The 144179-nt window shown below is 41.5% G+C and overlaps 4 protein-coding genes across 22 annotated transcripts in view; 2 read left to right on the plus strand and 2 right to left on the minus strand.

Annotated features, from left to right (window-relative positions):
- The window catches only part of ZBTB2 (zinc finger and BTB domain containing 2), a 7374-nt gene extending 2001 nt beyond the window's left edge, over window positions 1–5373 (minus strand). The window contains exons 1-3 of one of the 2 annotated variants that reach the window (XM_033143995.1): window positions 5131–5373; window positions 1470–1652; window positions 1–1010 (exon numbers count right to left, since the gene is read on the minus strand). The exon at window positions 1–1010 is cut by the window's left edge and continues 2001 nt beyond it. In XM_033143995.1, coding sequence (XP_032999886.1) covers window positions 1–1010; window positions 1470–1642 — 1183 coding nt within the window. In that variant the 5' untranslated portion in view covers window positions 1643–1652; window positions 5131–5373. Of the gene's footprint in view, window positions 1011–1469; window positions 1653–5093 lie in introns of both variants that reach the window. The other variant, XM_033143996.1, reaches the window with a different exon arrangement.
- An 8593-nt stretch (window positions 5374–13966) lies between these two features.
- Window positions 13967–33236, minus strand: RMND1 (required for meiotic nuclear division 1 homolog). Of its 2 annotated transcripts, XM_033144011.1 has the most exons (13): window positions 33088–33208; window positions 32523–32612; window positions 31069–31577; window positions 27361–27469; window positions 26199–26274; window positions 24649–24688; window positions 23640–23740; window positions 22700–22806; window positions 21427–21491; window positions 21254–21330; window positions 19317–19437; window positions 17030–17146; window positions 13967–15539 (listed from the first exon to the last, which is right to left on the minus strand). In XM_033144011.1, exons 3-13 carry the CDS (start codon window positions 31561–31563, stop codon window positions 15507–15509), a joined length of 1341 nt encoding a protein of 446 aa, XP_032999902.1. In that variant the 5' UTR covers window positions 31564–31577; window positions 32523–32612; window positions 33088–33208; the 3' UTR covers window positions 13967–15506. The 2 variants fall into 2 exon arrangements, with proteins under 2 accessions (XP_032999902.1, XP_032999901.1); XM_033144010.1 differs by lacking the exon at window positions 32523–32612 and having other exon boundaries at window positions 33088–33236.
- Window positions 33187–98088, plus strand: LOC117043861 (damage-control phosphatase ARMT1-like). Of its 12 annotated transcripts, none has more exons than XM_033144005.1 (14): window positions 33187–33445; window positions 45447–45552; window positions 46742–46977; window positions 48329–48494; window positions 67052–67183; window positions 69576–69832; window positions 72821–72965; window positions 75057–75242; window positions 81867–82184; window positions 87197–87397; window positions 90966–91139; window positions 91918–92160; window positions 93374–93610; window positions 97703–98088. In XM_033144005.1, exons 3-14 carry the CDS (start codon window positions 46943–46945, stop codon window positions 97889–97891), a joined length of 2283 nt encoding a protein of 760 aa, XP_032999896.1. In that variant the 5' UTR covers window positions 33187–33445; window positions 45447–45552; window positions 46742–46942; the 3' UTR covers window positions 97892–98088. The 12 variants fall into 12 exon arrangements, with proteins under 12 accessions (XP_032999896.1, XP_032999890.1, XP_032999891.1 ...); XM_033143999.1 differs by having other exon boundaries at window positions 33315–33458; window positions 97703–98087; XM_033144000.1 differs by having other exon boundaries at window positions 33315–33458; window positions 48413–48494; window positions 97703–98087.
- A 25386-nt stretch (window positions 98089–123474) lies between these two features.
- ESR1 (estrogen receptor 1) overlaps window positions 123475–144179 on the plus strand; it is a 199501-nt gene continuing 178796 nt past the window's right edge. For 3 of the 6 annotated variants that reach the window (XM_033144017.1, XM_033144018.1, XM_033144019.1), the window contains exon 1: window positions 124316–124952. The gene's annotated coding sequence lies outside the window, so the exon portion shown is untranslated. The other 3 variants (XM_033144012.1, XM_033144014.1, XM_033144015.1) reach the window with 3 other exon arrangements.

The following is a 144179-nucleotide window of genomic DNA, read 5'->3' on the forward strand; positions in this document are numbered from 1 at the left end:
CACAGGTGCTGCACTTGAAAGGCTTGCCAGTATGAATGTACATGTGCTCTCTCCAGTGGCTTTTCTGAATAAATTTGCGCCCACAAATGGAACACTCATACTTCCGCCTTTTAACTTCCCTTTCTTGATCTGCTTGCTCCAAGTTGTCTATGTCAGCAATGTCAGAGGGCGGTGGTGTTTCAGCCTGCGGTTGTCCATCGATGATGGGTGAATCCGAGATCTGCTGCAGCTCACTATCGCTAATCATTCCAGCTTCAGCAGCTTCCATAGCATCTTTTTCAGGAGCGTTATTACAAAGAGATAAAGGAACGCTACTTTCCCCGTGCTGGCTTGATGAGAAAGGCACCCCCGTGTGAATCTGGAGGTGCTCACGCAAACTACTTCGCAAATTGAATCGCCGACCGCAGAGGTGACAAGCGTAGTATTTGGGGAAGCTTCCGTTCTTTTTCATAATGCTTGGCTTGACGTGCGCAATTGTGAGAGAAGCAGGCTGATCATCTGAGGAGGAGGCTTCCATGTTGTTTTCATCACCTGGAGGAGAAGGATGAGGAGCAGTAGAAACCAGTTCAGGAGACAACGGAGGCTGTAATGGGTCTGAAGTGGACATATTTGTTGGGGGCACTTGAGGCAGTGGTGGTGGTGGTATCTGTGACAGTTGGGTGGCTTCATGCATCTGTTCTTGATTTGCTCTTGATGACTGTGGCCTTGGTCCTCGAACAGGTTTGTCAGTTGTGGCGGCTACTTTTGTGGAATTTCTTGCCTGGTGATCCGCAATCTGAATACCATATAATGAAGATGCCAATGGAAAAATCTGCTCCGGGTGTGTAAAGTTTCCTTGACTGGCAAGACTAGCCTCTTGAATAAGCGGGAACGCATGCAGAAACTTTATTCCTTGTTCCAATCGAACAGGATCTATGAGCTGAGGTGCCATTTTTCCAGTGTACATCAAATGTAAGAGATAGCTGAAAATATCTGGCTGTATGTCAGTTGCCTTCAAACGGACACATTCACTGAAAGAAATTTCAAAACAGCATTATAGAGGAAGATAAAATGCTTCTGAAGGATTACAATAATCTAAGTATACTAAGTGCACAATTTTAAGTATACAAGGATGCAATCCTAGACATGTTCATATAAATAAAATAAATCTCTGTTATCAAAGGCATTGCTTCTACTGCTGCAACATACATATAAATTTAGCTGCAAAATGTGATCTGACTAATTTATTCCAGAATACATACTTTCAGGGCAGCAGTTCATGAACTTGATCCACAAACTAGTTAGCAATGAAATACACAGGATTAACACTGTAATCGGGTTAAGTGATTTGTGGATGAAGCTGGATGTTTAGTTATTGTGATTTATAAAGCAACTCACATTAGGCTGCCTTAACACCTTCTAATTCCTTCAGACTATTTTACTTTAACTAAATACTATTTTTAAAGTGTATTATTTTATAACTACTGTACCTGCTTTGATGAACAAACAACATCTTGAAATAGTTGGAAAAAGAGGCAAGGACAGATTTGTGTGCCTTGAAGTAAACATCACCAATAGCAACTGTACAGTCACACAGGAAACCAAACTCCCGTTGAGCATTCAGCTGCTGCAGAAGAATCAGTCCATGGTTGGCTAAATCCATCTTTTAAATTCTGTAAAGCAAATATACTTGTTTAAAACCATTTCTTCAAACATACTGTTACAGATCTGGGGTAAAAAGAATTTGGGGGTAAAAGGGCACCCATAACTGCTAGGGCTAGTGAATGTTGGAAATTAATAAATGTTAAAATTTAGATAATATTTGAAGTATTGAAGGGAAGATGCCCAACATTAGGAAATTGCCCTGGGGAAAAGTGTAATCAAGGTGCAATTACCAGACAATGGCCAGTGATTGACGCTGTTCCTGAGCTCAGGGAATATAGCAGAGTTGGGAGGGGGAGGTTACAGGTGGTGTGATGTCACTAGGGCTGGGCAATATATTGTCCAAAACCAGTTTGAAGTCCATATCATGATACTGGTTTCATAATTTTTGACCTATGATGTGTGTGTGCGCGTGCGCAAAAAACACAATGCGGGGAAGACTGTGAACCCAGCCAGTGCCTCTACATAGCTCCATCTTTCTTTCATGTTAAGCGGGTTTATTTGCACATATATACAACCTGGAGCCTACAATGGAGGAAGTTCGCAGCAGCAGCAACCCAAAACATGTCAGCTTATTCCATAGCAGCAGCAACAATAAGCTCAGCACTATCCTTTCTCTTCAGCCTATTTTTCACTGCAGTTCCTTTCTGCTTCCTGGTTACATCAGTTCAGCCCTAACCTCATAGCTTCTCTCCTAGCCTCAGTTCTGGTCCCTCCTTGGCTATGCTAAAACTAATTACCTCAAAGGGACGCAGATGGCGCTGTGGTCTAAACCACTGAGCCTCTTGGGCCTGCTGATCAGAAGGTTGGCAGTTTGAATCCCTACGAGAGGGTGAGCTCCCGTTGCTCTGTCCCAGCTCCTACCAACCAAGCAGTTTGAAAGCACACCAGTGCACGAGATAAATAGATACCGCTGTGGCAGGAAGGTAAACGGTGTTTCCGTGTGCTCTGGTTTCTGCCAGTGTTCCATTGCGCCAGAAGCAGTTTAGTCCTGCTGGCCGCATGACCCGGAAAGCTGTCTGTGGACAAACGGCAGCTCCCTCACCCTGAAAGCGAGATGAGCGCCGCAACCCCATAGTCGCCTTTGACTGGAGTTAACTGCCCAGGGGTCCTTTACCTTTAACCTACATCAAAGGGGATTAACTTTTCACACATATTCACACATCTCTTTTGAGGTTTTGAACTTCAAATGGTCTATGCCCCTCCCCCTCCTTCATCTAAACAAGGAAATTAAGTCTTTTCAATAAACACTTGTTGATTGGCTAGCATTACTGACCTGATACACAAGTTCAGAAAACTGCCTAATTTAATTAGTGGCTTATTACCCACAATAATTACTGATGCTTAGAATACATCATTTCCCACGGCACATAATTTGTAACGCAAGCCTAATTAAACACCTCAAGCCTTAATTAAATTCTGGCAATAGCTTGATCTGGATTTTTAGGCTGTCTTGCACTCCAAATTATTAACAATATTCCATGGCCAAGTTGCTCACCGGAGCAATGATTGTAGCTTATTACACCACTCCTTGCCTGACTGTACTGGCTGCCATTTAGTTTCCAGGTCCAAATCAAAGTACTGATTTTGACCTATAAAGCGTTAAATGGCTCAAGAGCACGATACCTCAAGGACTGCCTCTTTCCATATGAACCTACCCAGACCCTTAGATTATCTTCTGAGGATCTTCTTCATGCGCCTCCTCAAGATGTCTGGAGTGCAGCAACACAAAAACAGGTCTTTTCTCGCCAGGCAACAACATCCCTCTGGGTATTTAACGTCCTATACTGTACTCTTAAATGTGTTTGTGGAAGGGAAGGGTTTTACTGTTTTATGTATGCTTTTTAAAAATTATATTGTATTTTTATGGTGTGAATCTAAGATCAATGGATTAAGTGTTATACACAAATGTAAATAAATGTGCTTGCTTCCAAGTTACACACCAGTACTATTCCAATGTACAGATCTGAAACACTTGGATTTAAAACAAAGGAGTCCCAGGGAATCTGGTGATAACTTAAAAGTTAAATATCCCCCTTTAACGGATTAGTTTTTCAGTCAAGATGACCAGAACGTTTCCCAATGCAAAAAAAAAAAAGACATTGGCTTTGGGGCACTAAATAAAGTTGAGGCCCTCGTGGTTGTGCTCCTGGTTCGTCTGCTGTGTGCAAACAGAAATTATCGAAATAAAATACTTAAGAGCTTTAAGGCGCCGAATAAAAGTGGCAAATCCCGTCTGCATCCCGGCCAGGAAGGAAGCGGGGGAAAGGAGCATTTTGCAAACTAAGCGGCTGCTCGCTGGGCAACGAAGCAGACCATCCGGCTCCTTCTCTAAACAATCCACAAGAGCCAGCGAGACTCCGAGGCGGCGCTTATAGGCGACAGCCAGACGGAAAGTAATCAACAGCAACCAATAGCGGAGGAGCACTATAACCTTCCTTTTAGCTCCTCACCCTGCGTTTCCCGCGGTGAATCACGGGGTGCCTGCGCTGACGGCGTTTCCTATTGGCTGCCCGTCGGTGGGCGGGCGGGCGGGGGAAAGAGGACAGGCAAAGCCAAGCCGCCGCCGCAGCCATCGCGCGCCCCCCCGGGCTTTCGCAGCCTCAGCTCCGCCTACGCCACGCCCCCTGCCCTCCCTCCCCCTCCCCCTCCCCCTCGGCGACGCGAGGTCTCCACGTGCGCGCACACGCAGCTCCCGGAGGGGGGCGGGGCGTACGCGAGGACGGACGGCGGAGCGAGGCGACGTAAGCAGCGCGAGCGAGCGAGCTGCGGCGCCTAAGGCGCGCGAGAGACGGGATCCGCCGCTGTCGCCAGGGCCGCCTAGGCTGCTGAAGAGACGCAGACGGAGCCGCCCACCACCAACCCCCCCGCCCTCCCTCCTTCCTTCTCTCTCTCCCTCCCTCCCTCCCCCTCCCTTTCCCGCTTCGCGCGGCTGCCTCAGCGCCCGCCCCTCCCCCCTCTCTAGGCCGGGCTGCTGCTGCTGCTGCTGCCGCTGGTGAGAGAAAAAGCGGGGAAGGCCGCTGCGTAGCTCGGCGGCTCCGAGGGAGGGAGGGAGACCGGAGGGAGGGGGGAAAGCAGGCGCCGAGGGCCCCGAACCAAGCTCAGCTCACGCTGACCCCGTGGACCAAGGCTGGTGGGAGCAGAAATCCTCCCCCTCGAGTCCTGACCGGGCGACCTTTCCACCCACCGATCCCGGGGGGGGGGCAGCACCGCCCTCCCTCCACTGCCCTCCCGGCCACCGTCTCGAGGCCGCCGCCGGTTAGTCGCGAAAGCCCCCTCAGGTGCTCGGGCCGCCCTTTTCCTCCCTTCGGGTCCCGACCTGGCCTAGACCAACCGCCAGCACAATGGTGGGTATGGAGCGGGGTGGGGGAGCAGCCGGGCGCTGTGGCCTCCCCCGCCGCCGCCGCCGCTCACGCCTCCCCCTCCCTCCTCCCCCCGCCGCCCCGATTCACCTTGTGTATGTAGGGGGGGGGGGTAGACGGAGCTCACCTGGCTCGCGCTTTCCGGGAGCCCCCGCCGCCGCCTCGGCGCGCGCCCAGCAGCAGCAGCAACAACGGAGTCGGAGACGGCGGCGGCGGCGGCTTTTCCTGTCCGGTTACGTTAGGGTCACATGACCGAGAGCGGAGCAGAGAGGCTGTGGCGAGGAGCCCCCGCCGGGGAGAGAGGCAGAGAGGAGGGGGAGGGGAGGCGGCGACGAGCGCTGTGGCGGCAACAGCAGCAGGAGCCACCCCACCCCCCATGCCTCCTTCCCCGCCCGCCTCGCCTCGCCTTTTCGCGCGCCGCTTCCAGCGAGCACCAAGCGCAGGCCGCACCGGGCTCGGGGCGGGCGGGCGCCCATTTGGAACGGCGGGGAAGCCGGGCCTGTCGGCTGTGGTAGCTTTTGGGTGTAATGCACGGACATAGGCGGCGTACTGGAGCGAGAACTGCATCTTCAAACATTCGCTCCATGCGATGTTCTCTCCCCCTCTCCCCGAACAGTTATAGGAGGGAGGGAATTGCCACGAGGTGGCCAAAACAAAAATAAGATACGCTTATTTGAGGGTAAGAAAGTAAAGATGAGGTGGGGGGGGGAGCCACAGCAGCTAGGGTTAATGACCAATACTATTTTTAACGTGACGTTTATTTTCAAAGGAATGAATTGGCACTACAATATTTATAATACGCAATTTTAAGTAGCTACTTAAGCCTTGCTTAGAATATCAAACATGCTTACTCTTCAGTGCATTTTTTGTAGGTGTTTGGAGGGCCAGATAATATGTAATTTTTTGAATGTATCTGCAATCAGCAGTTGTACTGAGAAAAAGGCTTGAAGATGAAAGTTAACTCTTTAAAAAATGATCCAGTGGCGTTCTGAGTAACTGAAAAAGTACTATGCCATAGTTGGCAGTATAGATATATAGATGCATTTGGCACCTGTTGAAATTATTTGATTACATGTGCCTAATGCTTTGATGCATTGTGGCAATAGACTCCCCTTTCAAATATCAGTTCACGATTGGAGTGTTGAGATTCTAGAACTGCAGTTAAAAGCCCCATTAAATATTTTATTTGCTGAGTGGCCTTTTGTGTTTTAAAAAAGGAGAGAAATCAGAATAACAATAGTGCATATGAGAATTAACCTCATCTATAATGCTTTGAATATTAGGTGTCTGAAAATAGAAAGAAATATAGTTGCAGTAGTGAGTTCTCAATATATAGGATTGCAGCTATAATACATACTTAGGATACTTTCCCCCAGTCATGTTGGGGCATGGGTCTGGAATACTTAAAAATTGCTAAATTTGCTTTTGTTCTCTGAATTGCTTCCTGTAATGACTTACACAGGCTATTTGTGTTCTTCTGTATGATCTGTAGCTGTACATTGCCTTCCTGTTAAGCTTCAAACATCTGCAATGCTAGGTGTTAAAATATTTACTTTTTATGTTGTAATGATATTAAGAGAAAAGGTTGCATAATGTTTTACTTACTAAATTTCAATCAAACCAGGATCTAATAAATGTTCTATCTGCATTTATGTATTTACAGTGGACGCTCGGGTTGCGAACATGATCCGTGTGGGAGGCGCGTTTGCAACCCGCAGCGCTGCATCTGTGCACGTGCGGGTTGCGATTCAGCACTTCTGCGCATGCACGGGTTGCGATTTAGTGTTTCTCTGCAAGCGCCGAAACCCAGGAGTAACCCGTTCCGGTACTTCTGGGTTTGGCGCGGAGTGCAACCTGAAAACGCGTAACCCGCAGTGTTTGCAACATGAGGTATGACTGTACTGGCAGCTTGCAGTTAGAAAAAAAAAAGTTTTTTGTTATAAAATGTAAGGAGCCCATAGGATTTAAAATTGAAGATTCTGTTTTGTGTAGTTCTGTTGTGTGTAGCTATTTTTTGTTGGTTCCGGAAAGTTGATATGGATTTTAAAAACTGTCATAGGCAAAGGAGTTCTAATAATGTTTTGTTATGGAGCATCAGGCTCCAATGTGCATACATGTTTAATACAAAATATTTACATTTCTTTGATACCACTAATTTTATTATATAAGTTCAATGGATCTGAAAAGGCTTGAAATTAAGTATTTCATTCAGACTGACATGTGCATTGGGCTTCAATCTCTTTTGGTATAGTGCAAGACATTCTAATGGTCTTCAAATATGTCTACAGCTTCACTTTGGCTCCCTTTACTACCTTTTTCTCTTTGCCATTTTCAGTATCCTGTATGGCCTTGATCTTACCTCACTGCAGTCCTATGCATGTTTTCTTTGGAAGTCCCACAGAATTCAGTCGGACTTAAGTGTGCCTAAGGTAGTAGCCTCTGGTCTCATCCTTGTGCCTATACCAGGGCAGTCAAACTTGACCAAATGGGCCATAAGACTACTTTGACATTGAAATCTTGGGCCGCACACCCCCTTCCCATAGATGTCTAAGCAAGGAGCCAGACTTTGGGAAGGAGGTGCAAGGCTCTGGCAGGGTCCTAGAGTCCTCACACCTCCTTCCCAAAGCCTAGTTAGCACTTCCCAGCTGTGGGAAGGAGGTGTGAGGACTCTAGAACCCTGTCAGAGCACTCATGGCTTCCTCCCAAACCCCAGCACTTCACTTAACTGGCTTGGGGAAGGCAGTGTGAGGGCTGCGGGGTCTGTGTGTCAAATGTTGCTCAGGGTCACCCAGAAATGCCTCAAGGGCCACGTGCAGCCCTCAAGATAAGCATTGAATATATTTGTACATCACCTCACCCAACTGGTTCCCAGAGCAATTCAAAACAATTAAACAGTGCAAACCCAGAATAAAATAGTAAAAAGTAAGATTGAGTAGAATAAGTAGATAAAAACAAATGTAGTCCAGAGCTTAAAAGGCCTGTGGTAACAAAAAATGTCTTTGCCTGATGCTGAAAAGATAAAACAGGCAGGGCAGGTATTCCTGGAAAGGGAATTCCGTAAATGTGGCATACTCTCTGAAAAGGCTTTCCCTATGGTTGCCATCTACCTCTCATGAAAAGGGGAGGTTGCTTGCTGACTTAAATCGTTGGGCTCATGGATGTCCTTTAGGAACCCAGTACAGTGGTACCTCAGGTTACATATGGTTCAGGTTACATATGCTTCAAGTTACATACTCCGCTAACCCAGAAATAACGCTTCAGGATAAGAACAGAAATTGTGCTCTGGCGGCGCAGCAGGAGGTCCCATTAGCTAAAGTTTATGGTTTTGGAAGTTTGCATCAATACCTTGAATTCTGCTTGGAAACAAACCAGCCAGTGAAGTTTTTAACCCTAATATTGTAATGCCCGTAGTTTGGTAGTTGTATTCTGTACCATCAGTAGCTATCATGCAAGTCTTTGGGTGCAGTCCACATATAATTCGTTATAGTAAACAATACTGGGTGGTTTATCAGAGTATGGAGAATAGCCAGGCTCTCTGTCCAAGCCAGACTGTGGCTGGCACAGCACTCTCAGCTAATGAAAGGTACTATGTACCACAGGACACAAGATCCATAAACACACCTAGACTGAATCTTATCCTATAGGGTAGAGTGCAAACCCATCTAGAACAGGCTGAACACCCATCTCCCTGAGCAAATAAACTACCTTTGCCCAGAACCTCTGTTTTGTTAAAATTATTTGGTTCTCACCTAGCCTATCACAGCATTTCAGTGATAGATATCCAAATCGCAATTCTGTTAAACCGCACAGTAACAAGTAACCGCATGTCTTAAAAACAGCTTTTGAATATCAAGTAGGTATACAATTCTAACCCCATCCCCAATGTATGAAGGCTGAGCACTGTAGTTGACTCTGCTGGCATTGAGTCACATGGCTAGTTGTGAGGGGTGCTACACAGGTTGGCAGAAGCTATCTCCAGTGGTAAGCCCTGAAGTGGTAAGCATCACAGGGGTGGGGTACTGGCAGTTTTAGAGCCAAAACCTTGTGTATCCTTGGACCCCACAGTTGTGCCAGCCTGGAGATGGCATGAAGAATTTCAAGAAACAACCATTCCCTCCACTTTCCAGCCTGGCTGGCATGAGCCAACAGTGTTTGGGATGTTGTTGTGGATCTACCATGTTTTTCTTTCTCCAATCCCATTTAAGATCGCTCTGCTAGTGACTTCTTTGCACCTGTCAAATCTTGAGGTATGCTTGCAGTCAGGGGTCCCAACTTGAATAAAATAGGGGGGGCAGGTAAGCCCAAACCCACATAATCACATTACATGGCACACGCACACAATTTGAATGGCAATGCCCATCAACTTTGCAGGGGTGTGACCCCCTCAAATACTTTATTTGGGGAGGCAAATGGGCCCTCGGCCCCTGGAAGTGGCTCCTATGCTTCCAGTACTTAAGTGTTCATATGTAGTAAATATCCAGATGTTTGAAACAAAACATGAAAAGTTTACCTTCATGCACTGTAGACTTTTTTTTTAAAAAAAAGCAGTTTCAAAAGGTCAATAAACTTGTGCAATTTCCACATTAATGTGAAATAAATTAGCGGGACTTTAGTGTATGAGTTCTGATTTTAACAATTGGTTAATGAGTTTTGAAATGTGAGACTTCGTATGTGTAAGAGCTGCTTTACATCTAATGTATGGAAATGATAAATATGCTGTGGCGTGTGATTGGTTGCTGGGTAAAAGCAGTCATAAGACCAAAACATGCCTCACTACTTAAATGGTATAAAACAATAAAGCTACACATGTAAATTAAGAACAAGACAGAATCTCAGTATTGGTTGTGTGATTAATCTGTATGTTTTGTTTGCTTTTTTGTGGAAAATTGTGCTTCACACTTCTGAAGAAAGGAATCTATATAGCAGTGATGGCGAACCTTTTAGAGACCGAGTGCCCAAACTGCAACCCAAAACCCACTTATTTATCACAAAGGGCCAACACGGCAATTTAACCTGTATATCTCTTTTTCTGTGTATTTCACGTTTCTTCTTTATGACTGTTTTAATAAATAATGCATCATAGAAGTTATTAAATTGCATTCTTCATTAAATTATCTTTCCATTTATATATAATTTTAACTCAGTGCTTTTTTCCAAAAAAAAAAAAAATGTTTAGGGGTACTGTCATTTTAACTCAAGAAAATCACCACCAGTGGAAAAATAAATACAGTTCAAACCGGGGAAAATAAATACAGTGGTACCTCAGTTTTCAAACAGTTTAATTCTCGAACTACTTGGAACCTGAACACTTCAAACCCGGAAATGAGTGTTCTGGTTTTGGAACTTTTTTTGGAAGCTGAGGAGCGCCTGGCTGCCTTCAGGTGGTGCAGGGCCTCTCAGATGCAGCTTCCGGGCTGCCTCCAGCTTCCCCAACCCCAGCAACTATTCAGCCTTGCTGCCTTCACGGGGTTGCAGGGGATCTGATGCAGAGGTGGGGGCTCCTTTAAACTTCTCCCTTGAGGGGAGTGCAGCCACGAACCCCTCAACAGAAAGTGTGAGCAGCCCTGATCTAGCTCCTGTTCCCATGCAATCACACTCCTACTTGCCTGCAAGCAGGAGTGGAGGCAGGGATCTCTCAGAAGTGGAGCAGGCGGGGGGGTGGGGTGGAGTGGCAACATCACTTGCCGCCCTGGCCCAGCCTTCCCTTACTTAGTGCTGGGGGCCGCAGGGCTGCATTCAAAATAAAACTTTCCAGAAAACCACAAAGCCAACAAACTTGCAACTCGTGAAAAAGCAGCAACACAACAAATTGAAAAAAGCAAACCAACCGCAAATGAATCAAAATCACAAAGGGGGGGGGGAAACACTGACCCTAATTCTAATTCTAATCCTTACCCTAACCCAGTTGTCCTCCCCTACCCCTGGCACGGATGCTACAGCACCAGGGCTGCAGGCTTTGGATTTGCGTGTGAGCCCTCTTCCCCCACTCAGCACGGAAGCTATGGCCCTGCTGGGTTGACTGCGTGCGTGCCCACAGGGCTCCGAGTGCCCTCTGGCACATGTGCCATAGGTTCGCCACCACTGATATATAGTCTAGCTGATCACTGCCTGTGAGGTTTACTGGAAGCACAGTAGTGAGTGTCAGGTGCCTAATAGGACTTAAGTTTGTAGCAGCTACCCATGGAATGACAAAATGCTGTTTTTCAAATACCCCAATTGGACACAGTCCTTACATGCACTGCAGGTTTGTATAACTTCTAATAATCTTGCAAATTTTGGATTTATTTTTAAAAACACTTTAATTTGTTTGTGGATGTTAAATATTAGTGATTTTTTTCTGAGTGCCGAGAACAAATTTGGACTTGTGAGAAACCTTTCTGAAGTATAAAGCAGGAAGGGGCCTCAGGTATGTAAGAGACCCATACCCACTCAGATATGTACACCTTGGGCTCAGTTTACACATTGAGGTGTGAGCTTGCTGGTTGCTTACAAGCTATTGGGGACAAGCTCCCTTCTGTCAATTTGCAAGGCCTGAATAGAAGCCCTTTTGGGAACACTGGATTTTCCACAACTGAAGCAATAGCCTCCACACTTGGCTAGGGCAAACAGCTGCTTTAGATCTATACAACTAGTGCTAGGATGATGTGTTAGTGAGACATTGGCAGCACCTCTTCCCAACTGTCTCCTGCCCCTTCAGGTAGTGATGAGTTGTGAATGCTGGTTTTAAACAGGGTAAAGGCATCCTTTCGCATGGTTGGTTGCTATGTGAACCAGTTTCTAGAGGGATAACCATATTCTGCAGCAAAAACTCTTTACTTCCTAGCACCTTTTAAGCCTTAAATTTACTAGGGACAAGCTATACCACTGGTTCATGCAGCCTAGTAGTGTATTCTGCCTAGCAGCTCTGATCAAAAGATAGGCGTTTCCCTGGCCTGCTAGCTGTGATCCTTTAAATGGGATTAAACCTTCCACTCTGTTTTGGATGGCAAAAAAATTATTTTCTTTACATACTCAACGTTTTCTCAAGTTATTAAAACCTCTAGGTGCTGTAGACACAGTTCTCAAATCCTCATCTATTTAAATTCCTCTTGTCTTGCAGTATAGGAAATGAATTTGCTTGTTCTTCAGTACATTGAAATAAAATAAGCAGACTCACAAATGGATGCTTTTCCAGAGAGATGCTAGAAAAGAGGAATTGTATATGCACCACCCCTGCCACAGTTACCTCACAGGTTTTCATATTTTGTGTGTGGTTAGGGGTCTACAGTTCATATATTCACCATTAAGTAGAATAATTTTCTCTTCCTGTTACTGGTGAATCCATTACCCCAGTTGCCAAACTAAAATACGTTTAGAAACCTGGGCAAAAATTTCCTCCCTTCACACTTGCTGGAATTAAGGAATTCTTGGTTGTTATATGAACACAAACAATACAGTTGTGGACAAAGTTAGTAAAAACAAATTTATTATAGAAGTCTGGCTTATGGACTTCATTTACCTCACTACGGAATAAAAGATGAGCCTGGATCAGGCCAATGGCCCATCTAGTCCAGCATCTCCACAGTGGCAAACCAGATACCTGCGGAAGCCCATCAAGGGGGCCTGATCACAAGTAACCCATGTACAGTACTGTAATCAATCTGAAACCAGAATTTCTTGTTACTTCAATATGTGAAATAACTATGCTTAATAGTTGCTTAAAAATAGCATTTGATACATAATTCAGAAAGTAGATTCTGACCATAAAGCACTGTTGACAAGGACACACGTTCTGGCACTTGTAAAATACACATGTTGTGTAATGAAAACCCTGTTATTCCAATTCAAAACATAAATGAAAGAACTGAACCTTTTGATAAATTGTACTTCAGTGGAGTCTGATCTCTTTGAAGTCTCTCCCTCCCCCTTTTTAAGAACAGTCAAGTGTCCTATCATTAAGCAAGAAAATGGATTAGATTCAGGATAATTTGAAGGATATCAAAGCTGCTACCCAGGATATTAAACCCAAATATCATCATTCAACTATGCTTATTTCCAGTTCATGTTGCCTTTCAGAAGTGATTCAGTAACTTGTTCAACCCACTATGAAGCAGGTCAGATACATTTCATACAGGCAATCAATTTCTTTTGAGTGCTACATGAAGTGTAAAATGAGAATATTAGAATGTTTAAAACATGTCATTTCCTTGTAACACACCCTACAGAAGTTTGTCATTTCACTTGACCAGAAGCAAAACAAGCACACGCTAAGCCTTGGTGGTATGGTGCCCTTGTTCTCTCCCTCTCATGTAGCATTTTAGGTACTCTGCATGCAATGAAGCATTATGATGAGTGTTTCCCAGCTCCCTCTTCAAATGTCTGGCTGCCAGTGGTGGTGGGACAAACTCGTAATAACCTATCAAATTGCAAGTGTACTTAGAACACTACAGCAGGGAGATTTTGCCACACATTTGCGGGGCAGGGATTGCCCACTCCTGGCATAGTGGATTGAGCCAAACATCCTTTCACTGCCAGGACTGATTCAGCAGACGCAATCTTTGCTTCCTGCTGTAGGCAGAAGAGACCATATTCACTGCTTCCCTGCAGCCACCTATGCCATCTGTTTCAGAGAGCTGGTGTCCGCACTCCTCCCTTCCCCCAGAGCATAGTGTTCACTTGTTTAAAACAATGACTTCTGTTCAGCTCAACTTAAAAGTGATATAGAGCTGAAGAACGGATTAGCATGTGAAATGATCAATGACACCTTTCTATAATAAAAATTCAAGTTTGGGTTTTTTCCCATTTAGGAAAAAACAATGAAGCACAAAAATTTTTTTTAAAGAAAATTATGAACAGCTGGATTGATAAAGCAATTTCCCCCTACATTTTTAATAGAAAAAAATTGGAAACACCCAGTGAAGTTGATTAGCAATAACAGAAGTACTTCAAAATGCATAAAACCACAAAGTTTGAGAACTACTGACTTAGGGAAAAAAAGATGATGAAATATTTTATTACTATTAGCTATAATTTGACCACACACTTCCTTTAGGATCCCAGGGCAACAAATATGCAGTTAAAATCTTGAAGGGATACAAAATAGTATCAGCAAAACAATTTAAAATACATAATTCACAGCACAGACAAGGAATAAATTGTCATCAGCCATTTTCACTCTTCCCCAAAGTTCCAGATAAACAAGTAGGCCTTTAGCTGTCAGTGGAATGGTATTTGTGCAGGGAAACAAACTTAGGTGAAGGTCCATAGGGTGCCACAGTGGAGAAAACCCTATTCCCATGTTTTCACTTTTACAAAATCTGTTGGTTGGAGATTTCAAGTAGGACTAAGACATCTGTAAATATTTTGATGAAATTTATGCCTACACATTTATTAGTCCCACTTGAAATCTCCCACAAGCTAACTTGATAAGTGTCTGTTGCTCCTTGGAGAAGTACATTAAAGTCAATCTGAACTAGCTAGGTGCTTCTGATTGAAGAGTCAGTCATATTTAGTGCATCATCTGGATAGAAATTTTGGGGTAAATCCAAATTTGAATATGGTTTATTTAGATCAGGGCAGCAAAATAACTAATCAGAAAGAAACAGTTTGTGCTTGGTGTGGGAAGTTGAGATAAATGCAGGGTAACTCACTTTCTGAGTCCTTTTTCAAATTTCCTACAAAATATATTCTCTTTTGTCCATGTCTCTAGAGTTAGAAGAGACAAATACTCTCTCATCCTCAAAAGAACCTCCTAACTTCCTGGGACAGATACTGGTTTTTCTGTTTATGGATTCAGTTTCAAGTCTGAACCAGTTCATTGGTTTGGGCTCCTACTTTTGGCCCAGGCCAAGAGCCAGTTTATACTTAGCAGCGTAACATGGACATGTTTTTCCTGAGCTGTTTCTACGTAAGCTGCAGACAGGGGATAACATGTTTAAATCCTTCCCTGTTTAAAAAAATGCACAAAACAAATTAGCACGTTTGGGAGAAGAGTTCAGCCTATTTTTCTCCCAGCACACTTATTTTTCTATGGATAACTCATTCCCCACATACACAGTAGTACAATACTGGAAATGCTTCCCTCAGGTCTGGGAAATGTGTCACAGTTGTGGCAAAATACGCACCACACAGTGAGACATAACCCATATAAAAGCCTTATTTTACATAGCACAGACTACTGCATCATTACATAATTTCCTGCTATACAGCAGATAAAAAAAAAATTGCAAGTGTGGATGCAGCTTTAGTAAGCCAGTCTTTGGTTGTCTGCTTTCTAAAAAAAGGTATCTTAAAGAAGGATCAATATACTCTGAACCATGATTTCTTGGAAACAACCCCCAATTCAAGCTTTGGTCTAACCTCAGTGAATTCAATTGTTTCATTAGCAGCAAGTGTCCATACATTTATTATGACACTTGCTGAACTTTTCAGAAGTGTGAAGAATAAAGCTGAAGTCCAGCAAACACAAGGCTGTTGGGATGATCTTCACAAACTTCTCAAACTTCTCTTACCATTCACAAGTTATCAGAAAAGAACTCTGCCAAGTTCAAACATTACCTGCAAAAGAAATATAATTTTATTATATTTTTCCCCAAGTGTTTTCATTGGTAATGAAAGTCAACAGCTCCAAACTGTTCCTTACAGTGGTATTTAAAACCACCCTTTAAAAAACAACACCCTAATGCTAACTAATACAAATAGGGCCCCTTACTCCAGCATAAGCAATCTGTTCAGCAGCTAAAGGTGATATCAAGGCAAAGGGATGGTTAACATTTTCATAAGAGTGACGGAAGATTCTAATGTTGATCACTCACCCGTATAAGCTTGGTGGCCAGAAAAATAAAGAATCAGCACTATTCATGCAAGCAAAGGCCTCTGAAAGTCAGAGGTAGGCAGGTGGGGAAGGGAGAGGATGACAGGATAACAGCCCTCTTTCAGACACTGACTTAAAAAGGTAGTCACTGAACAGTTCCTTTCATCAGCAGGTACTGCTTGAGTTGCTATTCCAAGTCTTTTGCTTTGCTCTCGCACTTGCACCTCAGTGTGTAGAGACTGACTGGGGCTCTGATTTTGCACATAGCAGTTCCTTAACTGGAGGGAACAGTTCCCAGCCATTGCTTAACAGGTGTAACTGCTGTTGATTGCCCCCAGAAACCAAATACATTTGTAGTTTGCAAAAAAGAAAGTACACAAATTCCAGTAACACAGGAAGTAATTACAGATCGATATGCATTCTCAGCTTAGGAATGCTTCATGTCACATAGAAAACAGTGTAGACAATGTAATGTGTGGCTTCCAGGGCATGTAAACTCAGAAAGCCATGAATACACTTGGCACTTGAACCACATGAAGGTTACATACCACCCCATAGGTAAAAATTATGCTGGTGCAGTGTGGTGGCCAAGTTGCTTGTTCAAATCTCATTTAATCAAAGTCCCTATTCTCTCAGTTTCAGTTCGGCATTTATAATTTAGGGATAATACTGGCCTACTTTATAGTTCTGTTGCCAGAATCATTGAAATAATGTATTTGAAGCATTTTGAACACTAGAGAGTGCTATATCTACGTATATTCCTAGAGCATATTTACAAACTTCTCCCCAACTTTCCTGCATCATGTGTAATTAAATTGAAATTGTATTGAGACATGATTCAGTGAACTTGCTAACATTTTAGGATGTGATATACTGATTGTCTCCTGCCCACCTAGCAGTTCGAAAGCATGTCAAAGTGCAAGTAGATAAATAGGGACCACTCCAGCGGGAAGGTAAACGGCGTTTCCGTGCACTGCTCTGGTTTGCCAGAAGCAGCTTTGTCATGCTGGCCACATGACCTGGAAGCTGTCTGCGGACAAACGGCGGCTTCCTCGGCCTATAGAGCGAGATGAGCGCTGCAACCCCAGAGTCGGACACGACTGGACCTGATGGTCAGGGGTCCCTTTACCTATACTGATTGTACTCACAAGGAAAGAGCTCAAGACATGTTTGTTTCAGCAAAGCTGTTAAGTTCATACTAACACTGCACAGCAGCGCATTGTTGCAGACTTACCTCTATGGTGATGAGTATCACTATCATCCACTCCAAACGCAAAGCATGCTTTTCACTCAAATGATTTCTCATCAAATCTGTCAGCTCTGTGCAGTGCTGGAGCTTTTCATTCACCACCTGCAATAGAGGAAATGATTCTTCAGAAATCCTTGGGTAAACAACTTGTTCAAGGTATTATCACCTAAACAGCTTATCCACTAAAAGGCTTAATGAACATACTGAAGTTTGATGAACTATATCAGAGCTGATGTTTCTATCAATGAATGCAGCAGAGCACCCAACACCATAAAGTTAGTATTAGGAATTTTGACATCTCATTGTTAGCAGATTTACTGAACAGTGGTTTACAAATATAGACCACAATGACTACATCAGCCGGAACTTTGTTCATTAATAGTTCCTAAAATTGAACAGTTTCTAAAGTTTTGGGTTTAAGTAATGGAAGATTAAGAGGGACGCGGGTGGCGCTGTGGGTAAACCACAAAGCCTAGGGCATGCCGATCAGAAGGTCAGCAGTTCGTTTCCCTGCGATGGGGTGAGCTCCTGTTGCTCGGTCCCAGCTCCTGCCAACCTAGCAGTTCGAAAGCATGTCAAGTGCAAGTAGATAAATAGGTACCGCTCCGGCGGGAAGGCAAACGGCGTTTCTGTGCGCTGCTCTGGTTCGCCAGAAGCAGATAGTCATGCTGGCCACATGACCCAGGAGCCAGCTCCCTCAGCCAATAAAGCGAGATGAGTGCTGCAACCCCAGAGTCGTCCGCGACTGGACCTAATGGTCAGGGGTCCCTTTACCTTTACCTTTAATGGAAGATGAAGGCAAAATCCAACTCAATCCAGTGCAAAGCACCAATCTGTAAAGGATTCCCATAGACTTAACAACTATAATTTCTCCCCTACATGCATGTGTGCATAAGAATGGCATAACTGCAAACCATGAAGAATGAATTGGAAATGACTGGATTCCTCTCATATCTCCATCAAACCCTCCTGTCTGTTCAATCAAGTGACAATCAAGCTCGACTGCCCTAACTGTGCAACATATTTTCAAAATAATGCCCCTTTCAAGTGCATTTTAGCAAAAAGTGCAATTTTGGACTCTTATCACCTGGAGGGCAAAAATCAGCACTTCCTCAAAACCTTGTTTACATAATACAGAGTGAAACTCTCATTAGGCTCCTAGTTCTTACCAATGGAGACCTCTTTTCAAACCAAGTACCAGCCACTTAGGAATCAGAGAAACTCACTAACGCAAGACTTGTACAGGCCTGCCAGACTTTTCACAGGCAGCTATGAAGCCACACCTATCAGCAGGGACAGCAGTTAATAGATTGTCAAAAGATTAATTGTGATAAGCAGATTAATGTCCTTTAGGAGAGAAAACCTGGCTTCATGGGAAGAACTGATCATGCTGAGGAAGACATAATAAAAATGGATGATGAGCTTGCTATATGAGAAAACTATACTGCAATTAACAAAATTAAATACAATACCAGCAAGCCAGCTCTGAGTAGGAATGGAACAAACAGGACATATTAGAAGAAGAGTTTGGATTTGATATCCCACTTTATCACTACCCGAAGGAGTCTCAAAGCAGCTAACATTCTCCTTAACCCTTCCTCCCCCACAACAAACACTCTGTGATGTGAGTGAGGCTGAGAGACTTCAGAGAAGTCCGAATAGCCCAAGGTCACCCAGCACCTGGATGTGGAGGAGCGGGGACGCGAACGCAGTTCACCAGATTACAAGTCCACCGCTCTTAACCACTACACCACACTGGAGAAAGAGAGAGAATAAGAGAATAGGATTGATTTTTGTTGTTGTTGTTTAAAATTAATGGCATGAAGCCCCCAAACCATGTAACGTTCTGCATGTACACTGCTCCATGGAAACCCTTTGCTCCCTGAAAAGCTGCTCCCAAAATTTGGTGGGCCCTCTGGAATGGCCTGTATAGAGGGTAGTATACACCCTGTGAATTGGGAAGAATCAACAACCCCCCAGCCAAAACTAGGCAGAAGTATCTTCTAACTACACTTGGGTGACTTTGAGTCAATGCCCGTATTCTTGCTCATCAACACTGAAATACTTGTACACATCAAGTGCCTTTATTTATGCCCTGCCTTTCCTCCAAGAAGCCCAAGGTGGCATACACGACAAAGATGACCAAGAAAACAGAAGAAGAAAATGGAGAAGCATGAAAAGTTTAATACTTCTTTGATGAGAACCAATCTATGAACAATTGACAAAAACTGAAGTTTTCGCTGAGGCAGGAAAGCTGGAATTGTGTGCCTACCTTAACTCTGCGATTAATGCTGAGAAACTGGCAAGTTTTATCATATAACTGTTCAAGATGCTCTCTATCCCAATAGAAATCTGGTGTCATCAGCAGGTCCGAACTCAGATTTATGCGGTGCCTGAGGAAAGGTAGGTAAATACATATATTCAGAGCAATTATGGGTGGTTGTTCCCTCCTAAATTGAGTTAATAATTCTACCTAGGTGGTTCAGATGTAATGCCAAACCATGGTTTGACACAAAATGAATAAGCACTGGAAAACTCTCAGGCCTGCACAATTCATTTTTCTATCACATGCTACAGCTGCTTCCCTGGCTTGAAGAAAAATAAAAATTTTACAGTACCAACAAAATGGCAACCTATGGTGTGGCTCACACCAGGAAAATAAGATTTTATCACAGTGAAAAGGGTATTTCAGGCTCATTTTTGTGCCAAACCATGAAGGCTATATTGGTCACTCAAAACAAAGTGATGATTTCCATATTCCTTCATGGGCTTCTTTGAGAGGAAGGGTGGACTATAAATTTAAAAAGTAAATATTAATTACTTTAAGAAGGTACAAATTTAATTAAGAAATTCACCTTATGAATCCTGTCAGTGGAAGTCCTGCAGAAGGGGTTCTGCAACAGGGCTCCCCCCATGTGCCCCCATTGGCACAGGAGAAGCCATTATTATTTTTTGAATGAACGAGTATGTTTGTTACTGAACTGCTTTTTTTCCTTGACTACACTATCCTACCTTGGGACGTGGGTGGTGCTGTGGGTTAAACCACAGAGCCTAGGGCTTGTTGATCAGAAGGTTGGTGGTTCGAATCCCCGCAATGGGGTGAGCTCCTGTTGCTCGGTCCCTGCTCCTGCCAACTTAGCAGTTTGAAAGCACGTCAAAGTGCAAGTAGATAAATAGGTACCGCTCCGGCGGGAAGGTAAACGGGGTTTCTGTGCGCTGCTCTGGTTCGCCAGAAGCGGCTTAGTCATGCTGGCCACATAACCCGGAAGCTGTACGCCGGCTCCCTCGGCCAATAAAGCGAGATGAGCGCCGCAACCCCAGAGTCGTCCGCGACTGGACCTAATGGTCGGGTCCCTTTACCCTTTTTACACTATTTTACCAATAAGATCTGGAAACAATCCTGCTCTCTGGTTAAGACCTGTTCCTGCAGCAGGACTTCTCATGATTAGTACTTCCCAGTGGTACTTCTAAATCCTTATGATTAAAGGATTTAGGACTTATCTCCCATCTCTAAACAAAAAGAGATTCCCTGCTCTCAGCAAGCTGATCTAAGCTTTATTTACAGTTACCCGTCACAAATCATATAGGTCTGTAACAGACATTCCTAGAAACAGGATTTGGGGAAAATACAGAACTTGTCAAGGTTATAAAAGATATACTTGCTTATGCTCTTATCACATAAATGCAGCTGCAGCGTACACTGTAGCTCTTAAAAACTTTTATAATAAATCCATGTTATTCAATAGGATTTCCATTCAGCTGAAGATTCTAAGTTTCATGTTTAATAAACACCAATTAACAGGGTACGTATTTCCAAGTGTTCAGACAATATGGTGCTAATTGGGGAGTGTAGAAAGAGACATAACTGCATTGTGCTCTTCCACTGTATTTAGCATTTTTGTTTCTAATCCTTGGTGTCCTAAATTGATCCACCCCTTGCAATTGGTAGGCTTGACCTTGGGTGTGAGCTTAGGGTATCTTTAAAAAAATGATGCTAGATTTCAATAGGCAATTTCGCTTCTCAAAAGGGAACCAATAACTGTGTTGGTAGCAAAGGCAGGGTGTAGAAAATGAAGGTGGCTGGAAGTGAAGGATCAAAATATATTGTAAACTGCTTCAGGATGCATTATGGAAAGCAATTTATAAATGAAATAAATAACAATGAAGTGTCCTGGGAATTGTTAAGTTTCCTTGTTTTAATGAAGATACCTCAACGCAAATAATTCCCCAATTTTCTGCATCACATCAGCATGAGAGAGCTTCACCTTCCTTCTTGACTTTAGTATCTGTTAAAAAGATAGTAGTGAGACATTAAGAACAAATATATGTTGCAAATAGCTCAATTTAATAATAGTACGTAAGACCAATGAAGTAGTGAATACCTCAGGTATTGACTGGATAGATTCTACAAAATTATCCAATGATGCTTCCCAAATTGCCAGTTTCACTACATTAGGGAAAAGTACAAGAGATTTATTATTCATGTTCACTACCCTTTAATGTTTTCACAAAACCAAATCCCTACTTTCAATTACTTTTTTTCCGTCTATAGGACACCCCCAAGTATAATGACCCCCCCCCATTTTTGGGGACTCAATTTTAGGAAAATGAGGGGAGATGGCCCAAAGTTGTTGGCCCCCTCCCCCCATGCAGCTGCGGGCAGAAAACACTGCCCTAGATCATTTCCTGTGTGTGCAGTGGCATCGGCGGAAGTTGCGCTCCTGCCAGCCATCCGGTTGGCGGGAGTGCAACCTCCCCTGATGCTACCGCATGTGGAAAACGACCCAGGTAGCGCCCGCTGCATGCAGCAGCATTGGGGGAAGTTGCACTCCCGCCAACGAGCTGGCTGGCAACGCACAGCTTCTCTCCCCCCACCCCCACGCAGCTGCGGGCAGGAAACACCCCCCAGATCACTCACTACAGCATCGGTGGAAGCCGCGCTCCCGCCAACCGGCTGGTGGCACACCGCTCCCCCCCGCCCGCCACTATCTTTGTACTGGACAACCCCAATTTTTGGACATGATTTTTGAGTCAAAAAACCTCGTCCAATACATGGAAAAATATGGCATATGATGTATTCACAAGGAAGCTAAAAAATGCATGCTTGAGGGCCAAAACAGATGTCAGGTGGGAGACTTGCAATCAGACTTCCCAGTTGTTGGGAGTTAAAAACAAAATTTAAAACAGTAATGGAGTAGGGGTGTCCAGGTTTGGTTCTAGAAGTGACAGCAGGTAACAGGTGCTAAACTCCCAGTTTAAATCCTCCCCACCACAAATTATTAGCCTTCGGCTACTTCCTGCAAAGCTGAATTGCTTTTTGTGGCACTGAACTCCAGAAGTAACTCAAGAAATTGCTTATCATTTGAATCTGATATCAAGAAGGAATTGTCCAAAATAGACAAAGCAACACACATTTTAAGGATACTATCAGTGTACCTCTGCAATGATCTCTGAAGTTCACTTCTCAAGTTCTTTGCATCATGCTGAAGTAATACTACTTTACATAACTTATCTCTAGTGCACGTTCCCAAGCTTCCCTCACAAAAACATTTTAAGTAACACTTTGGGGGGGGGGGATTTTCGCAGCACATGCTACACATCCCAAATTCTGATGCAAAATGCTGCTTAGAAAGCCTGATGCAATATATCACTTACCAGAAAGGCAAAGAGCATTTGAAAAAGCAAACTTCTCTAGAGTAACTTCATCAGGATCTAGTTCTGAATTTATCAGGATTTCTCCTCTATGAAGCTTTGACTGCGCTCTGTAAAGAGCAAGATGAATACTTTAATTGACCACAAGCACCAAAACAGAATAAGCCTAGTAGAAATCCATGACACACAGGAACTAGCTATACTATAAGTTAAAAATAATAATAAATCAGAGCACCTAAAAACATGCTTAGTTCCCGTCACAGATAATTGAAGAAAACTTCAGACTTGTTGAGCTTCTTTTTCAAACAAGAAAAACAATTCACCTGAACAGAAAGTTTCAAAAGCTGCTTAGCAAGTTACCGGTATTTGGGGAATTTTTTTTTAAGGGCCGAGTATACAGGTATATGCTGGCCTGACTGAGGTGATAGAACTCTCAGTGGCCCATTGCAATTCCTTTCTGAGGATAAGGTCAGTTGCATCCTTCATTACTTTCTCTTAACAGTTAGTGCAGGTGATTCTTAAGGTTCATTTATCTTGGAATGAGTGTCAGTTGGTGCAGATTGAAGATACTGGTTTGATGTGTGGAATCGCTTGCTGATCCATGCCCCTTGTGGCTTATGAAGTCTAGCAGAGAGGGGACAGCTAGTAGGGCCAATGAAGTTGTTAATACCTCATTACGAGAGGCAGTGGTCCCCAGTTCCCTAAAGGTTTTTATTATTATTTAAGTAATAATATTATTTGTGCTCCCTGTCTCAAAGATGGCAATGGCAATACTTTCTTACTTTGCAAAGGAATTGCAAATGCAGCTTTCTTACAAAGATTATGGGAGGTCTAAACAAGCTGGCAGAGCAGTGTAAATATTTAGCAATGATTTCAGGAAACAAATATATGCAAGAAGCTAAATTGCACAGAAACTAGCACTTGATGACATACAAACACTTACTCTCCTAATCTGTAGTTCATCTCTTCATTTTCCCAGTGAACAAGTGCAACTTCGTATGGCTGAATTTCATGCCTTTCCAGCATTTGCATGATGCTCTTCATCTAGAAAAGACCCTGCATATTGAAATTGCTGACAAATGCTAGGAAGTCATCATATAAACCTGCAGGCTAATAGTCATGGTGCCTTCAGCCAGTATTGAAATACCATGGAGAGGGAGGGTGGAACTGCACATCACAAGGAAAGCAACTCCAGCTTTTCCTCACAATGCAAATACAGGGGCAGAGAGAAGAGTAGAAGAGTACTTACAAGGGAGAATTGACCTAGGAGAGGAGATGCTTCACACTTCCCATCTCTCAATCCCTTCCCATCTCTCAGTCCCTCCCCCAGAAATTGTCTCAGACAGTTTTTGTTTTTTCTTAATCTGGGCTCTGAAACTGGAAGCAAGCCCATTAGAAGAATAAACGTTAAAAAGAGGAGGGTGTGCGAAGGAAGGCTAAAATGGTAGGTGTGAGAGAGGTTAAGCATCCCTGCCTCCTACTTTCCCCCTACAAGCAACCTCTGACACCACACTTCTGTTACTTTGCTAGGCGCAGATGTGGGAATCTGTGTGCGCAAAGGCAAAATGTAACTCCTCTCAGTCTGGCTCTACTTTGCACATGGCCACGACCCATAGTATCTTCTGTCACATCTCATTGATTTCCTACAATTTTCTACACTGACAACATTGTCTTTATTCTCAAATAACAACTTGCAGAAATACATCATTGTGAATAACTTACCGGTAGTTTAAAAATAATAATAAAAGCATCAAAAGACATGGGACAAAAACTCCCACTGCCCTTCATATACATTTTTAAAAAAAACAAACTGAAAAATTAGACTGTAAAATGTAAAAAGATACATTAGTAGCATTTGCTAAATCTACACTTAAAATCCAGCCAAACCATTTTATTTTGTGGAACTGCAAAGACCAATGGAGTTTACCTCATAAAATATGGCTTCCACTTACTGTTTTTTCTTCAACATTCCAGAACACAACAGATCCTTCCCTGTATGAACAGAATTCCAATGTGGTGTTAGCAGCACAGATTATGTTTCATGCTTACATGTGTATTTCTTGGCAAGAAGAAATACTCTATTCTAGATAAGGATGGAGAAGAATTTAGTTTGGTCCACTTTAAGTGAACTGACATAATTCACACCCAATCAAAACAAAATTCTACTTTAAGAGTTTATACTTCTCCAAATTTAGTGGCAATACTTGGCTCAGAAACATACAGATGCATACACTGAGGGGAAAATACATATTTAAATAATATTTTGTGATTAAAAATTAAGTACATACCATATTTTTCGCTCCATAAGATGCACTTTTTCCCTCCTAAAAAGGGGAAATGTTGGTGCGCCTTATGGAGCGAAGGCTCCCCGTCAAGCAAGCAGGGGGCAGCAGTGGAGATGTTGCTGGATCCTCCCTGCACCTCCGTTCGCAGAAACATGCTTGTTTTTGCGAATGGAGGCTGCGGGGAGGATCCAGCAGCATCTACTCCGCTCCCCGCTGTCTCCCCCGCCCCTGCCAACACCGGTGAAAGGGGGGGGAGAAAGGGGAAGGCCGATAGCGATGCTGTTGGGCTTCCACTTTCTCTGCCGCCGCTGCTGCCTCCTCTGCTTCCCCTCCAGCGCCCACCTCCCAGCCTTTTAGAGGAGGGAAACCAGAAAAATATTTTTTTCTGGTTTTCTGCCTCTAAAAACTAAGTGCGTCTTGCAGTCTGGTGCGTGTTATGGACCGAAAAATATGGTAAATACAATTTTTACTGGACTTTTAAAAAACCCAGAAACAGGATGGAATCAATTTATGACTGTACGGATGTGAAACTGACGCTGACTGAAAATAGAAGAAGTGTGCATGCACACGAAAGCTCATACCAAGAACAAACTTAGTTGGTCTCTAAGGTGCTACTGGAAGGAATTTTTTATTTTATTTTGTTTTGACTATGGCAGACCAACACGGCTACCTACCTGTAACTGAAAATAGACTGTTAATCCTACAGTCCTCAACTCATCCAAAATTTTAAATCTTAGTTATCTGGCTTCAAGTGATCAATTAACCAATTACTATGGTGATAGTGTGTTTATGAGGTTTCGGAAAATATTTAATAGCTTTAAAAAAACTTTTAAATGGTCACAATTATTTATTCTCAAAAAAATAAATAAATACAAAGATCACAGAGGCTAGCCATCATATAGTACAATTCTATAAACATCTGAAAAGGCATGAAATTACATTTGTCAGTCCCTGCCCCTGTACTCATTGAGAATTACTCTGTGGAGTTTGTGTATAGCTGACAGCCTTAGGGAAGATTGCAGCCTTTAAGTGCCGCCACCCCAGCCCCCTTCATTACAGCAAAGAGGGAGGGGGAAAGATCTGCAGTTGCTTGGGGGTTAAGGCCTTTTGAAGCCCAAGTCCCAGAGTTGCTATCAAGCTAAGCAATAAAACCTATCATTTTAATTTGTGTTACAATAAATTAGTTCACATGCACTTTATTGTTGGGCATTACCTACCTGAAGAAAAAAACTATTCCAGGATCATATTCTTTCGCTGAGTTTTCTGTACCAATCACCAAAACGTTTGCTGCATCTTGTTTACAAGAAAGCAGATTTGGAATCATATTCTGAGACACAAAAACAGCTTTTAAAACCCTGTAAAACATTTACCCTACAACCCCACTGAGAACTGTGGTGATTACATCTAAGTAAAACTACAGGGTTGCATTGCATGTGCCCATTTAATATAGTCCTATTTCAGAAGCTTTGAAATGTTAAAGGTCCCACTTGCTGATGTGGGGAGAGAGAGAGATTTGGCCTGCTTGAGTCCATAACAGTTCCTAGTATACTGAAAACAGAATTAGGGGTTTGAAGTACTCATACAGCTCCACACCTAAGCCTCAAGCCCTTTAGCACTATATAACACATCAGAGGAAGTTTGCAGTACAGCGCTTCCAAAAGCATTACAGAATTCATGCTCTAGGCTGGCTGGAGGTGTGACTAGGAGTACTTCTATTGCATGCAGAATACACATGGCAATTTTTCCTTTTCACTTACACATGTGTACAAGTGCTATTTTCAGATTAAAGATCTACAGGCATTGATGAAAAGAAATGCTGTCAATATCTGCAAATAAAAGTATGTTCAACAGTGGTATTGTTTTGCCCTCTGATCTAGAGTGACAATTTATGGTCAATTTAAGAACCAATAAGCCGTTATACAAGGCCCTTCCTCTGTTTACTCATGTAATAAATACATGGCATATCACCGTATTACTTTATAATGCTTGTCTACCAAATTGCTCTTATGAATTTAAACAGCTCAGTAAAAATATCAGAAAATATACAAGAAAGTGGAGGGGATTACCACACAAAAAACAGGTCATGGGAAAATATTATGCCAATGTGCTTCTAAGTATTTAAAGTGTTTATTTCATTTCATAGCTTTATAAAGATTAAACAGGTACGTTTTTTGGTGCAGTAGCAGCTAAGCCACATTACAGCATGCAATGGAGCATGTTTCAAGATGCATTTCTGTTCAGAAAGTTTTGAAAGAGAATTTTACAAGGTGCTAATCATCATTCCACAGATAAGTTGATATAAACACTGCAGTTTTATTACTAAGAGGAACTATGTTCCATGCATTCAACAGAAGAGGGGCAAACTGTTCAGAGGTCTACCTCTAGGTAATGTTGTTATTTCAACATAGCCATATGACGTCAGATCATGGCATAGGGTACCAAGATTATATTCTTCTGCTGTTGCAAAGGCTGTGCACTGCATCAGATCCTGTGCCAAAGGAACAAAGTTTAGTTTAAGAAAACAATCAAGTGATATATTTAGAGGACATTTATTTGGCTTATTCACCAGCACCGTGATGAGTACACTCGACTGTTCTATGACCCCTGGTATCAAAATGCATATGTCACACAAATACTAGGAGAGCTATTCTAGCATTTTGCTAATAGGTAAAATCACTGTGCTTCACAAATCCTAGAATTAAGATTCAAACTACAAGCCTTTAATGAATACCATGGTATAAGATTCCATGTGTAAGATATTGCAATAGGCTTATTCATTCATTTTGCCTGTTTAACAAGACCCAGAGCAGGCCCTCTGGAAGCATCCTGGAGTTTGCAGGGGTGTAGAGATGCAAAAGACTCAAATGCAATATGGCTATGATCCTATACAAACTTAGTTGGGTGCAAGCCCAACAGATTTTGTAGGATTCAATTCCAAATAAATAAAACCAGGCTGCAAGTGAAGTACTTGAGTAAATTACTGCCCAAACGTTTTATCCCCTTCCTTCTCTCCCCTTAAAAAGGCATTATAAAGATTACTCTCATTTTCTGTAACTGGAATAAAGTATTTTTTAAATTAACTTCAACACTTCATAAAATCTAAAAAATGTGTGACTGACAAGTATTTTGTTATCTGGTGTGTGACAAGATTAACACTTGCCCTTGCAAAAAATTCCAACATTAACATCCAGCAGGTGGTGCTCTGCATCAAAGAAAGACAATTTTGTAACTCCAAATGTTTTTATGTATTATAGTCTGAGTCAGTGCAATCTCTGGCACAAGATTTTACCATGTGGCAGATTTCACTGAAGTAACCTACCCTTTCACCATGTCTGACACTTTGCCCTGTATTTTTGAGATGGAAAGAAACCACAGCAACAGAAAAAGGTGTCTGCAAAACATTTATTTGTGTGTAATTACAACCCCCCAAATGTTTTGGATGTTTAAAACATCAGTGTTTTCAGAAACCAACCTGCATTTCAATGACATGGAAACTTAAGAGCATCTTCCACACAGCATAACATCTGAAGAAGTGTGCATGCACACGAAAGCTCATACCAGGAACAAACTCAGTTGGTCTCTAAGGTGCTACTAGAAAGAATTTTCGATTTTGTTTTGACTATGGCAGACCAACACGGCTACCCACCTGTAACAGCATAACATGTACACACACACCTCCCAACGGTTGTCGCAATGTAACTTGACTAGGAGCATCACGAGTTACACAGAAATTTCACCCTATATAACAATTATGAAAACAAAATGATGCTCTTTGGGCGAGGGAGCAAAAAAAGAACCTACCTAAGGCCAGTGCTTTCCCCCCGGGGGTACACAAGGGTACGCATACCCCTAAACATTTTGTAAATCTTTGTACTTTTGTCCATTTACTGTATTTCCCCTGATTTGAACTATAAAATGGTGATTTTCTTGAGTCAAAATGAGAGTACCCCTAAACATTTTTTAAAGAAAAAAAGTACTTCCTAAGGGCAAAAAAAAAAAAGATGGCAAGCTCTGGGTGAAACATTTTTATAAAAAGGTGCTTGATTTGGAAAGAATGGTGGTTTTCTTTTATTTCTGGATGGGGTGCCTGTATTCTTCAGTTTCTGTATTGAGGATACTTGCAAGGGAGGTGGGGTAGGCAGTGTAGCTTCTAAATAGGAAAGTACAGGGACTCCAGCCTGGGAAGAAGCCTTCTGCCTGATGAAAGCCCTTCTCTTTATTTGAGGCAGGAGAGGTTTGGTGGAAAGATAAAAGGATTCTTGCCTGTGCTCAGAGTCACTTTTTGCACATTTCAGTTGACTTGTAAAAAATATTGTCAGGTATCAATTCCAGCTACAATTCTCATACCTATTTCACAATGTGGCTCACTGCAGATGTTTAAAAAAGGAATGGTTTAGACCAGGGGTCAGCAAAGTTTATCTTGCCTGGGCAGGATCGGTCCTGCGGAGATCCCTCCGTGGGTCAAATCGCGTGTGTGCGATTTTCGGACTCTGCGTCTGCGCAGATACTATTTTCAGTATCGCGGAAGCAAGTCCCCACGCCATGCTGTGCCGGTTTAGCGCAGGGCGCGAGCGGGCAACTCAGTTTGGGGGCGGCTTGTGGGCCGGTCAAATGACCTCCATGGGCCGCTTCCGACCCATGGGCCTTAGGTTGCTGACCCCTGGTTTAGACTGAGACTAGAAAAGTAACCATAGCTTATTGTTAGTCTATATTGATACCATCTGCAAGCCAGCTAGGGTTTTCAGACCTGTGCTCTACAGTGCAGCAGTGGCTAAACTGCTTTGGCCCAAGGGCTGCATTGATGGTCAACCATCCCTCTAAGGGTATACGCCAGTGGCGTGCATAGCTGATATATTCACATTTGTATACGCACACTCTAAACATACCCCTCACCCCACACACACACACACATTCACAACGCACATACATACTCTCACTAGACATGATGGTCTCTTGTCTCTCTCTGGCATATATGCATTCAAACACTCTCACATACAAACACATGCACACACAGGTGCAGTCACATAACCAACATTTCCATGTCTGTCCACTCCAGGTGGCTGAAAACACTGCCTTTTACTTTGCAAAGTAAGCAGCTGTATTTCTCCATCCCACTTCAGCGCTGGAATGAAGGTAGGTAGAAATGCTGCCTTTTACTCTTAAACAGCAGGCAGGGGGGTATCTCTGATGTTAGAAGAGCTTTCTGCCTGCTCTTTATAGATAATTTCTAGAGAGCAGCCAGCCCACTTTACCCATAGATTTCAGAGGGGCTCTCTATAACTGCCAGTCAGCCAATCAGTATTTATAGCAAGCCTCTTTGGAGACATGCTCCAAGGAGCAATCAGCTGCTTGGTGCTTTAAGTACATCTTCAAAGGAGGTTGCCAAATCCACCAATCAGTTGATTGGCAGATACAGCAACCTCCTTTCAGATTTAATAGGTACCAATCACCTGATGTCATTATGAAACCAGGTGACTGACAGGTGGGTGCTCCTGCCCACCTGTCCAAGTTGGCCTGCAGGGACTGGGGGAATTAGGAATCCAGATCACCATCCAGATTCAGTTCCCTATCCCTGAAGCACTTGCTTGCTGAGTATATTTAAATGCCACATCTATTCAAATACTGGTTTTCTTTTCACAATTTAAGCAGGTTCATGTTTGTTCAATCTAGGGTTTTTATCATGCATTTTAAGTGAATATTATTTTCAATTCACAGAGGTTCTTAAACTATGCCTAACAAGCCCCCTCACACCCAAACTGATGCAACATATCTTCAACAGCACTCAACCACTAAGGCAGCAATGAAAATAGAAGTAACATGACAAGAGCCATAGGGACTTCAGTAAAAAGAAAACAAAACCTCATCTTTGTGCATGAATGCTCTTCCTTAGACTGCAGTCATCAACATAGCTGAAGTTGGGGAACTGGGTCAAGAAAGAGTTCATGCTTTCATGGGCTGGCCCACCCTGTACTGTTAGAAAGACAGGAGTTTTCTCATTCCTGCATAATACTTGTTATGAAACATTATTCTGGTCTTCATAACCCTTCAGTGTTATAAGTACTACACTTCAAAGTTTTAATACTTTACCTCAGTTTCAGACAGTAGTGGCAGATTAGATCTAGATGGCTGCTTGGTCCTCGATGCTTTTGGTAGCCTTTTAGCTGGCAAAATATGTTGATTTGGCATAATTTTACTAGTTGATAAAACTGAATAATGTCTGTTTGGTATATCTGTAAATTTTCTCATACACTTTGCATTGTGCTTGAAACTTGTGTTAAGAGCACAAAATTGTTCCCTGTGTGGAGGACAAACATGCATACTCAAATAATTCACAGTCTTTGCTGCAGTAGGAACATTAGCTTGTGGTCTCTGCCATTCCTTGGCTTGCACACAAAGCCTGCTTAAGCAAGAAGTTGTTGCCTCTGGAATGCACATACTGATGGATCTACACGCTAATAAAGAATTGCTTGACACCCCTTGAAGATGGTTGCTTGGTGCTGAAAGCCCATATTTATGCAAGTGTTGGCAGTGGCTTGTTTTGTGTGAAGATCTAGCCAGGAATCTCAGTAGTCTAGTTGCCATCTTTTCACTATGTCCTGAATGAGAGAGTTATAGTGCGTCAACTTTCTGAAAAGGAGCAATATTTATCATTTTATAAAAACAGTTCTGCACTACAGCAAGTCAATCACATCAATAATAGGGCTCGTTCTGCATTCATAGGCTCAGCTTCAAATGAAGCAAGCAAGGAAGACTGCAGCAATACATTTACTTTACCCACTACAGCAACATAATAGCCAAACACGGGGTCAGATCAGAATATTCTCATCAAAACATGTTTTCAAACATATTAAAGTTTGGTTAACAGCAAACAGGGAGATGCATCTTTCTCCCTTGTAGCATAACTTTAACCAGCCAAAGGCAAATAGTGCAGTCTATACTCAACAGAATCTATGAGTCAGCCAATGACTAAAACAGTGATAGTTCAGTTTCACCAACTATGGAGTAGGATAGCCTAATAAATTAGACACATCATACACTGAAACACATTGAATAGCATGGTACTCGACTGAGTAAGGTCAAAATGTATTTCTTAGACCCTAGGTTCTTAGATTGTGATGTGGCATAGGGCACCTGAAGGAAAAATATTTGGGGATGGCCCTACAGTAGCTGGGGTCCACCAGTGAAGGTTTGGCATTTCAGTCACCTCTGCCTTCAAGCAGATGGCACAACTTTGCTGTGGGGTGTGAGGAGGAGATGAAATTATAGGGACACTATATATGACACTTTCCACTTCTTCTCATCCCTGCAGGTGAGAATTGGCACTACAGCTGTGCTCAATGTACAGATGGAGGAGCTACTGCCATATTATCTAGCTTCAGGCCACATAAACACAGCTGCGTGAAAGAACTAGGCACTCCCCTGCGAAAAGATTGTCAGCGCTGAGCTGGGTGGAATGGAATTAATTGAGAAGCAGAACCCCAGTTCCAAGAGCTTGAGAAGTGCTGCCTTAATGGTCTATCTTGCATCTGACTGTGACTCACATGATCGTTCCCCCTACAAGTGCCGGATATCTCAACACGGGTCCAATCTTTCATTCACTGCAGAATTTTCTCCCTCAGGCCAGGCCATTCCTGCACCAATCATATTAGTATTATTTGGATCAGAAAAAGATGGACTCCGGCCCCCCCAGGAACTACAGGAAACATGACAAATGACCAGGAATCATGAGAGCTGTAGGGCCTCAGTATCTTCCCAGGCTCCAGCCTTGCCCTGAAACCCTCCCTTACAGCGACAGCGCCCCGATGACAGGTGACATTAAGGGTGAAACCCACACCGCTTCCCGCATTCATGCTAGACGTACGCTAAGGGGCCCCCAGACCGCCTCCATTCATCCCACTAAAAAGAACGGGAGGCTGCGGGGAACCATATTTAGAGCGCAAGAGGCGACCCGCCGCAGGTGAACCTCACAGTATCCAATTAGGACGTTTTAAGCGGGTGCAGGAGGAATGACCCCCCCCTCCCCTCGCACTCTGCCCCATGCGCGCGCCCCAAACACCATCCAATCAGAGGGAGACCCAGTTCCACGCGCAGGAGCCTTTTACCAACCTGGCGCCGAAGCACGAGGTGGGAGGAGGACCCGCTCTCTCCACGGAGGGCCGGCGGAGCCACAGGATCAGCCCCGCCCCCTCCGTCTGTGCGGTTGACGCGCGACGTCATATTCGCCGCCCAAGAGCGCCGATGAAGGTCGCCAACGCCTCCTACTGAGGAGGCGATTAGCCCAAGGCCTTACGTTTCGTTTTACTGTTTATGCCTCCGCCCGCCCTCCTTTACCGAAGGAGCCCCTCCTCCCAGCCGCCGACCAATGGGAACAGGCGTTGCTTGGGAAAGCGCGCAGCTGCGCCGGGTGGCGCCACAATGAGCAAAATGGCGGCGCCGACGGCAACGTTGCCGCCTCAGCTCGCGGGCAAGTTCAAGGGGTGCGTCCCGTCTCCGCCGCTTTATCGGGGGCTCTGAGAATGGGTGGGCCAGGGGTGAACCGTTGGCCACTCGCGGGGAGGCTGTAGCTGTAGAGTACCAGGGGACAAGGGTAGGGATCTGTGTCCGGGTCTCTTCCCCTCCCCGCTCGGAGAGCCGGGGCGGCTGAAAACGCGGCAGTCTAGTGAGCCTCTGTTTTCCCATTTCTGCTCTTCTTCCTCCGAGCTCCACTTCGCTTTGCACGGAAAGCCGGCTTCCAGATTCGGAGCTGCCCCCGCGAATTATTTGCGAGTGTGGCACTTGCGGTCTCAGAGGGGTGCCTGTTCCCCGCACTTTGAACCACTTCTGGTTGGGAAAGGGAGGTTTCGCAACAGAAGCCAGGAACACAGTGGCCTTTTTCGGCTATCAGTGGGTGGTTGGGTTCCGCTCCAACCCTCGTGCTTCGAGTATTCACGTCTTCCCTGCTCCTGCAAATCACTCGGTGGTTTGCTAAACCAAGTTATCCATTACGTCGCAACAAAGCATAAGCCATACGTGTCTCTGAGCCAGAATTAGAAGTGAGTTTCCAGTTCAGGCTTGAGGCAAAACCAGGAAGTTAAGTAAGAGGAACAGAGGGTATGTGAAGCTAAGCTTGAGATGTCCAAATCATGATTTGAGCAGTGTCTTTGACACAGGGCTATTTAATCAATGTTTGTATTCTCGCGTATTTACATTTACATAATTTTAACGATGCAGTTTTATTTGACACAGAACCTGTGGGCTGCATGCTGCTTGCCATTGGGGGGCGCGCTGGGTGGGGGCGGGTAGTGAGGCCAAAATTTGACACACAACACAACCCTCTGGCAGGGGCCTAGAGCCCTGTCATCTCCTTCCCAAAGCTGGGAAGTGCTAACTAGGCTTTGGGAATGAGGCATGAGAGCTCTAGGACTCTGTCAGAGCCCTCATGCCTCCTTCCCAAAGCCAAGCGCCTCCTTACCTGGCTTTGGGAAGGCAGTGCAAGGGCTTGGGGGGGGGGTGTCAAGACGATACTTGTGGTCCCTTCCAACTGTACAATTCTATGAAAACCAGTTTTAAAAATATGTTTTATCTACTGTGAAACCTAGCAATAGGACTTAAATTGCCATTGATTAACAAATCATACATTTTCTTACTATTCTAGACAATAATTCAGATGTACTGACATCAGAAACAAGGCATTGTCTTTCCCTCCCTCTCCTCGTTTTTTTTGAAGAGAACTAAGTTGTTTATTTAATAGTAAAGAAATAATAATAATAACAATAATAACAATAATAAATAATAATAATAAATAATAATAATAATAAATAATTAATAATAATATGGTGCCCATCAGACTGGGTAACTACTCTAGGCAGCTTCCAACAAATTAAATGAATGTTTGAAGACTGACATTTTGGTTTTAAGATAAAGATTATTAAAAGTGTTAGCCAGAATCTTAAATATCCTTTAGATATGAATTTGAATATTTAGCTTATTTTACTAAGTTCTTACTGGTCTGGGACATGGTTTAAGGAAGTTGCTGTGTACATATGAAGATGAAGTGTAACTGTAATAATCCATCCTTTATTTTCCATGGTAAACTGTGAGATTAAGACCACAAAATTTTTTTCCTGCAAGTCTGGACACTTGGAAGTAATATTTCTGCTTAATTTTCATATTTGGAATCAGTGTATTGCTTAGGACTGCATATCAGTTGGGCAAAATCTTAATGGCTTCAATGATAATGTTTCAGTGTGAAAAATACTGTGTTTGCATTGAGATGTGGTGTGTAGGGGTATGAGAGGTTTAGAAAAAGGCTGTGTTTAGACATGATAAACCATAGTTCATTGTGTATAAGTATAATAGGCCTGGGCTCCTTCCCTCTGCTCTATCTCCTCCAGAGCCACAAGGTGATGGGAAGCTTTCACTTCCAATTTCAATTTTTTACAGTTTAGGTATTACATTTGAACCATAAATTGTGGTTAATCTTAAATATGGCATGTTTCAAACAAAGTTTAACCAGTTACAAGTAGGTAGCCATGTTGGTCTGCCATAGTCAAAACAAAACAAACAAACAAAAAATTCCTTCCAGTAGCACCTTAGAGACCAACTAAGTTTGTTCTTGGTATGAGCTTTTGTGTGCATGCACACTTCTTCAGATGTCAAGTTCAAGCAAGAAGATGAGCAGTAGTTAATTGAAAATGGAAGTAAAATTTTCCAAGCTTGTCTTCTTATCTACAACAGGGAGGGAAGGAGTATGCAAGCCTGGGAGGAGGTGAGGCTCACTTTGTGAGCCAATATAATTATGGGTTATCATGATATCTGAACACAGCAGTCTTCTCCTTCTGTGTAGAAATTAACTTTAATAAAGTTGTCTGGTGGTGATTCTGATGGTGATGGAAGTAGCTATTTACAAGCCTAAAACAATATTGTTTTGTTCTTTATAGATCCTTTGCATATAATACAATTAAAGATAGGCTGCCTCTAATCCTGACTAAAGTTGTTGATACTCTGCATCGACACAGAAATGAATTCTTTGAAGAACATGGAGAAGTAAGAAATTGCTGCATTTTATTCTTTCTCTTTCAATGCTGTTCTCTTAAAAACCTTAAGCAAATCTAACTTTGTGTAATTATTTCTACATGCTTAAGGAAATATTTTTCTGCTTCCATAAGAACATACAAAGAGCCTTGCTAGCTCAAACTAAAGAGCCAGTATCCTCAGTGGCCCATGCATTTGTCTCAGTTCTCCATTCAAGCCTTTTCAGCTAGTGGCCATCATCACATCTTTTGGCAGTGAATTACATAAATTATTCCTTGTGTGACCAAGTACTTTTCTGTCCTGAATCTGCTGCCATCTGTTTAACTGGATGACCCCAATTTCTAGAATTCTCTGTCCACTTTTCCCATGCCATGCATAATTTTATAAACCTGTAACGTCTCAGTCACCCTAGGCCCTGAGGCCACAAGTTGCTTACCTATGGACTAAAGCATTTGGTTGTCATGTTTGACACTTGAGTTCTGGAGTTGCACTTTCGATTGGAATTTTATTCCAGATCCACAGTTTATTGAAAAACGTAACTTTATGAACAAAACACATTCAGATTGAAAACATTTGTTTATCACTTCATTTTCTCTTAATTTTAGAAAGGTATTGAATCAGAGAAGAAAGCTATAGCCTATCTCTCCAGGTTACGGAATGAGCTGCAGACAGACAAACCGCTGATTGCCTTGAATGATAACCTTCCTGACACCACTCTCTGGAACCAATGCTTAGAATATCATCAAAGTTTATCAGATGAACCACCAAGCTGGTTTCAGTCTCCTTGGCTATATACAGAGTGTTATATGTATCGTAGAATCCATGAGGCACTCACTCAGAAGTAAGCGTGTGTGATGTTTACTGTTGTATGGTTTCCGTCTGTGGGATGGGGAATTGGGGAATAAAGTTCAAGCTTAAGGTAAAACAGAAAAGAACTCAATCTTAAGTGCCAGCTGTTTTCCTTTTTTTATTACTTCTCCTGACTACTAGTCAGCAACAGAGTAATAGTTGCCTCTTGCATCTGGCACAAAGAGCCAGAGCAACATAGCAGCAGCTTGGGTAAATAAACACCACCCTATGAGGGACTCCAACAGCCATTTCTGGGCTTCGTTTATTTCCTCTGAAACCTGCTATGTGGTGCACAGATCAACAGCAGAGTGCCAGTCTGAAGACTGGGGAAGGTGAAGTGCACACGAAAGCTCATACCAAGAACAAACTTAGTTGGTCTCTAAGGTGCTACTGGAAGGAATTTTTATTTTTTATTTTTTATATTGTTCCTTCCTAGTGACTCTTGTCTGTTTCATGCATTTTAAATATTTTCTAATCCACCTCAAAACCTAATTTAGTAGGTATAGTATAACTACAAGTTGGAATTTTAGTTTCACTTCTTGCTACAAATTTTGAAGTCCTTGTAATTCTCTTCTTCCTTTGCTTTCTGATTAATGATAGACCTGTAAAGTGATTTGTTCACTTTAGCCAACAGTTTAATTGAATGAAATGAAAACTGTTGACTACTGTACTTGCTTTTTTGAACCCCACCCATAGAAAAACAGCAATCAAATGGGGAAAAAATCAATTGAAAAATACTGTAAAGTTAATAAGATGTGTTAAGAATAATTATATTAATTTACGTAACTTATAACCCACTTTCACAGCTTATACAGTGCCTCAGGATATAGTAGTTACCAAAATCTGGAGTACAGATTGCATGTGGAGTCCTATCAGATGACATTGAAATGATGAGGAAAAAATTGTTAACATTATTTTCTCCTGTTCCTGGAAGGATGAAGGAATACCTTGTTTCTTGGGAAGAAAAAAATGTAAAGTTTGTTTCAATTTTGAAACCATTCTGTGTTTCATAATTACAATGATTATTTGTTATATATTGTTGCTTAGAATTGTTTCTCTATGAAAGGTCATATAAGCTCATTAAAATGTTAAGAAATGTGTGCTTTGCTTATGAATTAATTATTTTAAATAACAAATAACATTTTATATTGAACAACTTCAGATATTTGATTTCTGTATTTCTGTCATTTTTATTAGAAAGGGGCCATGTGTGTTAATAAGGGAGGGAAGAAATATGAAATATTCCTGGTATATTTATAACTCAAGCTATTGTTTCCTTCTCATGTATTCGTGTACTACAACCAAACCACTGGTCAGAGTTGGGTGATAGGGAACAACTGCAGCTCAGTAATAGAGCATCTGCTTATCATGCAGAAGCTCCCAGTTTCAATCCCTGGCATTTCCATGTAGGGATGGGAATTTTCTGTATGAAAACCCTGAAGAGCTGCTGCCAGTCAGTGTAGACAGTAGTGAACTACATTGGACCAATACAAAAGGCAGCTTCTGATTTTATTTATTTGTTGCATGTATCTTATTTGATAAATATGAACTCCAGATTAAACATTCCTGCTTTCTGCTCTTAGCCAAGGAAAAAGAGCAGTGGTGGGAGGGATTGGTGTATTTATGATGAATGCTACAAGTATGATGAGTGGGAGCAGGGAGAACTGAGAACTTTTGTATTTGTTCCCAATCACCTTTCTAACATTTACATAGTAAAATTAAACCTGTTTGACTAAGGATGGAACTTTGTGTTGTTCTTTGTAGCTACACTATGGGAGCTAAGCCATGGGTTGGCTGAGTGTTACATGTTACATTGTGTGTCCTGATTCAGACATAACCCTAAGCCAAGTATGGCTTAACATAAATAAGCAAATGTGCTGGTGCAGTTAGGAAATCACAGGTAGTTCACTCCTCCCACTGCTGCTACACTACCAAGAGCTAGCACATGGTTTGACTTAGGGTTATGTGTGAATGTGCTCCTAGCTTGATTTTCTCTAGACAAACAATGAGCTGTATAACTAAGGTTTGGAGTGAGACAAACCACAAGCTGAGATTCACATGTAACACTAAGCCAAACCATGGCTTAGCTCCCAGTAGCATAGCAACAGCAGGACCCAAGAAGGAGTGAAGTGCCCTAACTGTGCACAAGTACACTTGTTCATGTATATTTAGCAATGGTTTGGCTTAGCATTTTGTGAATGAGGCCAATGACTTTGAGCTGGGGTGTGGAAGTATACAACATAGCACCATGTCACAGGGTAAGCAATTGGCTGGGTGGGGAGCTCAACATGTGGATGTGGTCTTCAGTATTTATTAAGGTCAAAAACTAATGTTTTCCCTCTTTTCTGTTTAGTCCACTCATCAGTGACTTTGATGTGTTTAAAGAAGAAAAGATACACAATTTCTTTGAATCTCAACAAGCTATAATTCTAATAAGTACTTATCTGCAAGATATATTGAAAAACGTGGAGAAGCTAGATGAAAATTTATTGAAAAAGGAATTTTTAAAATTGCTTCAGGTAAAATTAGTAATACTGTTTATTTAATGTTGCACATATTCTCTAATTTTTAAGTTTCTTGTTTCAAAGATGGCCTAATGTAAAACATCAGACGTATCACATTTCTGATAAGAAATGTTGAAAAACTATTCCATGCCAGCAGAATAATTTTAAGAAAGTTAAGATCCTTCAACAACTCATATACTGTTCTCTGCAATATTGTTTTAAACGGTGAGTAAAATTCTCATATCATTAGCTGCACTTCTAATACTGGGGCACAGAAACGAGCACATAATTCTTTTTCATGCACGTAATCTATTTCACAGCTCTGAAATGGATGTTTTTGAGATGTTAATTTCTCTGAAATTTATTTTATGCTATACCCATGGCTTCCCCTGATTATCTTTCACAAAATAGCATTTACATTCCTTCTGTTTTTCTTCTCACATTTATATTCTGTTGTCACTTATTCCTCATTGGAACCTGATTTTCGTGTCCTGACAAAGTTATTGATGTGATGCTCCATTTGTTGAAAACTAATAAACATTACTTAAACGTGAGACTAAAGTATCATTGATGTAGTTTCTGCTTTTGAATTTGGAAACTTGGGAGTTAGCTGTGCTCCACAATTCACAAGATGATTTGCTGCCCTGGGGAAGGGCAGAATATAAATTGAATAAATAATAAAATATTTTTTCACATAAATCAGCATTCTGCTCAAAATAAGGGATATATGTACTTGGAAGGAGGCTTCAGTGTCCATATCCCTATCCTTAACCCTATCATGATAGGGAATAGCTTATGTAAATGGGTGCTGTGTGCATGGTTCCCCAGCTTAATCCAACAAAGGTAGCTATATTTTAAAAATAAGATTGTTTCAGTCCCTCTTCTCTGCTAAACAGCTGACTACTGGGAATCCAGCTTTTTCAAGTATGCCGTTAAATCCGAATCTAAATATATGTGATAGATAGTGCAACAAGGCATTACTCGGCTCACAGGGATTGTGTACTTTTTCTTCTTCTTTTAGGTTTCACTGTGGGGCAATAGGTGTGACCTTTCACTGTCAGCCGGTGCAGATAGTTCTCAGAAGTCTGACCCATTACAGTCTGTGGAAGAGTTAAAACCTTTTATCTTGGTGGATCACATGGAAAAGCTTTGGTCACTGCTTATAAACAAAAAGAACATGAATATGCAGACTACTAGACTTGATATAGTCCTGGATAATGCTGGTTTTGAACTTACTGCTGACCTTATACTGGCTGACTTCTTATTATCCTCCAAATTAGCTACTGAAATTCATTTCCATGGGAAAAGCATCCCATGGTATGTGTCAGATACTACAAAGCGTGACCTGAATTGGACAATTAAGCAAATGCAGTCAGCTAATCACAAAGGGATGTCCAGGTGTGGTGTCTGCTGGGAGGGCTATTTGAAAAGTGGTGTTTGGATTTATCATGATCACTTGTTCTGGACATCACCACATGAATATTGTAGGATGGCTCACGTGGCTCCTGATTTGTACAGTGAATTGCAGAAGTCAAATTTAATTATTTTTAAAGGTGATTTGAACTACAGAAAGTTGATAGCTGATCGGAAGTGGGAATTCACAGTGCCATTCCATCAAGCCTTGAACAATTTTCACCCTGCCCCCCTGTGTAGCTTAAGAACGCTAAAATGTGATATCCAGGTTGGGCTGAAACCTGGGCAAGGTGAACAGCTTACTAAAACTGAACCAGAATGGATGATCATTGGGAAATATGGAATAGTTCAGTTTGATGCTGCTTCATGATTGATGTGCAAAGCTTAAAGGACAGTGCTGTGCTAAATGCTTTTGTTGGTCAAGGTTGAAAGACCGCTGGCTTTCAATATGCATGTTCTCTTCTACGGGTCTTACTGCTATTTTTAAGGTGGTGTGCAATTGTGACATTTTAAAAACCCTTTCCTGGTATTCATGGTCTTAAAAATTGAAAACTTCATTATTCTTAGATATTTGTAAGTAAAGAATGCTTGACAGGAAACACTGAGTGAGAGCAGCTTTAGTACCTGCAGTGTGTCTGACCTCTGTTCTAACATTAACGACAAAATATTGCACTTTGATTTGCTAATAGTTTTTGCTTTTCTGTAGCTCTAGTCTTACTTTAAAGCTGCCTGAACTTCTCTGGTCAAGATTAGCTTAAATAAATAAATGGATTCAAATGGATTCAATGGATAGACTTGAATTCTTTCTCCATAGTTGGTGGTAGTTTAAATAAGTAGCCTGGCATATAAGGAACACCTTTTTCACTTGCTAGCTCCGCTAGGCTTTATGTAGCACTGTGGGTTAACTACAACTAGAGATGGAAGGCTTTGCCCTGACATGATAATTGGCAATTGAGTGAGACCACATTCCCATTTTTTCCTCCCTGCTTACGCTCAGGGGCCTTGAGGTAGGGGAGGTAGTAATTTCATTAATTGAGGAGGAGGAGATCTAACAATGGATGAGTGTTGCAGCAGATAGGAGAGGACAATGTGATGAGGAAAGGGCCTTCCCTACCCTGCTTAAGCATTTGGGAGGCAGTTAAATTATTTAGTTGGAGAACAAATGTCACTGGGTTGGATGGCACCTTGTACGCTCTATTTTCCTTTGGACCGCATCAGCGAGGCCAACAATGGGGGGGGGGCACACACCTTCGTACACACTGTTCAGGTCTGTGCTCTGATGAGGTCACTTCGGTGCTGCTAAGAATAAGTGTGGTTTTTGTCTATTTGGTTAGGCAGTCCCATGAAATCACAACAGTGAATTCCCAAGAGAAGTACACACACTATTCTGCATTTTAAAGAAAGAGACTTGTGAAACATAGTTTATAGTATAATATGCTTTGTTGTTGTTCAGTCGTTCAGTCGTGTCCGACTCTTCGTGACCCCATGGACCAGAGCACGCCAGGCACCCCTATCCCCCACTGCCTCCCGCAGTTTGGCCAAACTCATGCCAGTCGCTTCAAGAACACTGTGCAACCATCTCATCCTCTGTCGTCCCCTTCTCCTTGTGCCCTCCATCTTCTCCTTGTGCCCTCCATCTTTCCCAACATCAGGGTCTTTTCCAGGGAGTCTTCTCTTCTCATGAGGTGGCCAAAGTATTGGAGTATTGGAGCCTCAACTTCAGGATCTGCCCTTCCAGTGGGCACTCGGGGCTGATTTCTTTAAGGATGGATATGTTTGATCTTTTTGCAGTCCATGGGACTCTCAAGAGTCTCCTCCAGCACCATAATTCAAAATGCTTAATTATTATAAATAAAGCTAGTACTATTGGGTAGATGGGTTTATGATGCAACAAGGTAGTCAGGTGCAGTCATCTTACACAATTCTAAATATATTCTGGCTTTTCAATTGTACTTTCAGTTGTTGAAACAGTTTCACAATCCCAATAAGCTCTTGTTTTTCCAACACCAGCATCTATCAACAGACCTCAAAGTCATGGTGCAAGGATAGTCAAGCAGCTTTATCTTTTAAGTGTAGAATCAAAATGGATTTTCAAATTCCCTGTAGTACACCCACATTGATGCTAAAATTGTTGTGCTGGCAGTACTTTCTTTAGTTGGAGTCCATTAGGATGCATACAATACAAAATTACACGAGCACCTAAGTTGGGCTGTCACCTCTGTGGCAAGATCTATTTTCTATTCCTGTAATTATTAAGAATCAGCTAATATTGCCACCTGGTTCTCCAATAACAATCCCAGGTCCAAGGGTCTTCCTTCGCCCTTAAAGAGTATGCACCCAAGACCAGTATTTCCTCATTTGTACAGTCTGTCCCTCTTCCTCCACATTTGTCTTGCCTAGATTTATCTTACGCTTTAAGTCTACTGCAGAGCCCAGACTCTTGCTCAGGAATACTGACTACATGTGATAATCTCAACTGAGACATTAATGATAAGCAACTCCCCGTCCGTGGTTGTGCTTAAGCCCGTTTTGCCCCCTTCCAGCACCGAAAACAACATGTGCGTTGGGGGTCATGCATCAATTGGAGGTGTGCAAAATGGTAGCTGCCTGTATAATGTAATTTAGAAGTGTCTCACTCCATTGGCTCTGCTGTGACCAGCTCCAGCTCCATCCTCTCCCTCAACTGTCCCCTTAGTGTAGCCATTCCACCAAACTGTCTCAGTGGGTGAGCTGGGAGGCAGAAGGCTCCTTCCATCATCAGCTTTGCTGAAAGCCCAGCTCTATAAGGCACCTCCTACCCATCAACTGTGCCAGCTGGTCATTATAAGAACTGTTCTAAGAATTGGTGCCTGAGTTTAATTTTTTCCTCCTCCCTCCCTGTCCCTTCTCCCTTGCGTGTCCCGTTTTGTAAGTCTGTGGATATAGAATATACACAAGAATCCTAACTACCTTCTGCAGCTTACTTTTTAGGAATAGCTCTAACCTACAGTCGCAACTCCTCCTCCCCGCCCACTTTTCGTCTCTTCCCTCCGCAGCCGCAAGTTCGGCTACTCAGCGCCAACGATCCGAGGCGGAAGCCAGCTGCGCCCGGTCCTACTGAGGGCGGAAGAGGACAAAAGAAGGTCTCGCAGGAGAACCGCCGCACTCCTGGGACAGGCGCTTTAATCGGAGCCGTCTCCATGCGCGCGCATCTCGAATAGCCACTCAGAACGAGACCGTGGGTCTTTTTTTCTTTTTCCCGAGGGCGGAGGGAGGAGGAGGATCCTCCGCTTCTCTGTATCAACCCCGCCCGCCCCTCATCTTCTCTGCTGCTTCGCTGTGCTCCCTCCTTCCTAAGGCTGCTGCGCGAGGGAACGCAGCCGCCGACCAATGAGAACAGGCGTTGCTTGGAAAAGCGCGTAGCTGCGCCGGGTGGCGTGCTGGGAAGCAAAATGGCGGCGCCAGCGGAAACTTTGCCGCCTCAGCTCGCGGGCAAGTTGAAGGGGTGCGTCCCGCCGCCGCCGCTTCGTCGGGGCTCTGCGAAATGGAGCTGGGTGGCTAGGAAAGGGAGCTTGTGCCCAGGGTCTGTCTTCCGCTCTTACCAAGACCCTGAGCTCCTTTGCCACTTTTGCTTTGGGCACAAGGCTGGTGTCCAAAGTCTCCTTTTTCGCGCAAGACTTTATTAAGATTTTATCTTAAATCAATTTTCCATGCTCATTGACTAGCAAGAGCATCGTAAGCATTTTCTCTCATGGCGTAAATCCCATTGTGTTCAACAGGACTTTTATTATTATATTCCCCCCACCCCCGACCACGATTGAAAGCGGCTTGCACAAATTACAAGGCGGATGAAATATGAAAAGCTAAAAACTTGAAAAAATGATCTTTAAAAACATAAAGTGTAAGGGAATTAAAACAATAGAAAAACGAATCGTATTAGAATACAGATAATAAAAACAACTTCGAATATAAGAGTTGGAAGGAGCATGGAGTGACAGTTGGGAAATGACAGTTGGACGAAGGGAATGAACGGCTCTTCCATACAGCAGTGTGCTGTGGTCTCTGTGCTCCTTACCTGAATCCTCACAGCTACATCAAAATGTACCATGGTATTTCCCTATTTAACGTGAATTTATGGTTTTTGTGGAAAATCCATTAGTTTTTATCATTCTCCAGAAACTGCTATGGGGAAGTGTCCAATAACAGTTTAGGACACTAATAGTTCTAATCCTAACCTGATGACTGGTAGGGTAGCCAAGAGTAGGTAAAGCTAATGACAGGGGGGACCAACTAATCCTATTTTTGTACCCAATCTCCTCACTTCCAAACTCCACAAAGGAAGCACTGAGGCTAAGGAAGAGGAAACAACCAGGTCCGCCCCCTAGGCTGGTTATGTTAGAAGGCAGAAGCCAAGACAAGTTGATAGGACAGTGCTCTATTTTCCATAACAGGCCAACCAACCCTACTGTGATGTGTGTTTAGGACTGTAGCCTGGGGATACAGTGTTCTGAAGCATACTATCTATGCAGTTAATGTTTCTTTATAACAATTTTTTGTTGTACGTTTTAATTTACGCTGTGAGCCACTTTGGGTCCTACATAGGGAGAAAGTTGTGATATTAAAAAATATTTAAATCCTAAGAAAAGGATACATTGCAATATAAACACATTTAGATATTATATAGAAACAATATTTTGTTCTTCATAGATCCTTTGCATACAATACAATTAAAGACAAGCTGCCAGTAATCCTGAATAGAGTTATCAATAATCTGGAGCAACATAAAAATGAATTCTTTGAAGAACATGGTGAAGTAAGAAATCGGTATATTTGACCTTTTCTCTCTTGATATTTTATTGGAAATCTTAGGTCTACCCGTACCTTTTGGGAATTGTTTCAAATGCCTAGAGAACATCAGCTTTCATGTGAACATGTGCAGAGCCATGCTAGATCAGACCAGAGATCTGTCTTATCCACATTATGCTCCTCCAGTGGCAAACTAGATACAATGAAGGGAATAGACATCTTCCACTGTCTTTCACTATCAACTGGCTTGCAGTAGCATAGCTGCTTCTGAACATGGAGGTTCTCTGTAGCCATTGTTACTATTGGATAGTGATAAGACTTTTCCTCCCCATGAATTTGCCATTCCCATTCAAGCCATTTAACTTGTGGCAGTCATATATTGTGCACAGTGATATCAATAAAATATGCTTTGTGTGAACAAGCATTTTCTTTTGTCCTGAATCTGCTGCCAGTTATTTTCATTGGCTTTAAGTTTTTAACTTTGAGACCATGCTGGGGGTTCCAGTCACAAAATGGCTACCATGGGAGGTGTAATATAGCAACATGACTGCTATGGGAGTGGCCATGGCATAACACAAAATTAAGGATACAATCAGTGAAAATTTTCCCAGGACTGCATGCCTAATCTGTTGGGGGGGGGGGGGGAAGTAGGAAAAGGAAAAGGACATTTAAGGGGAGGTAGAAACAGTGTCACAGCTCTGACTTGACTTCATGCATCAGCTAAAAACACCTGACAGGCAGAAGCAGCCAGATTTCCTCATTTCACAGAAATTGCTTAGAAGCGTATCTATACATTTTCCTTTATAACTTACCATGTCTAGGGGCACCAGTTAAAGTCTTTCAGGCACCACCATGCCCCGTGGGCACAGGGTTGGCAACCCCGGTCTTAGAAATTTGTTTCTAACGCTAAACCACATTTACTTGATTAACATCCAGTATCACAGACAGGTTAGTAATGCCAATGTTCATTCAGCTTAATTCAAATACTATGTCGTTTGTCATGTTCCCTGCTCTGAGAGCTATACCCTCTGGATTTGCACTTTTGATAGGAACACCTGAGAAAATGGCTTTTTATAGCTGTTCTGGTGCTTAAAGCACTTTGTGTATCAAATAAGATTTGTTTTTTTGTGGGGGGAAAGTAAGTTTTATCAACACACACATTTGATTGAAAATTTTTATTTCCTATTTTATTTTAGAAAGGTATTGAAGCACAGAGGAAAGTTATAGTCCTTCTGACCAAGTTACGAGATGAGCTGCAGGCAGACAAGCCACTGACTGCCTTGAATGATAGCCTCCCTGACACCACTCTGTGGAACCAGTGCTTAGAATATCATCAAAAATTATCAGATGGACCACCAAGCTGGTTTCAGTCTCCTTGGCTATATACAGAGTGTTATATGTATCGTAGAATTCATGAGGCACTTGCTCAGAAGTAAGTACATAGGCTTATATATCGGATAGTAAACAGTGGCGAGCATAACACATCCATAAAACAACATAAAAATAGTTTGCCAGCAGCTGGACAGTGATATGCAAGAACATACAGTTGAGCTACTGTATAGCAGAAAGGTCCTGTGTCATCAAGAGTCTAACATAGGCAGCTGAAACAAAGTACCAATGGTGCTTGCTTAATAGTGATAGGCAAGGAGTTCCACAACCTAGGTGCAATCATGTTTAAATGCCTTCTCTCTTGTAGAAGCAACACAAACATGGAACCCTTAACTGCATCTCCAACTTAAAATATTAGGTATATGGGGAAAGGTGGTCCCTCAAGTCAGCTGATTCTAAGCTCTTTAGGTCTGTTTAGGTAAAACTGAATTTGGCCTGGTAGGCTATAGTCAGCCAAGAAAGGTTTTTAAATGGGCTTTCCATCAGCAGCACACAACTCTTATCAAGTGGAGAGTGACACATTCACCCCAGTGTGGTTCCCCTTCATCACATAGCACAACAAGACAACGACATATCTTATCCACAAGCAGCATACGAAATATTTTGACTAACCTGACCCAACAACCCTCCTCACACTCACAAACAACCAAACGCAACCAACTAGGCTCTGAAACCTCTCTCGCAATGCCAATAAAAATTAAATTACAAATAAAAGCCCTACCCATATGATGCTGATATGATACCATACACAAACACTGCAATAGAACAAAATAACGTTATCGTTCCACCTCTCCCCTCTCTTTCTCCCCAACCGCATTTCTAGAATGACAGTGTCTCATAGACAATGTAAATGAACTGTGAAAAAGGCTCTATAAATCAGAAATGGAGATGTTATATGTACTTTCCTCCATTTATTTGTTTGTTTTGTAACACAAGAAAATCTCCAATAAAAACTAATTTTTTAAAAAAAGAGGAAGTGACCACACTACTCCCTTTTTGAGGACACCGGGGACCCTTTACAGAGAACTGTGAGCTACATTCTGAACCCATCCAGTCATAAGAGAGCTTGGGCACACTGCTGCAAGTGTTGTGTCTGTGAGTGTAGCGGGGGGGGGGGCAGCTCTCCACCCCCCCAGCAAGTAAATCAATAAAAAATTCTTAACTGAGGTTCTGTCCTCCCTAACATGAAGCCTGCCCCCCTCCCTATAAATTCTGGCTACACCCATGACTGTGTCCACATCTTCAGGCCCCATCAGCTGACACTGATTCCACAGCACCATACTAGACATGACATACAGTCTCAGCAGAGACTGCAACAGCTATGGAAGACAGTTTTTGGCACTCAGTGATGTCAAAAACTAATGTATTATTATGTTTCTATCCCTTCTGTTTAGTCCACTCATCAGTGACTATGATGTATTTAAAAAAGAAAAGGATCGTGGTTTCTTTGAATCTCAGGAAGCTATTATTGTTTTAAGCACCTACCTACAAGAGCTGTTGAAAAACATAAAGGGCCTAGATGAAAAATCCCTGAAGGAGGAATTTTTGAAGCTGCTACAGGTAAAATTGGTAGTACTTTTTGTTTAAATAATTTATCTGCTGCACGTATTCTGTAATGTTAAAATCCAGTTTAAATTTTTAGTTTCCAATATGACCTAATGGAAACCATTAGTGATAATATGTTCAGAAACTATTCAGGCCATCAGAATCATTTTAAGTGAGTTCATATCTTATAAACCTCCAACTCATCATACACTGTTCTCTGCAGTATTATTGAAAATAGTGACTACTAAGGCCTAGAAACAAGCATGCCAAATGACCTGGAATAATACATGGCGCCCCAAATCTGTTCCATGCCCATAGTGAATTTAACAACTAAGGCAGAAATATTTTTATGGAGTGTTTCGGGCATTTATTCTCAGTCATACACATACCTTCCCATGATGATTCTTCAGAAAACAGTATATCAGTTATTATCGTTGGCATACTTTTTGTTTTTGTAGTTTGCCAAACTATTAATTCACAGGTATTGATCTCTCCATTGCCAAAACCTGATTATGGCATGCTGCCAAAAATTTTGCTACAGCTTTTACCATGAGAAAGAAGGTTCAGAAAGTTTCTACAAATTTAAGGGCCTCTCCAAAATTATATAGGGCTATAGGAGGGCAATATATTGGCCATGTTTGATGGGGATAATGGAAGTTAGAAGTCCAATATTGGGAGGGCCACAGGTTCCCCGTCCCTTCTTAGCTAAATCAGGAGTCTGCTTTATACTGAGAGATTAATCATATAACCCAACTGCAGAAAACTGCTAACCCCTGGCTTCTAAATGCATAAGCAGAAACTATTAATTATACTTTGGTCTCAACTTTTCTGTAACATCACTTGTTAGGATTCAATAAAAACTTTGGTTTTTATTGGTTTAGTTATGTTCTTTCAGTAACAGGTGTTTCATGCATAACACATTAGAAGGAGGGAGGGAGGGAGGGAGGGAAGGAGAACTGAAGGGTTACATTGGCCCCCTGAGCCTGAGGTTCCCTGGCTTAGTGGATTGGAACTTGACAGAACAGTCTTATGGAAGTAAGTGTCTCTTGGCAGAGAAACGGCTACTTCCTAAGCCTGTTCAAGGTCAAAAGAAGTGGATTAATTCTCATTTTTCGTACATTTCTTAATAATTTTATTATATTATATTGCCTTTTGGGAATTAACGCACTGCCTTTTCACATTTCTAACCCAATTGGTTTCAATGGGAGTAAAAAGAAATACTCCAACTCTGACCTACTTTCTCTTGTTACAACAAGCAGACCTCTTAGTAGCCCCTCAGCTGTAGTCCTCAAAGTTGCACTTGGTGTATAGTAGAGCAAGGATCACTTGGCATACAGATTAAGGTGTACTTTTTCCTTCTTTAGGTTTCTCTGTGGGGTAATAAGTGTGACCTGTCAATGTCAGCTGGGGCAGACAATTCTCAGAAGTCTGACCCATTACTGTCTGTGGAAGAGTTAAAACCTTTTATCTTGGTGGATCACATGGAAAAGCTTTGGTCACTGCTTATAAACAAAAAGAACATGAATAAGCAGACTACTAGACTTGACATAGTTCTGGATAATGCTGGTTTTGAACTTACTGCTGACCTTATACTGGCTGACTTCTTGTTATCCTCCAAATTAGCTACTGAAATTCATTTCCATGGGAAAAGCATTCCATGGTATGTGTCAGATACTACAAAGCGTGACCTGAATTGGACAATTAAGCAAATGCAGTCAGCTAATCACAAGGGGATGTCCAGGTGTGGTGTCTGCTGGGAGGGCTATTTGAAAAGTGGTGTTTGGATTTATCATGATCACTTGTTCTGGACATCACCACATGAATATTGTAGGATGGCTCACGTGGCTCCTGATTTGTACAGTGAATTGCAGAAGTCAAATTAATTGTTTTTAAAGGTGATTTGAACTACAGAAAGTTGATAGCTGATCGGAAGTGGGAATTCACAGTGCCATTCCATCAAGCCTTGAACAATTTTCACCCTGCCCCCCTCTGTAGCTTAAGAACGCTAAAATGTGATATCCAGGTTGGGCTGAAACCTGGGCAAGGTGAACAGCTTACTAAAACTGAACCAGAATGGATGATCATTGGGAAATATGGAATAGTTCAATTTGATGCTGCTTCATGATTGGCTTGTATAAGCATAGCACTGTTCATGAATACTGTTTATGATGTTTAAGATTGGAAGGTTACTGGTGTTCAATATTCATGTTCTTTATTTTCTTCTACAGATCTTAGATTTTTAAAGTTGTGTGCAGTTGTGAAAGTTTACAAACCTTTTCTGTTATTCTCAAAGTATCAGAACCATCTTAAAGGCTATCTTTCTCTATTCTTAAAATATTTCTGGATAGAGTCAAGAAGTGAGTGTTTTAATGGTTTGCCTGCATCTGCCTCTTAGACTGTTTAGCTATTACAGTGCAGCACTTTCCTTTTGTTGTCTGTTACATTTACAATTCTTCAGCAGACATTTTTATAGCTTCTTTGGACAAAATTTAATAAAATAACACATGTAAATAAGCATCTCAATAATTTATTCAGTATAACAGCTATATGCATTGGTCAACAGTAGCTTAAAGCAGGAATGAGGAATCTGTGGCCCTTCCTGTTGTTCTTGAGACTCCAACTCTTACCAACCCCAGCGAGTTTGGGCAATGTTAAGGATTGATTGAAGTTAGACAACCACAGCTTCCCCATCCGTGGATTAAAGAAACAGGAGAGGGAGTGTTCTGGATGATAATTAGGATGCATTCAAATCCAATTTCAGGCCCATGTTTGGGATGGAAACAATGTCTATTTAAGGCAACTCTCAAAATCACAATAGCTATTTCCCAACAGATATATATACCTGAGTCTTTACCTTAAACTAGAAGATGTTCGTGAAACAAAGTTCAGTTTCTAATAACCTTTATAGGAAGCTACATTACACTGAGTCAGACCATTGGTCCATCTAACTCAATACTGCCTACAGTGACTGGCAGCTGCTGTTCAGATAGGGGCTGTCTCCCAGCCCTACCAAAGTTGCCAGAGATTGAACCTGGGACCTTCTGCCATGCAAAACAGATACTTTACCACTGAGCTACAGCTGTGTCTCGATTTCTCTGATACAATGTTACCAATATGCCTCTTTTTGTAGCCAACACAGTGTTCCACAGATGATTTGGACTACAGCTCCCATCAGCCCCAGTCATCATTGCTAATGGTCAAGGATAACCCATGTTTTCTATGTGTAGAAACCCTTATCCCCACTTTTCAACATGATGGAATGATAAATCATTAACTCACATGCACAGTCCAAAATGGTACTGTCCAGGCATAGGTTCACCAGCTCTTGTATGGCTTGTGAGAACTAGGTCTATTGTACTGTGGCAAATAATGATCTTTTGAGACAATCTACAAACCCTCTTCTCCATATAGCATCATCAATTTGCATAGTACGTAATATCACCTCTAATCACATTTTGCATAATATTTAAGCCTCCAGGGACTCTGTGTGCCTCTCCACATCTGTTATTGATTGAGGGTATTTATATTCAACGTTAGTATCCACCCAAAGTGTTCCACAGATGATTTGGTCATATCTTCCCCTTCCTAATTCTCTGGTAGGCCGATTCAAAAATGTTTACATCTATTTCTTTCTGGTTGTTCCTCAAGCTATAGGGCAAGAATCTGTGGCCATATGCAGTTATTGTATTTCAGATTGATTAGTGGTGGCAAAAATCACTGCTTCATTTGCAGTTTGAGAGATATCTTTTATTTGATTAGAAAGGTTTTCAAATTTCTTGCAAGTGGTGCCAACGGAGTGGTCCAGTCACATATTAGGGCTTGGCAAATTCTGTCAGTATAGGAATCCAAGTCTCTATTGACCTCCATAACTGCTGCCATTTTCCTACCTTTCTGTGGGCAAGTGTTGCCTTTAGACTTATCAGTATCTGAGGCCTTGTCTGAGCACTCAGATATTGAGCCTTCAATTTGCTTTTATTTATTTTTAGATCTAAACATGTGTAGATCCTCAAAATCCTTGAATCATTACCATTCCTGGTGTGTAAAAAATTTTCTATTCCAAAGCCTATGGTTGCCTTTCAATTAGATTTTTGTCCCATCATATTCAAAGACATAAAATTATGCCACCATTTAGCGTTGGAGCTAGCCACACACCCATTGTATTTGTTGTTCTCACTGTGGCAATAAATTTATGCATTATCCATCAAATTCCATCACTACTTTATAGGGACAACACACGATCAAACTAGATGAGATACAAAATGCTAATTAGAAACCACACTAGCAGCAAGAGAACATGATTGTCATCAAGATCACAACATGCAGAGGGGAGGTTTAACTTTAACCAATTTTTTCTTAACCACAAGCCTTATGAAAACTAAACTTATTAGCTGAGCTTTTCTCCTAAGTCTAATAGCTCTGTCTGTATCTGTTTTTCATTAGGATTGTGTTGGAATATGAAAATATGGAATCTCTCCTTCCTGCATATTGTGGCCCTGATTAAAATTGTGTATGTGTGTTTGCTATATATTTGTATTTAAAATTGATATTGTTTGCAAGAACATAAACATACGTGAGACCACTTTTTCTTCAGCCCACAGCAGACATCACAGTTTGGGGTACTGAGCATCTGTTGGAGAGCCATATATTCCCTGTACCTGGCAGTTTTTGTACCAGTGTCCCATACACCAGCATCACTAGACTACAGTTAAATCATACCATGATAACAAGAACTTTCAGGTGTTGGTACAGTTTCTTATTATGCCACCAATGTACATGATACTTTACGGAGTATTGTAGACTGAACAAAAGGTCTCTGTTTGCCAAATAATGTGAATTTTGGCATCAAAAGCCATTTTTATTTGTAGACTTGCTGCTCCTCACTATGCATACAAAATACACATAAAGTATATGGTTTCAGTGTATTACATGCATTCATCTGTGCATGAGGTCTCATAGTAGTTTACAGGTTTAAAAATTACTGATGCAGCATGGGATAAATGCATGCAGAAGTGATAACAACACAAAGAATATATACATATTCAGACATGTCAGAAGCCAAGTCACAATTTCTCTGTGTTACTGTAGGTTTTCAAAGATTTAGTCTGAAAATGCAGTGCTTTTCTTAGCTCAAAAGCTTGATTTTCCTGATGATAACATCTCTATTCATGCAGTGTAGTGGTAGTAAAAACATACTAATTACCGGTATATGCTCCCCTCCCTCTTTCTGAAGATCTTCTATAAACAAAATTCTACATATGTTGTGGGTAGAATGCCAGTTTGTAATAAATCTTGGGTACATGGATATTTAGTAGCAAAAAAATAAATAAAAATCTAATCTGTATAACATCCTGTCCAAAGTTCTGGCAATTATCATAGACAAGGCAAAGTGGTCCACAAGAGGAACAAAGGCTTTGTTCCCTCCTTCTCTCTTTTTATTAATAGGAGAGAGAGTTCTCCTTTAGAAAGGAAATTGGCACAGTTTAAAAAGCTGGTTGAAATATATCTAAAGCGGATCATGAAAATCCCACACTCCCACTACTGATAAATAATAAAAAAAGAGTAGTGGACTCTAGTGGAAGCTTGCCCAAGCAGAAAACTTAAATTGCTTTCTAAGTTTCCACAAAAGGATTAAAGGCTTATCTAAGATTTTTACTAAGTGTTCTGGATTTTACAAACCTTTACCAGTAGACTTTTATGGGCTGAAATATGATTTCTGAGGAAGATGACCTAGAAGTCTAATGAAATTTCATAAGCTGGTCTCAGTTCTAATTTGTTAATTGTAACTGGGAATAGAAGCTGAATTCTTTAGCAGTCTGCACTTTAAGATCCCAGTTTTTTGGCGTATTAAGTTAAAGACATGATTTAGGAGGACAAGGTAGGATATCAATCATTAAAATGGTTATTATTTGAAACACTATTTTATGCCATCAGTTCTCCCCTTACCTACTTAGCAAGGTAAAATCATATGGGTGTGTTCCAGCTTAATTTTCAGTTGGATTCAGCAGTTTGTAAAACAGAAGGCAATTCAATTCATCCATCCGAGTCCAGTTCATTTTCTCTTCCTACTCTCTCCAGACCCCACTTCACTAGCAGGAATTCAAACAATGGGTATACCTTCATACCCCCTTTATAAAAGTAGATGAAATGTGAAGGCATGGTAGCCCCTCCAGAATGGATAAAGCCTGCCAATAAATCCAGAAGTTCCATTGCTGATTAAATACCTTAAAGGATCACTCCTAAATAATATAAAGAAAGAACTGTATGAAATTTACAGGAAACAGCATCCCTTCTGGGGACATCATTCCTTCAAATTTCATAAGAATAGCTGCAGTGGCTTTCCTGAAAGGGCAGGGTTTACATTGCGGGGCAGGGCAATCTGAAAATTCCAGGCATAAGGAAAGGTAGAAATGTGCCAGATTTCAGGCAAAGAAATCCAGGATCATTTGTGCTAGGTACTTACAAGCAGGGGTGGGGAATTTTTTTGAGCCCAAGGGCCACGTTCCATTTTGGGCAACCTTCTGGGGGCCACCTGGTAGAGATGGAGGCAAAAGTGGAGCAATTGATGTGATGTGCCATTATAGCAGTCTTCAGATACATGAAGACTTGTTCTCTACTGCTCCAGAAGGCAGAACAAGAACCAATGGTGGAAACTGCAGAAAAGCAGATTTCAGATAAACGTTAGGACAGGGGTAGTTAACCTGTGCCCTCCAGATTGTGTAGGATTCCAATTTCCATCAGATCCAGCCAGCATTTCCAATAGTTGGGAATTGCACTCCAACAACACCTGAAAAGGCCAGCCATCCCTGCAGTAGGATAACTTTCCAAAGGTAGTTACTTATAGGTAGCCGTGTTGGTCTGCCATAGGGGAAAAAAAAATCCTTCCAGTGTGCATGCATACCAAAGCTCATACCAAGAACAAACTTAGCTGGTCTCTAAGGTGCTACTGGAAGGATTCCCCCCCCCCCAAAGGTAGAAATTGTTCAACAATGGAACTTAGTACCTAGGGAGAAGGGCTCTCCTTTGCTGGAGGTATTTAAGCAGAGGCTGGACAGCCTTCTGTCAGCAATATCCGTCGGCTATACTGTGGTTGCATCACTGCAGATTCTGCATTTAGCAGAGAATTTGGTGTACATACGCCTAAAGCACTTAAAGTGTGCACGAAAACGCAGAGAATTTGCTAAGAATACAAGATTTAAAGCGCAACAATACAATGTGTGGAAAAGACGTTTCAAACTCTCCGCACCCAACTGAATTCTCAGGAAATTGCAAATTAACTTGCGTTGTTTAACTCAACCTGTGAGCTGTCATAAAGTCATAAAGCTTCGCCAACTTTTCTAGAGCCACCACCAGCCTAACCTGAAAAGGAGGGCAATTTCCAAACGTTTGGAGGGGAAGAAAAACAAACACGTTCTTCCGTTGGATAAAATCCAACTTCAAGACCTCTCGCGAGAAGAACTAATCCGCCGTCTCTTCCAATCGACAAGCTCTGAGGTGTGACCTGTTTCTATAGATACCGGCGTCGCTTAGCAAGATTTGTGCTGAGGACGCGCTCGGTCGATTTCCCGGGTAAAGTTCTGATCGAACGTTTGGAAGCCGAGCAGCTGAGGGCTGGCGCGTGGCGGCCCCGGGGGAGCATGAGAAGCAGCAGCAGCAGCTTCCGCGGGGGCTCTGCCTCTGCCAGGCTCATCGACGTGACCAGTAACGCGCCATTGCTGCTGCAGCTGCCTCGGCGGCAACCTCGCTAGAAATGGAGGTATGGGACCCCCAGCTCCAGTCCTGAGCTACTGGTGCGCGGCTCAGTGCTTTGGGCAGGCCCCGTTCTCTCAAATATAATAGAGGCAAGGTTTCCATCTTGGTATCGAAAGAGAAATCCTATTAATACATTCCCTTGGTACATGTTGACTAGTTACACGAGTTTACAACGCCAGCAGTGATGTGCAACTGTGTGGTTGCCAGCACCCGCCCTTTTCCTAAATTCAGCAGGTGAAACTTTCCTCATCGCTCCGTGGTAGGAAAAGTGGCACCTTCTGAATTTTACTCGCACACAGCTGTTATAGGCATAGCAACATCACCAAGAAAGAAGAAAGAAGAAAAGGGTTTCAACTCCTATCTCGTTACAGTACAAGTTGGAATGTGTTGTAGTTCCCTCTGTGTCACTACAGTAGTTGAAATGTGCCCCCTAGTTTGCGCTTCGTTTCCCAGTTCCTTTTTTAGACCCTTTATTGATGTCATGGTTGAAGTCCTGCTTTAACTCTGGCCCAGGCTTCAGTGCTGCAAGCCTCTGCTTACGCTGTTTGTCATGTGCCTTGACTGTAACTACACAGGTGACAGTATTCAAACAGTGATAAAAAGTGGTCCGCCAGTTAGACACAAGCTCCCATCAGGTACAACTAGTGTGGCCAGTGGTCGGTGATGGTAGGAGTTGTAGTGTAGCAACATCTTGAAGGCCACAGGTTCCTGATCCCTTATTTGGACCAACCTTGAAGGTCCTGCTTCTGCTGCTCCTGTCTGAACAGACAGCAACTGGAGCAGGGCCTTTGCCGTATCAGAGAACATGGCATCCCCCCACCCCATGAATTTTGCTTGGTGTCTACACTGTCATTTAGATAGTAGAAAGCCATTTTAAGTTCCTGGGACAAATGCTGTTTGGGTTTTTTTGCCTGCTGTTTTTAAAGTCTGTTGTTAATTGTCAACTAGTTTCTTTATATGATCTTTCTAAAAAGATGATGAGGCTACCTTAAAGCATTATCACGAGGAATGTGGTATAAATAAAACATTTAAAGCATTGTTAATGCCACAAAAAGCGCATTGGAGTCGCAGTTGTTCAACATTCAGAACCTGCTGCTGAGTTTTTACAAGTTAGAGACCCGAGCCAGATTGGGTTACTCAGATGAAGTGGTATATAAATATAATAAATAAAAGAGAAATAAAAACTGCTCACGAATAATAGGAACAGACTACAATTTTACGCTGTATGTTGTAATGTTTGTTGGTAAATTACTATATAGGAGAATTCTATTTCTTTTTATTTATCATCAGTATCAAATTGCAAGCATCCTTAAAAAAAAAAAGTGGTTGCCCTAGATTCTGGGCAAAGGTCTTCCGAACTTGCCGCTTGAGACCTGTGACCAAAGATGCAGATGTCTTTCATTTTTTTGAGAGCAAACATTGTTTCTACAGAAAGTTCAGAGAGTAGGCTAAGTACACCCATACAAATAAGCATCTCCCAGAATCCTGAGTACTGTTGTTTGTTAAGGGTCCTACGGATTGTAGATCTATGAGGGTAAACTACAGCTCCCAGGCTTTAAATATAACATGTTATATATTGGACTCAATAATGTGAGCAATGTAACATGGTTTTGTTTGTAAACTATGAATATAGCTGCTGTAAAGATTTCTTACCACTCCACCCCATCATATAAAGCACTGTTACCACTTTTAACAGTCATGGCTTCCTCCAAAGAATGCTGGGAATTGCAGTATGTTAAAGATGTCGATGGCTGTTAGGAAACCTCTAGTCCCCCTATTCCCAAAGTGGTTTAACAGTCAGTCTCCATACTATGGAACTCTGGGAATTTGTAGCTCCATGAAGGGGTTACTCTGTGTGTATGGTCTCTGTTTTACTAGCTTACATATTATGTCACTGGTGTGAATGGATGACTGAATGTTTTCTCAGTTCATGTTCCTCTCTTGTTGGAAGAAACCCACACATCATCAACTTGTCTGACCACTCAGTACCTGTTCAGTATAACTTGCTTCATTTGTATTTTTCTTGGACAAGAAAGCTAACTACTAGTAAAAGTTTTGGAAGCAGCAAAAGGGGAGGCCCTCCCTAAAGAGAATTGTTCTGTGTCACTTCTCAAGGTCTGGTAGCAGATCAATCCATTTCATTTGCTGTTTCATTTCATAGAGCACAGCTGCAGTGTGCCTTGTATGGTATAAAGCACTGAAGATTATTGTTTCAATTATACTTAGGTACAGCTTGGTTATTAAAGCTTATCTTTCCTAATTCAAGGACTAAACTGTTTCTTGTAAAATGCTGCAAGAGGGAGTATTTATCCAAGGTTTTCCTCTTTTCAGTTCTTTATCTTTCATCCAACTCATGGCTTTGATCTAAAGTTCAGAGAAAACCCAAGAAGATTGTTGCTCAAGTTTCTCATAGGACCTTTCCAGATGATGGGGCAAAAGACTAAGATTTCATGTGTAGCATTTTATTTGCACTACACTTATACTGCATATACCGGTAGTTACAACACCTGTAATGTAATACCCAGTCTCCACATAACATATGGAGACAAATCACTTTGTGGTGGGAGAGGATACCCTTCTTGTCAAAACAGCTATGCTGCCATTCTGGTTTTTGTATGTTCACTTTAACTTATGCTAACCTTTTTCTCTAGAGTCCATAATAAGTGTATACTGCAAACTCATTGATATTTATAATTAAAATTAGAACTGCAGTTGCATCCTCTAAAAAGAAATACCCCACATCATCCACCTCTCTCCTGAAGATGTCCCATAAAGCATTGGGTACTTTTGTAATAGCATAGTCTCAGGTGCAAATGTAATGCAAGCCCAGGAACAAAGTGGAAGCATAATCTTGGAATATGGAAGTAGGAGAGTGAAATACCGGTAATTAAAATGGATGACAGTCGTGGAAGTGGATTGTTCTGTTTGTTTGTTTGTCTGTCTGTCTGTCTGTCTGTCCACCCACCACCACCCACACCCACCCAAAGGATTTATAGCTCTCTCTTCATTGATACTAAAACCATGATGGGATACAACATAAATGTGAGTTTGTGTGAATGTAACCACATCAGATTTCCCATGGGGAAATTCCTTGTTTGAAAGCACCCTTCATATCAGAAGCTCCCTCCATGTCAAGATTCCGGATTGACATTCGGTGTTTTTCTCTATATCCAGATAATTACCAGCAGTCCTTCTGGATTCATAAACATGCAGTGATTACAAAATTGAGCATATTGATTTATTGGATCTCGTTCAGTTACAGCAAAAACAAACAGTAGCAGCCAAAAAAACAACAACCAATCCACTTTTTTTTTTTTTGCCAGTGAGCAACTACTTATCTCTGTTCTTCTTTTTTTAGGCTCTCTTCCTCTACAAAGGCAAGGCCTTTTATAGGATTTGTTATTATTTTATAGTAGATAAATTAAACTCCTCATCTCCACCTTCTAGTAGCAAGTGGCGCTTTCCTATTAAGCCTCCCCACTGTCAAATTTTAAATTGTTAGTTCTTCAGGACAGGGACCTGTTTTCTTGTACACTGTTGGCACAACATTCCTTATTTATCACATTTTTAACCTACTTTTCTTCTAAGGAGCTCAAGGTGACATATATGAGAGCCAGTGTGGTGTAGTGGTTAAGAGCGGTAGACTCGTAATCTGGTGAACCGGGTTCGTGTCTCCGCTCCTCCACATGCAGCTGCTGGGTGACCTTGGGCTAGTCACACTTCTTTGAAGTCTCTCAGCCCCACTCACCTCACAGAGTGTTTGTTGTGGGGGAGGAAGGGAAAGGAGAATGTTAGCCGCTTTGAGACTCCTTCGGGTAGTGATAAAGCAGGATATCAAATCCAAACTCCTCCACTTCTACTTCTACTTTTTTTTCTTCCACCTTCTTATTTAATCTCAACAATAACCCTATGAAGTAGGTTAGGCTGAGAAACAGTGGCTGGCCCAAGCTCATCCAATGAGCTACATGGCTGAGTGGGAATTTGAATCCTGGCCTCCCAGTCCCCGGTCCAGCACTCTAACCACTACCCCACATTGATTCAATACTGATTATATTCTAAAATCACTGATTATATTCTAAATGTTTGTGTGGTTGGCTCCTAGGCTGATGTGATTTTGTAAAGTGTACAAGCAATCAACATAAAATAACTATGTGAGCACCTTGTTTTTAGGCATATATGTTTGCTGCATGGAAAGCCCTTGTGTTTAGAAGGTGACATGTAACTTGCATGCAGATCACATATGTTTCTTTTGTTGCAGTCAATTGTAGCTACTTAACTTAAAATATATGGCATGAAATGTGTGTATGTGTGAATGTCATACATTTTTATTTATTTATTTAACAGAATGTATCAGTTAATCGTCAAAAACTTAAATGTTTACATATGAGGGTATCTACATGCAGAGCATGCTACTTCCTCTCTTAATGGACATTATTTTTCTGTAGGAAATGACAAGTGTAACCATCTGCTCACCATTTGGTGCAGTTTTACTTGCATTTATTGCCTATCCGTTTCATAAAACTGATCTCTTCTGTGGGTTGCTTTTGGGATATGGAAGTATAAAACTGGTCAGCCTGAAGGTTACTGGTCATCATTAAGGTAATACTTCCTTTGATGACCCAATCGATCTGTTAGGTTCTGAAACTCTCCATAAAAAACCACTGAACTTTTGCTGCCAAAAAACCAATTTGCAAACTCTGTGGAAGATGAAAGCAATTTTGCCTATGGCCATAAATCTGTGCTTTGTAACTTGGAGTTTCAAAGGCACTCAGGGCATCCAAGCAATATCTTCTTTTGTTTGCATTTCAGCTGCTCATCGTCCAGATTTCGGTAAAAAATAAATCACAGAAATGTTTTCTTTTAAAAACTTTTTTATTCTGTATTTCTTTCTGTGTCCCTGATTGAACTTTAATTTCCCCATCCCTTTTTTCTCTCTTTTTAAAAAATACTTGTTATTTGATGGACACAGAGAAATCATGTGATTAAATGTTTTTGGTGTGGAGTAATGTGTCTATGAATAACACATAGGCAAAGCTGTATGCTTTATTTTAAACAGATTGCCAGTAAAGCGTAATCCCAAGAAGATGGAGACACTATTAGAGTCCAAAATAAATGAATATATCTGATTTATAGATCCAACCCAGCAGAACATGTCAAGGTCTGTTTTTCCTTGCACATAGACTAAAGGGAAACAGAAATATCCAAAACTCACATATCACATTTGAAATGATTATACAAGGTTGACGCAATGGTTGTTGCAAGATGGGGAAAGCTGGTGGGAATCTTCTCGGTCACATGTTGCAGGGATGCTACCTAGATCTTTCGAGGATAGTCAGTATAATAGATTGGTAGGCATGTTCTGCTTTCGCCTTTGCAACTTTTAAACCACCCATATATGGTAGGCTCCATAAATATCCTGGATTTGCTGCCTGACTGGAAATGCAGACACAGAAGATGGTTGAGCACCTGGCATGGTGGATGGGATGCGTTAGACTCTATAGTTCCGAAGCTATTCTGACACACAGTCTAGGCACATGGATCAGTTTGGAGTGGTTGTTCTCTTCTCTCAGCCGCTTTTCCTACACTATTTCATATGGAAGTAGAGCAGAGGAAACTACTACCTCATTACTTTACCTGGTTTTTTATGCTCAGTCATCCAGCAGTTTAGAACAGAAATGAGCAAAGGGTATTTGCGTTGTGCACTTTTTCCAGCTTTATTTTATGCAGCCTGTTCCTTGGCTCTCAGTGGATTTATGATTGCTAAAATATTCTCTTATTACAGTACTGTAACCTTTTAATTGTATATACTTTAGTAACCATCTGTGCAGAAATTCAACAGAAAGGCCAACACTGCACTTTTGGGAAAAACTCATTTGTTGGTGAAATAATAAAACCTACAAATAACAACTAAAACAGCAGGAGCTGTTTTAAACAAACAAACAAACAAACAAAAATGGTAATTTATAAAAATTTGCCAAGCACCAGAAACAATCTAGGTGCTGTACAGTTTATTAATATACAGCTTTTAAAGGCCTAGGAGCTTGCTAAAAATAATCTACCGGTAATAGCCATTACCCCCCCCCCCCATCCCATCCAGTACAGTTTGTTGTGTTTTACAAATGCAACAACATACGACTCACATGCCAGGTGTACCTAGTAGGTAATAAGGACAGGACCTTTTCAGTGATGGGCCTTAATCCCTGGAACTCAGTCACATCAGTTCTGGCCTTCAGAAAGGCTTTGAATGTTTCAACTGAGATGATTTTCTTAAGTTTACTGCTGGCTTTTATTCTATGTTATTTAACCTTGTGCTAGTTGGAGAGTATACAGTAATGGAGGAAAGCAGTGATTATGGCATAAAAAACCCTCAGATGAGGTGCTTAAAGGAACAATCAACAATATTTAAGTCATAACAATATGAAACACGAACCCCTTCCTGGGTCTGTGAGCATCATACCATTTGAGTATAGAACATCCTTGTAAATAAGCCCACAAAAGTTACTAGCCTGCACCTTATTTTGCCAACCTAAGAGACATAATGCTGTAAAGAAAAATATTGCATAGGAACCTGGAATGTAAGAACCATGAACTGGATGTGGTCAAAAATGAGATGGCAAGAATAAACATTGACATCCTGGGCATCAGTGAACTAAAATGGATGGGAATGGGCGAATTCAGTTCGGATGACTATCATATCTACTACTGTGGGCAAGAATCCTGTAAAAGAAATGGAGTGGCCCTCATAGTCAACAAAAGAGTGGCGAAAGCTGTACTGGGATGCAATCTAAAATATGATAGAATGATCTCGATACGAATCCAAGGCAGACCTTTTAACATCACAGTAATCCAAGTTTATGCACCAACTACCGGTGCTGAAGAAACTGAAATTGACCAATTCAATGAAGACTTACAACACCTTATAGAAATGACACCAAAGAAGGATGTTCTCATTATAGGGGATTGGAATGCTAAAGTAGGGAGTCAAGAGATAAAAGGAACAACTGGCAAGTTTGGCCTTGGAGTTCAAAATGAAGCAGGGCAAAGGCTAATAGAGTTCTGTTAAGAGAACAAGCTGGTCATCACAAACACTCTTTTCCAACAACACAAGAGACGACTCTACACATGGACATCACCAGATGGGCAGCATCAAAATCAGATTGATTATATTCTCTGCAGCCAAAGATGGAGAAGCTCTATACAGTCAGCAAAAACAAGACCTGGAGCTGACTGTGGCTCAGACCATCAGCTTCTTATAGCAAAATTCCAGCTTAAACTGAAGAAAGTAGGAAAAACCACTGGGCCAGTAAGATACAATCTAAATCAAATCCCTTACAAATACACAGTGGAAGTGAGGAACAGGTTTAAGGATTTAGATTTGGTGGATAGAGTGCCTGAAGAACTATGGGTGGAGGCTCGTAACATTATACAGGAGGCAGCAACGAAAACCATCCCAATGAAAAGGAAATGCAAGAAAGCAAAGTGGCTGTCCAATGAGGCCTTACAAATAGCGGTGGAGAGAAGGCAAGCAAAATGCGAGGGAGATAGTGAAAGATACAGGAAACTGAATGCAGATTTCCAAAAAAATAGCAAGGAGAGACAAGAGGGCCTTCTTAAACGAGCAATGCAAAGTAATAGAGGAAAACAACAGAATGGGAAAAACCAGAGATCTGTTCAAGAAAATTGGAGATATGAAAGGAACATTTCGTACAAAGATTACCATAATAAAGGACAAAAGTGGGAAGGACCTAACAGAAGCAGAAGACATCAAGAAGAGGTGGCAAGAATACACAGGAATTATACCAGAAAGATATGGAGGTCTCGTACACCCTAGGTAGTGTGGTTGCTGACCTTGAGCCAGACATCCTGGAGAGTGAAGTCAAATGGGCCTTAGAAAGCACTGCTAATAACAAGGCCAGTGGAAGTGATGATATTCCAGCTGAATTATTTAAAATTTTAAATAAGCAAGTTTGGAAAACTCAGCAGTGGCCAGAGGACTGGAGAAGATCAGTCTACATCCCAATCCCAAAGAAGGGCAGTGCCAAAGAATGCTCCAACTACCGCACAATTACACTCATTTCACACGCTAGCAAGGTTATGCTTAAAATTCTACAAAGCAGGCTTAAGCAGTATGTGGACCAAGAACTCCCAGAAGTACAAGCTGGATTTCAAAGGGGCAGAGGAACCAGAGACCAAATTGCGAACATGCGCTGGATTATGGAGAAAGCTAGAGAGTTCCAGAAAAACATCTACTTCTGCTTCATTGACTACGCAAAAGCATTTGACTGTGTCGACCACATCAAACTATGGCAAGTTCTTAAAGAAATGGGAGTGCCGGATCACCTCATTTGTCTCCTGAGAAATCTCTATGTGGGACAAGAAGCTACAGTTAGAACTGGATATGGAACAACTGATTGGTTCAAAATTGGGAAAGGAGTACGACAAGGTTGTATATTGTCTCCCTGCTTATTTAACTTATATACAGAATTCATCATGCAAAAGGCTGGACTGGATGAATCCCAAACCGGAATTAAGATTGCCGGAAAAAATATCAACAACCTCAGATATGCAGATGACACAACCTTGATGGCAGAAAATGAGGAGGAATTAAAGAACGTTTTAATGAGGGTGAAAGAGGAGAGCGCAAAATATGGTCTGAAGCTCAACATCAAAAAAACTAAGATCATGGCCACCGGTCCCATCACCTCCTGGCAAATAGAAGGGGGGGGGGAAATGGAGGCAGTGAGAGATTTTACTTTCTTGGGCTCCATGATCACTGCAGATGGTGACAGCAGTCCCGGAATTAAAAGACACCTGCTTCTTGGGAGGAAAGCAATGACAAACCTAGACAGCATCTTAAAAAGCAGAGACATCACCTTGCCGACAAAGGTCCGTATAGTTAAAGTTATGCTTTTCCCAGTAGTAATGTATGGAAGTGAGAGCTGGACCATAAAGAAGACTGATCGCTGAAGAATTTATGCTTTTGAATTATGGTGCTGGAGGAGACTCTTGAGAGTCCCATGGACTGCAAAAAGATCAAACTTATCCATCCTTAAAGAAATCAGCCCTGAGTGCTCACTGGAAGGGCAGATCCTGAAGTTGAGGCTCCAGTACTTTGACCACCTCATGAGAAGAGAAGACTCCCTAGAAAAGACCCTGATGTTGGGAAAGATGGAGGGCACAAGGAGAAGGGGACGACAGAGGATGAGATGGTTGGACAGTGTTCTCGAAGCGACTAGCATGAGTTTGGCCAAACTGCGGGAGGCAGTGGACGATAGGGGTGCCTGGCGTGCTCTGGTCCATGGGGTCATGAAGAGTCGGACACGACTGAACGACTGAACAACAACAACAACAACAACAACAACAACAACAACAATAACAACAACAAAGAGACATAATTTCCATGTTGTCTGGAGAAGACTGAAAGCCTTCTCTTCTGGACTGGAACCAGAATGGAAATGAGGCTTGTTTCTTCCATGGAAGCTAGCAGCAGAGAAAGGGGGTTCCCTTTGTCTGTGGTCATCACAGAAACCAAAATGTTGCAATGAGAGGTGGAAAGAAGGGAAGAAGAACAGAACAATCTGTCCCTCTTCTGCCATCCCACTCACTTTCCAGCACAGAATTCCTTGTTGCCTAGGTTCCTTGTTTAGGTTTTTATTTTTCATTCAGTCCAGAGTGTAGACAAATTGAAGCCAAGACACAAGATGTGTTCAGGCAAACACTGTACCTGTGGGTATTTCGGGAGGTGGGGGCAGAGGCAGGCATGCATGCTCCAACCCCAAGCATATCGCCAAGTTACTGGTAGCTTAGTTCCCAGCCTTCACCGTATTGAGCAGGGAATGTTTACATGGGGCTTCTACTCACATTCTCTTGAATGCAAGAGCCTTCTGAATGGTTAGCTGAATTTTGTTTAGATGTCTTTGTCTGATTATTTATACACATAAAGATTAACCCCAGCCTCCTTAATCCTCAAATCATAGTTGTATCATTTATCTTTTCTTCATAGCGTTAAATACAATTCTGTTCCAAAAACACATTAGGTTTAATTTTATTCAAATAAACAATGCAACAGTTACCCAGATGTCATGTTACAAGCATATTTGGAAGGCACATATTTGATTGTTCTCACTTTCACAAATCCTTGCTTCTATTTGAGATAATTGGGCTTTGGGGGATAACTGTTGCCAGCTGTTCTCAGACCATAGAAACAACATTCAGGATTCTGACACAGCAAAGTACAGCAAGAGAAATGTACAAAACTACAAAATACCACCAACATCCTGAGTACTGTGTCAGCCATAAAAATAAAAATCCAAACATGTATTCATTTAAAAACTATATTTTACCTTTCCACTTTAATAGAATCTCTACTTTGACGCATGAGGCCGTTTTGACTTAGCCACATACACTGCACACCTGATGTCATATATGGCATCACCCATTAGGGCTGGACCCAGTTGTGGCTGGACCAGAGGGGGTTGCAGGCACTTCTCATCAATTTGCAAGCTGAGTATCCCAATGGCCAGAAACCACCATAGCCATCATAATACTTCAGATGCAAATTCCACTCTGGCAAGGCAATGCCATAGCTGATGGCATCGAAAGTCCCCGAGAGGCCCAAGAAAATTAACATGGCAGCACTCCTGCCGGTTCATTTTCTTGCCCAGGTCATGCACCAGATTGGAATGGATCCAATAATCAGTGTTACCTCAAACTGTCTTTAAAATTGGTCCTTTGCAATCCTAAGTGAAGCAATAACAGAAAAAAAGAAAACAGAAGGAGTTCTTATTCTTTGCCTTTGACACTGACTATACCATTTTCACTAGGGAGCTCATAATTATTTTCTGTCGGATGTTCCTGTTACTCGAGAGCAGCTGTGTCACTATCGGAATGCAGCAGAAACAGCTCGTAGTGAGCTAGCAGCACTCCTGGTGAAGTATGAATGTTCCCAGGCAGAGGTAAGTTTGGAACTGACATGAAAATGTTTCTTAACCTTTTTGTATCACAAATGTTTATTGACCCACAGAAAACATCCAGTGAGCTACACTTACCAGATGGTGCATGCTGATAAATGCCTCATTTTACAGGTATCGTGCTCATGGTTAGTGTATTTGGCTTGTGCCCAGAGGTTTGTCTCCTCTGAAGTCTCCAAACTTTTAGGCCTTAGACTACAATCCTGTGCATATCTACTCAGAAGTTTCACTGAGTTCAGCAAGAATAACTGATATTGGACTATAGCCTTAGTCTTGTTTCCCCTTGGCTTAGCCTTCCACATTCCATAGCCCACAGACAGCTTAAATCTTACTGAAGTGAATGGAATGTGAGCAAGATGGCAGAGGAACAGCTGAAGGTGCTTTATACTGTGTCAAAGCATTGGTCCAACTAGCTCAGTATTGTCTACCCCAGGCTTCCTCAACCTCGGCCCTCCAGATGTTTTGAGACTAACATTCCCATCATCCCTGACCACTGGTCCTGCTAGCTGGGGATCATGGGAGTTGTAGACCAAAAACATCTGGAGGGCTGAGGTTGAGGAAGCCTGGTCTACCCTGACTGGCAGCTGCTCTCTGAGCTTTCAGACAAAGGATATTTTACTTGATCTGCAGGTCAGTGTGATGCATTTGTCCATCAAATTGTAGATGTAGGTCACACATGACAAAATAAGAAAAGAATCTGCAGACTTTTTTGCTTTTTCCACATTTTCTGTTTTTAATTAATGGACAGTCCATTAATTACATGTAAGAGAATGTGCTTTAATGCATAAACTTTTATGTTGTAGCAAAATTCAGCACATTCAATATTTGATTCCTTTGTCTTGTTCTTTTATTGACTGTGTAGGTTTTTGCTTTAAGAGGTATAGTTTACTAGTCTTTTGAGTTTGTTTGTTTATTTGTTTGTTTATGAAAAACAAAATAAATTACATGGTTGCAAAAAGTGAATACATTTGTTGTTGCCAGATCCATTTAATTAACTTTTGAGTGAAAAGTGATTTTCTTTCCTTACTGCATCTTGTTAGCATGTTACCAGTATAGTTCCCACGATTTTGAAGTGCAAATGTAACACTTTAGCATATGGTGAACCTGAAGCTTTTCAAGCACCTGTTTCCATAAATTCTGTTCATTCTGTAAACAGCAGTTCTATTTTACTTATTGTGCAGATTAAAATGTAACTCTGTAAATGCTGCAGTGGTTCTGTTTATTCCTGTTTAATAACCTGGTTTAAAACCCTCATCCTGAACATGTCTCAACAGATATTTGCAAACTAAAGCAGCATTGACTTTATATTCAGTCAAGCACTTTGGTTCAACTAGTATAGGGTGAGAGCCACTTTGAGAAGGTCCTGTGGCTGTGAGTGGAAGGCAAACTCCCCGCAAAACCTTCCCCAAGTGGCTGATTTCATTTCTGCAACTCACACTTTGACTCCCTCTTCCCCTATGAGTTTTTAACTGGGAAATTGAGAATTGTTCTTTAAGGACTCAGATTGCTATTCTATAACCATATTTGAGCTTGAATAACTCATTTTTATGTGGTTTTTAAAAAAATTAAAAATCATTGTTTAGATAATACAGAAAAAGTAATAAGTTGATGAGGCAGGATGGCTTCCATTTATGAGTTCCATGTGATATAAGAGTAATAATCTTTGCTAAAAATCAGCTTCTTTTGTCAGAAGTTTGGAAAGTGGCTAGTATCATAGTAATTTTTAGGAAAGATTTAAATACTGAAAGAAGGACCCCCTCAAAAAAGTGTGAGAGGAGCCTCACATTGATGCCCAGAAATAGAAGGTTTATTATGCTGTGTTGCTTGCCCAGAATTGTTTTTAGGGGCAAGAAGGTACTATAACAGTAATCTGTAGTAGCAGTTCATTTGGGGCATGTTTTGCAGAGAAAATGTTTTTGAAGAAACTTAGTCTGCTTAACATGCCCTGATTGATTTAGTGGTTGGGGGGTTACTTCTTTCATATGGTACTTACAAACCAATGCTATGCACATTTACTAGGAAGTGAAAGGTGCAGATTTCAGTAGACCTTGCTTTCAAATTCATGTGCATAGGGTTGTATCAGGCTTGCTCTTTTCACACACAGTCCACCCTGGGGTAGTTAACAACATATCCCCTGCTGGTAGAATTTAATTTAATATACTGATGCAAGAAATTAAAACAAATTTAAGTGAATAGGCAAATTTAAAAGTGTCCTGGGAAGGAAGAAATTCAGTAATTAAGATAACTTAATAACTTAATAAAAAGTAATTAACTTATGCCCCCGTCTCCTGATCCTTGAAAATGGTTAAAATATGCACTGGATCATACTGAGATTTCCTTTGCACGCCTGCATTTCACGATCCATTTCTGTTTATAGCTTCAAGATCTTAAATCCAAAATAGCCTCTAAAGAAGTATCTGTTCAGGAACTGAAGGCTGATGTTGAAAGCTATAAGGAGAATGATGCCAGGCAATCTTCTCTACTCCTCTCCATGCAAAGCAGACTCCAGGAGATTGAGAAGGAATCTGGAACAATTGCCTTTTCTAAAAAACAAACAGACCTGAAAGCACAGGCCATTCTCCAGGAGAATTTGGAACTGAAAGAGAAAACCAATGAACTGGAAAGTCAAGTCAGGTAAGGACATCAAACAAACTGACATCTTAACCTAAAATAATTGCCCTAGAGCAGCCTTTCCCAACCTGCTACTCTCCAGATGTTTTGGACCACACTTTGCTGGCTGGAGCCTGATGTAAGTTATATTGGAAAACATCTGGAGGGCACAAAGTTGGGGAAGCACATGTATTTTCCACTGACTTTTTTAGTTTCTGTGGTCAGATGGAAGATGAGAGCTTGTATGTAAGAGCTAATAAGGTTAATAACACCAGATTTTTGGGTAATTGTTTTAGGAGAGCATCATGGGGACTTTGTAAAAAACCTTACTGAAATCAAGATATGCTACATCCACAGCATTCCCCTGATATATGAAGCTTGTAACTAGATCTTAGTAGCTTGTTGGTTTTATCCTGTTTCTCTGGTGATAGTGCCTGGAGATAGGGAGGTATGATATAAAAACATTTGTAAATGCACTATGGAGTTTGACCTATACTCCAGTTGAATATAGTTTGTGACCTGATTTCTGATGGAGGGCAGATGTTTTAGATTTGATTTGGTTTAGTTTAATTACATTTGTATCCCACCTTTCCTGCAAGTTGTTCAGGGTGACATCCATCGTGTCCCACATTTAAGCATCTCAGCAGTCTTGTGAGGCATGTTAGGCTGAGTGTGTGTGACTAACCCAAGCTCACTCTGTGAGTTCCTTGGCTGATATTTGTGGTGATTTGAACCTGGGTCTCCTCAATGCTAGGAGGGCACTCTGACCACTACATTGCTCCCCTGCTGTGCAATTTACATGGGGAAGTGCATATTTCATAGTGAATGGTAATTTCTGTGTGGGGAAAAATGGTAATGACTTAATATGGGAAGATCATATGTTGAATATCAGATCAGGAAGAATATAAAGTTTTGTATATATTAGAAACAGAAACATTGGCTATATGAGATACATAAAATAAATAATCCTGAATACTGATATTTTCAGTGCTAGTTTAGGGATAGTAACTGAGGTGTCAAATTATAATAGGGCTGTCATATTTCAAAAAGTAAAAACCAAGACACACTGAAAGTTATTGAGCTTTCTTTAGGAAGACCCCAAAATTGTTGAGTATCTTTTTAGGAAACCACATAAATTGTTGAGCTTTTAAAGTGAGTTTTGGAGCTCTTCTAGGCATTTTCAGCACAATTTAACACCTGTTGCTGGTTTTCTGGGACATTTGCCTGGTTTCTGAAAAATAATCCAGGACGCCATTTCCAGAGGCAAATTTCAGGACAAAATGTCCTGGAAAATCAGGACGTATAGCAGCCCTAAATTAGAAACTAATAGTATTTTAATACAAATTTAATACATGTGAAAACACAAAATACATACCATATTGAAATACTTACTATTATGAAGACTTTTTAAAAGGCAAACATCAGGAAATCTATCCCCTCTAATTCACCTAATAGGTTTAACTTTATTAACAGCAGACTGACTATTCTGCTGTTGCTACTGATGAACTTAAATGTGTCCAATTGCTGAAGAATAACAAAAAAGTTATCAGGGCAAGCACTATTATCATTAGTATTTATTAAATGTCTAAACTGCCTGTCTTCCAAGGATCATAGGGGGTTTACAGTATAAAAATACATAATGAGCGTTCCCCACATCAAAACGGGGTGCGCATGTTGCGGGGTTACGAGGGGTCCCTTTGAATCACGGAGGCAGCTCCTGGCAGTTGGATTGGCTTCACCTTCCCAGGTTGGGATACCTGTGGACTCCACCTATGCTAGCAGCCGCCGAATCCCGGCTGGGAGGTGTTGCCAAAGGGGGATTGGCCAGGTAGAGGGAGGGATTATGCACTACACACAATAGATTTTGAGTCATACCTGGGAAGCAGCCGTTGGAATCAGAGCTTCCCCACCCCCCACTCCCTCAACTGATGCTTACTTTGCAGGTTAACCACCTTTTTCCACAGCCACACAGGCACGCAGGCGCTGCTATGACAAGGTCGCTGTTGAAGGGCCGGAAAGGAATTTTCCTGCATTGGCAGGTTTCGCCTTTCCCGTAGCAATTCGTCACAACTTTGGCGGTTGCAGGCCTTGGGCGGAATCCTTTAGTCATTTACAGGATTGGGGGGGGGCGTGGGGCGGTGACCCCAGCCCCCATTGTGGCGGCGATAACAGGGTTCCCGTTAAAGGGGTCTCAGGGGGAGGCATTGACCAAACGCCCAGGGTCGTCAATGCCCTCCCCTTCCAGCGGCAGCGAACATAGGGGGGTGGGCTATCTGCTTGAACATATGTTCTCCAGACTAGCCCACTTCCCAATCATGCTGGATAACCCTGAAGGTACCCAGAACCCCGGCTGGGGGGCTGGGAAGGATAAACGCCCAATGCCTGAGCCAAGGTCTTCCTACATCTGAAATATTAATAAAGTTGTGGCCAATTTAATCCCATAGAACGTTGTCATGAGTCTTTATTTCCCTCAGGGGCTGCCCCGGGGTGCGGGGGGACTTCGCCTGACCGCGCAATAACAAACAAAACATTACACTCTCCCCTCAGTTTAAAAGGCCATAGATTGTTTAATTAGCCAGAGGCCTGGGAGAAGGGGAATGTTTTTGCAAGCACCTAAATATATATCATGAAGGTGGCAGGCAAGCCTCCCTGAAGAGAGCATTCCACAAGCAGGGAGCCACTACAGAAAAGGCCGTTCTCATGTTGCCACCCTCCAGGCCTCTTATGGAGTGGGCACATAAAGAAGGGCCTTAGATGATTAACACAGAGTCCAGGTTAGTTCCTTTGGAGAGAGGCGGTCCTTGAGGTCCTGAGCTGTTTAAGGCTTTATTGGTCAAAGCCAGAAACTAACAAGCAGCCAGTGCAGTTGGGCCAGGATCATTGCAGTATGCTCAAACTGTCTTGTCCCAGCTTCTGCACCAGCTGAAGTTTCCACTGTGTTGATGTAAAAATGTTCTTTGGTTTGTGTCCACCATATAAGCTGTTTGTTTTTTTCATTTTATATCTTTTTAGAACCTATTTGAATGAGTCCAACGAGAGCAAGACCCAAGCCTCTAAGGCCAGCAGGGTGCATAATGAATTCATTGCACACCTTTGTCATTTCTTTGACATGAGCATAGTAGAGAAAGAAGAGCCCCGGGAAATGCTGCTCTCAAAGGTTTATGTTTTATATAATAATTTGAGACATAGCCACTATTGTATGTCTATCAAACAAAACCCAGAGTTCCCATTTTTTACCATGTCATATACAGATTATTGAAGAGTCTAATTAGAAAGTGTGACATACATAGCGTCGTAGGGCTTTTGAAGAGGAGAAAGTCTGAAACCACAAATATTCAACAATGGATGTGCCAGAGCAGGAAAGCATAATTTGCAAGAAAGGACATGGTTCGGGGGGGGGGGATGCAGGCCTGGATCCAGATTCATATTGGAGGGTCAAACTCATTTCCTTATCACAGGCCCAGTTCAGAAAATCCCTTAGAGAAACCCAGTACTGTCTCAAAGAGCCTAGCATTAGGTACAGGCATTTAAAATGGGCAGAATGCTAAAAGGGATATCTGGGAAGGGAGATGGAATCCTTAATGACAATAGCGACCCCTCCTTCCTGCCCACGTTGAGGTTGAGGTTACATCTGGAAAACTAGTGGACACTTCAAGAAGAGCTTCTCATTTGTTCCTCTCCATCTACCCACGTTTCTGTTTTACATGCCAGGTTGGCATGTTCTTCTCATATTAAATCACAAATAGCTACTGTTTTACCCTTTAACTGATCTGACATTTAAAAGCAGCATCTCTGTGATTTGTGGGACCACAGAGTATTAATGAAACTGAATGATAGACCAGAAGAACCAGCTGCGTCTTCCCCTTAACCTGGTGTGTCCACCTTCTGCCACCATTCTACTAAGGTAAAGGTAAAGGGACCCCTGACCATTAGGTCCAGTCGCGGACGACTCTGGGGTTACGGCGCTCATCTCGCTTTATTGGCCGAGGGAGCCGGCATACAGCTTCTGGGTCATGTGGCCAGCATGACTAAGCTGCTTCTGGCAAGCTAGAGCAGCGCACGGAAACGCCGTTTACCTTCCTGCCAGAGCGGTACCTATTTATCTACTTGCACTTTGACGTGCTTTCAAACAGCTAGGTTGGCAGGAGCAGGGACCGAGCAACGGGAGCTCACCCCGTTGCGGGGATTCGAACCGCTGATCTTCTGATTGACAAGCCCTAGGTTCTGTGGTTTAACCCACAGCACCATCTGTGTCCCATTCTACTACATACCCCTTATTACCCTAACGATAGCTCTTCCTTTTCCTAGGCATTCACAAAGAGCCCACTATAGCCCGCTAAGCACATTTCCAAGGTAATATAATTCTGATAGCCAAACGGACCCCAAACAATCCTGTCCCCCTGAAACAAGCCAGTGGTAAAGGTTTTTCAGTGGATAATATGTATGGTAATACAGTGGTACCTCTGGTTGCGAACAAGATCCATTCCAGAGCCCCGTTCGCAACCTGAAGTGCCGTGTCTGCGCATGTGCGTGATGTGATTTGGTGCTTCTGCGCATGCGCATGACAGCATTTTGTACGTCTGTGCATGCGTGAATTGCCAAACCCGGAAGTAACCTCTTCCGGTACTTTTGGGTTCGGCGTGTTCATATCCTGTGACAAACGCAACCTGAAGCAATCGTAACCAAAGGTACGACTGTAATGAAAACAGCAAAAGACCTAAGGCTGGAGCAATGTCGTGGAGCACAAGCTAGCATTTTATAGGTGGTTGGCCCTAAGCAAGCTCCTTGCAACGTTTCTTGACATAAGACAGGTTCTTCTATATTCACCACCACCACACATTTAGCCTTGCTTTACAGCTTGAGGCCCGAGAGGTAGAGAAACTCAACCTTGAAAAGGGATGTAATTATGGTAGTAAACCCAGCGTGTGGATATAGCATACCTGATCAAAGCAATGCTTCATACTTATCCAGAAATGGTTATTCTTTAGGATGTATGAGATGTGACCCAGTAATGCGTAAATAACTATGTTGTGAGACCCACGGAATAGCAATAGCGCAGAGCTGTAAGGTTGTTTAGGTTATGGCAGAAAGCATTTGTATTACTTGAAAGAGTTTAACTGTGATTGGATCATAGCTTTATTTTAAAAGATAATAATTATAATTTGATAAACAAGAGTATTTAAATGGGCATAAACCGGGGAGGGAAGAGTATTAAATAACCACTTTTAACTAGCTTCCATGCTTCCAGATCAGTGACATGCATGAAGAAAATAAAGTACTAAAAAGACAGATTGCCACACTCCAAGAGACCACGAATGTTCATGACATGGAGTCAAAAGCAAATAGAGAAACCATCATGAGGCTCGTCTCAGAACTGAGCAAAGAGCAGAGGCAGGCAGCATCCTGCTGTCAAGACATGGAAAAGTTAAGTAATGTAAGTGTTTTTCATTTTTCTGTCATGGGGCACCGAGTCTTCATGCAAAGGCTTACTTTGAAGAGAGCTAGGTGGTCACTTGTCACAAGTGTGTTTGGGGATGGAGTGAGAAGTAAATGTGACAAAATGTTTTCTTAGAATCAAACTAGACAAGTGCAAGCTTTTTAATAGACAAATTGCCATATGGGGCTTTAACTTTTTGCACGTCACAATGGTCCCTTTCTGTACTTGGAGCCCCATGCTGATTTCCATGTGGGGAGAGGAAAGTCTCATTGATGTGAATGGGAGTTTTTTTCCTTAGGAAAGTTGGAATCCTAGAGGGGCTTTACCTCTTTGCCCTCCCCTTGTTCTTGATCCAAATTCGGATCAGGAACATAGCAGGAGAAAATGAGCTGAAGCTCCCCTACTCTCCATACTTGGATTCCAATTCAGATCAGACCCCCCTCACACTGACCATTTGTTTTTATAAACTTTGTACTTAAGGCACAGACATTTCTTTGTTTTAGCATATACCAACTGCAGGGATCCTGATTCTTTGCAGCTTCCGTCTTACAGTGAAGGAGCTGCCAATTTTCAGATGACATTTTAAACTGATAAGTTTCTAAATTCTCCTGCTAAACAAGCAACTGTAATCAGGGGCAGCTGCTACACTGAAGTAAGCACACACACACACACAAACAAACATATGCACAGGTTCCAGATGGGAATAATTTTCCTGCCTCTGGTCTCCATCTCTGTGTGGGTCATTGAGAATTGGGGTACCTCGCTTTGATTTTTTTGATTCAGATACAAAAACCCCAAACTGGTTGACTGCAGCTACAAAGGACAGCTGTAGCAACTGGGTTTTAATTCAGAAGCCATTCAAGCAACTTGCCATGTAATGGTAATAAGGTAATCAAATGTGGTTGTCTGCACAAAGTTGTAGTGGTTCTCAGTGCAGGAAGAGTTCAAGAGTTACTGAAACAGATGTTCAGGCAAGCATTAGATATGAGAAGGTGAGCAAAGAGAAAAGATCATGAGTCACTCAGCTGATCTGGCTTAAATTAAAGGCTGATTTATCTAATAGATCTTAAATGGGTAAATGCTTTAAATGCATCATTAAATGAGTTAATGCTTTTTTTAAAGGAACAATAAAACATGTCACATGGCTCTTGTTGAACCACTTCAGGGGTACATCAAAATATAAAGTTAACGTATGTTTTGTCTTAAAACTTTAATGGTAAACAATGGAACTCAGTCACGTTTATATTGCATAACAGGACCTTTGTGGGATATTGGCTTTCCAGAAAACATAGATTCTGTCAAAAGACACAGCATGCATCAGATCACATCTCAGCTGAACTCAACACAGTCCCGAAACTTCTATACTGTTGGTGATAGTACTTAGAGGAACAAATATGTTCTTTATTAAGGGATATGGTCAGTCATATGACTTATGAAATCATGGAACACATTTGATAAATGATTTGGATTGGATTGAAGAAGGAACACTGCTTTCGGAGTTAGTGATCAAGGAACTGCCCAGATCTCTTGTACAGTTGTGTCACTCAATTCAAGCCCTGTAAAAATGTTCAGCATAGATGTCACACATGTTTACAGGAACTGTGGTGCACTTAGGAATTGTTGTAAAGGAAGGAATGTGGCCCTTTGGACAGTCTGTTTTGTAAGCATAGACTGCCTGCCAAAACCACAATGGAGAATACGGCAGTGACTTATCTGTCAAATGCTAACATTTTGTTTTATTTCATGAGATATTTGAAACATGATCAGATCTTAATATATCAGTTGTTTTGAACACTTGCATTCAAGCCACTCACCTATAAGATCCCACCCTTCATCATACATGATTTCGGGACAGGTAAGAACAATTTTTAAAACTATAAAAAATAAGAAAACCTGTTTCCAATTAAAACAGTCAAAACAGCAGCAAGACCAGTCCTGCCCCATTCTCTGTGTTTTTAAAAACTTTATATCATTTTTATTATACATAAATATAAATACAGGCTAAACAAACATGGAAGTGTAATAACATTCCTGGGAAGGCAATATTAAATCTCTTGTTGCATATTCCATATAAGAAGTGATATATGTGAGATGGAAGAAATGAAGCAGATATATCTGTAAAAGCAAAGTGACGTTTGACGTTACAAAATGGCATTGTTAATATAATTTATGAAATTCCACTAAGTCACATAAAAAGCCTGCAGTTGCTCTTTGCCATACCTTGTATCTCTTAAATTACGTGCTCCCCCCCCCCCAGAAATGGCCATTTCCCATACATTCTTGTACCACAATGAAAGGCCCAAATTTTCAATTTTTGAGCGATTGAAAGCTGCACAGCCATTAGCAAAAGACCAGAAATTCTTTAGGTTTGATGTCCACAATTACACCTTCAAATGAAGATAATAATGATAAGTGTGGTATAATACAATGGTTCTTTTACACTGTCCATAATTTCTGTATACACTTTGTCACAAGAATCATTAACCAATTGCTACTCCCACCTAAAGTGGTAGTAATGTACCCTTGCTATTGTAACCTTGCCAGCCCATGGGAGTGAAGTTGGATGAGATTTGTGAGATCTGAGCAGGGGTCCTTTTCCACCTATGATGTGGCATGCTTCCAAATATAAGCCAATCTAGACTTCTTAGGTCTAGTGCTCCATATATTCTTCCATTGTATATTATCTATAATTCTATTTATAATGTCAACATTTCCTTACATAATTCAGGAACAATGCCCTTGCCACTGTATCCTAATTATAGAATATTAGTTTCCATTTGGAAAGCCTTCTGGTAGCATGAATTTTGACACCCATCATCCCCCCCAAAAGTGGGTTGATTGATGTAGATGGAGCCAACCTATTCTCAAGTGACATAGTAATGGGGTTAAGGGAGAGCAAACAGTAGACCTTTGGATCTCCCATTTCTTCCAAATTTTAAATAAATTAATTACTTTTTAAGGAATTGAAACTGGGTGAAACTTGATAATGGAACTTGATTCAACATATCTTCTTCCATCTTCAACATATATTTTCCTGGCTTCATAATGATAAAGGCTAATTGGTGTGTGTGAAACACCTTGCAGTATAGATTTAAATAAAGGAGCCCCCACCCCCCCTTATCTGGTTTTGTATAATATATTGTCATTGCAATTTTTGATCTCTTTTTAAAAATACAAAATCATTGTAACAGCTTTGACCAGGTGAAGTGTCATGGGAAGAACCTGAAACAAGAATAATAATTTAGGAACAATTTTCATTTGAACAGAGGGTAGATAGCTGCCATTTAGACCATTTGTCAATGTCACTTTTTCTTCGTTTAAATAAGGGACAAAAATTCAAGTTATTAAAAAATATAATTCTGTTTCCTTGGGATTTTTTACCTCAAAGTATCTGAAAACTTTGTCAAAAAGGAACTTGAAGTAATTTATACATCTTCAGTTGCTCCTTGGGACATATATTTAAAAAACAATCTTTTTTATACAAAGACCTGTTTCAGCCTCAAAGGCGGTACCATCACTCCCCCCTTCCCTTTTACATTGCATTGAATTAATATCTAGTTCCTCTAAAAGCGTTTCCAAGGGTCAGTTCACATAACTCTATGGAATCTTCAATAGAAGAGTGTTACAGAAATTTTTATAATAAATAAATACTGCTTGCAAATGTGTTTGTACAAACACTAATTTGCCATTTTACTTCTGGTTTAATAGCAAGCTATAGTTTGGCATTCTATCCAAGCCAAGCAATCGATGCTTCATGTGAATCACAGTTCACCCACAAAGTAGGATTGTAAATCATAGTATGAACTGAGTTTTCATTCCTGATATTTGGCAAACTATAGGTTTATAGTATTCAGATGGGCCCTTGCACGAACAAAAAGAGACATGGTTTGCAGTAACAATAGTTTTCTAGTTTGGAAGTAAAGTCAAGAAGGACCAGAGTGTTTCTGCCCTTTCAGGTTCACTGTTAAGCTACTGGATCCTGTGAGCTGTGTACTGTGTGTTTACTGTGCTAGATGCACTTAACTGTGGATAGTTAATTCAGGTCACAAGCGGAAAAGCTGTGCCACAAACAAATGAACATATTGCTTGTCAGGCAAAGGCTGCTGTCTTGAGTTATAATTAATAACGGGTGCTACAAAAATAGTTAACTGAAGTTTGAAATTAGTAAAAGAAAACTTACTCCTTAGCACTGTATAGGCTAGGGTTAGAAGGCTGTTCTGAAGTAGGAGAACACTTTATAACTTGAAAGTGTGGGTCCCTTTTTGAGAATTGGTGAATTTTGCTGTAAGGTGCTTTCCTGTAAAGTAGCATGTATACTTTCTTGTCAGCATGTATATCACTTCATGCAGTAAACATGGATGCTAGGATATCTCTGCTTTCCTTGCCTTTTTGAGCATTATGGATATTAGCTCAGAAAACCGTAAGGTAGTATCCAGCAGAAAACTTCAAGTGATAGAAGGAATTCATCAGCAGAACTGGGGCAGGAGGCATTTTTTGGGGGGCAAATTGTTGTTTCCTCTGAAGCCCCCTGTGCCTCCTCTACATCTGCTAGGGACACAGGGGTCTGCAGAGAGGAGGGACTAACTTAAAAATTCCCCTTTGCCTGATTGCACTGACACATTCAGCAGTGGATGGAAGCCATTGGACACTACCCACAAAATGCAGAAGGGACTCTGGGTTCCCCATTTTGATTCTTTCTCCTGCAATGGATGTCTGCCCCTCTAGCCTCCCTGAAAACCAGAAAATGCCACAGCTTTCTGTTAACTTTCTTCTATAGTTCAGAAATGTTTCCTAATTGTTTGATCTAAATCAGTTTTCCTGTCATCGCTTTTGCTTGTCGTCCCCTCTTAAACCTCCCCACCTCCATGGTTCTGAGAAACAGTTTTTTGTTGCTTCCTTTCTTGCATATTTTACAAAATGCTTGAAAATCTTGCTTTTCTCTAGGGTAGACACACCAAGCTCCTTCAGTCCTTTCTCATACGATGTTTCTTTCAGGCTTCTTATCAGCTGTTCTTCTCTTTGAATTCTTTCCTCTCTGGTATACTCCTTCAATTACAGTGCCAAGAACTGTCTGCAGTTCTTCATCAAAGAATGAAACAAGTGTAATCTGGAATGTTGGTTTTTCTCTCATTAAATGCAGGATGGCCACTTGTAATCATCCTGTTTTTCTTTAAAGATTTCAAATTAAGCTGTATGCTAACCAATATCATTGTAATTTTCCCTTAATTTTGTCCTTCATTGCCCCAATATGAAAGAGTGCATCACAGATTATAACTTCCTTTTCTGTATGAGCTTTACATATAGGAAAAAGTCTCTGTGCCCCACATGCGCCAACATGTGTGAGGGACGTGACTGCTTTCTGGGCCTTTCATATGAAGCAACATACATTTTCTGTTACTCACAGGAGTGGTTGGAAGAATCTGTTCATTTGTTTCTGTTTGTTTCTAAACGATGTTGTGCTGCACCTGCGATGAGGAAAGAGTGCATTTGTTGAAATAATATTGCAATCTGAAATTGTTTCCTCAATTTTCTGTAATATCGGTAATTTAATTCTTGGCACTAGAATAGATTCCTCCCCACCAAGATCTTTTAAGAAAAGTAGCAGGAAAATTAAATTAAATGGAAGGATGCCAAAATATACAAAGACAGATTTTGTTGAATGTGATGTCTCCAATTAGAGTAGGTTTGAGTGGCGACAAGTATGCACTTAACACTTCTCATTCTTCTTAAAAAGAATCTATTCTTAGAGTTGGAATAATTAGGGAAATAAACTTGACCCTTCAAATCTAGCATTCCACTTCCCATTTGGCATCCAGAACCAGATAAGTCATAAAAAAAAGAACACGCTTTCCACATGCACTCAGCTGGTTGTCTAATTCTTGCACTTTGCATAGAATAAAAGTATTTCCTATTCCCAGTTGTTAATCAGAAGGTGCATTAAACTTGTAGGATTAATAGCCATTGCTGTTTTTATAGATTGCTACTAATTTAAACAGTTTGTTTCTGTGTCCACAAGCATCTAATGTTTTTATTGCCAAACTCCCGCAGCGTTTCATTAAATACCCACCAAAATTTTGCTTTGCCAGTATTTTTTCTCTGAGGCGGTAAGTTTTGGAAGCACATTGTTGAATGAGAACCAAGCACACTGTGTGTGTGTGTGTGTGTGTGTGTGTGTGTGTGTGTACGCACGTGTGGGCACTTAAATTTTAGACTCTCTACTGCAACAGTGCCTCTCCAAAGCATCATATGTCCACAGAAGGCAATTCTGAGCTGATATGGAGAGTTTGTGATGGGGCAGAGAATCCTCATAAGTATGCAGGAATCTTAAAGGTATTAAAAGCAGGTGTCACTTAGTGATTTATAGGTGGGCCTACATCATTTTATGAAATATATTAATATAATATTTTCTCTTTATGATGGTGATGATGATGATGTAATCTAGACTTCTATGAATGGCATAGAGTAGGACAAGCAAGCCCAGGTCTGCATCCCAAAATATTCTCCTCCTAGCTTGTGCTGTGCTTTATTGTCCTATCATGGTTGTTCAAAGAGGAAAGTTTGTGCATTAATATAGAAAAGGAAAATTGGGGCTACAATATGATTGTTACGGTTTTTATTTAGGATCTGAGCAGCACTACGGCAGCTAAGCAGAGCCTTGAGAGGGAGATCAGAACCCTCCAAGAGAGACTGGCTGCAAGTCAAAGGGCTTGGGAAGTCTCACAGGAGGAAATGAGCCACCTAAAGAAATGTTGCCATGAGAAAGAAGAGAACCTGAAAACAAGCGTGGAAGAGGTCAGGGCTGAAAAGAGTCTGCATGATGCATTTAAAGAGCAAATCATCACCCTGCTTGGAAGCAGCTGTTTTATAGCCAGTCGATCTGAGGAGGACATTGTAGAAAAAATTCGAGAAATGATCCGCATGGAGGAGAGCAAAAAAACAGTATGTGGATGTCTATTGTGATTGCTTGAGATCCTTGATTTTCTGTAGCTTATTTCCTGTGTGAATTGAAACCTTGCATGTGTTGGCTGCCTTGTTCTGCATAGACCCTTTGCAAAACAACAAGAAACAAACAAATCTAAGCCTTTCAGGAGTTTAAGCATCACAGCATCTGCCTCATCACCCCAGAAAGTAAGCACGGGTACTTTGCAGACAATCCCAGAGCCCCATAACAGAAGCAGGTCCAATTAAATTAAAGCTGATCCAATCCTTTCCCTGACCACAGGTCCACAGAGAATGCATTTTCTGGCAGTAGTGCTGCTGCCTAAACATTTCAGTTTGGCCAGCCTGAGCATATTTGGCCAGCCCTGGGTGTATAGCACAGATCATACTTTCCCTGACAATAGGGAGCCCTCCCTCTTTTCCATTGCAGGGGAGATGATCTAAGTAAGAACAATCTAACTAGGGAGAGGCAGAGCTGCAAACAGGCACTCATAGTAGTGGCATGGATGGAGGCTGCCTTCAAAAATAGTAGTAGTAGTAGTAGTAGTAGTAGTAGTAGTAGTAGTAGTAGAATGAAGAAAACTCCTCTGGTGGAAAACAATCTATGCACATAAAATTTATGCCCTGTGGCCTTTCTGTTGCATGAAAATTTTGATATGTAAACTCATGATGAAAGTATGTGCATGCATGAATTACAGCATTAGATGTTCAGAGCTTTGCCAGATCACAAGGCTTTTGCAGAATATATGAACCCTGTCAGATTTCAAGTTGCAACAGCATATCCCACCACAATACTGAATCATTTTCTTCTTTCATCATTATCTTATTTTATTGTTTCGTCTCTTAAATTCCCGTTCATTACTGATGAGAATTGGTTCCATAATTGTTGACAAAACTTTCCGAGTCCAGTCTTCCCTGTCTTTGAAGGCTTCATGTGCGGCAAATTAAATGAAACAGGCAAATTATGAATAAAATTTTAAGTCGTGTCAGGTGAGTTTTTAGGAATAAAAATGACCAGTTTCACTTTTTGGAGGCCTGTCCATCTGTATATTGTGCAAGGCTGCTTTTCATTTTTTTAATTTCGCTAAACTAGAACTCAGTGACTGAGCAGAACTGTGTATATTGATGGTATAATTTCCTTTCATTTCAATTTATTGCCAGGGGAGATCTCAGAAAGAGATCACAAATCAAGTAATAACAGCAATGCTGAATTTTATCAACAACTTTTGCTCCTCCTGTGACTTATTTTTTAATTTATTCTGGGTCTCCATATTAATTAATCTTTATAGCTGTCACAGCAGAACCCTACTCAGAAGTAAATCCCATTGACTTCAGCCTTGCACTGCAATGTATACCCACTTACTTGAGAGAAAGAGTCACTGAAATTAATGAAACTTACACCTGAGTAGTATATCATGTGTTGCAGCACCCAAAGTGAATATTTTCTTATTGTAAGACTTTCAGAGTGGTTTCCAGTTGAAAACGCTTTGAGTTAAAATAACAGTATTAGCACCGGTTGTGACTGGTGTTTTATTCAGCCAAACCAGGAAACAACTTAGCTTCCATGTTTTTGGACTAAGGGTGGAGAAGGTTTTCGACTACTCAGGGTGCTGTGTATTGGGATATCTGTTGGACACTGCATGTCCACAGTGGGCCAGGAGTCAAAAATTGGTGTCGTCCACATCTACCGCACCCCTAATACATGCACACACACACCAGTCAATTTTCTCTCTCTGGCTTGAAAACAACTTCCATTGACACTGCAGAGGGAGGTGCAAGCTGTACGGGGAGGCCCTGCAGGCCACACCCCTGCTTTATACTAACTTCTGAGTAGCCTTATACATTGTGTTAGACTTAGGTGGAGGTTACCAGTGCATAGCTAACTATGGGCAAGAAAAGCGCCAGTGGCAAGTTTATTGTGAAAAGCACCAGTGGGGAGTTCACTAAGGAATCTGGCAAATTAGCTGAAGTACCCAGGTGTCTTGAAGGTTGGCTGGCTTGAATAGGCTGCTCCACCGCACCCCTCTACCTCCACCTGCAATCATTTTGTGACTGGTGGGCCTTAGTACTTTCAACTGTCTCAAGTGGGTCCCGGGGCTAGAAAGTTTGAGAACCCCTTGTATTTTAAATTGGAAAATGAGCAGGTGAATGAACTCCTGGAGGCAGGAGCGATGATGGTTGGAGTAGAGCATGTTACTCTTGCAATGGCAGTGCTATTCCTACTCTATGTCTTGGAGGCTGCTGGTGAGGTGGGGATAACTCTCCATGTAGTAATAGCTTATAAATGTTACCCTTGAGTGGAAAGATCTTTTAGAATTCCAGTGATATCCTCATGGCAACAATAGCTTTGATGAAAGAGATAAAACTTTGGGACTTGTTGTAGCAGGTGACTGGGAAGTTAGAGCACCCTTTTTTTGGAATGGAGATGGGATAGTTGGGTTTGGTTTTCCAGAAAGATGCTGAGCCATGGCTCATGAAATGCTGTGCAAGTGGGCTTGGCAGAAACAGTTGGGGCCACCACAGAAATTAGGGTGCATACTTGTCCATATAGAAATGGCCACTCTCAGTGAAAGCAAAGATGGAAAAGTACTGAGTGGATTTGCTGAAGAAAAGTTAGCCTTAGACAAGCACATAGTACAGATTTGTCCTGCTTACACGGCCCCAGAATGATGTCTGTCAATAAGGAAGAGTGCACTTCAGCCTCTGGAGAGTTCCTATTTGAAGGTCAGGAACTGAGATAACAGTGTCAGAAAAGACTTGAGCATACTCCAAACTTGTTTTTCCCAGGGAAGTGCTATCAGGTTTTTTGGCTGGAGGGCAGATACACTTATACTTGATCGATCATCTTCTGGCCTCTTCCAAAAAGAAAAAAGAAAAAGAGAGAGTATAGAATCAAATCTAGCATGTAGTGTTTAGGTGCAAGGCTCAAACTATACTGTATATATATTTTTAAACCCACAGAAATTCTAGGGTTTGCTGTTAAATATGTTATCTAATATTTTTACCTGTATTCCAACAACTCATTGAGACAGGTGAGGTGGTAGAAGTGGAACTTTGAGGCCCACATTTTAAAATATCTAGTGTAGGATGGTGGTAAAGTCATCTAGCGTGTGGAAGCTTTGGAAACTATGTGATTCTATCTTTTTGAGAAGGTTAAAATGATATAATAATCTTCTTGTGGTATCTCATAATGCCTGCACCCTGGGCAGGTTGTATTATTGTGCTGGAAGTGGAGAACAAATAACACCCCAGTGCTGCTATCACTTTGTTCACATGAGCCTCAAAGCTTCAATTCTCTCATCATTCCCCACCAAAAAAAATTCATTAACCAAATCCATTTTGCAACATTAGGCTACAGTCAGAGAGCCAATGGGAAGCTGCAAGGATGTTACCCTGCCTAATCTCTGGCCTTCACTAAGTCTCACAGGAAGCTGGCATATGACTTCCCCCCCCTACTGTCCTGTTGACCAAAACTAAAAAGTTACAGCATTAATTTTTAATTGCTTTAACTAAATTTGCTACAAGACTTTTGTCATTTACTTTGTGCCCTTGTTTAGGCTGTTATTTGAGGCAGATTCCTCCATTGCCCTATCTCTTTATATAATGGCCTTAAAGGAGGGGGGGGGACCCACATTCCCTGGTTGGGTGGTAGATTGCCAGGTTTTTCCATCTTTCTATTAGGAACAGCTGGCTTGGTTTGTGCCTTATTATTGCTTGGCTTGATGTTTTCAACTGTGTGGCTCACTTGTTTGCATCTCTTTGTTGCTGTTTGCATTTCATAGCATTTATATACAACCTTTACCCTGTGTGCCTCAGTCTCGGGTAACACAACTCGTTTGTATTTGAAATGTTGCAATCTTTAAGTGCTGAAGCGGGCAGTGGAAAAGTTGTGCGCATAAATGCTTGCAAAATCAGACCAGCTTGCAAACACGAGGATTACATCTGCTAATCAGGAATGCAATTTAACAATATTTTGAGAATGGAGCTAAAACTGTACAAATAAATACCTAAACCACTACAGAGAAGTACAATTAAATTTAAAACATCTTATCAATGTGGTGAGTGGAATCTAATACTCTTAATTAGAAGAGTCTAATGGGAGATTTGTAAAGTTAACAGTTAAAACACATTTTAATCATTTATATGGGCTTACATAATAGGGTTTAGTGTTTTTTTGGCTTTGGCTACCCTTGTTTTAGGTTTTTTTTTGTTTTAAGTTGGCGTAAAGCATCCCTGTCAAATATGTTTTTAAAATATATTAAGTAGTTTGTTCCAAAAGTCAATCTATTGTTTGCCTCATGCCTCAGCTGCTTTCAAGTTCTACTATTTAATAGACCACACCCTTGTTCCTGGGTATTTTGCCAGAGCATGGTCTTACTGGCTTCTCACACCATAGCCTGTCATATTTTATTGGTATGTGGTCTACTGGCCTAGGTCTGTCTGCCAATGATGGAATGGGATTTTATTGCCTTTGTTTATTTTCTCTGGGTATCTGTCCAATTTAAAACCTAGTTCATTGTCCAGCTTGCCTGCCACAAACTGTGGTCTAAAGCCTGTTACGGTAGTCTTCTATCTGTCTCTCATCCCCCACCCCACCCAGCCTTTTGTTTCTGAGAAGGACTTTTGATTTGGAGAAGTCCATGTAGATCGCCATTAGTTAAGTTTTGTAAGTGCCTGGCACACTGAATCAGCCTGGCATAATCTATAAGCCTCACATGGACTGAAAATTCCAGTGATGGTTCATTGGTGGTTGATTGGCAATATAAGATGTCATCTATCTGTATTACAATCAAGTAATCAAATACATAATTGAGAGCTTGTTGGGAAACAATATCAGGCTTGAAATTTCTATTTGTTATTTATTCAAATACAGTGTTAAAATGCAAGTTGTCATTTGCTTATTTGTTGTGTAATCCATTTCTGAAAGTTTGGCAATGTCTTTCTTGCACCACAGTTAAGTTTCAAGCTCAGCCTCTGACTTTAGTTTGCTTTCTCCTCCCACCCCCCCTTAGATGGTATCCCAGCTTGAAAACCAAATAGCTAAACTGACTGAGGCACTGGAGACTCAGGCTGTATCACACCAGGAAGTTTTGCAGAGGACCAAAAAAGCAGAAAACAAATCTGAGACACTTCACAATCAATTGATGTGTCTGGAAGCGGAGCTGGTATCTGGGGACGTGATACGAGATGCTTTGAAGCTCGAGAAACAAAAAGTAATGGCTTCTATTCATAGTATGTGCACAAGGGTAGCTAGAGAGAGAGAGCCCCAAATGCAACAGAATTCATGTTCCAATATGCTGGTTCGATCATATTATTATAAACATCTTCAGATGCATGAGTAAGTCTTTCAGTAAGCCTGACCATTTCCAGTCATCAGAATAGCTCATGTAACTGACCACTGCTGCTCAAGGTTCTTTGACTGTATTATACTGTACTTGCAGAGTACTGCCAGGAACCCCAAAGGATAACTTTTACATTTGCCCAGAGAAAAAGGAGTCAGTTTTGAGTTTCAAAGCTAGCTGAGAAAAGTGGCTGAAGTTTAACGGGGTGGTTGGGAGTTGAGATTAGCACTGCTTGCTACATGACTGCTTCTATACCTACAACCTGCATTATCCTAGTACAGTGTTTTTCAACCACTGTTCCGCGGCACACTAGTGTGCCGCGAGATGTTGCCTGGTGTGCCGCGGCAAAAATTGAAAAATTACTTTATATATCAGTGGTGGCGAACCTATGGCACGCGTGCCAGATTTGGCACGCAGAGCCCTCACTGCTAGCACGCGCACCATCGGCCCATCTGTGCTGCTGTTGTTGTTTTTTCCCCAGGCTTGCGTCCACTGTTGCCTGCTTGCACTCGCTGGGGCTGCTGGCCACGCAGAGCCGCCTCTCCCGGCGGAGCTGCGCCCAGGGTGCGAAGGCAGCGGCGGCTTGCCTCGCTGCCGGCGCGCCTGGCAAGGCGAGCAGTGCTAAATCCACCCTCTCGAGCAAGAAGGCAGCCCGGGCCCCGGATCAAGCAGGCGCCAAGGCCGGCGGGAGGCAGCCCGGTGGCGAGCCAAGCAAAGGCAGGAAGGGCAAGCGATGCGCCTCCTTGGCCCCGCCGGGTTCCCTGGCCCCGCCGGGTTCCCTGGCACCGGCCGCTGGGCTGGGCAGCGGATCCGGCGCCAGGATCAGCCACATGGACAGCAGCTCCGACCTGTCCGACTGCCCGTCCGAGCCGCTCTCCGACGAGCAGAGGCTGGCTCAGGCCGCCAGCAGCGATGCGGAATCCAGCACCGGCTCCAGCGATCGGGAACGCGAGCAGCCGCAGCTAGCGCCCGCTCTGCCCCCGGGGCCAGGCGTCGCCCCTCAGCCTGCCTCGCCTTCTTCGAGCGCCACCAGCAAAGGGCCGGCAGCGTACCGCCCCCCATAGCGACGCCCCTGCGGGTGGGCTCCCGCCTGCGGGGACTGCGGCTTGCTGGAGAGGCTGGGGAATTTGGGGTGCACCGGCGGGGGCTTGGCAGAAGCTGCCCGGGCGTGGAGGTCTTTGAGGAAAGGTTTGGCTGGGGAAGGAGCTCGGTGGAGCCCCTTCTTCTCGGCGAAGGAGTGGTGCAGGCTCTGCGGCGACTTCAGAGGCTCGCCGAGGCTGGTGCCATTCAAAGTCTCCATAGTCCCGGCTGCCTAAGAAGACGCCAGGGAGGGGCGGACACTTGAGGCTCCTCGAGCCCTTCCCGAGCGCAGGAGTGTGAGTGGCGAAGGCAACGGTCCTCCCGGCAGAGCCCCGCAGCAACAGCGCCTTCCTCTAGTTTTCGCCTTTGCTCTCTCATCACTCCTGCTTCCTCCTTGCCCGCCACAAAGCTCACACTTTTTCCTCGGTCTGATTCAGCAAGACGGGCTCTCCTCCACCCCTCGGTCAGAAAACACAAACACACACAAAGCACAATCGGTGGCAATCTTCTCCCCCCCCCCCCCCAGATCTTTCCAATCCGCTCGATGCAGCTCACGGTAACGTTGCACCCTGCAACATCGACTCCCTTCCCCCCCAAAAGCCCAGCAGCTTTGGGGCGCCCCCCCAAAAGCAAAGCAACTTTTGTGCACCCCCCCAAAACTCCAAAACTTTGGTCGGCAGCTCCCCCCAAAAAAGCTCAACAAGTTTGAGCACTTTGTGATAAATAAGTGGTTTTTGGTTTACAGTTTGGGCACTCGGTCTCTAAAAGGTTCGCCACCACTGTTTTTAACATTTCTAATGGTGGTGTGCCTCGTGATTTTTTTCATGAAACAAGTGTGCCTTTGCCCAAAAAAGGTTGAAAAACACTGTCCTAGTAATGTCAAAGTTGTACACATTACTAAACCAATAATCTTAAGAGTTGGACCTCTAAATTAGGGATGGGGAACCTGTGGCCCTCCAACTTTCACCATCCCTCACCTCTGGTGATGCTGGCTGTGGAGCATCTGCAGAACCACAGGTTCCCCATCCCTACTCTGAAGGAAACTATGTAAAGCTCTCCAGGAACTGCCCAGAAGTTGGGAAATGGGAAAATGAAACAATATACAGTATTTAATATGAGACTGAATAGTTACTGACAAACTACCTAAGCTAATTTTAGGAGCAAAGCTTGAAAAGAAATCCAGTGCATTTCTTAGGATCTACAAGGTGATGCAGTTTCCCAGCTTGGTTAATTTGGATCCAGAGATGTAGTCATAGTAGTCTGTTACAGCAAATACACAAAAGAGCTTTGTAGTACCGTAAAATACTAACATTTATTTGGAGGGGGGTTGCTTTTGGTGCAGACCAATGATCTGCATTATTCTGAACAGCCCTTGTTGTTTGCTTTCTGATTTGCACACATTAAAAATTTGCTATATACATGGTTAATGTGATAGCATAAATGGGAGCAACTGGAAAATAAATTCAACTTCTGCATTTAATAATTCTGATAGCTTAATCCATGGAAGCCTTTCTTTCTTTCTTTCTTTCTTTCTTTCTTTCTTTCTTTCTTTCTTTCTTTCATTCTTTCTTTCTTTTTGCAGAACTGATCTTTCCTGCACATATTGCCTCTTAGCTAATTTGCTTTATAGGTCATGTTATGCAGGCTCCTTCCAGCTAACCTTGGCCCCAGTTTCAAAACCACCTACTGTGAGACACACATATTTAGGACATGTTGCTTTTTAAATGACTTCCCTGATGTTGAGAGAGAACTGTCTGCAGGAGGTCATTTTCTCATATGAATCAGGGGAGTGACTGCTTGGTCAAAATCCAACATTTCTTCCACCTGCCACATGATTCAGTGACTGTGGCTCTGGGAGGGAATGGGTCATTCAGCTGGATGTTTGCTGAAGTAATATGACCCTGGTGGCTGAGTGTTTGGGGGGAAGGCATGCTGATAAAAATCAATATGGAATTCAGGGGAAGTTGCTGCTAGATCATCCGGTACACTTATTGAAGAAAAGTGGCTATGTTTATGTGACTGCTAACTAGCTTAAAATGCTAATTATGGCAAGTCCAATGAAACATAAGAAACATTATTGAACCTACCCTGTGGTGTGAAGATGGTGTGAAGATACCACCATTGCATGTCCACGGTGTCACCCAGCATAGCTTTTCTGAATAGTTCAGGGCCTTTTCCTGTCTGGCCCAGTGGGAAGATATGGAAGAACTGTAGCTCAGTGGTACAGCATCTGCTTTACATGCAGAAGGTCCCTGGTTCAATGCTCAACATCTCCAAATAGGTCTCCTTTTTGAATGTACTGAATGACCTTTTGTTGCCTCTTTTCATTTATTTCTGCATTTCTTCCCACTCTCTGAAGTATTTTAAATTCCTGGATCAACTTTCTGAAAAGATGAATCTTGACAGAATGGCTGCAGACATTGGATTTGATATGAGGTTGGATGCAGTATTGGCTCGAGTAGACCAATTGATCAAACTGGAAGGAGACACATTAACTGAGAATAAGATCATGGCTCGCAATCTACAAAGAAAGGTAGGGAAAGTGGAGCAAGATTTGAGAATACCACCTTACAAGACATAATAAAGTGCAGCGCCTGATTATTTAGACCAGCATGGGGTAGTCACTCTAGCAGTTAGTGTCAGATCAGTATCAGGGTGATTTGCTGTGAGTATAAAAATGGGGGAGAGTGACAACCATGTATGCTGCCTTGAGCTTTTTGGCAAAATCTTCCCCATCACTTTTGACAGAGCTTTGAGCAGAAGCAAAAGAGAGAAATTTGGGAGAGGAGGCTACAGTTCTTAGAGATTCAGGGGTAGTGGGAACATCATTACTAAGACCACATATGAGGGAAAACAATGGTTTCCTCTATGAGTAGTCTATGGGGTCAGTCATCTCTTTTGTAGTGTCCAGGTAAGAATTCTTCATCACTACACAGTGTCAATCCCAAGGGCTTTAGTGGCCCCATTTCTCAACCACACAGCAGCTTAGTTTTAAAAGCAATCTCCGCCCCCCGAGAAGAAAAGAAAGATGCAAACCCTCAGACAACATCCTAAAACCGTAGCACATTCTACTCAGTCACCCAAATCTCCACTGCCCCCAAATCAATGTCTACCTCCTGCTGATCTTTGGTTGCATTCCCTGTCTGCCCTTCAAAGATCCCACTGACATCTGGAAAAAATGTTAACATTCATATGTTTTCTGCAGGTGGCAAATAAATAAATACTGTATTCACCATTACATTTAACCAAGGTGAAGTGTGATTTTGTGGTGTGTGTATGTGTGCCCACTGCTTTTTAACTTTTCAATGTAGTTGAGAACTCAAAAAGAGCAGCTTGACAGCAAAGAGCTACACATGAAACTTTTGCGTCAGAAGATAGCACAGCTAGAAGAAGAGAAGCAAGTGCGCACAGCGCTGGCTGTGGAAAGAGATGATGCCAACCTGATGGTTAGAAAGCTACAAAAAAAGGTGGACAGATTACAGAATGAACTTGTCTTAGCAAGAGAAACAAACACAGACCTGAAAGCTAAACTGGCTGACACCAATGAACTGAAGGTGGGGAATACGATATATATCTCTTTTAAGCCATGCTCAAAAGGTGTACAAATGCCAGTGGATAGTTTAAATTTTACATATGTATATCCAAAACTGTCCAGCTCATGCTGAGTACTTGGCAAAATGGAACAATTTAGAAATGCTGAGAAATTTGTGTTCTTCAGAATCTTGGACTTCTGCTTAATGTCTTAGTAGCTAATAACACAAGCCTATGCAACACGGGTGGCACTGTGGTTAAACCACAGAGCCTAGGGCTTGCTGATCAGAAGGTCGGCGGTTCAAATCCCCGTGGCGGGATGAGCTCCCGTTGCTCGGTCCCTGCTCCTGCCTACCTAGCAGTTCGAAAGCACGTCAAAGTGCAAGTAGATAAATAGGTACCGCTCCAGTGGGAAGGTAAATGGCGTTTCTGTGCACTGCTCTGGTTCGCCAGAAGCGGCTTAGTCATGCTGGCCACATGACCCGGAAGCTGTACGCCGGCTCCCCCGGCCAGTAAAGTGAGATGAGCGCCGCAACCCCAGAGTTGGACACGACTGGACCTAATGGTCATGGGTCCCTTTACCTTTTTATGCAAGTCTACTCAGCACCACTTGTTTCTGGGTAAATGTAGGCAAGGGCCTTTGCAGTAGAGTACACACCCTGTGTAAAAGTTCCCTGGATTAATTGCTGGCTTCTCCCCCTCTCCCCCTCTTGGCATCTGATTAGTAATAAATAAATATTTTAGTTACTTTTTATCATATTAAAATATTCTCCCTGTGCTGCTCTTCCAGCTGCTACCAATCTGATGACAGAAAGATTAGTCCTCCCCCCTTTTTTTTACAACTCAAAAGCATGCATTTTCAGCCCCACATTAAGGGGAGTGGAGTTTATCTTTCCCTTTACACCATTTTCTAATCTAACCACCCCAACCCAGCCAAAGCTGCAATTTATTTGAGGGGGGGTGGAGATATACAATGCCTTATTCAGCAAGGCAAATAGCTATTTGGGGTAGCAGGATATAGATCAATAAAACAGCATGAGGGCATGCAGAAGGTTAACCACACCATCCTCTGCACCCCAGCAATCAAAACTGGCTGCTTTTACATAAAAATGTAAACCTCAAGAGATCTCAGCAGGGATCTCACATCTTATGTACGTAGTTTAACCTTATACCCCCTTGCACTAGATAGCCTACTGTTTACACCCCTCCTGAGGCAACTCTGGAATTTTTTCACAGATCAGGACACTGGAGCAGGACAGAACCATAGAAGATCTAAGCAAGTCCCAAGAGAAACTGGAAAGGATGAAGGCAAAGGCTGAGAAGCAGCTGACCTCTGTCAAATCAGAGTTGCATGATGTAGAGCGTGAAGCAAAGGACGATAAAGAGAAGGCCAGAAGCAGACTGGAATCTGTTACCAGTGAACTGGGAACACTTAAATCTACTCTACAGGCAGTGATGAAAAGAGAGAAACAGGTATGTAACAATATGACTGACAAGCAGCTCTTGGCATTTAGCAACTTGGTATCTGAAGCAATTTCGGGGGGGGGGTGCTTAGAATGTCATATTCCTTTTTATTGGTGTGAGTTTAAAAATACTCTTTAGTTTGCAAAAAGTTAAACTCCATAAGTAAAAGAAGACTTCTTTTTTTCTAGTGTATAATTTATGCCATTTCAAGGTAAAGGTAAAGGACCCCTGACAGTTAAGTCCAGTCGCGAACGACTCTGGGGTTGCGGCACTCATCTTGCTTTACTGGCCGAGGGAGCCGATGTTTGTCTGCAGACAGTTTTTCCTGGTCATGTGGCCAGCATGATTAAGCCGCTTCTGGCGAAACCAGAGCAGCACACGGAAACACCGTTTACCTTCCTGCTGGAGTGGTACCTATTTATCTACTTCAACCTTGACATGCTTCTGAACTGCTAGGTTGGCAGGAGCAGGGACCGAGCAACGGGAGCTCACCCCATTGCGGGGATTCAAACCGCCGACCTTCCGATCGGCAAGCCCTAGGTTCAGTGGTTTAGACTACAGCGGCACTTGCGTCTCACCCATTTCAATGTAGCCAGTGCCAATAAGAATTTGCCATCCCATCTTTGTTTATTAACTCTTTTTGCCCTATCTCTCACACTCAAAAGCATCCTGAGCTGTGTAAATCACAAATTTGTTGGGTGGATGCTGTATAATATGTCTTAAGGCTTCTGTATATAAAATACATAATTACCATCCTACTTCCAAACTTCATCGAGTCAGTATATTGGCATTATACTGATGGCACTGGCTACAAATATAAAAGCACTGACTACTCCTTAGGGGTTTATGTGTAAGTAGGATTTTTCAGTAGACCTTTCAGGGGACTAGTTGGCAATCAGGCATCATAGTGATCAGTGTATTGGCTGTGTTGGTTCCATGTGAAACAAATAAGCATTCACTTCTTCCTGTTCTTCAGCCAGAGCTGTTTATTTCCCCAGCTAATGTTGCTCTCCACAATTTAGGTCTAGAATAGATTCTTTCATTCCACATCAAATTGTCACAGAGTAGGTGTAAGCACCTCACCTTTCTTCCCTCCAAGCCCACCAGAGCTTGTTGGACTACAGCTCCCTTCAGTCCTTACCAGTGACTATGCTTTGTGGGGCTGATGGGAGTTGGATTCCAATGACAATTGAAGCCGTTATAGGGTAGCCTCTTCTGCTTTGAAGAAGCCTCTTCCCAGGGCCCACAAAACATTGAACGGACCTTCCTTACCAGTGGCGTAGCTAGCCTCAGTGCTGCTGGGGGCGGCGGCAGCGCAGAGGCACCCCCCTGGGGGAGGGGCATGACGCGTGGGTCGCGACGTCATCATGACGTCACGATGCACGTGTATGCAGAAAGGGGGAATTTCCCCCTTTCCAAGGCTTTTTTTCGGCGGGGGGTGCTGGCCAGCTAGGAGGGGGTGGCAAGCGTGACACCCCCTCTTCGCTGGTTGGCCCCCCCGCCGAAAAAAAGCGGAGGAAAGGGCAAAAAGAAGCAGAGCAAGCGCTTCAATGCGCCTGTTCTGCTTCCTTTCCCCGCCCCCCAGCGGTTTTTTCGGCGGGGGGTGGTGGCCAGCGAGGAAGGGGTGACAGGTTCGACACACCCCTTCACTGGTCGGCCCCCCCCCCGCCCAAAAAAGGCGGAGGAAAGGGCAAAAAGAAGCAGAGCAAGCGCTTCAATGCGCCTGTTCTGCTTCCTTTCGGCGGGGCGGGGTGAGAGGGGCCGGCCAAAGTGTCACCCCACCTCCCCTTGACCTAGGGGCGGACCGCCCCCCCGCCCCCACCCTGCGACGCCCCTGTTCCTTACACCTTCATAGCCAGAGTGGCTTCTGCATTTTATACAAAAGCTTTGAGATTAAACTGCCCACACAGTATAGCACAGCACTCAAGTGGTTGCCCTTTTCCATGAATAAAAGTAGTTGATTTATAGAAAGCATTGCATTTGATAATAGCACTTCTCTTGGGCAGATTTCTGACAGCTTGTCGTTATTCTCAAAACAAGGATAATGCAATCTGTTGCATCAAATGCCACCTATTCTAATAACACCAGATTAAAGAGCACAAACAATTGTAAGCATTTGGAAAAAGACCTTTTTGGACACAATGAATCACAAAGAATATATTTTGACATTGATTCAAGTCATGCAATGAAGTGTGTAATATTTAATGTGTGGTTGCAGCATAAAATAAACAGAACTTTGGATTCTTCCTCAACCGTTTTGACTAAAAGTTATTGAACTTTCAAGTTTGGATATTTTGCAGAATACAATTGCTTCTTGCTTTTTTTCTGAAATTGAGCAGGAAAGGAAACCTAAGCTGAATATTTATCCATCCATCCATCTTTTTCTTTTTTCATTGGCTCTGGCTCTACCCACTTCTGGCTTTGATCTCACTCACCATCCGCATGAAGCATCTTCCAATAAATACTCCCACCCAAGGGAGTACAACCATCAACAGAGAAAAGATTCCCCATCCTTGCAAAGAGTCCCTGCCAAATTTTAACACCCCAGTTTGGTGTTTTTTTAAAGGACACGTAAAGCTTTTTAGTGACATTGGGTTCGTTTCTTGGTATGATTTTATACTAGAAAGGCAATAATTTTGTTTCATAGTTTGCATTCTGTGTATTTTATAAATTATTGTAAGCTCTCTTTTTATGATGAGAATCATTGTTTTCATTAAAATTTCTATGGCTACTCATCTATAAAATTCTCTGCAAAAGTGAGCATTATACAACATTAGAAATGCAAAATATAATAACTAAAACAACCCCCCCCCCAACAAAAATAGCAATATAAAACCTTTCTCCTAGCACAGACAGAACAAAACAATTTGGAGCTCAGCATAAAGCCACAGGAAGAGAACAACTTTACAGTAGCACTCTTGTTGCAGAGATATTGCATGTTCCCAGCATAGAATCATAGAATTATGCAGCTGATTATTCCTGCCTAAGTGCAGAAGCTTATATTTGTCCCTGTTAAAATTGGTTTTGATAATTTTGGCCCAGTTCTCCAATCTGTTAAGGTCATCTTGAATCCCAGTTCTGTCTTCTGCAACTTTAGTTACCTTTCCAGCTTGGTGTCATGTGTAAATTTGATGAACCTCTGCTCAATTCCTTCATCCAAGCCATTTATAAAGACGTTGAGCAACTGTGGGCCCAGGATAGAACTCTGCGGCACTTTCTAGGATATACTGTGATGACAAGTGCTGGAGATGTAATAGTCAGTGTACAAATTGTACACACACACACACACACACACACACACACATGAGCTGTGCAGTAATTCACACATGTTGGTTTACCATTCAAAATTACTATTTTAGAAAAGACTGGATATTTTTTTATTAAATTACTCAAAAATATTGTTACTGAATTATCTACAAGGTACGGTCCCAGAGTTATACCTGGAAATAGGTTTAAATCTTTTAAAAAATGACCAAAGACAAAGTGTGGAAAGCATCATTTTTAGCTTGGCTTGAGAGGATTTGGACCATAATAATAGTAATCAATTTTACATGTTATATAAGAGAAAAAAGACAACAAACAACTAAATTTATAGAACTTTGTCCAGCACTTACGTATTATATTTTGCAATGATGAGGCTGAGGACAATATATATCCATAGAATTTATTTACATTCTTATAATTTTGTAATATGCTCTTGGTTATATTTACATTTTCGTTATGCAATGTGTTCTTTTTTTTGTTAGGATTAATATTGAAAACAAAAGACTTTTCAGACTGACAAAGCAATAGCAATAAACATTCAAACTTAAACAGCAGCATAAACATTCAAACTTAAATTGGTATAAAACTCCAAGCATCTTAAAAGGGCAGCAAACAAGCACCAAAATAACAACAGACACCCCAGGAACACTCCCTGGATTCCTTGGCAGGGTGTCCTCACCCCAAAGGCTCTCTGCCAGCCCACCACCCACCTTAACATAGATGGCATGAGAATTGAAGAGCTTCAGATACTTAGGGCATGGACAAATTGGTATGGGAGGAGGAGACATGATATATAATTTAATGTCTCTCTCTCTCCCTCCCCTTTTGTTTTTACAGCTGGCGGACTTCAGAGAAGTCGTCTCCCGAATGCTGGGTCTCAATATTGCCACCATTGCTCTTCCCGACTATGAAATAATTACTCGTCTAGAGGGGCTGATCCATTCCCATCCGCATCACTTTGTTCCCTGTGTCTGCTTCAAAGATATGTCGGTGAGGAAAGATGGGTCATTGCAGCTTCTCCACTGAACACGTTCCCTTTGCAACAGTAACGAGGACTGAGTAGAATTCCTGCCCTGGTGGTCCTTTTCTCTTTGCTAGTATAAATGTTCCAGGATTTGACACAGAATGTTGGTGATAAAATTATAGAGGGCCTACAGTGAGAGTGCTTTAAAAAAAAAATGTAAATGTCTGTAATAGGTTTCAGAAGATCAATACCCATGATGTTCAATACCCATGAAGCATCTTAATAAACAGCATTCTGTTACAGCTGAACATCTTATGCTATGCACTGGATATCAAAAATGGAAAGAACATTATTACTGTTGTCATCCATTAGTGGGATCTTGCTCATGGACGCTGCCTGAGACCAATTTTGATCAGATCATCTGCCCCAGCACACCCCACCACAGAGGGTCCCCTTATTTTAGGAGCCATAGAAGTTCCCTTCCACCAACCGTGTTCCATGAATCCTCCTTGGGATCCTAGTTTATGTGTCAATGCACTTGTTTTGCAAAATGAAAGAAAAGAGTATTCCACAAATCATTAATGTTCCTTTGGCTGGACACAATAATCAGTTCAGCACTTTCACACCAAAGCATCCCAGTTTGCATTCTTTCCAGTCTTTTTTTTATAGCTGTTCTCCACTACAGTACTTTTGGTTTTTTTTCTACTCAAGCTGGCACATTACAACTGTCTTTAGTTAACAGATGAACAACATCCTAAAAACTGTGCCAAAGATTTTTTTTAAAAAAGAGAGAGCTCTTCAACAGGATTTTTGATTCCCCTCTTACATATCAATCATTTATATTTCTTACGACAGGTTACCAGTTTTTAAAATTGAGAGCAAATGAGAATAACATGACAGATTAGTTGCAGCTGTAGAATTCCTTGGACAAAAAATAGAACAAAAAAAGATGAATCCAAGAGCTCCACCTCATTCAACTATTGATGCTTACAAGAAAAGCTGCAAAAGAACATTCTGTTGCACTGTTCACAGATGGACACAGATGTGCAAGTTACAATCCCAGCCCCACTTTATGCAACCCCTGCTGCTTTCTGAAGCTGCCCAATTCTGCCATCCCATTAGAATTTCTTTCTTCCCATTTCTGCTTTCCCCTTTCTTACCCCTCCAGTTTGTGTGCATACAGCACAGTAAAGTCAGAAAGGAGTTACTTTCACTTGCTTTCCAGAACAGCAGCTGTATTGGTCTGCAGTACTGAAAATGAATAAATCTGTATTTGATAATAACCCCATCATATCCAGTGGGACTTATGTCTGAGTAGACATGCATAAAATTTAGGAGTTAAAAATCTGAGGTAGTCATGGTGAAAATTGAAACGGGGCATTACCTGTATTTGTTCTGGGTTAATGAATCTGGAACCATATCTGGGCGCTCTTGAAGGAAACTAATTTTCTAGATTGATTTCAGTCTGGGTTTCGGGCCAGTTTTGGCACAAAAACAACTGTGGTCACTCTGTATGATAATAATTTTGTGATTCCTCTCATCTTTGATGCAGCTCCTCATGTCCCCTCTGAATCTACCCCAGAGGGTTGGGCAGATTTGGGGGAAGTGGGTACTGTAGGGAGAGGGATTGTCAGAAATTGCCTTTTCTGTTCTGCTGTCTGTGAGTAGATCGGATACCAGCTGCTAAGTATATATTTAATAGCTTTTCAAAACTTTCATAACTCAAGCTCCCAGTTCTTTCTTTCTTTTTCATAAAAACACACAGAGACACCTGGCTGTAATTTAATCAATGGAAACTGAAAGTGCTCTGTGAGTTGCATTGGAGAACATTTGTAGAAAGGTGATCTATAAACCTTTTAAATAAATATCCTTTCAGCTGTGTAGCACACACTCTTGACTATACTCAGAAGTAAATCTGTTGATTTCATTGAACCTGCTGCCTAGCTAATGTGCCTTTTGTTTCAATCCTATGCAGTACACAATTACCTGGGAGTAAGTCCACTGAGATACCTGCTTCTTCCAATTAAATGTTCGTAGGATTGCACATGCTTGAAATACAAACCTGCAGAGGGCAGAAGAGAAGCAGGGGGTGGGAGATCAACCCTAATTATTTGGTAATGATAAAAAGAACAAATCTGTTTGTATGGATCCATAAATAGGTGCAGTTGGGAAAGATTTTGTATTCATGCATTGTAACTCAAATACGTAATAATCTGTGGCTACAACTCTCATAGGAATAAAGAAGTTTTAATATTGACAATATTTGCTTTGCTTATGGAAAAAGTATGCTCTTCTGTGCTCGTTTAGTCAAAGCAAATAAAAATAAGTCCAACGTGAGCAAAGTTCAGAGGGGTTATTGAACTATGCAATTACTGTAGTGTCTGCTGAAAGCAAAACTTAATATTTTTTAACGAGGAAATTTTACAGGGCAAATTTATATTATTTAAATCTAAAATGTTGTTTTTGATAATATCACACATAGCTGTCTTATTTTAGGTATACTAAGAGCTTCTGCAAAAATAGAAACTATATTTAGAAAGTAAAGCACCATAAAAGTAAATCTTATACAATAATTTGTGGGTTTGGAAGAGAGAATACAGAATGAATCAACTGGTCTTTGTCAGAATTGAGACCTAAAAAATTCATGCTACAGCTATGACATATATAGTTTATCATCATAAATGTATAGCAATTAGTTTCCAGCTACTGAGGATGCTTCTAGGTGGTGGGTTAATATGACATATGGATTGTTGAAGTATCACAAATGGCATGGTGATGTAGAAAAATTCAGGTTTCCTGGGCAGAGATTTTCAGGATTGTATATCACCCAACAAAGGAGAGTGACCCCCACCCCATGACCTTACTGTCAACTTGTTGAGTGAGAGGCTAAGGATTTGTGTCATAAAAATCTTACCGTGTACTTGTTGACAGCAGCCCATATGACAGCTTCTAGGAACTGGAAGAATAGATTGAAGAATAGTTCAACGGAATATGGCAAATTGTCCTAACAGAAAAGCTGAAAGCAGAAATGACAGTTCAGAGAATACAAAAATCAAGGGACACATTTCACAAGGCTTCATTTCGCATGTGCAAATAGGCGAGGACCTGGAATAACTCCGCCAGACAGTGCAGAGAGCATTTATAGGTTAAAGTACATGGTGATTCTTTGCAAACTATTCCTATAAATACTTGCTTCATGCTCTTGGGGGAGGAGGGGGGAAAGGGGCTTGTTGTATTTGCTTAGGTTGTTTCAGAAAATATATATGAAACATCATAACAACAGGTGGTTGTTGTTTTTTTAACTTAACTGGATATTCCCTTAAATTGAGATTAAAAGACAAAAGAAAAAGATTGCCATTTGATGACATAATGTGACTGCTGCAAGAAAACTTCCATGAATAAGGAAATTGATCACCACAATAAGTACCCTCTGCAAGCACCCGGAATCTATTTTAATTTGGTTAAGCTTTGGACTGTAGTGTCTAGTAATCACTATTTGAATTGACAGAAATGCCATTGCTATAGATTTACAGTAGAAACTTTCTGTTTTACTGTTTGCTTTTAAACAACTGTTCTGATCAGTGTGTTAAAATAAATCTTTGGAGGTTTACTGCTGCCTCTGCTTGTCTTTTATTTAACCTCATTTCAATTGGCTGGCATTACAATATGCAACAAATATTCAGCTAGTAAAAATTATAGTAGCCATGTATACAGTTTGTGTGCATATAAAATAGATCTGTTTTGAGTCTACTTTGTGCTGAGAAACATTTGTCAAATTTATGCTTGTAGAAATATGTTGTTGTTGTTCAGTCGTTCAGTCGTGTCCGACTCTTCGTGACCCCATGGACCAGAGCACGCCAGGCACGCCTATCCTTCACTGCCTCCCGCAGTTTGGCCAAACTCATGTTAGTAGCTTCAAGAACACTGTCCAACCATCTCATCCTCTGTCGTCCCCTTCTCCTTGTGCCCTCCATCTTTCCCAACATCAGGGTCTTTTCCAGGGAGTCTTCTCTTCTCATGAGGTGGCCAAAGTACTGGAGCCTCAACTTCAGGATCTGTCCTTCTAGTGAGCACTCAGGGCTGATTTCTTTGAGAATGGATAGGTTTGATCTTCTTGCAGTCCATGGGACTCTCAAGAGTCTCCTCCAGCACCATAATTCAAAAGCATCAATTCTTCGGCGATCAGCCTTCTTGATGGTCCAGCTCTCACTTCCGTACATTACTACTGGGAAAACCATAGCTTTAACTATACGGACCTTTGTCGGCAAGGTGATGTCTCTGCTTTTTAAGATGCTGTCTAGGTTTGTCATTGCTTTTCTCCCAAGAAGCAGGCGTCTTCTAATTTCGTGACTGCTGTCACCATCTGCAGTGATCATGGAACCCAAAAATGTGAAATCTCTCACTGCCTCCATTTCTTCCCCTTCTATTTGCCAGGAGGTGATGGGACCAGTGGCCATGATCTTAGTTTTTTTGATGTTGAGCTTCAGACCATATTTTGCGCTCTCCTCTTTCACCCTCATTAAAAGGTTCTTTAATTCCTCCTCACTTTCTGCCATCAAGGTAGTATCATCAGCATATCTGAGGTTGTTGATATTTTTTCCGGCAATCTTAATTCCGGTTTGGGATTCATCCAGTCCAGCCTTTCGCATGATGAATTCTGCATATAAGTTAAATAAGCAGGGAGACAATATACAGCCTTGTCGTACTCCTTTCCCAATTTTGAACCAATCAGTTGTTCCATATCCAGTTCTAACTGTAGCTTCTTGTCCCACATAGAGATTTCTCAGGAGACAAATGAGGTGATCCGGCACTCCCATTTCTTTAAGAACTTGCCATAGTTTGCTGTGGTCGACACAGTCAAATGCTTTTGCGTAGTCAATGAAGCAGAAGTAGATGTTTTTCTGGAACTCTCTAGCTTTCTCCATAATCCATCGCATGTTTGCAATTTGGTCTCTGGTTCCTCTGCCCCTTCGAAATCCAGCTTGCACTTCTGGGAGTTCTCGGTCCACATACTGCTTAAGCCTGCCTTGTAGAATTTTAAGCATAACCTTGCTAGCGTGTGAAATGAGTGCAATTGTGCGGTAGTTGGAGCATTCTTTGGCACTGCCCTTCTTTGGGATTGGGATGTAGACTGATCTTCTCCAATCCTCTGGCCACTGCTGAGTTTTCCAAATTTGCTGGCATATTGAGTGTAGCACCTTAACAGCATCATCTTTTAAAATTTTTAATAGTTCAGCTGGAATATCATCACTTCCACTGGCCTTGTTGTTAGCGAGGCTTTCTAAGGCCCATTTGACTTCACTCTCCAGGATGTCTGGCTCAAGGTCAGCAACCACATTACCTGGGGTGTATGACACCTCCATATCTTTCTGGTATAATTCCTCTGTGTATTCTTGCCACCTCTTCTTGATATCTTCTGCTTCTGTTAGGTCCTTTCCACTTTTGTCCTTAATTGTGGTAATCTTTGTACGAAATGTTCCTTTCATATCTCCAATTTTCTTGAACAAATCTCTGGTTTTTCCCATTCTGTTATTTTCCTCTATTTCTTTGCATTGCTCGTTTAGAAAGGCCCTCTTGTCTCTCCTTGCTATTCTTTGGAAATCTGCATTCAATTTCCTGTATCTTTCACGGTCTCCCTCGCATTTTGCTTGCCTTCTCTCCTCCGCTATTTGTAAGGCCTCATTGGACAGCCACTTTGCTTTCTTGCATTTCTTTTTCATTGGGATGGTTTTCGTTGCTGTCTCCTGTATAATGTTACGAGCCTCCATCCACAGTTCTTCAGGCACTCTATCCACCAAATCTAAATCCTTAAACCTGTTCTTCACTTCAACTGTGTATTCATAAGGAATTTGATTTAGATTATATCTTACTGGCCCAGTGCTTTTTCCTACTTTCTTCAGTTTAAGCTGGAATTTTGCTATAAGAAGCTGATGATCTGAGCCACAGTCAGCTCCAGGTCTTGTTTTCGCTGAGTGTATAGAGCTTCTCCATCTTTGGCTGCAGAGAATATAATCAATCTGATTTCGATGTTGCCCATCTGGTGATGTCCATGTGTAGAGTCGTCTCTTGTGTTGTTGGAAAAGAGTGTTTGTGATGACCAGCTTGTTCTCTTGACAGAACTCTATTAGCCTTTGCCCTGCTTCATTTTGATCTCCAAGGCCAAACTTGCCAGTTGTTCCTTTTATCTCTTGACTCCCTACTTTAGCATTCCAATCCCCTATAATGAGGAGAACATCCTTCTTTGGTGTCATTTCTATAAGGTGTTGTAAGTCTTCATAGAATTGATCAATTTCAGTTTCTTCAGCACTGGTAGTTGGTGCATAAATTTGGATTACTGTGATGTTAAAAGGTCTGCCTTGGATTCGTATCGAGATCATTCTATCATTTTTGAAATTGCATCCCAGTACAGCTTTCGCCACTCTTTTGTTGACTATGAGGGCCACTCCATTTCTTTTACGGGATTCCTGCCCACAGTAGTAGATATGATAGTCATCCGAACTGAATTCACCCATTCCTGTCCATTTTAGTTCACTGATGCCTAGGATGTCAATGTTTATTCTTGCCATCTCATTTTTTACCACATCCAGCTTACCAAGGTTCATGGTTCTTACATTCCAGGTTCCTATGCAATACTTTTCTTTACAGCATTGGACTTTCCTTTCGCTTCCAGGCATATCCGTAGCTGAGCGTCCTTTCGGCTTTGGCCCAGCCGCTTCATCAGCTCTGGATCTACTTGTACTTGTCCTCCGCTCTTCCCCAGTAGCAAGTTGGACGCCTTCCGACCTGAGGGGCTCATCTTCCAGCGTCATATCTTTTATATGCCTGTTGTCTTTGTCCATGGAGTTTTCTTGGCAGGGATACTGGAGTGGGTTGCCAGTTCCTCCTCCAGGTGGATCACGTTTGGTCCAAACTCTCCACTATGACCTGTCCATCTTGACCTGCCCATAGCTTCCCTGAGTAATTCAAGCCCCTTCGCCGCGACAAGGCAGTGATCCATATAGAAGGCAGTGATCCTTATATTTCCATGTAGAAATATAAGGAATCCTATAAAACCACAAGCAATTTGTGAACATTTAAATGATGCCCACAGTCCCAAGGAGGGCATTATATTGGAGCATGCAATATTTAGACCTATTGGGGTTGGGGAAGACAGCTTGGCATCAACTTGAAATTGATTAGATAATTTAATAGCATAAGCCTAACCATGAATCCTGAAGTTGAGGCTCCAATACTTTGGCCACCTCATGAGAAGAGAAGACTCCCTGGAAAAGACCCTGATGTTGGGAAAGATGGAGGGCACAAGGAGAAGGGGACGACAGAGGATGAGATGGTAGGACAGTGTTCTCGAAGCGACTGGCATGAGTTTGGCCAAACTGCGGGAGGCAGTGGAGGATAGGGGTGCCTGGCGTGCTCTGGTCCATGGGGTCACGAAGAGTCGGACACGACTGAACGACTGAACAACAACAACCATGTCTACTCAGAAGTAAGCTCTATCTAATTCAGTGGTGCTTACTTACACCCTGGTAAGTTGGTTTAAGATTGCAGTCTAAATGCATTGTAACCAGGGGCGTCTTGTCCATAGAGGCAAGTGGCGCAGGGCGCCAGGGCTCCAAGATCGCACCAAGTTCTGGAGGGCACCTGGGAAGAGGCGGGGGCTAGACGTGGCACCTCCTGGCACCAGCTCACTGCCCTCGCCCGCTGCGCCAAAGCAGTGCCATGCCTGGAGCCTCCGCCTCTTCCCTGCTGGAGGATCTGCCCTCCAGCCGCTGCCTGCCTCCTCCAGCCCTGCCAAGCTGCCGGCAGCGCTGTAAAAACCGGGGGGGGGAGGGATCTTTGAACGGGGGTGGTGCTGGAGGGATCTTTGAATGACGGCGCCAGATATCCGTAAGATGGCCCTGATTGTAACTCAGTTCTTGGCCTGTTTACTCAGAAGTAAGTTCCACTATATTAAGTGGTTCTATGTTAAATGTGCAGTTTTAGCTTCCAGCATTAATAAAGACGTAATCAGATCAGAAAATTTAGAACCAATTCTTCACACATCACCCCCTGCCCCATAGCTCAGTAGGTGAGCACATACTTTTCTTGAAAAGGGTCCTACATTCAATCTGCTGCATCTCTTTTGGAAGCAGAGCTGAAAGGACCAGTTGGAATATGCCATAGCAGTGCATATTTGTTTTCAAAATGAATACCAGTAATGAAACAAGTGAGCTCAATTTTAGTTATAAAAACAAATGGGGATCAAATGAATTAGTTCAAAATGAAAATACATTTGCTCTTTTTAAAATTTGTTTCACCCATTCCAATTGAAGTATGACTGGAGCAACCTTACAGGGGGAGAGGAAGAGAACAGTTAGGTTATGCCTGTGCACCTTTTGAAATGTAAAAAGCCCCCCCCCCATTTTATAGCCAATCTAACTGAGAGACCACTAAAGTTACAGGCAGCAGAAGACTGTCTGGATCATGCACTGAAATAAATGGAAGCCAATACAAATGGAAGTTGAAGAAAAGAATAAGCTAGTTCTGCATCAGTCATGAAACAAATGTAATTGTAGCAAATGAGTATGAAATTAAGTGAAACTATTAAATAAACACTTGGAATTAATAACTAAAAAAAAATAGTTCACACCTAGATGTCACTGTGCTGTATGGACAAATGGTCTGGCTCAATTTAAGATAGGAGCCTTCTTCCAGCAATTTTGCCCTAAGAGGCAACAAGGGAGCTATAGGCCGGGGTATACATTTAGCCAAGCCCACTAAGGCTGCATGATGACCCTTGGCTCCTAGCATGATCCAAGTGAACCTCTGAAGGAGGAAGTATACTGGTTTCATAGGCTCAATATTGGCATCAGTGTTCCAGATTGGTATAAAATAGTTTTCAGGTGTTCAATCCTGGCTTGGGAGGATTGTGGACATTACTGGGCTTCACAGATTACAAGCTTTAAAGTGTGCACCTTAAAAAGTGAAGTGAATGCAACACCCCTGTAGGAGGAAGGGCGGGGATCCTGTTTGGGTTGCCTCTGCCCATCTCCCCACTGGCAGGTAGTAAAATCTTTTGATAGAATACACGTGGGGCAGAGACAACCCCATTTCCAGTTCCACTTCCTAACAGCCCCACTGCAGGTGGCTTTGCCAGCTGCTCTAGGCAAAAGAGAAAAGGCGGGAAAGATATTTTGGAACGGACTTTCTTCTTCCTTTGTCTCTTCCTGGCTCCTCTTTCTGCTCCCTTCCGCAACTCCTGCCGGGTTTCCACTCTCTCCTTTCCCTCCACCTGACGTCCATTTCGTGGCCTTCCCACCCCCCACCGGGCCTACAGCCTTGGAAGGCCTTTTGTGTGGGGTGGGGTGCCTCGGGAAAGGGCTTCAGTGCAGCAGAAGGGCCTTTCCGTAGAGTTGCTTGAGAGAGATGGATCTCTCTGCAGGGGGACCCGGGGTCTCCCTGAATCCAGCAGCAGCAGCAGCGTGTCCCCAAGCCACAGAGGTTGTGAGGGACCTGCAAAGGCCTGCTCCAGCGGTTCCTGTTTGCCTAGCCTGGCACAGGCTCTGGGCCTACCCGCAGGCCCCAGCCCCACCCCACTTGCCACAGGCCTATCAGGGGCCCCTCAGCTGGAGAAGGAACTTAACACGGTAAGTACCAATGTTTGCTTCTCCTGGCAAGATTTCGTTGCGTCTCCCTGTCAAGAGTACTTGAATTTGTTGGCACACGTTGCATGAAATGACTTTGGAGCAAGGGGGATCCAAATGGTGACTTTCAGTTAGCCACAGGCAGCGTGGTTAATGGTTAGGGGAGATGGGCATGCATACTTATGGTACGACAAGGTAAAGGCCCACAGAGGTTTTAAAAACCATATAATCAGAAAAGCATTGTTTAAGGTATGGATTAGATACAAAGATCTCTTAGCAAGTAAGACACCCAGGTGGATCTTGCTTTTGGAAGCCAAGGCACGGAAAAGGTTAAACATGGAAACTAACTGGTTGAAGTATAGTGATGTATTGAGGGAAGAAGATAATAAATGTAAGTTAAAACCATATGATCAATTTAAAGATAAGTTGACTGATTGGCTACAGTACCATCAGATCAACGAGATGTTTAAAATGGACAGTAAAAACTCAGGTTTTTAGATAGAAAAATCCAGACTGGAGACAGAATTGCTGGACTCTGCAAGAATCTTTCCAGAATGTACAATTTATTGTTGGAGTGGCATACGAAAGACGAACAAGTGAAATCGGTTATGAGGTTTCTGGTATAAAATATGGTAATTGGTATTTTAATAAATGATTAAAATAAATTATATTGGATAATAAAATAGGTATTTAAATATGTTAATGAATTTATGATCAATTATGAAACTGCATAAAGAAGAATTGAAATGAAACCCAGGAAGGGGAGGTCGGGGGAAGTCACCCTAAGATGTTAAAGGGTAAATGTGATTTTGATATAAGAATTGTTTGTGTTTTGTTTGTTGTTCTTGTATTTGTGTTTTATGTTTTATATCTTGTAAAATGAATAAAAATATTTTTTAAAAAAATAATGGTTAGGGGAGAAGGGAGCCTTAGTCCACAGCATCTCGATGCTATGTGAGTCATAATAGATGGCCAACAAGTATCTCCAGGGGACTTTAGCAAGCAATATTATTATTGTTATTAAATTTATTAGTTGCTTCTTTTTTGGCCACGGACGACTTAAAGCGAATACTACAGGAGGAGACAAAAAAAATGAATATAAACAAATCATATGTAGACTCTGGTAAAGCAGTAAAAGTGTGGACTCACTAAACTCAAACAAATGTATTAACATCAAGGCAAAATATTGAAGGGGTAACCTTACTTGCAAAAAGATCTGGCTTTAAGCCGCTCTAGATTTTGAACCTCAAAGGATAGCTGTTTTTCACCCAGAAGGTAATTAACAGGCAGCCACTGCAAATCCTATACAGAAGTATTTTTTTCTTATGCAAAACATTAATTATTGGGTTTTATCAGCACAAACAATGTTCAGCAAAGGCGTTCAAATTGCAGAAAACAAATAGCAGTCAAAAGAAAAAATGTCAGATTTCGTTGTCAGCTTTAAAGGTCACTGGATGATTCATAGGACAAAGGAAGATCACTGCTGCATGTTGCCTTTCAAAAAATGTCAGGCATACGTATCTCCAAACTATTTGCCTGTCACAATTGACCAAGGAAGAGTCCCAAAAAACCAATTACCAATGATGGACCTGGACAGCAGCTCCATTCTTCACGCCCACAATGCAGTGATGTTTCTTTTGATGAAGGGCTTCTGGATGGGAAGTAGCAAAAGAATTATCTCACCTGCTTCATGGTTGAATGGTAGCATTCAACCATGCTACCATCTCTACAGTGTGAGCAGGGACAGAGCAGGGACTAATATATGCTGCTATCTGGTAACTTTGCAGGCACTGTGTGGTAGAATGTCATGGGCAGTGATGGATTCCTAAGGCACCATGATTGAATCAGCCTTTTGGCCATTGGCCCATTTGGATATGAGAGAAAAAGTAGGGTATTCAAGGCAAAATTTCTAAGGGTCTAACAGCGTGTTCTTGCTAAAAAATGTCTACCCAAAAATAAATCCCTTGTGAATCAAAGCACATTATCTCACAGAGATATATTTCCTTAATAGAACTGAACCAAAGCTCTGATGGAGCTTCACACATCCAGGACTCCCCTATTGCATGTGGGAACTCCCACATGTGAAGTGGGATTCCTCATAGGATGTATATAGCATTACCTGAGTCAGCAAAAAGAACAAAGCAGCCTATGTGTAAGTGAGTTTTAAAAAGGTAAAGGGACCCCTGACCATTAGGTCCAGTCGTGTCCGACTCTGGGGTTGCGGCGCTCATCTTGCGTTACTGGCCAAGGGAGCAAGTGTACAGTAGGTGCACCTAAAACCCACTTGTGTTCATTGGGATCCCTGGATCATAGTACTGTACTTAATAACCGTTACGTCTTCTATCACCTTATTACAGTATCTATAAGGAGGGGGGAAATGCAGCCACTGATGTTCCAGGTTGAAGGATTCAGGATTCTGCCTTTGTTTAGTTAAAAAAGGACAATATATGAAGAATATAGGTAGATTTAAATTACAGAAGCAATTCTTTATAAATTGTGCATGCCTTATGTGCTTTACCCAGGCAACAGAAGTTATTTTGAGTTTGCCCAGTGAACTTGCTTTACTGTTCCCATGTGAAATTCTTTCTAAATTAATTTTATTTCAGTCCATTTGGAAATATATCTGAATACAGTGGTACCTCAGGTTAAGAACTTAATTCGTTCTGGAGGTCCATTCTTAACCTGAAACTGTTCTTAACCTGAGGTACCAGTTTAGCTAATGGGGCCTCCCGCCGCCGCCGCGCCACCGGCATGTGATTTCTGTTCTCATCTTGAAGCAAAGTTCTTAATCTGAGATACTATTTCTGGGTTAGCGGAGTCTGTAACCTGAAGTGTCTGTAATCTGAGGTACCACTGTATTCAGCATTTTAGAGAATAATGATAATAACAGAAGAGTCTGTCTGTTTATCTAGTGTGTGTGTAAGAGAAAGAATCTAGACACACACAAATACACCGTGTGTCTGAGACTACCTATATGTTTAATTCAGTTTCACTGACTTTTCTAGAAGTACAAACAGCACACAAGGTATAATTATATATGGATCAGTTAATTTCCACAGAGTTAATGTAGCATGAAATGCATTGTTCATGGCTGATACAATTTCAGCATTGGATATAGATTGTATCTTTTGTAAGTGATTATAGGGATATTTCAATTTATGTCCTGCTCTGTTGGTGTGGGTAAGAAATTGAAAATACAGTGCTTTACTTTCTTTCTGTCTCCACCACCAATGGCTATGGGTGAGAGCTGGGTAAAGGGTGGAGCATGGGAACAGGTGGGAAATAGGAAACTGTGAAAGGGTGGCAGGTGCAAGAGTGGGGAAAAGGGCTTTTCTTCGCCATTTGTACCCCCATTTCTTTCACTACCACCGTGTATGACCTGTCCTTCCGTTTCTCTGAACTGTTTCCAGTGTCTTTGAAATAAAATATTCCTAGTCAGCTTTACAAAATGGTATGACTTGAATCTAAACTGCTCTTCCATGAGTGGCAAGCATTTCTTAAATTCTGTCGATGCTGCCTCCAACTGCAGCCCCCACAACAACACTGCATGCCACTCCAGGTATGGCTTTTTTGGGGGTGGAAGGAGAGTGACTATTGCCTGTAGTGAGAAGGGGTGGGCAGGAAAGCACAAGGAGACTTCCATTTGAACTTCTTTGGATTCTTCTGTATAAGCCCTAAAGGCTTTGGAATGACTTTGCTGACAGAGTAAAAGCAAAGCTAATTATCTCTAGAGCACTTTAGAATCTCATTTTTCAGAAGTACCAGCTTGGGATTTTTAATTTTAAACCTATGATTTATGAGCTGGTAGCTGTTACACTGAAGTGCTTACACTTGATTAAAAGTGTCTTTATCGAAAATGATCAGTCTGTTTCTTAAGCACTTCAAAAATGATTTATCCCAAATGGCATTACTTTATATTCATTCTAGTTTATCTAAAATAGGCTTTCCCAACCTTGGGATCCCAGATATTATTGGGCTGCAGCTCCCATCACCCCTGGCCATTGGCCATGGTTGCTAGGGGTGATAGTAGTCAAAGTGTGTGTGTTTCATATGGATCTTTATAATGCTGTAATGTACAGTATTTATGTTTCTGTTTTTAAATGTGTTGTAAGACCTTTGGGTAACATGCAACTATTAAGTCAGATAAATAATTTTTTTTTTATAAGAATTTTTTTTATTTTCAGCAATGAACAACAACATAACACACATATAAACAAATACAATCAAGAATAAAAACACACAATAAAAACAACGATAACATAACAAAGAAAAAAAAGAAAAGACTTATACATACCTAAAACAGGAACATAACAGCATTGTTCAATTCTAGTATCACATCTCCTTTCAAAATGGGGGGCTTCCCCCGTACTCTCTGCTGAGTTCATAATCAATATATTTTGGTAACTTTGTAACTATTTCTTAACATTAACAACTATTCTTAATATCCTTAAGAACACTAACAAAACCTAATAACTCTTTACATAAACCTCATTTCTTAAATGTTTCTATATATTCAAAATCATTCATAACATTACTTCTTGTGTACTATTTTCTATTACATCAACTAGCTAAAGCCATTTTAACAAACTGATTCTGCTTCAAATATCCAACTTCTCACGATTTTTTTAATAGTCCTTAAATTTCTTCCAGTCCTGTTGCACCTTCTCCTCCCTCTGGTCTCGGATTCTCGCGGTCAGTTCAGCAAGTTCCATAAAGTCCATAAGTTTCATCTGCCATTCTTCCACTGTCGGGAGCTCTTCACCCTTCCAGTTTCTTGCCAATAAAATTCTAGCAGCTGTTGTAGCATACATAAAAAACACCCTATCCTGACTGGGTATCTCCTGATTGGTCATGCACAAAAGGAAGGCCTCTGGTTTCTTACAAAAAGTAATTTTCATTACTTTCTTGAGTTCATTATAAATCTTCTCCCAGAAAGCCTTAACCTTCGGGCATGTCCACCACATATGATAGAAGGAACCTTCTACTTTTTTACATTTCCAGCACTTATTACTTGAGACATGATAGATCTTTGCTAACTTCACTGGTGTGAAGTACCATCTGTATATCATTTTCATAATATTCTCTCTCAATGCATTACAGGCTGTAAATTTTATACCTTCTTTCCATAACTTCTCCCAGTCATCCATCATAATATTATGTCCAACATCTTTTGCCCAATCTATCATCACAGATTTAACCATTTCATCCTTAGTATGCCACTCTAGCAACAAATTATACATCCTGGACAGGGTTTTTGAGTTCGGTTCAATCAATTCTGTTTCCAGCTTTGATTTTTCAATTTGAAAACCAATTTTTTTATCCAATCTAAATGTTTCATAAATTTGATGATACTGCAGCCAGTCGGAGACCTCCTCTTTCATCTGATCATAACTTTTCAACTTAAAAGTCTCTCCTTCTTGCTGCAGTATATCCACATACTTTGGCCATCTCGCAGACATATTAGGTCTCTTATACGCCTTGGCCTCTACAGGCGATATCCATCTAGGAGTTTTTGTCTCTAATAAGTCTTTGTTTCGTATCCAAACCTGATAAAGGGCTTTTCTAACTATATGATTCTTGAACATTTTGTGGGCTTTCACCTTATCGTACCAAAGATATGCGTGCCACCCAAATATATTATCAAAACCTTCAAGGTCCAATACATCAGTATTTTCTAACTTAAACCAATCCTTCAACCAGCAAAAGGCCGCTGCTTCGAAGTAAATTCTTAGATCTGGCAGGGCGAAACCTCCTCTCTCCTTTGAGTCCGTTAAAATCTTGAATTTAATTCTGGGTTTCTTCCCCTGCCAGATAAATTTTGTCAAGTCCTTTTGCCATCTTTTAAAACATTCTAGTTTATCAATGATAGGAATCGCTTGAAAGAAAAATAACTCTTAACAGTGCACAATAGCAACAGAATAGAAAAGGAGAGTGGGCTTTTCATTGATATGCAGCAATATTTTCTCTATGTGTTTACATATTTTGAGTATAATACAGTTAATATAAAGTAACAATTTTCATTTTATATAATATGTTACAAGAAACTAACATGAAAAATAAATGTGAGATTATATAGCATTCTTACAGTTCTTCCAACATTCTAAGTTGCAGTTGCATTTGATCCATTTGATCGGTCTTAAAGGGGGAATAGTTTATCTGGGTTTAGGAAATCATGATGTGTGAGTTGAATATACTACACATGCACATCTAATGCAGGTGGACACATCAGAAGTCAAAGTGAAAAGTACTTGAATTATACTGTACACAGAATTAACAATTTGGGTTTTTGTCTTGTAAATGCTTTAAGTAAGCTGCCTTAATTCTTCTATCAGAATGCTGCTTTTATTGATTCAGATGGCTGGAATATAATGTGGATTTAGAAATGGATGCTAGGATAATAGCATGTTTTTATTCCTGGCTGTAGTCTGCTTTTGATGTCTGTAATTCCTGTGAATTATTGGTGATCTTCTTAAGATGAAAGTCTAAGAGATCCAAATATGATCAAAAGCTGATATGATAAAATACATTGATAGGATTTGATGTACTAGTTACCTGGAGATCTAAACAGAGGTGGTATGTTTGTTGATGTGTTGCTGTACTTAAGGGTAACATGCCTCTTTGTACCAGGACATTCTCTAAACATTAAAGCAAGCAAGAAGTTAAATCACTTCTTAATGTTTTATTTGTCCATCTCAGAGGGGAGAAATGAGGCTGTATTGTCATATTGTGGTGGTTACAATCATTGTCTCCGTGTCATTAAAAACAGTAATCATAACTTTTGCATTTTGTATGCCATGTTTGAAAGAATAAGAAAACAAACAAGTATCCGGAGTAGCAATGATAATTCCTAAAATATTGTCCATCCACTCCCCACTCCAGGGCACCAGAGTGCATATATTTTCCTTTAACAGAATGCCCTACCAATGCTTTATCAGATGCCAATCAGATAAAGGTCAGCTATTGCACACCCAAATAATCCAGAACATGAAGGGAAGAAGTCATTTGGACACATCTGTGACTTAAAAGGAAAGGAATGAAGTAGGAAAATGCCTAACATCAGCTATAATGCCTAATACATTACCTATATATTTAATAAGTGTAAATTTGCATCAAACAGAATCAGGGACATTTGAGAGTTTTCTCACCAGTGTCCCCCCCCCCCTTTTTTTGTAAAAACAGGTAAAAGTAAAGGGACATAAAACCAAAAAGGGTTAGAGACTATCATAATGGCAGCACAGAATCAATCTTGTTCATTTGAATAGGTTTGTGTTGGATAATATTAATAAAAAGAGCAATCTATGGCATTTTAAACTTTGTGGGGGGCATTTTTGTTTGTTATTATAGTATTGTATATCAGATGAGGTATAGAAATTTAATTAATGACCATGTAATTGATGATGATGACCATGATAATAAAGTTGCAATCCCTACAAGCCTCTGTGGAGAAAATGGGATGTTGCTGCAGCAGGCTTTGGGTGGACTGTAAATATTTAACCAAATGCATTAAAGTTCTGCAGTGTGACTGGCGAAAAGCACATGGATATCAGCATCTCTGTCTTGATGAAGAAATATTTGATTATTTCTGGATATCTGTCTACATTTATTTCACAATTATTTGGGAAATGGTATTTATGCAGATTGGCAATATCTTTCCCAATTATTTTATCATTACAAAATACTTTTATAAGCTTGTTTCAGCTGCAATGCTATGTCATGCACTTCTGTTGAGTACCCTTTGGCCCAGTTAACTGGCAGAGATCTGATTTATGAAGAGAATAAACCTCTAGATCACAAACACTTCGCTTTTATATGTCTTATATCCCAGTTATATGTTGGAGTATAAAATAACTTCATTTTGCCACTTCAGTATGATTCATATGATCAGTTTTCTCACAGTATGATAATATTTATGGAATAACTTCACACTAGGATAATCACAGAATCCAGATCTCAAGGATAGGTCTATAGTTCCTTGCTCATGCACCAGAAACCAGAATTCAGTTGCTCTTGCTGATGCCATGGTGGGCATCAGTGTTAGTCTGTTGTAGCAAAAAAACCACCCACCACCAAAGAATCTCATGGATCAAGTTTCTAATGTTTACTGACACTGGATGATAATTGCCAAAATTCAAATTGCATACATGAGTCACCCTGGTGTGCAAATACCTGAATTATGCATATAAGACATGAGGACCAAAAGAGGTGTACAAAAAGATAAAACGCAACCATGCTTCAAAGCACACAAAAGTTGAAATACTTGTCTAAACATGAATGCTTTTAGCAGGTGCCGAAGAGTGCAGTGAAGGCACCTGCTTAATCTCAAGAGGCAGGGAGTTCCAAAGTGCATGTGCTGCCACACTAAATGGTCGGTTCTTACAAATGCAGGTCTTTTTTCTGGTCCATTGGCTGTAATAAATTGAAGTGATGATTAGTTGAGAGCCACAAGAGTTTGCCAGTTTGGAGGAACAGGAGATGAGCTGTGGAAGTGGGTGCTTAACACTCCCCCCCCCCACTGTTCCTAGACTCCAAACACCCTCCTTAAGCTGCTGAAAATACCTTTCTCTTTTAAAGTGGCAACAAAGTATGTGTGCCTCCTGACACAGTGATTCAGGAGTGATTCAGTCACATACCAGAATGTTAGGCCTGTGCATTTAAAGTGGATTAAGGCACTCTCATATCAGAGCATAAGTAGGCAAACGAAGGCCCTGGCCGGATCTGGCCCAATCGCCTTCTAAATCCGACCCACGGGTGGTCCGGGTATCAGCGTGTTTTTACATGAGTAGAATGTGTGCTTTTATTTAAAATGCATCTCTGGGTTATTTGTGGGGCATAGGAATTCGTTCATATTTTTTTCCAAAATAGTCTGTCCCCCCACAAGGTCTGAGGGACAGTGGACTGGCCCCTGCTGAAAAAGTTTGCTGACCCCTGTCCTAGAGCAACAAGTGCAATCACCCCTCCCCCCCTCCAGTTTGGAAAGCGATGAGGAAATACATTGAAAATTAAACAACTAAAAGTGACGAGGAAATACATTGAAAACAACTAAAAGGAAGATCTGTTCAGAATGATCAATCTTGCCCTAGATTACTTCAAAGTACATTATGCTAGCCTGCAGCAAAGAGTGGGTGTCATGATCTCAGGGCCCAGCTGCAAACAAGATTCAGACCTGGAGGCTGTAGAGTCTCCAGCAGAGGACTCAGACAAGTAGCCATGTTAGGTTCAGGGCATGGAGCCTGCTGCTGGAGAACCACTGAGTCCACCAAGCATGAGGCTGATGAACAGGAACCCCCAGGAAAAACCTCCCTTATAGCATTAAAGGCATGAGGCTGCCTAGCCACCTTCCCCTGAGAAATCAAAGGTCTCCCACAGTACCTCACCTGTCCAGCAGCCTTGGAAGTACACTAGGTGAGAAACTATAAATGGAGGAGTACCCATCTTCAGGCCAGAAGATTGGCATTTTAAGAATCTGAAAATTATCCACAACAGAGTGGAGCCTGGAAGAGGTGGAGGTGGGAGGCTTAAAAAGCTTAGTCTGCACTCAACCTTTGCTGGGATGAGTTGTTCACTCAGAGCAATCAAGGATCCAACAATACCTGCCTTCTCTGTGGGATCTGGCATCAGACCAGAACCTGACAGTGGGTAAGGATGGACAATGGAAGACAATGGTTGTTTCTTTGTGGGAAGGACCCATTTCAGTCTTTCCAATGCAACCAGAGGCATGATGTTTACTCTTAGGTCTGCCAGGGTGCCCCCCTGCCCTCTCCTTCCCAACCATCTCCTACTTGGCTGGGAGGGGAGCAGAGATGCAAGGATGCTCCACCACCATCACAATGGGCACAAAGAGGAGAATCCTGTGTAATCAGGAGCTCATGTTCTTGTCCAGCTTCTTGATTGGTATGCTCTTTAAGACTGCCATGACGCTTGGTATGCTCACACACCATTGCCCTCCTCTGTCGCTTTAACTTTGGATTCTGTAAACATGTGAGTTGAATTGGTGTAAAATCTATGGGAGTGTCTGATTTGGTCAAGGTGTGTGGCCTGGTCAGTGTGACTGTTGGGCATAACATTTTAACACATACTTCTCTGCTTGGTGATCCTGTTTTAGTTTCAGGTCTTGCCATGTGATGCTCATGTGTTTGATTTAAGACTAGCAATACCACAACTCTTGATGCAACACTGGCACATCCTTTCCTCTGAGATATGACTGTTGCTGGCTCTTGTTTTCTTTTGGCACCAGCTTAAAACATGCCTGTTTATTCAAACATTTGGAAATGGTTAGCTTGGGAATTTTATAGATGATTCTCTGTAGTTTTGTGATTGATATTAACTGATTTTATCTGCTTTTATGTTTTGTTTAATGGATTTGTTGTTTTAAATAATTTTTTATTGCTTCTCCCTGAGCTCCTATGACAAAGGGTGGGTTATAAATACGTTAAATATTTATAATATAAATATACATATTTTAAATCATACTCTCTTTTGCTGAATCCCACTCATAACGTTTGGGGTTTGCTAAGCAGACTTCAGAATCATCCTCATCCTGCAAGAGTGGACCAGTTGATCTAGAACTGCAGAACTGGATTCATTTCTGCTTTCAATGCTAGACACCAAAATCTATGACAATTATCAAGGGTTTGGTGGAATACTGCTCTTTTGAGCCTGCTCAGGACAGTTGGTACTCTGATCTTGTAGTAACCTATAGAACAGGGTGGTCCAACACGTGGCCTGAAGGCCGCATGTGGCCCTTGAGGCCTTTTTTGGCAGTCCTCAGCAACATTTGACACCCCCCCCCCCAGCCCTTGTATTGCTCTCCCAAAGCCAAGTAATGAGGTGCTGGGCTTTTGGAGGCAGTGTGAGGGCTCTGAAAGGGTCCCAGAGTCCTCCTGCCTCCTTCCCAAAGCCTAGTTAGCACATTACCAGCTTTGGGAAGAAGATGGGAGGGCTCTAAGACCCTTGCAGAGCCTTGTACCTCCTTCCCAAAGCCCAACACTTCACTTAGCTGGCTTTGGGAAGGCAGCATGAAGGCTGCAAGAAAGTGTCCAATTTTGGCCTTGCTCTCCTGTACGACAAGTCAGCGTACTGCTTGCTGGTTCCATGTGGAAGTACTCTATCCAATACAGTCGTACCTCATGTTGCGTTCGCTGTGGGTTGCGAACGGCGCGGGTTACGAACGCGGCAAAACCGGAAGTGTTTATTTATGGGTTTCACCGCATGCGCAGAAGCGTTCTGTGCTGGTCACGCATGCGCAGAAGTGCGATATCGCTGCTTGGGTTGCGTTCTTTCGGGGTGCAAATGGCACCCCGGAACGGATCGTGTCCGCAACCCGAGGTACCACTGTATATGCTCCTGATTTGATCATTGTGTCAAGTACTTGATTGCTGTAAAGTGAATAATCTCACTCTGATGTAGCCCAGCTTTTTTATTGTTTCCAAAATATTTACCACAATATTCTCAGTGATTTTGGAAATATTTTCAACAACCCAACCATGGTGCCTCATAATTAATCCATTAGTACTTCTGCTGAAGTTCACTTGTTGGGCAGCAGCAGTGCAGTTATCACTCTTAAAAATTATCTCTCTCTTCACTTGCATGCTCAGAGCTGAATACAGCAGCAGTAGCTCTCTATATGGTATTAGGCTACAACTCCCATCAACTCTGACTGCTGATCATGCTGGGTGGGGCTAATGGGGGTTGTAGTCAGACAACATCTGGAGAGCTCCATGTTCGGTATCTGATATGGGTATGTAAATACTCAGGTGGTTTGACTGCTGGTGCTGACTGTGATGCCTAGAATAGGGAGTATGAGTGTGGATGCAACCCAGGAACAAAATGCTCAGTTAGGTGTAGGTTGCTCAGTCAGATCTATTACAGCTTAATAGTACTTTTACGTATATTTCTGTTTTGACTACAACTGGAATACATTACCTTGAGTTCTAGACAGAGAAGAATGATTAAATAGAGATATAGCAGATTAAATAAACAATAGACAGGGAGATGAATTCTTTATAGGCATATCACAATGCTGTAAAAATAAAATGCAGGCTTTATATTGCTGGACTGGTCCAGTGTTATGAAACAGGGATAGAGATACCTCTATGCAGTGCTTTTTTCTGTGGGGATGCAGGGGTACACATACCCCTAAATATTTTGTGAATCATTGTACTTTTGTCCATTTACTGTATTTATTTCCCCCGATTTGAACTGTAAAATGCTGATTTTCTGGAGTCAAAATGAGAGTACCCCTAAACATTTTTAAAGAAAAAAAGCAGTGCCTCTATGCATAATATAGCAGGATGCAGTCTTTTTGCAGCAGCAAGACAGCAAGATGGACTTTATCAAGCAATTCTACGAAACTATAAAAGCTGGAATGAACACAAGAAATGTCAGGGACAGGACACAGCTAAGCCCTGAATAAGCTGGTTTCAGCTTTCAGCTCTGGAGATTGGTAGAAATTTAAAGGGGAAGCTATAAATCAAACTCCTAGGATGTAGCCTATTGAGTCATTATTAGAATGAGCCACCATTGTGTATATTTGACACGTAGCAATAGAAAGACATTAAAATTATGTACGTCGATAATCAAAATACCATGTCAAGAAAGATGGATTCTATGATCCCCTGTATGAATTAATCATTTATGCTGCTTCAGTTAGTCACAGGGAGAGGCAGATTGCTGTGGCTGCTGGTAATGGGTAGGCTTTTTTGTTTCTAGCTATAAAAAACTGATTAGATTTTATTCACACACTTTAAAGCCCATCTTTGCAACCTTAAATGTTAGAAATTTTATTTTAAATGTAAACAACATTATTCAGGGCTGACTTCTGTACCCAGTACAGTGGTACCTCGGGTTACAGACGCTTCAGGTTACAGACACTTCAGGTTACAGACTCCACTAACCCAGAAATATTACCTCGGGTTAAGAACTTTGCTTCAGGATGAGAACAGAAATCGTGTGGCGGCAGTGTGGCGGCAGCAGGAGGCCCCATTAGCTAACGTGGTACCTCAGGTTAAGAACAGTTTCAGGTTAAGAACAGACCTCCAGAACGAATTAAGTTCTTAACCCGAGGTACCACTGTACAATCTTCTCATGCTTGAGTGGCGATGCCGTGCAGAATACAGTACAAGCAGTACAGTACAGTACAGAGTACTGTACAGAATACAGTACAGAGGCTTGACAGCCATCTGTCAGGAATGCTTTGATGGTGTTTCCTGCTTGGCAGGGGGTTGGACTGGATGGCCCTTGTGGTCTCTTCCAACTCTATGATTCCATGATTCTAAGCATCTCTCCCATCTGTAGAAACCATCATTGGGCTCAGCATGCAAAAAGAGAGCAGGAAATAATAGTTGTGGCATTCCAAACCACATCACAGGAGTATTCTCCCCGCTCCCCGCTGCCACCAGAATGCTGTGATAATGACTGATTCAAGGATGCTAAACATCAATTGTCATCTAAGGATATGTGGGAAAACAGTAGCTATTAGGATTAACCAGAGCAAACCTGAATTAGGAACTGAGACTGATCAGATGATTAGCAATGGGGATTAGGGAATTAGCGGATTAGGGAAAGATACAAAGTGGATTAGAAAAAAACATCTGAGGATATCGGTGTAATCTGCATCCTGATCCTAGGCTGAGAGTGCCTCAGATGAGGCAGATGAGTAACATCCTCTTGATTTAATTCAAATACTTTTATTATTTAATTTGGGGATTGGCAAAAAACTTCAAACATTAGAAGTCTGCAAGCACGTGAAAAAACTTTTTTGAGGCAATTGTTCTTGCATGGTGGGGAATCTTGGGAGCAGAATTTTGGGAGCTGTAGTTTGATCATTCAGTGTGTTGAGTGTTAGGAAACCTATCCCCCCCCCCCCCAGAGAGCATACAGGTTAACAATTACAGACATCCTTTCTGCTGCAGCCAACTGCACCCATCAAAAATGTTCTCTGGACGGTAGGGGGCTCTCCTGAATAAGGTAGGTTGGGGCATTGTGGACTGCTGCCAAAATCAGAAATGGATCCTAACATAAATTGAAATAAGGAAGTTCACAAAAGTGGGTTTCTCCTCCCCCACAGCCCCCACCTGTGTTGTTCAGGAAGGGCCTTTGAACACCTGGAGATGCTTGCAGACGGAAGGAGGGGACAGGGCACTTTCTCTAAGTTTTTTTATTTAAAGGCAGTTATAAACTGCTTAATATTTTGAAATCTTAGCACTTGGAATTCAAGCCATTACTTTTAGAAATTGTATCTAATTTATTTATTTATTTTGTATTTTATGGTTTTACAGTATGGATTTATGGATAGTGTGTTCAGCTGTTCCTTGGCATAGAATCATAGAATTGTAAGGGACAACACAGGTCATCTAGTCCAACCCCCTGCAATGCAGGATTTCTTTTGCCCAAGGTGGGGCTCGAATCCATGACCCTGAGATTAAGAGTCTCATGCTCTGCTGACTGAGCTATCCCAAAGCTGTAATAATTTATTTTTTATAAATCTGCTCCACATGGTAAAATAATGACACCCCAATTTTCTTGAAAGAAAACATTGTACACTGAAGATGGCTATAAGTTAAGTACACTGAAATATAGATTTCTTATGAAAAGCAGTTTCCCAATAAGGCACTGCAAGCTGGCTGTTAAACTTAAAGCGGAAGTGTGTGAAGAAATTGCAAGCTGTTTTTTTTAAAAAAGTTCGCCTTTTCCTCGTGTATTTCTGGATGTAGACTATAAATAATAAAAATATATTATTTATATAAAAATAAATAATATTTATTTATATTATATTTGTTACTATAATATGCATTTATATTATATGAAATTATTATTTTATTATTTTATTTTATTTTATTACTCCTGAATGACTTGCACCTGTAGTGTATTACTCAAGAGCTTTCACATAAGTGGTCCATGAGCGGGAAAGAAGCTATGGTGTATACAAATCTGTTAGTATTAACATATATAAATGAAACACATCAATTAAATAGAAGTATATGAAATGAATTGGGAGACTTGTCTAATGAATTCATAAAAGCCCAGAAATCTAATACAGTACATGCTCCCTGGTTATAGTAAGTTAAGTCAGATCCATTATTTATTTATTTATTTATTTCATAAAATGTATGCACCATTTGATTGTAGAAAACCTCAAGATGGTTTACAATAGAATCAAGAAAAAATCACAGCCATACTTTAAAACACACAGAAGTCAAAAACTAAAACAGATTAAAATTATCTCATGATGGGGTCACTAACCTGGTGCCCCCGAAGGCCTCTGAACAGGGGCACCAGACTCAGCTATCTTTTATTTTAAAGCAATTTCTGTTAAAGGAGCTAGCCTGGCTGCTCCTACCTGTCACTTTTATCCAACAAGTGAAGTCAGAGCTGTGGTTCATTAAGTAGGTTGTGTAGACACCAGACAATAGTAATCCTTAGGATCTAAATGGGGCTGAATTTATAAAGGCGTAATTGGAGTAATCGCACCAGAGCCCATGCCAGGATGTGCCGCAGACTGAGCTTTCATTTAAAAAAAGCAAATCCCTACCACTTTTAGATAAAAAGGTATGTGCAGACAACCTTTTAAGCTGGGGTCACTAACCCAAAGCAGTTCCATACCTATCAGTCAATCACCCATTCCCACCACCCTTCTGAGTAATACCCCTCCCCACTCTCTCACTATATATAAGGGTCTGGTGACTTCTATTTCAGTGTATCTGAAGAAGTTGCGTGCACACGAAAGCTCATACCAAGAACAAACTCAGTTGGTCTCTAAGGTGCTACTAGAAAGAATTTTCGATTTTGTTTTGACCAAGAACAAATTTAGTTAGTCTCTAAGGTGCTACTGGAAGGAAATTTTATTACTATTTTTTATTTTCTTTTGAGCAAAGCAGGTGGAGAGACAATAACAATGCTTCCTCCAGCTCTGCAGCACAGACCACTTGGTGGAGTTGGAAGGGCCCACCCACTTTCCACTCTGGTGGCTATATTAACTCCACCTCTCCTTTCCAGAGGGAAGGACTTCACCAGGCAGTTGTGGGACAAAGATGGAAAGAAAAGGGTAGGATAAGTCAACCTCTTTAGGTTTTTGGAGGATGCATGGGCTGTGGGAAGTGCTGAGGCTGTTTCACCTCCTTTGCTTTGGCTTCCCATAGAAATACTTTCTGTGGAGGTGGGGGAGAGATTGTTCCCAAGTGGTTTTAATGTGGGATAGTGCAGAGACTTTAAGTGTTTCCAAAAAGTTTTTTGGGGGGGCCACCCACTTTTGGGGGGCACCCATTTCAGAGACATTCATATTATCATTACTTTTTCCTCCTGCCTGGCCCACAGCAGAAACATAATTATTGTCTCATACATCCCCAATTTTGATCATAGTCACATTTATTTAGGTGAAAAAATAGGGTCCCCACAAAGGATTGCACACAGGGCCCCTCAGAACATTAATCCACCACCAACAGTCTTATACAGTATAATCGTATTTTGAAGCCATGCAGCAGACAATATTATAGCACATAAAAATTCAAACATTTGCAGAGGACTAAAAGTGTCTATGACTGTGTGCAATTAGGCCACAGGGTTTAATCAATTTAATTTACATGTATTAACCCACCTCAGGATTTTTCATATAGGGAAGCTAATGTTCTGTCTTGTTTTAAAATTCATTTTTCACCATATATCTCCTTTAAATTAGGTAAGCAACTTGTTAGTTTGTTTTCTGTCTCACAGGATCTGTTTGTGCCCAAGGCAAACTTAAACAGCTGTGTTCCAGGCAGAAATGGGAAGATCATGTGACAGATGGGAAGGGCTTAGGAACCAGTAGGAAACTAATCCCTTTCAGGGCCACTTCAGGCAAATATCATACTACTCAGCAGTAGGTGAGTGGAGGGGAATGACGGGCCAATAAACTATATTTTGCTTCCAAGGGGCAGGTGAAAATGCATACAGCTTTAACTTACCTTTGCCAATGTTTTGAGCTTGTGGCCCCATTCTAATGAATATCTAGCAGCATGCATTTCCTGCCTACTCCTTAACTAATGTATTTTTAAGAAGCCCAACTTTTTTTTTGTAGAGGGGGAAATTTCTACCTTTGCCACAATTTATAACATAGGAAAAGAAATTCATTTGGACCATCTTAGCATTTTCCTGGCAAATTAATAGCACTATATCCTGTCATATATCTCTCAGCCTTGATGGTAAGTTAAAAAACAAAACTATAAAGTGCAGAGAGAGAAGCAGAGAAAACAGGAATCACAGGGCTCGTTGGCTATTTGATAGATTTCCCAACCTCTAGCATATGGTGGTGCTAGTACTTTATTTTTCAGCCAACCAGCCAGCCATGATTATTCATTTTACAGTTCTATCAGCCTCATAGTTACTGCCAGAAAGAGAATCTCATCATAGCTGAAAATACAAGCACACATGCAGCAGAAACCACTCAATGGGAAAGACATTTTAATGTCTCTTGCTCCAGCTTTTGTCTCAGAATGAGAAGATTGGCTGCAACTCAGATGATCCTGTCAAAGTAGGTGACTATCTTACTTCCTTGACTGTTTGTGGTATTGGCATTTTTTAAAAGACGGCTATAAGTTAAGTACACACCTAGGAGTTATGTGTGTGATGTGGGATATAGTTATTCATTTTCCTGTAGCAGTGAATGCATCCAACGATTGCATTCCCCCCCCACCCCCGAATAGTGGCTGAGGACAGTGTTGCTATCTGGAATCTGTGTCTCCCGGCTGTGGAAAACTGACATCTGGAGCAGTAATTACTGGGGATGTAGGGGGAAAAAATAAGTGCTTCCTTTTTCACAGAGCAGGAATAACAGTCTGTCTTCAGCACTCTGGGTGAAAAATTGTTTTTACAGAACTCACTTGGTTGAAGTGTCATGTTGTAAGGATACCTGCTGGAAACCACATGGATCTTTCCATTCAGTTATTTATGAATGAAGCCAGAAGCAACTATGCGACTTTGGGCTTCAAAGGCTGTTTTAACTTTGTGTGTGTGGCATGTGTATATAAAGGTATCATTAAGGACATCACCCTATATGCAGTTTTGCAGCAAGACAAACTTTGAGCTGCAAAGCAAATTAATTCACATTTCAGTTTAGCTGGCATTAAATACGGCAGATGTTTTAGAGTGCAAAGTGTACCATGTAAGCAGACCACTGTCTAGGCAGACAGGACAGTTCAAGCTTCTTTCACCTGCAAGCTCTAAATTCAGGCTGAGCATGATCAGTGCAGCGCTGTGGGATTGGCTCTTAGTTGCTTGGCTGCCAAAATTAAAATGACTCCCAGAGCGAGAGCTTCAGGGTCTACAGGTCAAGTTGGGAGTGAAGTTCCTTGTGCAATATCACTTGGAAGAACGGTGTGTTCTCAACTGTACAGAAAGCATTGAAATGTTGGAGTGGATGCCCTATCCCCACTCCCCAATGTATATTAATTCATGAAATAATTACGTCTAATATTAAATACAAAAGAGAATGTGTAGGCATATACGCATGGGGCACATGTAAAATACTAACAGTATTTTGCCCTATCAGAAATCCTATTGCAGTCAGTAGGGCACAGATAAGTGGGGTACAGGGGTGGGGAGAAAATTAAAGCCAAAAAGTAATTCAGTCAATTCATATAATAACACAAGCAGAGATTACAACAGAAGAAAAACAGTCACAAACAAAAGGGGGAGAGGAGTTGCTTCTTTACATGCTTTTTGGAGGTAGGATTAAGGTGGCAGTCCTGTGCCCCTACTGGGGACTGATGCTCATGGAATTCAATAGGACTTCCTTCTGACTTACTGTGGTTAGGATTGTGCTGCAAGTCAGGCAAGAAAGAGAAGGCGAGGGTTTAAGCAAATGGATCAGCACTACCTGTATTTTAAAATCCCCCTTTGTAAGTTTGTGGGGGGAAATACAGAACTGATATTTCTATTTACCTAATGGAGCATTTTATCCCTCTTTTGTATCCTTTTCTCAAATGGCATCAGGGTGAGTTCTCTCATCCTGAGTTAGCTTGGCCACCCATATCATCCTGCAAAGTCGCAAAGGTGATTTTACCATGATGTTTGGTAGGCAAACTGTAAACCTGTGGGATCAGCATCTTCTTAGAATGCAGAGGAAAAGGTAGTGGTCAACTTGGATAGGATGCTTCCTGAAAACCTTTGATCACACTTTTGAGGCTAACATGTAACAGAATAATTACACTCACTCTGGATTAAGACTTCTTCGTTAGCTTTTTGATAAACAGGGGAGGCAGACATTTTTTCAACAACATAGGAATTCCTATTTATCAACCTCTCCATGAAATGGATTATGTATCCTTGCTGCAGCCTTATACCAGGTGACACCACTTGTCTACTTAATCCAGTGTTGTCTACTTCAGCAGGAGTTTCCCAGGGTCTCAGGTATTTCCCATCATCTGATTATTTTAACTGAATAGGCCGGAAACTGAACCTGGGATCATCTGCATGCAAAGCAAGTGGTCTGCCAGTACCACTGAGATATGGGCCCTCCCCACCAAGGAACTTTGCTTTAACATTATATACTTGCACTGCTAGATGGCTCTAATTTGAGAATAATTTAGATTTGTTGCTTCAGCACTTGGGATCCCTATGGTACAAATTTACCCAGTACATCAGCTCACTTTGATTTTCCCTCCAAGCTACACACCTAACTGGGGCTTACATGGAACCAGCACTGGGTTTGTGTGTGTGTGTGTGTGGGGGGGGGGTTCTTCTCTTACTCCTGGTTGGCTGCTAGACCTGTCAAGGCTTCATTACCCTGTTACTGGTGTTGTGTGTTGAATTAATTGCATTTTGTTTTAATTGGCTATAGTGATACAATTACCACTACTAATTCTCATTTGCTATTACTCCATGGTGTGGGTGCATCTCTGCTAGCTACTCTTAAAGTGGGGCCAATCTGCCACATATATACATTATTTCTTGCCAAAGGAACAAAACAAGACAAATGCCTAAATGAAGCATAACACAAGTAGGAGTCCATTCTACTACCCTGTCAGGAAATATGCAAATACCAACTAGCCAGGAATACCATTTTATGTAACATAGGTTGCAATCCTATACCCACTTAGCTGGGATAAACCTCACTGGACGCAATCTGACTAGACATGCATATGACCTATCTAATTGAAATGGGATTCTATTTTAGCCATGCCAAGTTGTTTATTTTCCTCTTACTGATCTTTGAATTGAATATTGATACAAGTTACATACATTCATGCATTTCAGGCCATCTCTGCATTCTGCGTTTCTGAAAACAAGAATTGAGATGTTGCTTCACCCCCCACCAGCCAATGACCTGGAGACACAGCTGAACAGCTTTTATTGAGAAGCTGCCTACATGCCCAGCACAACTGCATGGAGCTGTACTCCTTTAGATTGCTGGCAGTAGATCATGTGTTTAAATGCCTCCTGGATTTCATTTCTTGCACAAAAAAATCTAGTTGTGGGTAAAGATTGTAGCACCATTTCTTCTATCTAAAGGACATTTTTTTAAATGACTCGTATTGAAAACATACTTTACCCCAGTATAGTCTGAAGTGATGTAGTTCCACAAAAAACACAAGAGCTTACCTGTAGTTTGAAGGTTAGCAAATTTCTCTCAGTCTGATTTAGAAACAGTGCCCTTAAACATGCCTTTAAACTTTTCGGATCTGAATTGATATTTCAGGCTTTCCTAAATAGTACCGGTATTCTGGACATTTTATTCAGAGGTGACTTCACACTGTGAACTGAGCCCTCTGATGACCTTGAACTATTAATCCTCCCCACTCTTCCTACTTAATGCAGCTTTGTGCTCCTTACTTAAAGCAAGAGGTCGTGGCCACAAGACCCAACCCATAGCAGGAAGGCTGCATTTGGGTATATTACCATATTTTTCTGTGTATAAGATGCCCCCATGTATAAGACGAACCCTATTTATTGAAACCCAAAATTAAGACATTAAGTTGCTTAGCTTTGGGGGGGGAGGTCACTTCTGCCAATCGCTCACCCGCCTGCCTGCCACTGCTGATCGCTTGCCACAGCCACTGCCAATCGCACACCTCGCCGCAGTTGCCAATTGTCTGCCCGCTCGCCGACACCAACAGCCCACCCGCCAACTTGCCACAGCTGCCAATCGCCTGCCCAATTGCTGCAGCCGCAGCCAGTCGCCAGCAAGCCTTGCCACAGCCACCAATCACCCGCCCAATCACCACTGGCAATCTCCTGCTTACTGCTGCCATTAATCGCACGTTCCCCCTCTGCATTCACTATCCGTGTATAAGACAACACTCAATTTTTGCCTAATTTTTTTTAGCACAGAAAAATATGGTAAGTTGGTTTGATTTTACTAGACATAGAAATCCAGATGAAAATCCAAGCTGGCATCTCTAGTATCAAAACAGCATGTTTCTATCTGCATACCTTATAGCCAGTGTGGGGGACCTTTGGCTCTCCAAATGTTGCTTTACTACAATTCCCACTGGCCATGCTTTTTGGGGATGATGGGAGTTGTGTGTCAGCAACATCTACAGAGCCATACCTGCTTTATAGCAAGGTAGAGCAGAAGGAACTATATGTAATTTACACAAACTTGCTACCTCCCACATCGATTTGCATACTTTGTGCATTTATTGTTTTCCTCATTTTTGCAATTTGTGCCAACATTTTATAAATCACAAGTTTATTTAGGTTCTAATGAGGCATTTCTCCTAAAGTCTTGTAAGCAAAGAATGCTAAATAGTGAAGAGATGCCTTGGTACTGATGATATAATATTAAAGCCCTATTGCATGCTCTAACACCTGTACTGTATATGTTTTTTTCTGCGTTTCTTATGGTTTGTGTTTGGTTAGAGGTACTGCTTGTGGTTGTGCTGATCTGAAACACCTGTAGGAAATGAAAACTACTGTAGCTTCATTGGCTATTAAGGACAGCTGCAGTGAAATATATGCATTCCTGATGTTATTTAAGGTAGTGTGTGTGTGTGTGTGTGTGTGTGAGAGAGAGAGAGAGAGAGAGAGAGATTGATTGATTGATTGATTATTGTACATGGTTCTAATGCCCAACTACAGGAATGCCAACCATGGCCTGCATTCAACTCACCTTGTATGCTAGTGGAAGCCAGCACAAAGGCTCTCGCTAACACAATGGAGATTTCCCACCAGGCACCCCCATGTCCCCCATTCCACTCTGGAGGGTTATGCGAATCTACAAAACCCAGGTGGAGAGGGGAGATTTGGCAAGCAGAAATGCTTGTGATGATGGATTGATCAGAAGACTGACATTTAATTTCTCCCCATACTATTAACAAGTTAACCATATTGTTACACAGTATAAGCATTGTACTGGTATAAATTGTACTGGGCTGTAGGAACTAATGGAGGTTAGGAAGCTGCACTCGATTTATAATTCTCCTATCAAACTGAGATGAAATAAGGCAGTCCAAGTGATGTAGAGTTTCTCATAAGAAAAGGGCACGTTTGTTTAAGAATGTTTGAACAATTGGTGCAACTATCAATACAGTTTGGAGAAGGCATGGAAACCTAATCCCTGGTATTGGTGAACAGACTATTGTGGGTGATTAGATTATAGTTGCAGCTAGATTTTGCGATGCTGTGGACTTTCTGACTTAGGGTCAGAATGGTTCCTTAACTTTGTGTCTTGCCCCTCAGTGCAAGAAAACAAACCAAGGTACTTTTCACTGCATAAATTTGGGAATGTTAAAAGCATGAAAGAGAGGCTCATTCCATGAGCCCCACAATATTGTTAGGATCAGGCTTAGGCTGGCAGACTGACACAGGAGACGAACAAGAAACAGAAGAGGGGGCTGAATGGTGGGAACCTACTTTGAAAGGGGGGGGAATCTCATCTTTCCACCCTGATGTCAGGTGGTTTGGAAAGGGGAGCAGGGATACCAGCTCTTTCCTCTCACCTTTTTGCAACATGGAGATCCTCAGTGGAGGCTGAAGAGGGCTTTGATTAGCTGAGGGAGAGGTCTGAACAGGAGGTGGTAGTGACTGAACAGGAGTCTGAACAGGAGGGTGCAATCTTGGCTTATAGAACCAGGCACGGTCTTTGCAGATGGGAGCAGACCCACCAGCTCTGACAGAGCACATGTTTGCAAGCTTAGCATTCCTGTGAGGCAAGAGTCTCATGAGCAAACATGCTATGCCTCATCCCCTAAAGCTGGTGGGAAGGGTGCGGAAGCTGTTGGGTCATCTTTGTCACTTCTGTACAGTTCAGTATTTCTTGTCTTGCTCTTGAAGTCCTGAAGTGACTCCAGAGTACAGTATCTGCTGTTGAGCCTGTACCATTACTTGTTTGAATAAAGATATCTTCCTTATTTACAAGTAAGAGCCTGTGTGTTGGGTGGGAGCCAGGGTAGGCCTGCTGTATCTTTGTGGTTTGCCCTTCGCTGATGTGGTGTTGCTGTTGCTTCTGAACTTGTGGGAAGTCCATTACACTCAGCATTGCCAATTCTCCTGATTAATGCAAAATGAATTTGGGTGCATTTTCTCTTGCTGCTGCTCATATTGGGCACAGTTCTGATTCAGTGCCACAGAAATATCGAGTTGTTGGCATCTGTTTCTCACTAAAGAGATTGGGGTATAGCTCCAGGGGTGAAGTCAAACCGTTGAAGAATCACAGCGGCAGCTATGGGGGGAGGCCTTCTTAACTGTGACAGTTAACTGAAACCTGACATGAGCGAAGACCTCCCTGGTGCTGTCACCTTACTTAGGAATTTTCCTTCCTCCTCATATATGGCTGGCACCAATGCTTATGAATTTGCAGTGCCAGCTGAAGCCTTACTTGTTGGTCCTGGCTTTTATGTGGGGATTCATGCATTGCTGTTTTATTTTATTGATTGCAAAAAAAATCCTTCCTGCCTTATTTTAATATAACCTTCTCTGGCATTGCTTCACTAACGAAGAGCAAATAAGAAATATTTTTAATTAAAGAAAATAGATACCTGTCATTGCATAGGATTTTGTGTAGGCTCACACACTCCCTAGGTCTCTTAGGCCTTACTGTTGCCTTTGGGAAATGAGAGTGAATCTTAGCACACAATCAACACGTTACAGGGACAGATTGGCAGTGTGTACAAGATTTTTTCCAGGAAGGTTTTCTGCGGTTACTGATTTTCTTGTGGAATAATTTCTATCAGCAAACATAAAGGCATCCCTCACACCACTTGAAAACCACTGCTGAAGAAGAATCAGTACTTCCATCTGTCCATGGTAGCTATAATAACAAATTAAGTTAAAACTAGAAAAGATAGTGTTTTAAATCAAAGCAAACTTTGCAACTATAAGGTTTGCAATACAATAATAAAATATTATTATTTATTAAATTTGTATACCATTCTATACCTGTAGATTCTTTCTGCTCCAATGTTAAGAATGACTTAGTGCAGGTTAACATTTAGAATTATTTGTTCAGAATGACAGTGGAATGGCATATGGGCTATTTTGCCATGCCTCAATTTCCGTAAGTGTGTGTATACACATAATCTTTCCTGTGTGAGTGAGTTATCATTAGGCATGGAAATTGAGACCTAATTAAATGATGCCAATTCAGAAAGTTTGTAGTGAGATGAAGTCTGAGACCTAGAAACTGAGGGTAAGTGTTAATTTTACCTTGTTCTTATTCAGCTATCTAAAATCCTGCTCCAGCTTATTAGCACATGATTATTTGTTCACTCCTCAAGGAATCAAGCTTCTGTCATTTCTACCTTCTCTGACACCTAGCCTGATAGGTGTATTTTTAAATCTGTTCTAAATGGTTAAATAAATTCAAATTGTTAGAATACATGACACACAGTTGTATACAAATAAAGCTATGTGTATAGAGGTAAACCTCCAGTTATGAGATTGGCTTTTTTCCATTTTACTTTTGCAACCTTTCAGCTGCCCGTTTTTTTGGACATTGGCTTGTTTCCAGAAGCAAAAGAGACATAGCTTTGATGATCCATTTGAATGATTGAATATTTATTTGCATTCTTTATTTGACATCCCATAACAAAAAAGTTCCATGGGTGGTTCACAAGATAAAACAAAAATTTAAAAATATTCAGTAATGCAGTCAAATACTGTAAGATAAAATGCAGCATTAAAACACCCCATAAAATCACAAACAAATCCATGCAAAAAACAGATAGTAGAATAAAAAGCTGCAAAGCTAAAAGAGATTTTGGCTTCATGCCATCCATTGTTCAAGCAAGTACTGTATACAAATGATGCTTCTGCATATGTACTGAGATACAATTCAATCATTAGGTGGCGATAATTTACTCTTGCCCTTGATTGTCCCCTCCCTCCCAAATGAGATGTGTCAAGTTTCCTCCCCACTCCAGACAGCTAAGCCTGGACAAGGAAGGATAATATCAAAGAGAAGTTGTGTGCTCAGGAACTTGAACTGGGACTTTTTCTTTCCTATGGATATCAAGAATCCTGATCAAATAATGCAGGCAAAGACTGAAGATTTCACATTGCAATTATAGCATGTTGGTGAACTGTACCCATGTGATAGACTGAATGTAACAGCACAGCAGAGATTAAATGGTAGTGGTCCAGTTAAAATTACAGCAGATGGTCAAGGCAAATTGGTGGGTGTGGGGAGATGAGCAAGAGCACAGGTTTCAGTGAGGAAGATGCTAGGCTTCACAAGCTGCTCAAGAAACATGACTTCCCACACTCAGCGCCTGCTCCAAACAGCCGTGAGCCTGCCTTGCATGCTAAGGGCAAAATCATCCCCATAGTACTGTAAATGGTTTTCCCAGTTCATAAAAATGACTTAACAATCACTAATGTATAAATATAAGCCACAATTCTGATGTTGGTTACATGTGGTTCAGTGGAACTAAAGCAGTGGTAGGGGAACCTCTTTTGGAGCAGGGTCCACATTCCATTCTAGGCAGTCTCCTAGAAGTCACATGCCAGAGGTACAAGGAAGTGGAGGAACAAAGTCAGATAAAACATCAGTATAATAAGCTGGTTTTATACACCCTCCTCTATACCCCTCTAGGCAAGCAAGGAACACTATTAGAGTTCAACATTCCAGCCAGGCAACACTCAAGCAAGATGTAAAGCAGGAACAGTGAGAGTTGTGGGCTGGAGAGAGGGGATGTGGCTGAGGAGGGATGTGTGACTTGAGGACAGTCCTGAAGACCAGACAGAGAGCATGGAAAGTCACAGGTTCTCTACCACTGGACTAAACATGTATAACCAAATTAATTTTTGATTAGTAAATGTTCTGAATTCCTTTTCCTGACTCAAAACCACCAGTGTTGAAGGTTTTCTTGGTAATAAATTAAACATGTACACTTTTAGTCTGTAGTTACAAGCATTCAGTGAAATGGCATTACAGAAAATGAGAGAACTTTATGGAAAAGGATACAGAAAAGTTAATTATAATATAAATCATATATAGAAACCTCATTTGGCAAATAACATTCCATTTTATGTTTTAGATATATTTTCTTAATCTGGCGGGAGAGGAAAGCTCTGTTTTCTTAATAAGGGCAAATCTCAAAGATTTGCAAGCCAGCAAATGAGCAAATCATTCTTGGCAAATATATTCTTGGGTGGTGTATACAATGGATGAACCCTGATCCTCGGGACACTGAGATTCAGTATGTCTCCTCCAGAAGGAGAAACCTGTGATTTAAACCCTGGAAAGTTCAGACCCAGTTGGAATATACATCTTCTTTAGCTGAGTCAACATAGAGGTAGTAAAGAGTTCAAGAGCTTCTTAAAACGCAATTGCAGATGATAAAAATACAGACTTCATCTGCAAACTATAAATGGAAGAGTTTGGGACATTTTAATGAAGATCTCCTTTTATCCCACCAGATATATCAAAATCTACTACTGTGAGCAACTTACTCAAAGGAAGATTGAGCATAAATCTTTGAGAGAGAATGTTCAGGCGAGGTTGGGGGAGTAAGACATAAGGAAGATAAGGATTAAAAAGACCCATAACTCAGTAGCAGAGCATGTGATCTGAATGCAAGTGAGCACTAATTTGTCTCCTAAAGGTCATCTAAGGGACCTTGAGATCCAGGAAAGTTATTTTCCCACCACACTCCCAGTACTGGGCTGTAGATAGATTGCTGGTTTGGCTCCAGATAAGGCATGTACTCGTATATTAAACCAGTAGTCTCTTAAAAACTACCTAGACAGGAGGAACTCTTATTAGAGATACATACCACCAGTGAAGGTACTAGTGCAGCTGGTTCAGGTACAGCCTAATTTCTTTCTTCAGCAATGTACCTTTCATATTTAGATGGTTGAACTCAATCCTAAAGCTATACTGAGATGTTTAATAATAACCCTCTGCCATGTGAGATGAATCCATAACGAAGGAAAATGTGATTTAAGTGACTTTACACCATCCCATTCCTTTCTGGAAGCAAGGACAAACTATTCCAAATTATTCTTATGATGTCCTTTGCAGATGTGGAATTTTGTGGTTACAAAGAGCGTTAAGAAATTATTTGTGAATTAGCACTCTAACTAGTCTTCTAAAAAGACAGGCTGGTGGGCTTATTCAGGAGTAGATCTGCTAGTGGTTGAAGCACTCTGCCCAGACTCTAGGAAAAGACTTGTTTCTGAACAGCCGATCTTATGCATCCCTTCATAAGGAACAGACCCACACATTGTACAAAACACTACTGAGGAATATCCCATTAATAAAATACTTAGTTTTCTACAATGAAGCCCAGTGTTGGAACACTCATAAGCATTGGGTTTTGTGCAAATGGAGCTAGCAGTTCCCAGAACTATATGCTTATGGGGTAGATGATGCAGAGCAGACACAATTTTACAACATCTGAACTACAACATAGTTAGGCTACAGTCATTGAATTGAAACTGAATAAGTGCCTTTGACTTCAGTCAGTGTTAATCAGTTTCTTCACCCTAACTGATCCAGGGCTGAAGACCTAATTCAGTTTTGACTGGTACTGGTAACACAAAAGCCTGAAGGATACAGTTTTAAAAGAAAAAAAATCAATGTTGCATGGTAAATAGAATCAGATGGACCAACAACTATGAAATTACAAAGTTCACTTCCAGGTAAATGGTGGATTGCTTTTCCAGCTTAATATTTAGTTCTTTTTTGTCCATTGCCTTATCAAAGGTTTTAAGCAACTGAAAACTTTCCTTTATGCCCAGTACATTATCATGCTATTCTTCCTAGATAACATTGACTGATTCATTTTAACATTGACTAACTCATCTTATTCTTTGAAACAATCTTCGTTTTTGTGATTTGTAGATTGTGAGTTTACTATTAGTCACCTCTTAACCAGACTGTGCTTCTGTGGCTCCTTTTAGTCTTATTCCATAGGTCAACTCACTTGTTTTTGTGTTTATTGTTTTTGAACTTCATCCAGCATGTCAATATCTTTCTGGCAGTGTTGAGCCAGAATGTCATGTGAAAGTACAAAGGCAACAACCAGTTCATTTATTACCTTGTTTGCTGCTTTCCCTTGGCCAACTCTTGGTTCCCTTCCTTTCACTAGAGATGGTGTATCTGCCACAAACCATCCCAGTCCATATCCCTAAAACTACATATTTGAAAAGCAGACAACCAAGAAAAGGTGTCTCTTCCCAGTAGACCTGTGAGATCACTACAGTCATCAGATTATGCTTTCCTGACAGTGTTGTGATCTGCAGAAATCCACCCAGCGAGAACATGGTAGCATGCACTTTGTGGAATGAACTTCCCTGTGCAATGTGATAGGCACGCATGGTGGCTGGTTTAGTAACCTATCTTTTTGCACAGGCATTCTCAGATCATTAATGCTAACTTTTAACTGACCTCCAAGCTCTCATGTGGATATTCTAGAGCAGGGGTGGCCAACTCCCAAGAGGCTGTGATCTACTCACAGAGTTAGAGACTGGCAGTGATCTACCCCCTTTGGGGGGTTTTAGGTCAAAGTTTTTGAGCTTTCTTTAGGGAGGAGGAAAGCCCTGTTTTTTGGGGGGGGGGTGCAGGGGGGAAATGTTGAGATTTTCTTTAGGGGAGCCAAACTTGTTGAACTGCTTTGGGGGGAGCCAGTGATCTACCAGTGGTCTACCACAGATGTCCAATGATCTACCAGTAGATCACGATCTATCTGTTGGATATGTCTGTTCTAGAGTGATGGAGTTCTAGAGTATGGGGAACACCACTGAAAAGGAATTCTCTTTTGGTATTGCACCATGACCTGCCTCCAGAGGCAACACACATGCTAATAAAATACATTAGAATTATTTTTGCAAATGTAACATATTGGAGGGAGAATGCATCAAATTTTAAAAAAAGAAAGATGCAGATGTGGACGACCACCCTTGGTCTTGAATTTACTATTGGAGAGATTAAATCAAGAGAGAAATTATTCCATATTGTTTCCGTTTCAGCTGTTGCCCATTATGTGTGTGAAGCACTGAATTTTTTTTAAAAAAGCACTATATGAATGCTAAAAACGATTATGATCATAAAGAGGTGTAGTTCTAGGTACCCTTTTGTGATCCTTACCACAAAATCATGATTCCATCCCAGTGATGATTTCATAGTAAATACGCAAGTAGTTGGTTCTGCCTACACAATTGCAAACTTTGAAAAAGCAGCACTGTAACCAATTTAAAAGCTGCTTCCATGGTGTTCTTTCATACTTAAAGAACCATTGAACTAAGCCTGTGTGATACTGATGATAGTATATCGTATTCATATAGCCCTTCATTTATTATTTTTATTTATAATACAGAGAGTGCTCAAAGCACATTATGGGAAGTGCTTCCCATAATCTCAGCAATTGCTTGCAACCCTGTTGCACAGCAAACCATTACTATCTCCATAATGCAAATGTGTGGTGGTTAAGGCTGTGAGGCAGTCACCTACCTATGGCTATCTAGTAAGTTGACAATGGAGGTGTCTCAGCAAGCCTCCTTGCTAGACAGGTGTCTCACGTACAAATGTTCTAGTCTTGTGGATTTTTGGAAATGGCATGACTTAAAATGGAGATTTTTAAAATACTGAATATGCTCATGATCAAAATATACACATGTAATACTGCAATAGCTCAGCAAAATATGCACTTATAACATGGCGATGTAGAAAATATGAGATACACACATACAGACACACTTTTCTTCAGTTTTAGTAAGGAGGAGATAGTGTGGAATTTTGGAGGAAAGACATGCTCAGCACTGTAGTCTGATTTTGCTCTCTGGGCTCACATTGTAAACTTGGCCTCAGTAACATACAGCTGGTATGAACTTAGTGAAAGGCTAAGTTAAGGAAGAGCCAAAATACAGTACATGTCTAAGCACAGTCACATGCAAACACAGAGATGGGAAGAGGAAGCAGATTTCTAGGGGAAGGACCTCTAGAAGGTAGAATTGAGAGTAAAAGTTGCCTTCCTCAGCCCTGATTGAAATTAAAATAGCAAGCAATGAAAAACACTGTGGAATTTCAAAAGGCGTGCATCAGGAGGCTGGTTTTTTTACTGCAACTTTCTTATATTTTCTTCAGAAATTATTCCATTAAACTGTTATAGGTGGTATTTAACTCAAATAAAGGTCTAGCTCACCTGTGAAAATTGCATGTGACTGAAATAGTGACTTTTCAGACTCATCGTTTCAATCCTAAGAAATTTTGCATGGAAAAATAGCCATGGATTAAGCAGTTGAATAGTATTTTGGTGGGGTTTTCTTGTACAGAAAACTGCTGTTAACAAGTAGACCTCTTAGTGTATACAGCCTTTCAAGCTTTAAAAGCATTTAACTGAAGCAAGATTATTGTTGCCAGCAAAGGAGAGATAAAATCAAGGAGATTTTGTTGTACATGCTTTCTCTTGAGAGTTTTGCCCTAGCAAAGCTTTAATTATGAGAGCCGCAGATGTACTTTATACTTAATTAAATGTTCTTTTTTGTGCTATGTTATACATGTATAAGTTGGGTAAGTTAGGGTGAAATCTTACCTAAGAATTTCTCTGTGACTGCATATAGAATCAAGCTATCATTCAACAAAGCCCACAATTTGCAAGTAAGATAATTATGACCTATTCTTACAGGGGCAAATATAAATAAGTCTTCTCTAAGATAAGTATTGATTTACATCTAATAAGACTATTATTCTGGCCTGCCACTGCTCAGCCAAAATGGATCTCTTCTTCATGCCTTGCTTCGCCATTTGAATAACAAGATGCTGGGTTAGATAAGCCTTTGGTCTGACCCCGTATGGTTTTTAATATCCTTTTAAAACATACATTTGCAACAGAAATAGAAAGTCTGAGAAATCATAATAAAGTAAAGGTGAGAATGAGGAACCGTGATCACATCCTCCATCCTGCATAGCAATGAAACAGTTTATAAGAAAAGGCTGACATAGCTTGTGGTGAAGGGGTTCTCTAAAACTACATTTGAGACTAATTCCACCAGCTTGGTTAGGGAGACTGTATCACAGTAGGATAATTGTACACTAATAGCAACCCTGTTCTGTCTCTTTGGCCCAACACCACAAAAACCCCTCAAACCCAGTCTCAGTATGGATTGTTCTCCTGGTGAAAGAGATGATTTCTTTACGGATGACAACCACCCCCTCACTTTGCCCCTCTGAACTTGGCTGGTGCTGCATCAAGTACCCAAGTGGACACAGCTGGCTTTGCTCAGGCTATCTACCCATGTTTCAGTTGTACGTGCCAAATTGGCCTCCCAACCACTGTCAAATGAATGGTGGATGTTTTCTTCTTGGCAGACCTCACATTTAGCAACATCACCACCTGACCAGAGGGTCAGCTTGCCAGCACCCTCTGATTCTGAAATATCCTGGAGGGAGGCTACAGACAAGGGTGATTCTCCCAACCTACCCTACCCCCATCATTGCATGCCATATTCACTACTTGTGAATATTCAGAGTAGCCCTACCTTCTTAAACTTTGGCTGAATTGTGCCCATTGTATCTACAGTCGTACCTCGGCTCCCAAACACCTTGGGAATAGAACGTTCCGGCTCCCAAACGATCAAAAACCAAGAGTGAGTGTTCTGGTTTCCGAACGATTTTTTTGGAAACCGAACGTTTGGCACAGTTTCTGCTATTGTTTCTGGTGCGCCTGTGCAATCGGAAACCAATCGGAAGCCGCACCTTGGTTTCTGAACGTTTCAGAAGTTGAATGTACCTCTGGAACAAATTCCGTTCAACTTCCAAGGTATGACTGTATAGTGTAGATAAATGTTCAGATAATTAATATGCAAAATTAAACAAGATAACGCTCCAGATCTGTATTTAATGCCCATTCTGTTTCACAACACACTTGTCTTTGAATCCATTGCTATTGATAGTATCTAATAGGCTGAAGATATTGCTCTTGGCTACTGTCATATAGTAAAAATTAAAGAATAATCAGCAGAAAATTTGTTGTGTTACCAAGAGATTTTACTGCCTTTTAAACAAAAATACTCAATAATAGGGATATGCTATTCACAACAATGTGGAAATAATTATATCCTATCATTAAAGGGAGCTGATATGTTTCAATATGTATGTATGGTAAGTGAACATGGAACAGCTAGTCAGTCTTGTTCTACTGTTTGGGGATGAATTTGAAGAAAGCTTACCTTTGAATTGAGTGTGGCCAGTTATCTAGCTTAAGTGTGACAAGATCCTATTGCAAATGGTTCCTTGGCAGGCAAGTAACATTGCATATCACAAGGAGGAAATGCCAAAGCATTTTTGGCTGTTACAAGCAGAAAATGGGGCCAAATAGATGCTTCAGTGAGAATAACACTTAGGCCAGTTCACACAACCTTTTTAATGTCGTGGGGTATGGGTGAAATGATTATTCTCTGAGAGTGGCATGGGACTGGAGTATGCTAATGCAGCCCTCATAATAACATAATAATCTGACTTGAATTCATGCAGCATAGTGCCTGAGTGGTAAAGGCACCTGGAGTAATTTTGCATATTTTAATTCTGTCCATCGGTTATGAAATCAAATGGAAAGCTCCATTGCAAGAGAGCACCTCCTTCTCTCTGCATATATTCCTCCCAATGAAAGCAGTCCTCTTGAAACCGATGCTATGCACTGTGTCCAATGGGACTTACTCACTAATAAGTGTGTTTTGGACTGCATTTAAGAGAGAGAAAAGCAATTATAGATGGTACTGGGCACACCATTTTTACAGGAACTATAGATCACAAAAATAATCACAACACGATACAGGTTGAGATTATGAACATCCTTACAAAAGCTTCTGTTATGGTGTTAGCTTGCCATTTGACTTGTATCAAAGGACTTTAAAAAAAACCCAACAACTTGTGTTTCATAAATGTGAGGATGCAGCAGGTTTGTTCAGCAGGAAACTTGAATAATCACTGGGGTAAAATATAAATTAGGATGCCCAAACCTTTTCTTGAGAAAAGTGCATTAATTTACCTTCATGCTGTTAATATATTTTGCAGAATCTTCAAAAGTTCACTGGGAAGAAGATGATTTTTCTGAGTTCTATGATTCAGAAATAACCTTGAAATTAGATGGTGTCTCTAACTTGGTATCTACCTGAATTTAACTTGATTGAATGTCAGAGTAATGTGTAGGTTGGGATCCTTTCAGTTTTACCTCATGTCTGTTCTCATGTTTTAATCTGCAGCAATCCTTTGAATTAAATAATACAAAGGCAAGGCGGGCATGTGCAATAGCTTTGTAAATGATCCCAATATAAAACAATTAACTATTAAAAGAGAAGACAAAGATATAGCTTTCTTGTCATTTAGTAAAAAAAACACCCACTATTGACTTAGCCATGAAAGGTTTTAACAAAGAAATAAATATTTTGTATCAGTGAAGGATCCAATGATTGACATAAAATTGTCAAAGCAAAGTTTCAGTAATGGCCGCTTACCCAGTCCTGGGGTAGGTGGTGGTTGTGGCCTGTTGTAACCTGACCCCCAGGAGCAATGCTGGGCTGGACAACTGGCAGTTGGGAAATCCCCATGCTGGCCACGGAGGAGGGCAGGAGTTCCTGCCAGTCCCAGTTTTGAATTCCAGCCAATCACGCCAGTCCATGGTGAGGCGGGGCTCAGGAGCGAACCAGAGTGGAGCAGGCCACCCTCTGGGTTTAAAAGACTGCCTGCCCCTGACTTTGGGACTGCGGTCAGCTGAAGAGCACACCTTCCCATCCTTCCCTCCCTTACATGCTTTGGGACTTGTTGTATATTAATGTTTCTTCCTCTAGGTTATGCGATTAATGGCCTTGCTCTGGTTATTTAATGGTTGCCATATCCAGAGCTGGGAAGGAATTTGCCTGCAAATAGATAGGCCGCGTTTGCAGGCTTTGCCCTCCACATAGCAATGGTCACAACTTTGGCTGATGTAGGCACTGGGGTGGAATTCTTCCTTCAGCAGCGTGGGAGGCCATCCGTGTAGATCTGCATCTTGTGATGGATCCATTAATCCCATGATCAACCCTGTCAAGCCTCAGCCTTCCACCAGGATGCTGGGAGAGATACATACCCAATGCCTAAGCCAAATCCTAACTATATCTGGAATCAATAAAGTTGAACCCAATTTAAATCCCAGAACATTGTCCTTGTCTCATTTGTTCACCTTCTTAGACTAGGACTTGCTCCTAAGGAAGCGGTCTCTGCGAGTGGGACTGCAACAGGTACTCTTGGAAACGGTGAAGCATTTGTTGTTGTTTAGTCGTTTAGTTATTCTTGTTTTGGAGCCCCACTCGGCTATTCTTGTTTTGGAGCCCCAATTTGGCTCAATAGGCCTTGTAAATATTCCTAATGCACAAACGACAATATAGTGTGCAGAGGAGAGAAAAATAAACCTTAACTCAAATTTAACAGGACTTTAAAAATCAAATTGCCCAAGGTTGATGGCTGAGAGGTTTTAACCCTGGATGCCCCTACTTCAGTGGAAGAAAACTGAACTTTTCTCTACAAACTTTACAGGCCAATGTAGCTCATGTGTATTATATGTTTTAAAGTTCATTCCTCTCCTCGGCATTCTGCTGCTTCAGTCTCCCTCTGCTGAGGCTTTTCTATTTTAGTTCACAAGGTCCCGTGACCCTGTCAGCCAATAACAGAACAACAGAAGCAATGGAAACTTCTTTCTGAGATAAAAGTAAGTCAAAATAACTCGGCTTTTTCACGTTCTGCTCTTCCTCAGAATCACTTTTGTTTACTGCTGTTTTTATTTTCAGCATGTTAAACACAACTCATGGTGCCCAGGGGAGTAATTAAAAAGTTTATTCAAACTGTGTTTTCGTAACGTCACTTTTATTTATGGTGTGTCTTCGGTATATTGCAGTGTGACTGATCCTTCAAAAGAGCAACCGAATTGAAGGAATGCATGTCAGAAGTTGAATAACTTGCACATAAATGCAGATTTCATCCTTATTTTTTAAAATTCTGGTCCAGTAATTCAACAGTTACTATTCAGTAAGGATTTGTGTGCCAGGTCTCTCCCCAGTTTTCTCTCTGACCCATTCAGGAGCAAGGGGAAAAAGTATTATTTAAAAGGTCACATGTTCTAGCCATGACAAATTGTACATAAAGCAGCAGTTTTTAGGCTGTTCTCATGGATTGCAGTACTATTAATCTTAAGTGATTTCAAGATTTTAGCCTGAATTAAATAGCACACTTCAGAGAATATTAAATAAGTAAAATGAAAATTAATCCAGCAGGATTTGGGATGACATAACTTTTAGGTTCATGAGATTCATTTGTATCCAGGATGAACATAAAATGTGCATACTGTACAGGAAACAGTGAATGTACACAACATAGCTGGAATTAGGGCTATGTCTTCAGATTAGAGGTATTGTCTTTTACTAAAATATTATATAAATATTTTAGTGACAAATACCCCAGTGTATTAAGAATGAGCCTTTGTGAAGTGCTATGTTTCCCTGAGTAATACGTGGTAATACTCACACCCTCCCCCCAGTAATGGGACAGAAACTGTGATATTGGACTGGCATCTCTGTGTGAAAACAGTAAGAAAGCTTTCCAAGTACACAGATACGGTCCAGTTTTAGCCATATAAAGTGAGTGACTTTTAAAAAAAGAACTCTGCAGCAATTTAATAATTTAAGGTCAATGCCATCTTAATCACGTAACATTTAGCAGATGTTACTAGTAATTAACTGAATCATTGTGTATTTAAAGTAACACATAAAATATTGTTTTTCAGTTGACCTGTTTCATTTATTAAATAGCACTATAGTTTAAACCCATAGACCATAATTATCTTACAGATTTAAACTGTAGTAATTCCCTCCTCCCTGGGAATTGCAATTCTACCACAAGTGATTACAATTAAAGTGGTGTGTGTGTGTGTGTGTGTGTGTGTGTGTGTGTGTAATGAGATACTTTCAGAAGTACACAATCTGTGCATCAATACAGGATCACCACTTCAGAAGAACCTAAAAAGCTGTCTTATACTGAGTTATACCATTGATACATCTAGCTAAGTACCGTGTACACCAGAGGTTGGCAACCTCCAGCCCATGGGCCGGAAGCGGCCCACGAAGACTGTTTTACCGGCCTACGAGCCGCCTGCTCACTGATCCGCCCGCTTAGCAAGTCCCCCACGCGCCGCGCTAAACTGGCACGGCGCGGGGACTCGCTGAGTGGTGCCGAAAATGGCATCTGCGCACACGCAGACGTTGAAAATCGCTTTTGCGCAGACGCGATTTCCGGCATCGCGCTGCGCACGTCCGGCCCACGGCCGGGAAACCTTGCCAACCCGTGGTGTAC

The sequence above is a fragment of the Lacerta agilis genome, chromosome 3, assembly GCF_009819535.1.
Source record: "Lacerta agilis isolate rLacAgi1 chromosome 3, rLacAgi1.pri, whole genome shotgun sequence".
Taxonomy (NCBI): domain Eukaryota; kingdom Metazoa; phylum Chordata; class Lepidosauria; order Squamata; family Lacertidae; genus Lacerta; species Lacerta agilis.

Coding starts and splice junctions, on each gene's coding strand:
- RMND1 (XM_033144010.1), bottom strand. CDS start 31,563: ATGGCAACTAGACTACTGAGATTCCTGGCTAGATCTTCACACAAAACA. Junction 22,807..23,639: donor ATGAACTACAGATTAGGAGA/GTAAGTGTTTGT, acceptor TGCTCTTTACAG/AGCGCAGTCAAAGCTTCATA. Junction 19,438..21,253: donor GGGGAATTATTTGCGTTGAG/GTATCTTCATTA, acceptor ACCTTTCCTCAG/GCACCGCATAAATCTGAGTT.
- LOC117043861 (XM_033143999.1), top strand. CDS start 33,397: ATGAGCAAAATGGCGGCGCCGACGGCAACGTTGCCGCCTCAGCTCGCG. Junction 87,398..90,965: donor TGAAGCTCGAGAAACAAAAA/GTAATGGCTTCT, acceptor CACTCTCTGAAG/TATTTTAAATTCCTGGATCA. Junction 93,611..97,702: donor TGATGAAAAGAGAGAAACAG/GTATGTAACAAT, acceptor TTGTTTTTACAG/CTGGCGGACTTCAGAGAAGT.